General features: G+C 43.0%; 4 protein-coding genes across 8 annotated transcripts; 2 read left to right on the top strand and 2 right to left on the bottom strand.

The window, feature by feature from the left end:
• The first annotated feature begins 837 nt into the window (after positions 1-837).
• LOC114790920 (von Willebrand factor D and EGF domain-containing protein) lies at positions 838-51,121 on the top strand. Of its 2 annotated transcripts, XM_028981358.1 has the most exons (33): positions 838-1,153; positions 6,342-6,526; positions 6,760-6,988; positions 7,681-7,746; positions 7,917-8,149; positions 9,651-9,740; positions 9,820-9,961; positions 10,416-10,633; positions 11,030-11,103; positions 12,941-13,217; positions 14,392-14,594; positions 14,988-15,928; positions 20,187-20,323; positions 21,605-21,766; positions 22,798-22,902; positions 23,603-23,717; positions 26,861-27,111; positions 29,115-29,334; positions 31,228-31,365; positions 33,882-34,121; positions 38,362-38,526; positions 40,399-40,881; positions 40,951-41,256; positions 42,900-42,995; positions 43,100-43,195; positions 44,487-44,582; positions 44,696-44,791; positions 45,350-45,445; positions 45,879-45,974; positions 46,770-46,865; positions 47,633-47,728; positions 48,731-48,828; positions 50,415-51,121. In XM_028981358.1, exons 1-33 carry the CDS (start codon positions 1,057-1,059, stop codon positions 50,433-50,435), a joined length of 5,964 nt encoding a protein of 1,987 aa, XP_028837191.1. In that variant the 5' UTR covers positions 838-1,056; the 3' UTR covers positions 50,436-51,121. The 2 variants fall into 2 exon arrangements, with proteins under 2 accessions (XP_028837191.1, XP_028837190.1); XM_028981357.1 differs by having other exon boundaries at positions 40,399-41,256.
• Positions 51,122-57,145: 6,024 nt separating this feature from the next.
• Positions 57,146-59,830, top strand: LOC114790613 (basic helix-loop-helix transcription factor scleraxis). The gene is made up of 2 exons (XM_028980821.1): positions 57,146-57,691; positions 57,827-59,830. The coding sequence occupies exons 1-2, from the start codon at positions 57,203-57,205 to the stop codon at positions 57,857-57,859; spliced, it is 522 nt and encodes a 173-aa protein (XP_028836654.1). The 5' UTR covers positions 57,146-57,202; the 3' UTR covers positions 57,860-59,830.
• Positions 59,831-60,465: 635 nt separating this feature from the next.
• Positions 60,466-63,860, bottom strand: bzw1a (basic leucine zipper and W2 domains 1a). The gene is made up of 12 exons (XM_028980226.1): positions 63,779-63,860; positions 63,047-63,120; positions 62,784-62,960; positions 62,585-62,679; positions 62,434-62,499; positions 62,191-62,326; positions 61,882-61,991; positions 61,627-61,797; positions 61,388-61,534; positions 61,169-61,307; positions 60,961-61,083; positions 60,466-60,864 (listed from the first exon to the last, which is right to left on the bottom strand). The coding sequence occupies exons 2-12, from the start codon at positions 63,108-63,110 to the stop codon at positions 60,833-60,835; spliced, it is 1,260 nt and encodes a 419-aa protein (XP_028836059.1). The 5' UTR covers positions 63,111-63,120; positions 63,779-63,860; the 3' UTR covers positions 60,466-60,832.
• A 2,190-nt stretch (positions 63,861-66,050) lies between these two features.
• aox6 (aldehyde oxidase 6) lies at positions 66,051-80,988 on the bottom strand. Of its 4 annotated transcripts, none has more exons than XM_028980239.1 (36): positions 80,447-80,988; positions 79,568-79,805; positions 79,366-79,423; positions 78,957-79,053; positions 78,758-78,866; positions 78,551-78,677; positions 78,397-78,458; positions 77,867-77,944; positions 77,659-77,739; positions 77,394-77,538; positions 77,221-77,313; positions 76,643-76,794; positions 76,214-76,307; positions 75,980-76,089; positions 75,618-75,802; positions 75,346-75,508; positions 74,897-74,986; positions 74,632-74,801; positions 74,376-74,502; positions 70,835-70,957; positions 70,631-70,727; positions 70,414-70,538; positions 70,206-70,339; positions 69,992-70,079; positions 69,812-69,898; positions 69,541-69,732; positions 69,218-69,445; positions 68,985-69,080; positions 68,679-68,807; positions 68,183-68,257; positions 68,057-68,109; positions 67,869-67,983; positions 67,575-67,640; positions 67,084-67,272; positions 66,722-66,889; positions 66,051-66,364 (listed from the first exon to the last, which is right to left on the bottom strand). In XM_028980239.1, exons 2-36 carry the CDS (start codon positions 79,619-79,621, stop codon positions 66,311-66,313), a joined length of 4,014 nt encoding a protein of 1,337 aa, XP_028836072.1. In that variant the 5' UTR covers positions 79,622-79,805; positions 80,447-80,988; the 3' UTR covers positions 66,051-66,310. The 4 variants fall into 4 exon arrangements, with proteins under 4 accessions (XP_028836072.1, XP_028836073.1, XP_028836071.1 ...); XM_028980240.1 differs by lacking the exon at positions 80,447-80,988 and adding an exon at positions 79,924-79,988; XM_028980238.1 differs by lacking the exon at positions 80,447-80,988 and having other exon boundaries at positions 79,568-80,141.
• Between the last annotated feature and the right edge of the window lie 27,322 nt (positions 80,989-108,310).

The raw sequence follows: 108,310 nt of genomic DNA, 5'->3' as shown, positions 1-108,310 counted from the left end.
TTCACAAAGCAACAGTTAACATGGCTCTAAAGTCTAAAAGGCAAAAGCATTCTTCCTGCCTTTAAACAGTCCATTATATTCCTTCCTGGATCCCCCTGTCCCCCGGCATACACGCACATTTTGGATGTTGGGGATTTGGCCTCTGTCCTGCACTAAGTACACCGTAGACCCCAAAGTCTCTGTCCCAATGGTACACTTGGCTCTGGGTTCAAACCAGACCGCTTGGCAAGAGTTTGTCGTCAGTCCGGCTCCCTCTCAACGTGTTTGTTGGAAGCTGAGTAGGAAGGTCTGAAGACCCGATTGATAACCCCTCTCACCACCACCACCACACATTTCATTTTTCTGCTTTCATATCTATTCATAATACAGTTCCTCACGGATTTTACTGAAGTTTTTCGTGGGGGTAAACTTCCTGGCAACTTTGCATGCTGCAATGTTTTATGCATTTTGAAGTTAGATTGCTGGAAAAAAGTTGCAGGAGAACATGAAAAATGCATGGCTTGGCTGGTTAAATGGGTCCAATCCACTAGTGCATGCATCTAGATATAAACACTTTTATTTTTCGTTATAGTTTTAAGACGCATAAAAGTACACGTACGCTTATGCTTTAGTTTCATAGGGGAGTGAAAAGCGAACTACAACTCAGTTGCAACAATTGGTGAAAATCACGTGAGACGAGGCGTACTGGTCACATATCAACAGAAACTGCACCCACTCCTGGATGGACGTCCTATAAACGTCGATCAACGTCCAGATATCGTTAATACGAAGTCGCGCGCACGCGCACGCGCACGCGCTCTGCTCGGGGTCGGGAGCGCGCACAGGGAGGTTAATTATGGAGCGCGCGGTCACGCTCCTCCAGCGCCGGCGCTTCCGAATGGGCTCCAAGTCCCCGCAAAGTCCGCTTTGAATGGAAACCTCCTGCCAAGAAGCCCAACAAGAAAAAATATATTTCTATATATATATATATATATACAACTAATAAAGAAATCTGTCCAATGGGACCTGCCGTCCGTCTGAACCTACTTCACGGGAACCGCGGCTAGAACTTCAGCCATGGAGAGGACCTTGTGGAAACTTGCCCACGCGTCCCTCCCTGGGTGCGTGTACCTCTGCGTGAGTTTGCTGCATCTGGAGTCGCTGGCGCAGTTCGGTAAGTGGGACCTGAAACTTAGAACAAGTTTCTGAACACGTTTCTTTCGTCCGGGAAGCAACGCCGAGCTCCGTTCATATTTCATATTTCTAAAACACCACACGCCGGAGTCTTTTTTTTTTATTTTCAGTGTAACGTGTGGCGCAAAAAAAAGGGGAGGTTTTAATGTGAATTGCGTTGGTTGGAGAACTTTCTGCATGGACGCAGGATGACATGTGTGACATTCTTGTCCAACTGCGTCAAGCAGGCAACTCCTCTGAGGCGTTGTTCCCATTGTTGTTTCACATTTCCCAGCCCTGATCCTGGTTTTCCTGGATTATTAACAGCTGGTATACATTCCGTATTTCTAGAAATGCTCTGACTTCCTCACACACACGCACAAGCAGACACACACATCTAGACGTTGTCAGATACTTCAGGCCCAGACGTGTGTCTCACCGACTGATAGCAAACACTCATCTGGTTTTGTGCCGTTGGACACGTTTTGGGTTTTTTTGGTCAGGCTACCGTATCTCTTCACATGCTTCTAAACTCTCCTGACAGCTCGTATGGCGGTAAGGGATGCGCTTTGGTCACCAAATGCCCGGTGAAACCGGCTTCTGGAAATTAGAGGGTGAACGCAGACTAAACACGTTTTCCTCCAAAAATGCACCCCTCTTTCGTTACACCGTGAAGTGGTTTTTCCCGTGAGACCCTGGCATAATTATGGTGGGGGCGTGTCCCGTGGGTGGGGTCCGCTTCATGATTGACAGCTTCTTTTCAAAGGCACGTAGGTGTACGTCGGCACAGACACTCCAGGGTGTGTGGAAAGCCTTCACTGATAAGGGTGAATAAAAGAAGTTCGGAAAGCAGGTGGGAATCAACAAATGGCCTTCAACACCCCTCCCACACACATTTCTTCTTCTTTTCTTTCTTAAAACGGGGAATGAGATTACCGTATGTTGTCGTTTTTTTTTTTCTTCACCTCCCCTCATCCCCAATGTTCAATCAGCAGTTCATTTGCCTCGGAGCTCACCTGTCACATTGGATAATGCGGGGCATTTACAAAGCTGGAGCCGGCGCGCGCCAGAGCTGCTGTTTAGTCAGGGGGTCATAAACAATCTGCCACCGCTGGATACGGCCCTGATGGCCGTCTCAGCGGGGAGACAACAAAGCATTCCCGCCGAGAGGGGAGATTAGACCGCACTGGGCTGCTCCGGCTGCCTGACCCGGCCCGGCCCTCCTGTCACTCCGCCTGGGTGTTTACCAAACGCCGAATTATCTCCCCAGATGGCCTCACACACTCACACACTTATGAATGGCAGAGTCGTGTTCGTTTCTTAACCAAGGAGAGGACTCGTCTTTGAGTAAAAAGGCAAAGAAGCGGGGTGACGAGCGTTATTTGGTTAGTCACGGTCTGTACCTGGGGGCTAATGAGGACTTTGGCATTCCCACTGTGAGCAGATTTATCAGCTCACCCCCACCTATCCACGCTCTCCTCAGTAAACAAATTAAATGGGCAATTGGACCCGGTTTACCCAACAGCCAAGGCAGACCCATTGTCTCCTATTTGGAAAACCTTTGACCTTGTCTATGGGAGAAACTGAGTTGTTAAGAGTAGTCAGATTGTTTGCACAGACAGAATTGTGCTCTTTTTTTTTTTTAAACAAGGGTAGTGGGTTCCAGGTAACATTTAGATGTTCAAGGGCAAATTTGTGTACCAGGCCATACTTCACAATAAGCCCATTTCCAATAATTCTATAATTAGGCCTTTGCACGTCTATACCCAGGGGCCCATTAGAGACTCTAGAGACTCATCGAGAGGAAGCACCATTCAGGGAACACCGCAGAGAACTGCACCCAATCTTTTCTGTTTGCATTCACACAGCGTTACATTTCTAAATAGGACCTCGCAGTAGATATAGTGGACAGAACCCAATAAAACAAATGACAATCCAGTACGCAATCAATGTGAACCACTGATTTCAGTATCTGGTGTGTTCCACAGGTAAATCAATGGCTGCAAATGCTTCAGTGTCGGGAGTATTGTTCTGTCCTAAGAAGTGTCTTTGAGGAATTTTAGTCCATTCCTCTATACAGAAGAGCCTCAGCTATGGGATGTGGATATGGAATTATATTTGTGGACAAAATTTGAAACAAAACCTTTCTAATATCAAACAAAAATAAGATGTTGAAAAATACAAAAAGAGGTTGGAAATGTGCTTATGTCTCGATCTTTTTCATTTTTAAATTTGAGACTCAATTTTGCTGATAGTTTTTCAGTTTCACTGCTGGCTTTTCAGTTTTTACATTTATGCTGCCTGAGGTTGCAGTTCTGACTCAGATCTCTCATGTAGGAGGGGCTTCACCTCATTGGCCTGCTCCATTCCCCCAAACTCTGTTACAGCCATTAGCAATTACAATGAGATTTCAATGAGATTTGTGCACTTACATTTGTAAGTATTAATCAAATATGTTGATCATGCTGTGATCACTAATAGCTGGTGCTGCAGTGCGTCTTCTGGAAGCCTCTTCATGGTCAGAAATGTAAATAAATCATATAATAAAGTATGGCTAATAAGTAAGCCTATTTCACAAACTCTGGTGGACCAAATGCTATCATTATAGTGCATTGTTTTAAGTGTTGCCCAATGAAAGGCCTGAAGTAGACCAGTAAAACTGTCATTACTGACCTGTATGTGGCAATATAGAATATTTGGTTTGGGAATAATCTTTCTTATTGAAATGGATAGATGAAACTTATACCACCAACTTATAAGAAGCTATCATTCGCCCTTATCCAGAGCGACTTACAACTTGCTTTCATGTTACCATCAATGAAGTAGTTAGTTCTGGTTCACTAGGACTCAAACCATGAATACAATCATGTTATTCACTCTGTTTTAGTTTTTCCTTCCATAAGTCTGACTAAAAGAAAGTTACAAGTTAGTCTAAGTATTCTCTTAAGGGCAAGGTCTCAAAATACTCACTGTTCCGACCTCGAGGGGAAGTTCATACCACCACCTAGGGGCCAAGACAGAGAAGAGTCTACACAAGTGTCTTCCTTCAGCGTTGGAGGGACCAGACTAGTAGACCTTATCAGGGCTCTCAGTTTTGTAACTCAAAAACAATAAAGTGAAGTGATACACAGCAGCACAGTACATGGTGCACACAGTGAAATTTGTCCTCTGCATTTAACCCATCACCCTTAGTGAGCAGTGGGCAGCCATGACAGGGGCCCAGGGAGCAGTGTGTGGGGACGGTGCTTTGCTTAGTGGCGCCTCAGTGGCACCTTGGTGGATCGGGATTCGAACCAGCAACCTTCTGATTACAGGGCCGCTTCCTTAACGGTGAAGTGATAAGAAACCGAATGAGAATTGCTGGTGTCTTCCTCTTGTAAGTCGCTTTGCATAAAAGTGTCCGCCAAGTAAAGGAAAAATAAGGGCTCTGAAGTATGATGGTGCTGCTTTGTAGGCCAGCATCAGTATTTTGAATCAGATGCGGGCAGCTACTGGGAGCCAGTGGAGGGAGCGTAGCAGTGGGGTGGTGTGGGAGAATTTGTGAAGGTTGAAGACCAGTCATGCTGCGGCATTTTGTATTAGTTGTATTACCCTGGATGGCAGTCAGAGGTAGACCTGCTAGAAGGGCGTTACAGTAATCCCGTTGTGAGATTACTAGGGGCTGAATAAGTATCTGGGCGGTCTGTGTTGACCGATAAGGATGGATCCGTCTGATATTGTACAGAAGGAATCTAAATGAGCGGGAAAGATTGGTGAGTCAAGAGGGAATGTTAGTGGTCTATAGTTACTCTAAGGTTGTGTGCAGTTGTAGAAGGAGAGATCTGAGAGTTGTTCAGGTAGATAGCAAGATCCTGGTGAGGTGAAGTGATGGGCGAAAGTGATGGGCTGTTAGATGAAATGTCAGTGAGACATGCAGAGATTTTGGAAGCAGCATGTACATCTGAGGGAGGAAAAGGGAAGATCAGTTGTGTGTTGTTGGCATAGCAGTGGTAGGATAACCCATGGGAGGAAATGACCTCACCAAGTGATCTTGTGTAGAGAGAGGACCAGTTACTAAACCATGAGGGACACCAGTTGAGAGTCTGCGTGAAGCAGATTTGGATCCTTTCCAAGTCACTTGGTGAAACCGCTCGTCAAGGCAGGAAGCAAAGCAATTCAATGCTATAAATTTAATTGCACAGATTTTTCATTGATTGCCTGTACTTTATAAAGGGAATAATAATGAACTGTTAAGACTAAAAATTGGAACATTGTAGGTGTTCAAATTTATTTGAAACATTTTGTATTTATTTCACACTGCAATTTCATTCTTTAATGAATGATTGAATGCTGTAACTACAGTGTAATGACCCCAGAATGATGCAGGAAAATGAAGCTTTACGAGCCAGCTGAGGAATGACTTCATCATGGCGCATCACATTGGAAGTCATTATGCCTTGTGCTGAGCCTCACAGGATTAAAGGCTGGGTGACCAGCCCTTGCTCTTGTGGTGGTCAGATGTCACTTGTTTGATTTGATGTGTTTTGTGCTTTTGATCATTTTCTTTTGCAAGCCTGCGACAAAATAAGGCCAGAGCTGTCTTTTTATTGCAGTGGTTTAAAGTTTCCATAAGTATTTATACGAATTGTGTAACGTCTGAAGTATAATGAAAATGATTGTACTAAAACACTGTATTAACTGGTAGAATCGTCAATACGTCAATACTCTTTATTCTGCATAACGAGTGTCTGACATTTGAACCAGGTCACATCACACTTACCTCTGCAATTATTGCATGTGCTGGCGAAGGAACCGACTGGGATTAAAAAGGGCTATCGGTCTATTTCTGGTGTGCTGTTGGGCTGTGCGATGCGTGCAGGGTCAGCCATGCATCACTGCCTCGTCTGACCTTTTCTGTGGAAAGTTGAGTGTGGAGAGTGGTGACACCCGGCTGTGTTATTTTTACCTATTTAAATGTCCCCTGCTCTCAAGGTTGCATTAACCCCCAGTTCCGCTTTTAATGAACTGACTGACGTTTTTGAGTCAGTGTAATGACACCATTGCCCACCCTTTTATTCTTCCCCAGTGTGCTGATCATATTGACCTCTGTCTTTTGCAAAAAGGTTATTACGTTTCACGTGATTGCAAGTCCACAGAGGGCTGTAATGTGCGCTGTACTCCTTTGAGCCGTTTGCTCTTTGCCCCGGCAGCTTCGGAGTGCCACCCCAGCGGGTACCGGGTCTTGCAAAACCCGTACAGGAGCGTCGACTTTGACTCGACAAAGCTCCAGCACACCGCCATACAGGATCTGATCTGTGACCACTCGCTTCCTGCCGGATGGTACCGATTCTCCATCAACAACAAGCCGGCCGAGATGCCGACCAGCTGTGTGGAAGTATGTTCGCACCCCAAGCCACATGGCCTCATTGAGTCATAGAGCTGCATGAGACACAACCCCCATGCTGACTGTGGGGTGCTGTAATTCTGCTCCACATTCCGCATTTTTATGTGTATTATTAATTCATAAAAATGATAATAACTTGCTGTGAAATATATAGCACAAGACACTTTTTCTAATTTCAACAAATTACATCATGCTTTTTTAACTTTCTTTCTTTCTTTGTGAAGATGAACCGCTGTGGAACGCAGGCTCCGGTGTGGCTGTCTGTGACAGACTCTTCCCTGCCCCGCCCCGGTGAGGTCAGGCAGTTCACGGCCTGTGCCACCTGGCAGTTCTTCCATGGCAGCACCAAGGACTGCTGCCTCTTCCACATCCCCGTCTCCATACGGAACTGTGGGGACTTCTTGGTCTACTACCTTCAGCCAACGCAGGGGTGCATGGGATACTGTGCTCAAGGTACGACTTCAAGAATCGACAAATGAGAAGAGTTACATTTCGCCACAGCATCTTAAGCATCTGCGGTCAAAGCAACAAATTAAAAGAACAAACTGAATAAAACACACTGATTCAATTGGGAGGAGAAGCAAACTCTTTTGCTCAATCTCAAATTTCCCTACACTTCCAGGTCCTTTTTATAGATATTCCATGCATCTGTTCCAGTGCTCCCCAGGTCCACCTGGGTTTTAGCTATTTGTGTAGACACCGTTCCGAGCCAGCACAGGTTGCAGAAAGCTTGTGTTTATTCGTTTGCTCTGGGCTTTTTGATTACAGGAAATTGCACATGCATGACTATTGTAAAGGCATCCGTTTATTTACAGTGTAGCTTTAATTACAGACATTGTGACTGAAGCTAACACAGTGTTCACACTGCTCACATGCTGCATTAGAGACATGCAGATGTGACTGAGACAAACAGAAAAGCAGCTGTCAGAAACGGCATTCCCCTGCGCGTTTTTACGGAAAAGAATTGTTTGTTGCTCAAACGCACAAATATCTCAGGCCTGCATGTTTTCAGAAAATCACTCAGTATGAGTCTTTTCAACGATTCATATTGAGTGAGACTGTTTACAGAAAAGCTCAAATAAGGCAGAGTGATGCTGTATGTGTGTTCCAACATAATTAAATTTTTTTTTTGCCCTGCTTTTAAGTCATTTCAGAGCTTATACCCAAATTATGCCCAGCGGGTGAAGTCGAAGTTAATGGAGTATGCAAAGGTAGGAGCCAAAAGCTGCCACTGTTTTTTTATTCCCTGGGTAAATCTACATTATTATGCCATTACTTAAAATCACCCCATTGTGTAAACATTTTATTGTTTCTCATGGCCAGTTTTTACCCCTTTTTTGTTGTTGATGAATATTTTCCTTACATGGTGTTGTCTGCTTAGTGAAACTTCCTTCCCTGCTGTCCAAGCCTGTGGTCACCCCGGAGCTCATCGGCAGCAGCGTGCACCTGAGATGCTCCTTCCGTGGGGTGTCTTCCAGTCTCCCGGTGGGCTACATGGTGGCCTGGGCCCGTTACACGTCCTCCAGTGCGAAGGTGGAGATCAGGAGAGACTCCACCCAGAAGCACTTTACTCTGGTAGAGATGGACGGTCTTCACTTTAGGCTGGGCGAGACGGTAATGCGTTCCAGACACCATTGGATCAGATACTCAGAGAATAGGTGGAGTTGGGGGAGGGACGTTAACCCTTCATATTTCCAGCGTAATTCCTACTGACCCCTGTGGCAAAGCTATGGCTCAAAGAGAACTGTGTGGCGAGGAATTGTGAAATGGAGGGAGGAGTCTTGAGAAGTTTATGCTTAGCTATATTTACTTCTACTGCTGCCATGGTGGTTGTCTGTGGCAATGAAGGTATGCAGCAAACAGGATATAAAAAGGGTGAAGAATGAAATCAATCAATCAATCTTCATTAATATGCTGCTTTTTACTATGTACATTGCCACAAAGCTCCTAACAAATAGAACATTGCTCAAAGTTCCAGGTGAGCAAGGCAGAGGCAACAGGAAGGAAACCTTGAGAGGAACCTAGACTCAGCAAGGGGAACCCATACTCCTCTGGATTACTATGAAATAAATCCAAAAAATGATAGCATATGAAGTTTATTAAAGTCCATTTGTGTATAATGAATTAGCATCCAGGTAGTGTGTTAGAGTCCCAGCAGGTGAGATGGGGTCAGCAGAGGGTCAAGTAGGACCATCCAAGGAGGTCGGCCATGCCACACAATCACTCTGAACCAGGATACTGCCCAGGCAGGATATACCATCCACAGTGGAGTGGATGGTGAAGGATGGAGAAAAGAGAATAGTGAGTTAGTGATGAGTTAGCAACAAATTACAGTAACTGAAGAGAGAACTAGACATTTCTGACAGTGACTATTTCCAGCAGTGACTTTGTGTACACGGGGGACAGCCAATAAGCCTTCACCCAGGGAACAAAGGGACCATGGTGGGTTATGAGGGACTAGTAGGTTACTAAGATAAACTGCAGCAAGACCATACAAAGCTTGATAAGTAATAAGCAGAACCTTGAAGTAAATACTGAACTGCTGAACTGGAAGCCAACGCAAAAAAGACAACACAGACGTAATGTGATCAAACCTTCTAGTGCATGTAAGAGTTTTGGACAAGCTGAACTGTGTTCAGTGAAACAGCAGAGCACCCAGAATACAGAGAATTACAGTAATCCAGCACTGGTAGTTGCCAGTCATAATTATATTGCACAGGTCCATCTGAGGGATTGTGCACGAGTATGGGGGCAGATGTGAACCCCAGAGCAGCATGTTCTAATGCACAGCTGGACTGGCTCAAATTCCCACTGTTACATTTGGGGAAATTATACCAGTATTACTGGTATATCTAATTAATGTGAATGCATATGAAACCTTCTGAAATATATATGCTTATGTTATGCCTTTCCATTAATTGAACTCTGGTTTTCATTGTTTTCTAAATATTTGCCAACCATGTCTTCAGTCTGGCTTTTATCACTGGTACTAATGTCTTTAGTCTGGTTCTAAATATTAGTGTTAGAATAGTATTTTGTCCCAAGTCTTAATTTGTGTATGCATTATAAAATTATATAAAGGGCAAAGAGGAAACACTTTATTTTTGCCCCACAGTTTTCCTGCAGTGTGTCTACTTTCTTGCTGAACTCTACAAGCACTCAGTCTTTGCCCAAGGAGAGTGATAGTTTTTTTGCTGGAATGAAGGTAAGACACTCATAATATCAAAGAGGTGACAATGAAGAAAATAATAAGCTTCAGTCACTCTTTCTCCCCTCCCCTGCAGTTTGCTCCTGATTCTTTGTACATCCGTGAGGATGGCAGAGAGCACTCGGTGGTCATCTACAGCACAGTGCCCATTCCTTGCAGCGGGTTTGAGCAGAGTCGTCAGTGCAAGGTCACCCTTACACTCAGCGTCCATGACCAAGGTACCCATCTCTGTCGCTCAGCTTGGTTGAAAGGAATTATCAGATGCTACTCTTCAGTGTTCTGCAGCTGCCATTTAGACTGTTGGTTCTCGAAGGTAGAGGATCTGCAAAAATAAAATCTTTATATATATCTTTATACCACAGCCTCAGATCTTGGTGACACGTGTTAATTGGACCTGGTTAGCTGGTAGCTAACAAGTGTTGGAATGCAAGAAATGTTGTGTTGTGTTTAACCTACACCACACTGTAATATTTCATAATATTAAATTTATATTTTAAAACCTACAGAGGAATTATGCGGCAGAAATCTATGGATTTGATATATGAAGAACATGTTCACAAAATTCTAATTAAACACTGGTTAAAATATTTGTGATATTTGAAATTAACCTAGAAAAAACAGACTTTAGTTAGTTCCAGCATAATACATCTTAATAACTGATGTTTGTCTCAGACAGCCTAGCCCATGAGGCCCCGAACATTGCCCTCTCTTTATGCCACCTTGACCTTCTGCCCACACCCTGTGGGGCGAACGGCTGCGCCCGGGGCACCATGCTGCTCACGGCCGTGACGGACTTTACCCGTGACGGGAACCGGGCGAGTCTGATCAGTGGCCAGCCCACACAGACTGGGCCTCGTCTCTGGAGGAGCTACACCCCCACACCACTGAAGGTCAGAGGATCGCCGTGGAGCAGGCCTGTCATTTCCAGAGCTTTTGTAGGCCAAGATAAGATGCCAGCATATTTTTCATGTCGTCTCTCATAATTCTCCACGAATAGTTTTACATTTAGTGATCAGCTCACAGGATAAGCTTCACTTTAATAGCGTCTTGCTGAGAGGTGGGAGGTTTGGATATAATAACCTCCATTTTGCCAAAACACGGCACTGAATCCAACTGAGATTCAGAAAGAGCTAGACTCGGTTCAGCCGCCCCTGCCAGGCTTACATCTGTATTTTTGTGTAAACACAAGAAGCTCCCCCTCCCCCAGCCTTGTACGTCTTGCTCTTTAATCACGCCAGCGGCTGGTTTTTAATCAGTGCAGTAAGCAGTGTTTACGCTCCTCACAGGTCACGGTTCAGGACATTCCCACCGCCAGCTGCTACTCTCTGACTGATCCACACATCATTACGCTGGATGGCAGGTAACAGAGTCAAACCCCCCCCACCCTGTCCTCTGTCACCTCCTGCTTTCATCCTGCTCCTTTTCACCTATAGCATCCAAGATATTCCAGCAAAGCCCTAAAAGACAAAACGTCCTTGACAGTGTCACTGATGATGTCTCAGGTTGTCGTGTGAAGCACATGCTGAATTTGCTCTTTGGCTGCCCTTGATGACAAGTTGTCGAGAGTTAAATACACACCTAGGATCAGTCCGACCTGCGGCAGTTTTGAACATGATCAGTTTTGGAACAGCCCTCATAGTTTTTCTGGGAATTTGGAGAATATTGTAATAATTAAACACATTCATAAGTGCTTTTTGACCTCGTTGGAGAACCTATTAACAAGATGAAACAATAATTAAAGGCCCTTATTTTGAGGATTTCTAGCACCTTCTTCAAAATTTCCTCAGAAATAATTGGCATCTCACTCTGTTTTTCTTGGGCCGTGAAGGTGATTGCTTTTTTTTTTTTAATTGTTTGTATTTTAATTTTGGTCTGCTTGCTCTCCTGAAGTACTATCTATTTTATCAAGTGTGCTTTCAGAGGTCAACTCTTGGGGCAGGATGCAGGGGGAGAAAAAAAAGGACTTTTTAATTAAAGCATAACTCCTACGCTTATGCAATTACTCTGTTTTTGTGGATCAAACAGACTTAAAGGAGTTGCTGGTAAACCACCAATTTTGCATATGATTTTAAAAAAGAAATGAAAATTACTCCAATAAAACTGGCCTCAAGAGGGTTAACATTTTAAAACTTGCAAGTACAACAAACAGGGTCTTGTCAAAATGTACGGATTATTTCAGTGTAGGACCAGTTTGGTTAATAGCTGTGGATTTTTCATTACTCTTAATTCTTTTTCACAGCTAGCAGACTTTGGCCTTAGAGTAGTAAACCTGATGAAATGGAGAGAACCCAGGGTGAAGGACTCCCAGTGAAAAGCATCAATGCTTGAAAGGCACCGTCCAGTCTTATGATGCTAGAATATCTTTTTTTTTTTATTGAAAGGAGTGTTTGAAAAATGTTATTAATTGAGGGAATGTTGATTTGAACAAAAGAATTGGTTTAAAGGATTCTGTCATGCCACATGGGTGAAGGATTATGGAGGTGCAAAAGTTTGACATTGAGAAAGAAATTAGAACTTTTAATAAATTAAACTAAAAGGTACGATTGCCAAAGCATAATGCAAACAAACTCAACAACCTATAGCATGTGAACTAACCATCATGCAACATTAAACCAGGAACAACCTGTGAGTCCTGCAGGTAGAATGATAAATTATAGAATTATAAAGGATCTTGATCACTCAAACCTAATGAGTGACGGCTGGGAGTGATCAGGACCCAATAATCAGGCACGTGGGCATACTTTTCCATCATTTACATTTGTGGGATTTGGCAGACGCCATTATCCAACAAATTCATTGTCACAGAGGAACACTTAAGTTGCTGTGGCCATGGTACAGCCCCCCTGCATTGTTCAGGTTGTGGCCAGGAATGCTTACACACCACCAGATGCTTTATTTACTCTCGAGTGTCACTCAGTCCCGTATCATTAATAAAGACTAATAAAATGCCCAACATTCAGGTGTTCAGTTCTTGTGACAGACATCAAAATGACTTTTAGAGCATTTTAAAAGTTATGTTAAGCTACAGATAGAAACATTTATTACAGTTGGTAGAATATAACAACAAAAATAAAATAACTGAATAGTTTAGCATTAGCATTTAGCCTTGAGGTCGATGTATGCACTGGCAAGGTAAATTTATTTTGCCCCGCAGGATGTTGATAATAAATTAACATTAACAGCTACTGTCATTCCAGGCGTTACGACAACCACCAGACTGGGACATTTGTGCTGTATAAGAGCTTGAGCAGACATTTTGAGGTACACAGTCGCCAGTGGGATTGTGGGAGTCGACACTATGCTGTAGCCTGCAGCTGTGGCGTGGCAGCCCGTGAAGGAAATGACATGGTGACCTTTGACATGTGCAATGGGCAGCTGCAGGAGACCAGACCCCACTTGACTGTTAAGTCTCTGGAGCCAGTGGTGGCTCCGCAAGTCAAAATTCATACATCACACCAAGGGAAAAAAGTAACGGTAAGAACCAACAAAATGTGTCTTCACAATGCCTCATGTCTCAAGAAAGACGAAAGATTTCCACTGCTTGGTTCCAATTCCTCTTGGCTTGTCTTGCTTTCAGTGATGCTGCCTGAATGTGCTACATATCATTTTCAACACAATGGAACAATGTAGTTTATTGGATTTTATTTAATGGTACAACATTTTGACCTGCACAGTCTTTGTCACATACAACAAATGTTCTGTTTTCAAGTTAACAGAGTCAGACCTCTTAGAAAAACAAGAAAATTTTCAAGGCTGAAAGTCATGGAAAGCGTACAGTAAATGGAAAGTGATGTGTGGAAAAAAAGTGCTTTGGCTGTGATTACTGTGTACAACTCTGACACTAACAGAGATTTAGTTTGGACAAAAACATGAGAATGAATTCCGAATAAATTAATTATCCTAAATTAGAGTCTAAATTATGCATTGCACTTTTTTGGCTAAGATACTGACAAATGTCTGCCAGTCACAGTTTTATATTAGTTTGTTAAAACAGCATGCTTCAAAAAATATAGATTTTGAACTTTAAAAATATAAGTGAGATTTTTTTCAATATCTTTTCACATACTCCCTTCAAAGCAGACAGAACCAATGCTTCACACCACAACATTTGGCAAAAGGCAGCACTTTAATTATGGTGTTAATTTGAACATAACTGGTATATTTTGTGGAAGTTTATGTTCTTTTAACTTCATAGTCAGTCAATGTTTTCACCTATAATGAAAACAGAACACTACAAGTTCTTAGATCTGCAATAGTATGTACAGTTAAAGGGATGTTTCTAAAGCTTGAAATTATGTATCTTACCTATATAATATTGGTGTCACACATTTGTAATTGATCCTATAAAGTCAGAATTATAACGCAAAAGACTTCATCTTTGCTGTCCTTTTCAAGTCAAAAAGCAAAAACAGTAACAGAACATGTAATATGTGTTAACTGAGGTTTTGGGACAAAGTTGGTTAGAAACACTTTAAATCCCAGGATTCACAACTCTGTTGTACAGAAAGTTCAACAGATCCTTAAAATCCGTGCAGAGCTCTTAAAAGAAGACCAGCCTCGGATTTTAGGCCCTTCACTTCCCCACAAGATGGCACATCTCAAGATGGGGTTTATGTTTAATGGACGTTCTTCCTTTTGTTCCCTGAAGGTACTGTTTCCCTCTGGGGCTTTTGTGAGAGCAGATGTGAGTGACTGGGGGATGAGTCTGTCTGTTAGGGCCCCCAGTGTTGACTTCAACCACACACGTGGACTCTGTGGGACCTTTGACCGGAATAGCCAGAATGACCTCCACGCTCCTGATGGCTCCACCTTCCACAATAATGATCAGGAGCACTTCATCCAGGTTTGGAGGTACTGTAATTGGCTCCCTGCTCTAATAAGAGGACCTGCTAAGGTCTATAGAGCACATGTCCTTCTATGGCTAATGGTATTGGCTACTATCAAATATTAATAGAATCATATTTCATGCATAGAGATGATTTCAACATTTTAATGGCGCATGCTGTCTACTATCATGTCTCCATTAAATAGTTTTTCCCCTTCATACAATTTACAGACACTTCTGATGCTTTTCTCACACTCAGCAACCTTGGGATATTTCTTTCACGCATGAGAAAATCAAAAAATGTCTGACCTTTATCGAATGCTAAATCCTCTTGTGACTCTCGGAGCTTAATTCAAAAGGGTAATGCGATATCTCATTTGATCAGACATATTTTCAACTTTTTTTCCCCCCACTGACAGGATAGCACCAGGGGAGAGCCTATTTGACAGCACGCCACCTCTGGTGAAGGAGGAGATGAGGAGGAATTTCTGCCGATGTCAGAGGGGATATAGCATGTCGCTCCACGGGAAAGACACAACAGACACTCCATCCCACTGCATCGCCCATGACAACGTGGATTATACCTCACTCTTCCCTTTCAGAGATGTCACCTCTGAGCACCTGCACAGCCTGGGGGCCGCGAAGAGCATCCGCAAACGCCAGGCCTCCTCTTGGTTGTCAAAGTTGGCGGGAACTCATGACAAGGATGACATGCTATTTGCAGACATTCACAACAGGACTGTCACAGCAGAAGAAGGTCTCGCTTCAAGGTCTGAAGACAGTGATGTGCTGCTTGAACGCATAAATCCTTCCCTGTCTGTAACTAGACCTCTAAAATTGGAGAAGAGAGGAAAGAGGCAAAGCCAGGTGGAATTCCAGACCATTTTTGGTTTCCAGAGCCTGAGGCAGGCAGACCTGGAAAGCGTCTCCTACTTCTTCCCAGAGGACCACCTCTCAAGCAGCCGTCCTGCTGTACAACCTATGTGGCCCACGCCCAGCGGGCTGACCTCCACAAAGGCCCTGGAGGTGTGCCAGCACACCCTCACCAACTCCACGGTGGGCAGGTTGTGCTGGTTGCTACTGGGCAGGCGTCTGGATGAGGCGGTGGACCTCTGCATCCTGGACCTCCAGCTGAAGGACGACCTGGGATGGGAGGAGGCACTCCTGCCCTTCCTGGAGAATGAATGCGAGAGGCGGTTGTTGGAGAACAGGACCCAGCGTTCCATGGAGTTGGGCCAGTCTGGAGATGTGGTCACCAGTCTGCGCTGCCCCAACAACTGCAACGGTAATGGACACTGCACAGAGTGGGGCTGCCATTGCTCCTCAGGCCACAGCTCCTACGACTGCAGCCTTACCAGCAGTAAGTCCTGCTCACAATTTACTGCATGTGAGTCCAAAAAACACCTGCCAATTCTCATGTAAGATTTAGTTAAGCGTTCTTTCCATCAACATTTAGTTTTAAGTTTGAAAATGCTGACAGATTTGGCCATTTTTCTTCTCTAAAGTAGTTCAAATGCAATTTTAGCCTCTTAGCAGAGCATTCCCTCAAAGTAAATTAAATCGTACAGCTACTGAGAAAATGACTTCTCTTCACAAATTGAGTAAGTTGAGCTGTTGCCTTGCTCCCTTAGTCAGAAGATATCACTGGGTCTGATTGTTTTAGGGAAACTAGCCACATTGTTCTTATGGCCAAATATTTTGTTCAATTAAAACCACACTGGTCTGCAAAGGATCATTTCACCGCAGCCGTCATAAACAGATGGCAGTCAAAATGGCAGTTTAGCAATCCATCAAATGTGCTTCTCTGGCCTACTGTGTTCCTCGGGCTGTCCTCCCTCTCTCCCTTCCATTGTACAGAAATATGTCCCCTAATTACATTTTCAATTGGAAAGTGTTATCTTCTGTCCCTAAACTAATTTTTTTGTGGTTATAAACATCATGCAAAAGTTTCAGTCTCTGCTTTCGCATCTCTCGAGACTGAGCAGATGGTAATTTAATTTTTTTTGAGGCGAATATATAAATTATTTGAGTCACACTATGAAATATCTCTGTCACAGTGCTGGGAGTGCCGTCGAGTGTGCATAATCGGCCGATTTCTCGAAGCCCGCCATACCCTCCCCTGAATTCCTGAAAACAGATCATTGAAATGCTGCCTGAGTGCTTCTCAAAGTAAGCCCGGCTAATCAGGTCTTTCACATCTCCGGGATATTGTTATGCAGGTGTGCGCAGACCTGGCCCTCGGCCACGTGGGCAGGAATGCGCAACTGATTAGCATTGGAATCAAGAGTTAGGTGTTGTACCTCACTCAAGGTGCTTACTTCCCCCAGGGGGGATCTCTCTAACTCATGCTTAACGAAGGGGGTGGGAGTTTAACACAAATAATGGGGCGTATTTTCCCATTCTCAGTGGGGGGACGGCAAGAGCTGTTTATCAGAAGAGTCTCTAGAGCCTGACCGATTCCCTGCCCTGATTTACGGCACCCGTTCAAGGATCAACGTGCATGGATACGTGAGAAGGGCAAGGAAATAAATCCTCCTAATTGCTCATCTGATCACAGGGGCAAGGGGATCATACTGGCCCCTCTCAGGTGAGCTCTGGAGATGGAGGAGTTGAAATGCTCCTTCCTAATCCGCCCTTATCTGTCAACCCAGGCCACCCAACTACTGGTTCAGTCCTTAGTAATCTCAAGACTGGACTACTGCAACTCCCTTCTAGCTCCTCTACCACTATGTACCATCCGACCTCTACAACTCATACAAAATGCAGCAGCACGACTGGTCTTCAACCTTCCCAATTTCTCCCACACCACCCCTCTGCTCCGCTCCCTCCACTGGCTCCCAGTAGCTGCATGCAGATTCAAAATACTGGTGCTGGCCTACAAAGCCAAAAGCTAAAATGTGTTAAATGTGATAGCGATCCAATTTATGAATCACTTTCAGGAAACATATCCCTCTCTCCAAATCCCTGCTGTTGACCTGTGGTTGTGTTGCTCTGCAATGCAGCCCATGCTTCTGTTGTCAGACTTCTCTTTAATCATTTTTGTAGCTTTATGAAGCAGAGTCTTTTTGCAATGCCTGTGAATGATTTTCTGCCTGGCACTGAATGGCAGTGCACGGTTCACAAAACAACAAGCGTCTTTCTGAAGCATAAACAGGTTTAAATTGCATGAAAAGCATCAGCGGTGTCTGTGTTGCACAGTGTCACATCTGTGACATGCATGCATCGTGTTCAGCCATGTTCTCTCTAAGCACATCTTTTCCCTCAAACTCTCTCTGTCATTTTTGGAGCGATGATTCTCCATCCAGCTTTATCATGCAATGATCCAGCCACCCCGGCATGCCTCTGCTGAGGGATAAGAGTATTTTACTCCATGCCGATTTCAAGCTGTCTGGCTTGTTGGTAGCAGATTTGTTTGCCAAGTAAGAAAAAAATCTGACACGGTTAACATTTCCTGTAGCTGGGAGTTTTACTGCTCCAGAACAGTGGTGCTTACGCTGGTTACGTTCCAGTGCACTTGCACATTGTCTCACACCAGTAGAGCTTGCTAATAAATTACAGCAGCGTTATTTGCTGATGTTTTAGTTGGTCCATCACATATCAGACTGTCCACTAACATTTGCTAGCGTTCTCTCATCAATCTATCTTCCCTTTAAATGTATTTTTAGATTCATTTGTAACATGGTAAGTAGATGCGCAATGGGATCGGGGTACAGCTGAGTTAAACAGCTCTGTTTCCAAGGAGATCAGAAAGCGGGAGAGACCGGGCTGTGCCGCACAAATTAAAATGCCGGTTTAAAGAGCAGCGGCTCTGGCTGCACAGCACTGGTTATTCATCACTGCTAATGCTGGCAGGCCACAGTCATTTCTGCTTGTCAGTAAATATGAATTAGACGGGCGTTGTGTTCCACTGGCAGCAGAGAGGCTGGAGAGGGACCTGTTAGGGTCTCATTTATTCAATGCATAATGCAGCAATGCCAATTAAGAGGAGTGGGGAAGTTTCTCGGCGTGATTGTGCTATAGTGTCCTCGGCATGCACCCGGGGCGTGTCTCCAGTGGTAGGCAAAACATGCAAGGTGGATGTGCGTGTGTTTTTTTTAAGCATTGCTCTCGGAAATGCTTTTCCGAGGTGCCCGTGCCTTGTTATTTTGTGTTATTTACATGCTTTCGTAGTCAAGGACAAATGCAGCAGAGAGCAGTGTTTCCTGCTCAAATCATACCAAGGCATGCTTGAACTCTGCAATACAGACTTTATTCTTTTAAAATGATTTTTGATTTTTACATGGTTAATACCATTTGATATAATGATCACTTTTTCACTTGTTATGACACATTTATATTCTATTTTGTGTGTTTTTTTTAGAGATACATCAATCCACCATAACATTATGAATTGCCGCTGAGTGGGATATATATTTGGCAGCAAGGGAATGTTTTTTTCTTGATGGTGTTGTGTTGGAAGCAGATAAAATGGGAAAGCCTGATGATTTGCCAAATTGGCCAAATTGTAATGACTAGATGGCTGGGTTATAGCATCTGCAAAATTTCAGCTCTTGTGGGAGGTTCCTGTTTGCAAGTGGTCAGAACTCAAAAGTTGTCAAAGAAAAACAGTGAACATTGCAGCCAAGGCTCATTGATGCGTATGGCGGTTGCAGGGTGGCCCATGTTAGATTCAAGATTCAAGATTGGTTTATTGTCAGTACAACAGTTTACACATTATATCGTGTATTGAAATAATATTTCACACAGACCCCCCCATAGTGCAATCATAAAATAAAAATATATATGTATACACACTAAACTAAACTATACTAACTAAAACTAAAGCTTAAAAACTGTACAGTATCTCTATATGTGAAAAGTAGAACTTTTCTGTACAATGAACAGGTTTAACAGGACAACATCATGTAGGATGCTTGTAAGTGCATTGTAAGTAAGACAAGACAAATGTGCAAAATGTGTAGGAATGTGCAAAAAGAGCAAAGATGTGCAAAAATCAGGTGCATAAGGCTGGAAGAGCTCTGACTGCTTGGGGGAAGAAGCTCTTGTAGTGTCTGGCAGTTACAGTTCTGATGCTGAGGAAGGAGGAGGACGGTAGGAGGCAGAACAGGGCATGTGAGGGATGGTTAGAGTCCTTCATTATGTTCCGAGCTCGACGGACGAGGTGTTTCTCGTAGAGCTGGGAGATGGGTGGAAGTGGAACCCCAATGATGCTGTCTTCACTATCCGCTGCAGGGCCTTCTGCTCAGCGACAGTGCAGTTCTCGTACCAGACAGTGATGTAGCAGCAGAGAACACTCTCAATGGTCCCCTGGTAGAACGATGTGAAGATGGAAGTGGGGAGGTTGGCCTTCTTCAGCTTCTTGAGGAAGTGCAGACGTTGGTGGTTAGAAGAGCTATTGTAGCTCAAATTGCAAAAGGTTTCAATGCTGGTAGTGACAGAAAGGTGTGTACAGGGCTGCAGACCAGTCAAGGGCATTTTTATTTCCCTAGATTATACCTAGAGGGCAAATGTGTTGAAAAATATGACTGTGGATATATTTTACTATTCTCCATGAGCATCAGGAGCTGCTTTTCTTTGGAGAAGCCTGTTAATGATGCTGTTTCTTCTCTAACTGAAAGATCAGCCGGTGGAATTAACAGACCTGGAGAACAATGGCCTGTGTGACATCCGAGGCTATGACTGCAGCAGTGTGCGGGTGTTTGGCCTGGGCTTCATCGAGTCGCCAGATCTTGGCTGCCGTGCAACCAAACTCATGGTGAGACCCTTTATCCCCTAAACAGAAGCTCACATACAACTCTAGTCCTTTACCTGAGTGGCATTGTTTACGTCTCTTTGTGCCTTTATTTAGCGGTCATCTGTCTTAATGAAGTTAGCCTTGCAGACATCGTTGTCTCTGCTGAGGAGGTGCATAGAGACGTTCCATTAAGATTTTATAGATCGGGCCCAGGCTGGTTTTAATATCTACGTGCCATCTGCCTCAAGGCGTAATTAAAGTAACAAAGTGAGTGAAAGCAGGGAGGGCTCAATCATTGAAAATCCACCGTAAAATTAGACTTGAGAGCATTTCATATCTGACACATGATACAAGAAGTGACAGCTATTACAAAAGCTCTGCATCAACTAAGAAAATGTCCTCTTAATTTGGATTAAAAAAACTGTTGTGTTATAACATCAATTTGTAGATTTTTGTGGACAGTGCTCTAGTTGATTTGTCCAAAACCTAAAAATAACTGTCAAAGCTCTGTCTTTTTGTTCATTAAGTATCACAGACAGAGGCACCCCTGCGGCCCTTAGGTTATTTCAGAGGCAGTGTCCTGTTGTGAATCCGTAGTTTACCAGTGCTGAGAGGAATGATGATGAGTCCAGCACACATTTTCCTCCTGCGTTCACAATGAAAAAACTTGGCCCCAGAGTATCGTAAGCTTTCAATTAAAAATCCTATATTCTCAAGTTCCTTTCCTCTCTCTAGATCCCTGTGGTCTGTTTGCCCACATTGGCGGCCGGCACAGTGAAATTGGTTTGACAATCTTTTTTTTTTTTTTTTTAACCTCGCTGCACGCATGTGGCCCTGGGAGGGAACGGCTGATTTATGCTCTCCTTTGTAGAATACATGAGTAAGAGCCACCTTAATATTTAACAAACACCCTGTGATAAAATGGGGTTTTATAACATTGTGCACTGATGTAAAGGAAAAAAAGGGAACATATCTGATTGGATTATTTTATTCTTCTTAGCCAAGTATGACGTCGTTATGAATATATCATGAAGTATCATTAAATGTCCTTGAAAAAAATTAATCCTTTCCTAGTCCCACAAAATGTTAGCACTGGGATTAAAGACCTTGAATAATTGAAGACACATTATGAATATAATGATGTACAAATCTTATATCACTTTAAACTCCATAGAGAATTCCAGCAATTCAGGCAATTAGACTACAGTGTATGAAGAGAGCAGGGCAATGTCTTATAACAGAGACCATGAGAATACTTAAGTGGTTGGTATCAATGACACTGGTGGGCTGTGTTTTTTGCAGAATGTGAATGGCGAGTGGGTTGTCGGGGAGAAACTGCAGACCAAAGGCACATTTCTGAGCTCTAAAGCAGTGGACTGCGCGGTACCTGCCCTCACTGCCATGGCCAGCGACTCCATAGACTTCATGATGAACGACCGGCCCTATGCCAGATGGGAGATTCAGGTGTCCTTCTGTCTGTCTGTCTCTTCTTTCTTTTACAGAATCCTTGTTTGTCTGAGCGTTCAGACAAGTAATGAAATGAACCGGGTAGACGGTCCCCTTCACAGTCATGGCTTAATAACAGGACAATGGCCTCACTGCAGACAAGAATTTATGTCAGACTCTAAGCCCGTCTGAAGGAGGAATCAATGGCCCTCATGAAGAAATATTGAATTGCCATGCATATCTACACAGACATGATGGATCTCAAGGATCTCAAACCATGCTTTAATTAAATGGGGGGGTTGTAAAGACAGCGTAATATATTTATGATTTAGATATCTAATTTACAGAACAAGATCGTTTGTGTTAATGTGATTTTTATCATTCAAATCCATGTTTTTTTATTGTAATATGTTTGAAACAGTATTTTCTCTGGAAATGTACCAGACTGGCAGCACTGGACCTTTGGGCCTATCTAACTGTAGTATTCAGATTTTTGTAGTTTTGCTAATGTAGACAAAATCTTCTGTTATTCAAGTTTGTGACCTCTTTGGGCCTCATCATTAACTGCTAAACCATACATCAGGCCTTGGTGGGCTCCAGAGCAGACGTTATCCTGAGTGTTTACTTAACTAAAAAACGAGCACCAAGGCATTTTGGTGACGGGGAGATTCATTAGTAGAAATTGCAGTGTTGGGAGAACCATGGGGTGCAGCTGAAGGTTATCCCAAAGTCATCTGAAATGGATTTTGTGAGCAGGAGGGAGGAAATGAGACCAGTATCACCTCCATTCATAACATTAATCTGCAAAGCATCAGGGACCATGAGTCATTTTCAGGGCAAGGAGAGAAGGTGGATGTGCTGCATTTACATTCAAAATATATTATGATGTCAATTAATCTGTGTCTTGAATTTTATTTAATTATATTCTTTGTCTTTAATATTAAATCTGCCATAGATGAAACCTGGCTTCACATTCCTGAAACCATGCAGAACTGATTCTGCACTGTACACTGCTGTTGTAAATCTCCTCTTTCTCACGCTATTCTAAGGTGACCAATGATGGCGCTCAGTTCAGCGAGCCCAAGGTGTTGACTCTGTATGATGGCGTGTGTCAGCTGTGCTCCTCTACTCTCTCTGGACTCTGTAAGTTAAAGGTAATACACAGTCTTTACCAGAAACACACACACATACAAACAGCTAAGTGCGTCACTTTCCACTGAATCAAGTACAAAATGACTGGCAAAAACAACATAAATGTTTGTAAGCAGTACAGTTTGCCTAAAATGTCTTGGGAGTCAGTATTAGAGGTTGCACAATAATTCTGCTTTGATAGTGAAAACAACAGACTTTGCTGGGCATCATGCTCTGAAATCCCATTGGTCCCAAAACAGTTGCATGCAGAACGCACCTCACCTCTCAAATGCCTCTCACACTGGGGAGCATCCTGATGACAAGCACTTGGCTGCGTCTGACATTTTAATCTGCAGCCGACTCGAGGCAAGGATGATGGATTTGTGTTGTTTACCTCTTTGTTTTTCCTGGAGATTCCCTGACCTCGAGAGGCTAATAGGCGTTAGCTGAGTGTCATAGGCTTCAAATATATGGATACGGTGGCACTATCTTTTTTCCTCATTGGCAGTTTATCAAGGGCAGGGGGCTGTCAGTAAAATTTGCAGTAACAGCGGGTTACTATATGTGCAGAGCAGAGCATGTCAGCATCTGCAAAGTATCTTTTAAATCACATAAAACATGCTATGAAATGCAGTTAACAGAGCCCCATGAGATTTATGGGAAATATGTTGAAGAGTGCGGCTGTGAAATCATGAATCTCTGTCGCTCTCTCCCTCATGTCAGGAGGGGACGTGTAATATTGATGGGATGTGCTTCACTGAAGGGGACACTAACCCTACTAGCCCCTGCCTCCTGTGTAACCCAAGTGCATCCAAGTTTACCTGGTCCTTCAACGAAGGTAAGGAGTGACACCCAGCTCATTTCCTGTAATGTATGCTGTTCAGTCTCCATGACATTCTGAGCGCTCATCCTGATTGCTTTGTCAGGTCTGTTGTACATGTGCCATTGTGAACGAAAAGCGAACATGATTAGGATTTGGTCTGCCTCTCCAATGCACTCCATCTCAGTCACTTCCTGTAGTGGTGGCCTAAGGAGTAAGGAAGTCAAAAACAAAAGGTTGCAGGTTCAAATCCCCAACCCCCAAGGTGCCACTGAGGTCCCCTCAAGCAAAGCACCGTCCCCACACACTGCTCCCCAGGTGCCTTTCATGGCTGCCCACTGCTCACAAGGCGATGGGTTAAATGCAGAGGAGACATTCTGTTGTGTGCACCATATGCTGTGCTTGATGTGTATCATTATGACAAAAAACAAACACTTTCACTCTATATGGATTTCCTTCCATTTCTTTTATTCCCTGACGTTTTATTGTTAGTGTCAGAAGGCCATAGCAATTGTGATTTGTTTATGCTTTGTGTTTGCCTTCTCTCTTTTTCTCTGACACATACACACACTGCAAATATTCACCCGTCCATGAACTTCATTTTTGTAGCTAAGGGACATAATCTCATTTTCCTCTACCTCTATCAAGTGATGAAATCACACCACAGCCACCCTTGTCATCGAATCACTCTGTTTATTATATCTTGGATTTGCTTTATTATTTACTACATTATACTTATGTTGCGCTACAAATATGGAATGGGAATATGTATTGCCCAGCAGGTTTTAAAGGGTTAATAGACAGAACAAGGGCAAACACAAAACAGAGTTATTTATCACTGTCTCTAAGTGACTTTTCTCATGGACAGAACTGAAGCTCTCTCTTGGGGAGGATCCTTAGAAATCATTTGCCTTTAAGCACATTGAAAGCACGTTCTGCTTCATTCTGTTCTCTTTTGCAGAATATTTTTTTATGTATACTAGAAAGGCCGCTGGAAACAGAAGTATCACGCTGCTTGTGGACAATGAGCGTGTGGCAGGGAATAGGCAGAGCCGTGCCTCGCTGCACACGCTCATTTCTGCTTGTGGTTATCACCGCAGGAGAACAGCAGCAATTTGGGGGAAACAGAGCTCCGAAAACAAATAGCCAGAATAGGTTTTTGTTGTTGTTGTTGTTGTTGTTGAATATTTTCCCAAATCAGTGTGCTGTAAATTCATAGCTTATTTAAAGAACATGATTTAACCTGGACAGCCCTCGCTCTGGTGATTTTACTGGTGTTGGATTGCGCTCTGCTGATTACTGTGGATGCTCTTTGTTTTGCTGCAAATCTGAAACTGGTTACTTATAGAGACTTGGGTGATGTGGACTTTACTGGTGCTTGCATAGAAGTTGTTGGAGCCTATGCTCTTGACCCCTGCCCTGGTTATGTTCATCAGTCAAGGCCTAGGCACTGTCAGTTTATGGTATTTTTTAAAATAGGCAAGGATCTCACTGAGCAAAGCATCGTCCCCACAAATGTGCCATTCAGGGCTGCCCACTGCTCACAAGGTGATGAGTAGATCACAATATGATTATCACATATTTTATCGTGAGATCCTTGGTAATACACACTCCTAGCAGAGAACATTGGGTCATTTCTGTCTCTTTCTATAATCATATCACAATATGATTATAACGTATTTTATCGTGAGATCCTTGGCAATACACAGGCTTAGCAGAGAACATTAGGTCATTTCTGTCTCTTTCTATAATCATATCACAAAATGATTATCACATATTTTATTGTGATGCTGTACAGTTCTACAGTTCATTGAAAATGTAAAAACAGAGCTGAAATACAAGATGCTGTGATCAGTCATGTTTTGTGATTTCACTCTGCCTGAAATGCCCAGAAGTAATTCAAAGTACCCAGATGTACATTGCCATCTGTAGGAGTGGAGGTTGTGTTCGCATGCTGATTCTCAGCACCACGTGGTGGCCTAAATTTGTATACAAAAATATTAATATATTGCTTTATTGATATTTTTCAATATTGATATTTCACCGGTTAGGGTTTGGCCTAGAAAATATTTGCTGAAAATTAGAGACATCCTGAATGTCACGCCACTGGGGGCATATGAGGTGCAAATGCTTGACATGAAAAACATAGTGGTTTTAATAACTGAAACAGAAAGACAATGACCTGAAACACAACAGAACAGAAAAGCATAATGTCTTCCTAAACAGACCAATGCTTTTTATTTGTATAAGCTGGTAGCCAATGTCAACATGCCCATTTTTACTCACTGACTAATAAGTTGCTTACTCTCTGGCACCACACAATGGAGACGGTGCCTAACCACCTACCAGCAGTGGGCACCTGTCATGGCTGCCCACTGCTCACTAAGGGTGATGGGTTAAATGCAGAGGACACATTTCACTGTGTGCTGTGTATCACTATTTACATCCAACTCACAGGCACTAGCAAAGCCTATAGCAAGCCTTTCTCTGAAAAGAAGGCTGATAAGCGACACTAAATGTGAATGTAAATATTAACACTGTAATGCCTTTTTTATGTTTATGTCTGATATCTATGTATCTAGTGCTGGCCTGACCCGTCTGACAAATAAAAAAATCAATGTGGCCGCCAAACTCCATTATCTGGACTAGAGGATGTAGCCTGAAAGCTTGTCTGCAAACTAAGATTGTGTTTTTTTCTTCTCCTCTAGTAAAGCCTCCTTCCCACCCCTTTCTGTCTCTCGCTGTTTCTGCTCCAGCTGCGCATATCTGTGTTCCCTGTGGTATCTGCATTTGCCACATGTTGTGGGAACTCAGATCCCAGAGGGCTCATTGCTGTTGTTGTTCTCTTTGCACCTGATGGATCAGAAGAGATGAAGCCATCTGTAAAACCCCGTAACGGTGGGTCCTCCCCCATAAGGGGAGCAGTCCCATCTCCCAGGGAGATAGAATCCGAGCTGCCTGTGCTTGTTCCCCTGACTGTACAGTAAAGGCACTGCAGTCACCTCTCGCTTTCTCTTTCACTATTTTTCTCTTTGTACAAGTTTCTTCTGCAAATCTCACATAATGTAAATTTAGACAATTGCTTCTTCACTGTTGTTAAATAAACTGTCCATCTTGCTCCCTCTCTGTCTTCTCACTTCCGTCCTGCTCTGTTTTTTTAGTTAATCAGCCCCCAACCTTCCACCAGCCCCAGGCCAGCCTCCAGACCTTTACAGGGGAGAACTTTGTGTACCAGCTGTCAGCGTCGGACCCGGAGGGATCGGCGCTGCTCTTCCTGCTGGACAGCGGCCCACCCAATGCCTCACTGTCCCCGGCAGGACTTCTCATCTGGAAAGTGCATTCAGAGCAGATGCAGATCTTCGGTTTTACAGTGTCAGATGAGTGCAATGCACAGAGCAGACACACGGTACAGGTGAGAGGACAAGGGACACACTCATACACACCACTTTTGGCTCTTGGTCATCACTGCTTGTTCTTGACTCCTGCCTGTGCCCATTAATCCTCAGGCTCCAGTAGGACAGAGGCTGCGGTTGCTCGGCTGCAGACTTTCGTGAACTCACTTCATCAATCGCCCACACATAGTGTCAGATCAATAGACAACCATGAATTGGTCCATTCATTTCAAAATGGCCATCATTCATGTGTGCAAATCCTTGCATCAAATTGACTGAATCCATTACCTGATTAGATGCCTTTTGAAAACAATAAACAGATGTTATATATTTTTTTTGGTAAATGATGTATTACGACACCTCTTTTGAACTCATTTTTGGTCTTTCAGTGGGAGATTAGATACTTTGTCCTGGACACTGAAACACCCCTACCTACACCCCTTCACACATTCACCACAGGGGATTCTGAATAAGGAGACTAAAACTGTCCTTGTGTAATCATGTAAAAGCCCAGACTTTTATTCTCACACAGGCAAAGACTCATCCTTTCACGCCGCGGGACTGATTTTAAATGTGTTGTAAATATGTATGTTGCTCATTATCGTGAAAGGCAAAGTGGCACCAGCCAAACTGTCTTATAAACCATAACATATGGCAAGTGTGACTCATGTGCGACTCTAAAGTTTCCCCCGCTTCCGCACTGCCGCTCTCCGTTAGCAAGGAGATGAATGCCATGCAGTAGCTTCGCCATGGCCCCAGATGGGACATGAACATATGCTTCCTGTCAGTACACTTACTGAAACAGACCTGGATTTGGCTAATATGAGCTGTGTTCAAAGGTGAGCAAGACATAACTACCCGCTAATTACAGAGTCAGCAACTCTCTCCTTACATTCGAGTTAATTTTTTATGTTAAAAGAATATACTGCAAAGGAGGATTTGAGATTTTCTTTTATTTACTTGACTCTTTATCCACTTCCCTTAATGTAGGTATTTGTGCTCAGATGAATATTGCTGTATCTATGAATTAATGCATAGTAGATTAGGCATTATGGATACATATGTGTGTGTGTGTTTGGGAGGGAGGCAGTGGTTGTGTTTTTTTATTCTCATTTTTTGGACATATGACCCAGATCATTGTTAACTCATTTCCACCCTATGGTGACATCAGGGGGTCAGTGCTGGGATGAGTATTTCTTCTCTTCTCTGCCAATGTTCCAAGAGCCTCCGCCCTGAGAAGTCTGAGAGAGGCTCAGCTCTGTTTCAAACCCCCAGTTTCATAGCGCAAACTCATGACTTTACACAAGGCAAATATTGGCATGATACTCATTTTGGGTGTTTGTCCTGGGAGAACTGATTATTAGTAGTATGTTTAGTAGATTTCTATTGTAATTTCTAACATATATACACAGTACATACTAAAAACAAAACCACCTTCCTCTGGGTCCATGGTGCAACACATGAGAAGAACAGAACAGCACAAAACAGAACACAAGTGCAAACAGGAACAATACAACCAACCAAAGACCAAGACAAGACGATGTTCAGTACAAAAATTCAGTAATTTTACCAGTACTGTATTCCAGTAGCAGAGATGTGCAAAGAACGCAGAACAGAGTTTTCATTTGCAAACATTTTGTACAGCAATAAATATACATTTGCAATTTGTTGCAGCAAGATGACAGAACGTCATGTGAATGTCAGAGAATGTCATTTTATATATGGAAAGTGCACTATATGGATTAATGCTAACAAAAATTAATGAATCCCCAAAATAACCATTAATGAAGATTATAACAGAAGTCAAGGTTGACCCGAAGAGCTGATCTTTTTTCTTTCTAGCTGTTTCTACGTTCTCTAGCCCTGGATGAGGAGTGTCTGAGCCCTCTGTTCTCTTCACACCCAGTTGCTTAATGCACTGGAACGGTTTTGAAGATTTTGGTCTAATCATTTGTTCTTTCATGGGAAAGTGGATCTCCTCTTCCTAACACCTATTTTCGCCTCTTTCTCCACGCCTGTCCAGGTGGGTGTGAAATCATGCGGTTGCCTCAATGGAGGAACGTGTGTCACAAACATCAACTTCCCCCCAGGGACTGGAGCATACCTGTGTGTGTGTGCTGCTGGCTTCCATGGTGACCGGTGCGAAGAGAACGTTGATGAGTGTCTGTCCAACCCTTGTGGCACAGGGTCTTGTGTCAACAACGTGGATGGCTTTGTGTGTCAGTGCCCAGTAGGACTAAGAGGTATACACACACACACACACACACACACACCCACACACACACACTGTCATGCACAATTTTGTGTGTTAGCTTTCAGTTTGACATCCAGGCAGACTGCAGTCCCATGCTGTTTCTGTTTGATGACTCAGCAGGACTCCTTTTGCGATGACGCAACGTGACAAGGTCCTTTATTCTGTGATTCTCTCATTCAAAAGCTCTCATTCTGTTCAGCAGCGTATCAGTTCTTCGCCGAACACATCCTGTGCACCCTGGACTGATGCCTTTTCTCACAGTTCAACATTACTAAAGCATTGCCATACTCTTTTAACTCCAGATGTAAAGATCGAAAACCAAAAACCCACATTACAATTTACTATATAAATAAACAAATCCTAAAGTTCCTGCTCTTTATATTTGTTATACATTTATTTTTATTATTTTTACTATAACTTTCCTATTTCTGAGACTTTCTTTTCCTGATTTTTAATAAATATTTATTGAAATATTTTTTGACACTGTCTGACACCAAATTGATGTACTGCTGTTGGTGAACCAGATGATGTCTTCATTTTTGGTTAAAGTCATACAGTGGTGCAGAGTAAATGCCTCAAACCTCCAAGTTCATGAGTTTGAATCTGACTCTGTGGAGTTTGGATTCTGTCCATGTGTTGATGCAGGTTTCCTCTGGGTTCTCCACTCCACAGGCATTGAAACTCTCAGCTACACACAGTTCAGAGTGTTTGATTGAATTGTGCATGTGTGTGTTTGTGTGTGTTTGTGTGCCTTGCAGTGGGCTGGTAGCCCACCCAAGGTGCAAAATTGGTGCTTCAGAGTTCAACATTTTAGTATAATAATACATGACAGCATGAGCAAGGTCAGTGCCACATAATTTTTCTAGACTTGTAAACAAACTGAGACACAGTATGCTTTACATGGCTTCTGCCATAAATAATGTGATTTAAATGTGTAATTAAAATCCATCTCATTTACATGGTTGCCAAAGACAGCACAGCCTGGGATAATTAGATTTTTTGCAGAGTTCCATGAGCTTGACTTGTGGCATATGTTTTTGTGATCAGGTATATGGTGTTTTTTCTTGATGCTTTGTGGAAAAGCAACCAAATACTAAAGTAGAATGTGTTAAACAGACGATTCCCTGTGCAAAACACAAAATGGAAGATCAGCAATTTGTCGTACTGGACAGACATCTTTTCGAGGGGGCTAGTGGTCTAGTAGGGAAATGAAAAACAGCACTCAAGAGTTTATAACATTGTGATGTGAATGCTAATTATGTAAAAACACACACACACAATCAACAATACCAGAGATATCAAAATTGATGTTTGATGTTTACCCATCGAGGGTACTGTTGCAATTAGGCTATATTTGAACCTACAATATTTGTTGGGTTTTTATGATAATGCAATCTTGTCTGCTATTAAATATTAAATAGGTCCATTGGTGATCTTGCTGCTGATATTGTTGCTGTGCGACATCATTCAGGCATTAGCCTATAATAAATATAAGGCTGGATGATGTTTATGTAATGAGATGTGGTCAGGTTGGCCATGGTTTTATATTTGTTATGGTTATTTTCATTTATTTCTTATTAACTCCTTTTAAAGTAAAACACTTGTCCCTGAGCAGAACATTTAACCCTGAGTTGCTCCAGGGGGACTCTCCTTGTAACTACTGATTTTAAGTAGTTCTGGATGAAGGTGTCTGTTAAAGGCCATAAACATTAAGGTAAATAAATATACAGTTTCACAGTTGTGTTTTTTTTCCTCCTTCTCTGTCCAGTTTTCAGTTCCCTGGTTTCCTGGTCTGTGTTTAAAGGGGAGCTGTGGGGGTCACTTTCAGCAGGTTTTTGGTAATGACCTTTGCCCTGTGTCTGCAACTCAATGTGTGCTGTAGGACCTATGTGTGAGGAGGATGTGAATGAGTGCGAGAGGAGCCCCTGCTTCCCCGGGGTCCAGTGTGTCAACAGCTTTGGCTCCTACCAGTGCAGAGACTGTCCTGCAGGGATGGAAGGGGACGGCACATCATGCAGAGGTATAGACACTTACACTGCAGCCAGTTACTGTACTGTACTTTTTTTTTAATGGAATGTGAACAGAGGAACAGAGCAAATTAAAATCTGTAATATCAGTCAAGAGCGCAGAACAGAAACAAATGTGAAGGCAACCTACAAGATGGTATTGCTGTCCTGATTGGGTTAATTGGCTCAGCACATCCAAATAAAGCTCAGTCAGAGAACTGTCCAGCCCAGGAATGCATGAGAATTTGTGTGTGTATATTATACTGTGTGTTTCCACTTGCACACTGAGTAAAGCTGCTTTTAGGGAGCCTAGGGAATGTGGAAGAGCAAAAGGTCTTCTGAACACCCGGCGATCCTGGTGATGTAGTGCCTTTTCTACTGGGAATTGGGAATTGGCATGAGGGGACATCACAAACCCATAAAATGGACAAATGTCTGTCTTCTCAGTTCGTCCACAAGCAATCGTATTGATTTATCTTCCAATCTTCACAAGGCAACTGTTGTCATAGCACTGAAAAGACCATCAAAAAAAACCCACAAGGCTCCTTCACTCCAGAGAATCAATATTACTAAGGGTTGGGTGCTTTCTTGTGTGTGTAGGTGATCAATCCTGACAACCCTGTGTTCATCCTCTCAGGTTTGCAGGGCTGGTTTTGGACTGAGGAGGATTTAGTCAAATCCTGATATTTACAAAATACCAAAAAATTAAATTTTTGAGTGAATGCTAGGTATGTAATGAAAATTTGCCCATATTTGCAAAAAAAAAAAGAAAACTCATCACTTGCGATGTCTGACTGAATATACGGCATATATAATGTGGCACAGAGCATCATGCTGCCTCTGGTGGCTTGCCTTCTTTAAATAATGCATCCTGCTGCCATCACAGGCTCAGGTCAAAAGAAAACAAAAAAAAAACGCTTTCATCCAGCTGCCCCATGAAAAGAAAACACGATTCTTCATCACCAGTTCTACCATTGCTCCGCGCTAACTAAAACCCTGTGCACCGTGTGTTCTGTCATCTTTCTAGAAGAAGCAGCATTTAGTTTGTTTTTTTTTTTTTTTAACTATTATGGAAAAACAGGCCAGCCTTGCCTGCCCACACAAAAAAGAAACGGGGAATTGTTCACATCCCGCTGAAATGGACACAGTAACTGTGGACACAGTCTGTGTCGCCTTTTGGGGTTGTGAAATAGCCCCCTTTTAATGGCTTTGTGTCTTTCCCCTCCCAAAATTGGCATTTTATGCTTTCCTGTTAGGGGGTTTTGGCTGAATGATTTTCTGTTTTGTTTTTTTCCTGCTCGTCTCCCAGACACACTCTTTGGAGCTCATTTGAGTTCGTATCTTTCCAGCCTGTTGTCATCCATCACACCAGTCCTCCCTGCAATGTGAGCCGAGCTTTCATTTTAACTTTCACACAAATCTCAACACAGTGAGCATGGGGGAAACACTCTGCCACGTTGTGCTGGCAGGATCTGTGAAAGCACAGTGGAATTGAACATTGCAGGGTTTTTTCCCTGTAAATATAGGCTGTGTGAGGTGAGCATTTGATATTGTTCACGCTTTTTCTGCCTGTCTCTTTCTTTTGATCAGGCTCACTGCACTTACCCACTCTTCCATTTTCCAGCCATATCATACTGTGGAATAGGCTCCATGTTTATCAGTGATGTAAGAGATAATGTGAACTCCCAAACTGGGAAACTTGAGCTGGCCGACCATAATGTCGTGACCACCACCAGGTGGCTGGAAGGAGAAATGTCCTGTGTTGCTCCAGAATACGTGTCTAACTGTTTCTGGTCCTGAATCTAAATTCCAGGAGATGTGATTAGAATTATTAGAGCTCTGCAGCAGCATCTGGGAGTCTGTCAGCATCAGTGCTGTAGTGGAGCGTGTGTTTATTTGTGTGTGTGTTCGGGTTAGTGGAGTGTTTTATTGTGCTGGTTGGTGCAGCCTACACCTCAGTGGGCAATGAGGAGCTCCAGTGGCAGCAGAGCCCAGCTCAACATCGATACTCAGCTCCATTATCAGCCTGATCCAGCCTGGCCATGGTGACAGGTGCTCACGGTGGAGCTCATGCTAAAGTGAGCGGGGAGTTTACACATGGACTCTCTCACACGCATACACGCTCTTGTATTCATATCATAGTGGGGGGTGGTCAAATATCAATTTTTTTATGTGAAATACATGTTTTTATAAATGTTCATATATACAAACTAATTTCATTTAAAAACAACAATGAAAGACTGAATGTTAGGTACAGTTTTGGGGCAAGGCTGTGATTACACTAAGTATATCTTGAATATGTGTAAAAACACATATGCAACTAACTATTCTCTTAACACCACAGACACACATAAACTCACTCATATTTACCAGAAGCACACTCCGTTCACAACACACAGACATTACACACACAAACACACAGTTGAGTAATGACGCACACCTGCTCTCCTGTCCTCTACGCCCATTTAGTCTCCGCCTCTCACCACCTCCCCTCTGTCCCTCATACATTCATCTCTGTCTGTGTCTACAGCGTTGGCTCAGACGATGCCTTCTGGCCTCAGCAGCCATAACAGTGACACCACCAACCAGCCTCTTCTATCCGGTGCTGTGGCTCCATCTCCAGCTCCAACTCCTCCATCTCCAGAGAAGGAGGAGGCCTCGCATGTTCACAGCACCATCCTGTTGTCCAGTCCAGGTCTCCCTCAGAGTCACAGGGCTGTTGACAAGAACCCCACCACCATCATCGGCACAAGCCAGAATTATAGATCTGGCAAGTACACTTAATTTCTGTTTTGTCTTATCGTAATCATCTCTATGCAGCATTTCTTTTAATAATTTCAGCAGTGATCTAATTTATTCAAGCTTTCAGAGGAGACGCTCTTTCAGATGGCTTTTTGTTTGCGTGTTTGATCTGCATCTCTCTGCCAGCACAGACTATCAGAATAAATCTGGCATGTCAGCCGCCTCACTCTCCCCACTCTTCTCAAGCACCGCCGGGTAAGGTTATGTGAAGGAGAGTCCTTTTGGTCTGGAAGTGTCTGGACCGGCGGTGCTGCACGGCCCTGTGCTGCTTCGCGGTCGGCTTGACTGCGCAGACTAATTGGAATCACAGCGGTCCACCCGACATGTGGGTGCCGGACCATGCATAAGCATTTAGGCAACATCGGGCAAACACTGGGCCAACATGCAACCTACTGGTGGTGAAGCGACTAACAGAATGGGTTTTCTGAGGAGACGACGGAGGAGCACACAACGGCCTCATTGTGGGGCTCCTCAGCCGCTGGGATCCACATAGTCATTGTGGAAGATGTGATGTGACCCAAATATAAGGGAGTGGGACTTGAGCACCATTATGTTGCTGTGTTGCTTTGGGGACAAGCTGAAAAAGCACTAACCTCCCTTTAGAAATGTCAGGGGCCGGCTGGCTTTCAGGCTGAAGTAGCCTGTAAGAGAGGCACATAATTGATCATTAAATTGCCTGGCTGTCTTTTCTCCTCCGGCACTTGAGAGGAAGCAAGTGGGAGAACAAGAAAGAGCAATTTCATTTCTTCGATCTTCATTGATGTATTTTCAGTAGTTCATAAAGTTTTCTTAGCAACCAGTACAATTACTTGATCCATCCATCCATGCACCCATCCGGCCACATAACACATAAAGTAGAGCATGTGCACACCTTTCAAGAAAGGAAGCTCTTTTGCCGACAGCACAGCGGGGTTTGCACTCATCATCATTAATTTGATTTTCTGTCCTCATTCTTGAGGTTATTGTGGGGGTTTATACACCAGACGACTAAATAGCTTATACAGACTTTGATGTTGAACAGCTCAGAATAAAGTACAATCATTAAACCCGGTAATGAAACATTTTTTCCCCTTGCTCTCAGTTGGGAGCACATGAAGGTTAAAGGCATTCTTGACATTCACAGGTAGCCAGACACCCCTTATAAACCATAATTGAAAATGAAAGGATGGTGCTGTTCATGGCCAGCGTACCTCCGGTTCTTGTTACGGATGTGGGGAAGGAACATTACAACATGCATGACTCTCTTTGGCTAGGAGTTGCAAGCTTATGAAGCGCTTTGATTGTCCGCGGTTCATCATGAGATGACAGACATGGATGGTGCTGAGGTCCATCCTGCAGCACGTCACATGACCTGTATGTCGCTTTCCCCAAGCACCTTGCTGGTATCAGCAGCGGCCGTGAGAGCACAGGCTTCGCCTGCTTGCAAATTGCCTGTCATCATACTTAGAGGAGGGGCGGAAGACACACGAAACAATATGACATTTCTCCCAGGCCTATAAATCCAGCCGTTGTCAGGGGGATTTGTTCTGACCTTGTCGAAATGGGACAAAAATCACCCTTTGATATGTGCTCTGGCTGTCCAATAAATCACTTTTTTTAATGAAAGACATCTGCTCTCTGTTCCTCAGCGTTTCCACGCTCTGCACAAGAGATGACACGTGTTTGTTTTGTCACAGCAGAAGCGCAGTCTTGCTTCACCCCAGTAACATGTGCTGTCACATCACAGCCCCGTACATTTGGTCATGGGGAATGCTGCACTGCAGATCAGCGTGTCGGTGTAGAAGAGGCTGTCGATAAACTGCACAGAGGGATGCAGACTGCAGAGAAAAGAAGAAGATAAACCTGAGATATCTGGTTAAGTAGGCAGAGACCATTATGATAATTACAAGGTAACCTCTATTAGGCGAACCCTGTCAGCTTCCTCTTTTCTCTTTATAGACATTCATACAGGGGTGGGGTGGGGGGTGGGGGGTATCAGCAGTTTTGGCTTGAACTGAATGGAGTTTTTTTTTACTAATAAACCAATTTGCATCATTCGTCACTTGTCTGTTGGGGGCCCGACCTGTGGAGAGTTGTAGAAGGAGGGCCAGGGCAGGTTGCTGAACCAGCGTGATTGTGGGCAGAGGTCAGCAGAGGTGAAGAGGTGGGAAGCACTGAGGGTCTCCCTTGGCCTGTTCAGGTTAGAGGCAGATTGACCTTCGTCACACAGTAACCCCTGTGACGGTCTTTCAGTTCCTTCACACTTAATGAGCTCTTGTATCCTTGTTCTCTTTTTGTGCTGCAGCAAAATTCATAATCATATATGTATCTAGACTGATCATCCATAACATTATGATAGGCAAAGGGAATAATACTTTTTTATAAAATTGTGATGCCATATGGTTGGATTATAGCATCTCCAAAGCTGTGATTTTTGTTCAGTGTCCAGTGGTCAGGACCTACCAAAATTGGTTCAAAAATAATATATTGTGTACATGGCTGTGCAAAGAAAGAGCTGGATAGAGCAAGGTGGTAGAGCATCTGGTGGAACCAGATAACCACAAAGCCACAAGTTCAACCCCCACTTGTGTCCCTGAGCAAAACACTTAACCCTAAGTTGCTCTGGATAATGGTGGCTGCTAAATTCAAGGGCAAGGTCAACAAAAACATGTAGACATACAGACAGCGCTAACTAGTGAAATGATAAATGCTTTAAGTGTAATGTAAAGGTGTAAATAGCAACAGTTAATGCTGACTCAGAACAAAAGTGGATCAGATTTTGTGTATTGGGCTGAACAGCCATAGATGGGAATGTCCACTAGAAAAATACATTCAACGTGAATGTGAATCTTCTTTTTAATCATGTGGGTCCCTGTCAATTACCTGGGGAAGATATGGCACCAGAATTTAAGGTGAAAGGGCTTTGGATGGTGTCCTGCTTGGAAACCTGGGGCTCTGCCATTCATGTTCATGTTTCTATGAAATATGTTACAAACAATACTGCAAACAGTGTTCCAAAATTTCCATAAGACCTAAGACCAATGAAGCATCTGTGAGATGTGCTGGAAAAACAGGTCCGATCCATGGAGTCACCACTTGACAACTTAGAGGACATGCTACTCATAGCTTGGTGCCAGATACCACAGCAGACCTTCAGAGGCATTGTGGAGTCCATGCCTCCATGGGTTAGGGCAGTGTTGACAGTTAAATATATTAGGTGGGTGGTAATAATGTTTTGGCTGGATCAAGTGTATATAATGTGTGCATAGACTGTGTTTTTTTATATCATTGCTTGTCACTAGGATCATAAACTGTTATGTGATTATGAGTTGGGTGCTTTAATTAAGATGCCTCCGCAGTTAGTAGTCCTGGCCTCGACCTGGAGTGTATTTTTTGCCGTGATAAATTTGCATGCCAGGTTGAGTAGGCACAAGTGTTTGAAAGCTGCTATTATGTGCTGAAATCTGTGGGGGGCATGCTTGCATGAATTATGTTCTGTCACAAAATGCATACAATTATGGCTGGCTGCAATGACATCCAGAAAGCTACTGAAAGTGATATAATCTGGATTCCAGGACCAGTATATTGCTTTGAAAACCTTCTTTTACATTTATGGCAGACGCCCTTATCCAGAGCGACTTATAATATGTAGTTCCAGGGACAGTCTCCCCTGGAGACACTCAGGTTTAAGTGTTTTGCTCATGGACACAATGGTAGCAAGTGGGGTTTGAACTTTGTGGTCTTCTGGGTTCATAGGCGAGTGTGTTAGACACTAGGCTACTACCCCCCTTTTCAATTTTGAGAGTTGAAAAAAGAACACAGGTACATAAGAGTTCACTCTTAGGTCCCCAACTGATCGCTGTTGTACTGTAATAAAAGAGCACTGCAACATATCGGACCAGCCAATTGTATTTTGGCCAGGGAGAGTTGGCTAGAAGAATCTAATTTGAGTTTTGAACCTGGATGTTGAGCTTTAAAACTCAGGACAATATCAGATAAATCATATGCTCTGTGCTGGCTCATAATTAGGATAACCTCTAGGTCAGACATTAATTAGGCCACTCAAGTCCAATTGAGCTGACAAGCCACTCATTTTTATGATATGAAGTAATTGGGCAGTCACAACAAAACCATTCATGCACAACATTGCCCGTCCCTGACAAACATACACAAACTGAAATAGACAAGCCAACCTGAGCAGCCATGTTTGTGTTTGTTCCCTTCTGCAGATTTCCCTGTGACTCACAACGCTAGTGCCCGCTGTGCCAGCCGACCCTGTTACCCGGGGGTCCAGTGCATTGACCTGCGACCGCCATACGTAGGCTTCGTCTGTGGCCGCTGCCCACCTGGGTTCCATGGCAACGGGCGCGTCTGTTCCAAAAGCTCACGATCAAGTAAGGACTCATCTGCACCCCTAATCCTCTCATTAAAACTGACGTTTAGCGGCCAAGCCCAATCCTACACTGTCGTTATTTTGTATTCTGTTTCTCTTCAATCAAATCTTTACATGAATTTCTTCTCAGGCTGAGCTTTCAATGCAATTGTTTCCCCGCACAGAATAATTGTATTGTTTTTGCTATTTAGTTAATGCATTATTAAGAAACCTTGACTAATTATATTTCAAAAGAGACAACCCTTGATTTGCCTGTGCGCAGAGCTTGGAAAAATAAGATCATCCATGCATGCATTTGTTTCCTTCTCTTGACCCCGAATAAGATAATTATCCATCCATAAAGTGATTTGCTTCATCAGAAATGGAGAAAAACGAAAAGAAATACATAGTTTGACCTTCATAGGACATTTTCAGTATGGAAGCATCCATGACATCTTTCCATTATAAATGTTCATCACTGCAATTATTCATGCTCATTTGCATAGTCAATCATCTTTTTTCATCCTACTCTGGAGAAATGATAATTAATCTCTCTTTGTTGGTTTGCAACATGATCAGTGAGGGTATAAATTCTGTCAGTGTTTTGTGCATGGATCTAGACTGTTAATTGAAGTCACACCCATTGGTTATTTTGCATAATCTGGAAGGATTGTGCTGTTCTGATTCAGTTTATTTTACATTCATAAGAACCTAGGTTCAACATTCGAGATCCAAGGGTTTTTAGTACATCTAGTTTTCACCTTCCTGTCCTACACTTACAAAACCACGTCACTAATACATACCTGATTTCCCAAAACATTTGTAATGGCTGAGAGAGCAAGGATTTAAAATAAGTTCTGGTTTAGGTCTGAGTCTCATTTATTTTAATAGTGAATAATAGTCACTGATGAGAGGTGGTATGGTGGGTTGGTTCCTTATGGTACTTTTATGGTAATTTATTTAAATGGAAGCAAAAGACATGGAATGCAGATTTATTTGTTCTTCAGTTGAATCAGGTTATAGATAACATTATAAGTTAAAAGTTTTTAAATGATTTATTGTTCTCGTGGTATTATTTTTAACATGGGGTCTGCACTCTTTTAATAGCCACTGTAGGTGTGAAAAAAACAGTTCTGGAGGGGTGGGATATTTTTAAGCGAAAAGTGTCAGACATAATCTTTCTTTTGAACTTTAGTTTGGTGTTTGCTCCTGGAGAGGTGACGTTCAACGTGCAGCATTGTAGACAAGATGCAGGGAATTTTCTCTTAATGCATTATGTCTCCCAAACAGATTTTTATTTCTATAAACTTAGGAGAGTGTTGTGTGAGTAAACATATGTAGTCATGGCCAATTCGCTTCATTCCCCATCTGAGTGGAGAAAAACCACCGTGGAACAGAGCTTCCCTCATCAGCACTGATGTCATGGGTTATGCTTTCATGTGGGAGTTGTACTTAGTTCATTTGTCTCACTGCTTAGAATAGTGAACAACAAGAAAATGAAGAAATGTTGTGTTGTGTGAATTTCTGCATCTGACTGCATAAACAAATACAACTTTTTTTTTTGCTTAGCCCACACACACATGACTTGGTTCAGAATTTTACTGGTTCCAGCTTTATCACTCGCCTGATTATATTCTGCAGAATTAAAGCTGCACACTATGTAAATCATCTGTAGTTTATGAAGCATAATGAGAACGGTGTAGAATACATCTGTAATTTCTGTGTACAGGACTGTAAAATATTACAACTGCAAATTGCTAATCAGTACTTTCATATAATATATGGTGCAGTATATTAAAAATTGTATCTGCATAAAACCATAAAAAATTTTACAAAGTGTGAAATGTGAATATAATAACCTATGATTTATGAGTCATACCTTCTCTGTCCACAGCTGGTCTACATCAGACTTTGGTTGTGCCTCAAGCTCCCAGACAGCTTCATTCAGGTCTCCACCGAGCCCATCAATTCCCCCAGCTCCACTTACCCACTGTACCTTACAGGTACATGCACAGACACTCCCAGCCTCCAGCAAGGACCCCTCAGAGCCCAACCCCACGTCCACATCGCACTGTGGCTGCCCCGCCCATCACGGAAAAGAGAGTAGCCCCTTTCCTGGTCCAGTCTCCGCCAATGGCCCATATGAGCAAGAATCGTTTCACTCACAATGTTCACAATGAACTGCACACCTTATCAAGGGTCAACACTGCATCCAAAGTGGCCGTCACTTCGTCAAAGACTACCTCCCAAGGACATATGCTAACATCTTCAGCCATGATGCCTAAAGTGACTCTCTCTCACACACCAATGCATGCTGGAACCAGAGAGCTGGAACCGCGCTCCCCCATGGTGCTGGTGGTCCCCACCCATGGTCAAGGTCTGACCACTTCGCAGGCCAAACGGCCGGTTACGGCTGCACTGACTGCTCTCTCCTTCTCCCTGTCAGAGTCTGAATACTCAGCCGATGGGGCTCTCAGCACACTCGATTCCAGGATCGAAGATGAGTCTGAGCCCCAGGTCAGGCTTACAGTTCCTGGGCAACATGCCTCCACACCATCCCGGAACACATTATCACTCACACAACCACAACTGGCACTGCCAAACAGTGACGCTCGGTTAACTGAGCATAACGGCATGAACTGTGCAGATCTAAACTGCTTCCATGGAGTTCAGTGTGTGGCCACAGCAGCGGGAGGCTATCGGTGCGGGCGCTGTCCCATTGGCTACACTGGGGATGGGAGAGCATGCAGAGGTAAAATGTCCTTTCATGCTTGTAACATTCTGTATAAATTTGGAACTCATTCTGTGAATAATGTATGGCAAGAAAAAAATGAGACAAACATATATGCAATGCTGGATTTGATGAGATCCCCAACAGAGGATTACTTTCCATGCAGTTCCATACCAGCCTCCACCAAGTTTTCTAGATGACTATAGACACTTACTATTGTAGCCTGATGATGAATTAGAGAAAAAAAAACTTACAGTTACATTTTCAGTATATTTAGCAATTTTCTCTGTTTCCCATTCTCCTGAATGACTTTTTGAAACCAAAAGTGTTAGGGAGGGTGGCAAATGGTACTGTGCAAATCTTTAAGGGGAAAAAACATAATTGTCTTTGACCCACACACACCAGTCTGTGCAAATCAGTGTAAAACTGAGGAGAATGGTTACAAACTCTCTCTCTACACACAAAAGCACTGTATTCAAATCACTTCAACTTGATGTTACCTGGCAGAAAGAGGCATGGCCCAATAGAGGTTAAAAGGATGAACAGTTTCTAATTTATTAACCCCAGTAGTTTATTATTGCAGTTACATGTAAATATTGTATGTAAAAAAGGTACCAATGTTACAGAGAAAACCAAAATGAAAGACAGGAGGAAAATATAGATAAAAACATAAAAGCCTCAACCAGAGACATCACCTGATCCAGGAGAAAAATTGGAGGAGAGAAAAGACTGGAAAACCGGAAGGCCCAGTTCTGAGGGAAAAGAAGCTGAGAAAAAAAGTCCCCCGTGAACATCCTTTATACATTTGACCCACAGGAAGTTGTCACAGACCAATCAGAATTTCTTGTTTCTGTCGTCATGCCCTCAGAGGGAGCAGGCGATCTCAGAGAGCAGGCAATCTGAAAATACATGGCTGGAGCTTCACACCTATTATTTACCAAATGGTCGCAAGAACAAAGAACAGGAGACCGACCCCCATGGACCATCACCACCAAACTGTCACAAGAACAAAGAGGTGTTTGCCTCTCCACAAGGCAAACTTGCAGAAGTTCCGTGGTCCTGCAGAATGCCCATCTTACACCAGTGCAGTACAAGAATATACCTCAAGAAACATGTGAAATACATACAATCCCTGGCACAGACACTGATCATGATATTTGGCAACCTTGATATTTTCTCCACTTTACAACAAAAATGTTCTACAAAAAGCACTTAAACACAGCACTTTAATTATACAGTTTATTTCTAAATGTTTCATTTATGTTTTCAAAAAGCGTCAAGAGAACTCATTTTTGCTTGAATCAAAATTCCTCACTCACACAATTCTCGTCGAAATGTACAAGACCTGTACAGTTTGGCTCAGTTGCAGTTGTTATGTCATTTGTATGTGCCTTTCACACATCAAAGCATGATGAGCATTATCGTTGGTGAATTTGGGAGAAGAGTAGGAAGGATTCTGTGTGGATGCCTGGGACTTTTCAGGGATCAAGTGATTTAATGATATTCTTTCCAGCAGAACAGAGGAGTGATTTTATTAAAGGAATGATGCAGGAGATTAAATGTGTGTGTGTGTGTGTGTGTGTGTGTGTGTGTGTGTGTGTGTGTGTGTGTGTGTGTTTGTTGTGTGTGTCTGATCTCTATTAATTGCTTGCCTGTTCTGTCAGCTGTGTGTAGACACGCATGCGGTAGGAACATGGAATGTGCAGCACCAAACACCTGCCGCTGCAAAGCGGGATACACGGGCCGCAACTGTCAAACAGGTAATGTAAACACACACACACAGACACACACTGCATGATGTTTGCTGTTCTGAGCTGACAGCACGAGCAGCAGGTAATAAGTGATCTCACCGCCATCTCTCCAGCGATCTGCGCACCGCCCTGCCTGAACGGAGGCTCGTGTGTGGCCCCCAGTGTGTGTACATGCACGACGGGCTACCATGGCGAGACCTGCGAGAACGGTAAGCCTCATTAGAGACCACGAAAGGCCTGAGGCCGAGCGACAGAATGTGCATGCTTTGAATGAATGAGTTGTCTGAACTGGTACCATCTGCCAGAATGTTTTTGGTCAAACGCACACTGCTTACAACCTTCCACCTTCATCGTTTGGCTGTTAAGAAGGCCCTGAGGCTAATTAAGGTCAGGCTGGAGTAAAAAAACATTGCAGCAGGTGAAGACATTCAGGCCACTCCCTGAACCCAAATTCACTGGTACATTTACATTTACAGCATTTGGCAGACTAACTTAAGTATATCCCTCATTTGGTTCACTAGGAAAGTAAAGTGATCATTTGTCACATGTGACATAGCACAGCACCCAGTGCACACAGTGAAGTGTGTCCTCTGCGTTTAACCCATCTCCTGAGGCAGCAGTAGGCAGCCATGAAAGGAGCAGTGTGTGGGGACGGAACCTTGCTCAAGGCGACCTCAGTGGCACCTTCACGGATTAGTATTTCTTAAAAAGGTTTTAAACTAGTACCTTACTTCAAGGTAAAGAGCGAGCGGCATCTGGTCTTGGATCCATCAGTGACATCCATCCAGTTCTGCTGGGCTTTGCTCCAGCTCCAGTAACCCTGACCTTGATAAGCACCCATTGGAGAGGAAAAAATGATAAATAGATGAGCCAGATGTAGATGATGCAACGGACTGTCATAGACTATATATGCTCATTTGTTCACCATGAATAAGAGTGCATGCTGTGAAAGGAAAAAAAAAAGTACATCGCAACTGAAAAGGCTTTGAAAATGTCGAAACCTCCAAGACAATAAGCTTGTAATCCTGTTTTTCGCGAGAAGCTAGGACAAACCAGGCAGAGTTGGATGAGAGGAGGGGGTAGTGCAGAAGAATAGGACTGAGTAAAGGGAGTGATGAATCGAAAGAGAGTTAAAAAGTTCAGATCAGGTGAGAACAGATGGGAAGTTAAGGGAAAGTAAAAGTGCGGGACAGAGCTAAGAGGGAGGTGAGGTGAGAGCCTCGGTATCCAGCGTGTGGGAGTGCACGGTACATCCAGCGGTGCGACTGAGGCAAGCCGCGCTCGGTTTTTAATGACGTCCCTCCTGAGTCGCCGGCTTCCTCGGAGAGGCCTGCACTTCACCTGAACCTGTAGCACCACTGCCACCTCCAGGCCCGGCACGGTACTGTGCCTCAAACCTGTTAGCCTAGCGTCTTGACAGAAACATCCAGGTGTGTGACACACAGTAATCATGTGGTGAAAGTGCAGCTTGTTGCCGCAATGACTCTGTGATCCCCGCAGTGCTGTGCAGCCTTCCCTGCCAACATGGAGGGACCTGTGTGGGCCGTGACACCTGCTCATGCCCGTATGGCTTTGTCGGACCCAGATGCGAAACCAGTAAGACCCCATTCATCAGCCTGCTGGTGGAGTGCTGTACCTTTGACAAATTTGGTATGCATGCATTTATTCATGTGTGCAAGTTTGTGGCTGATCTGTTGCTATTTCTGCAGTGGTGTGCAGGCGTCATTGTCACAACGGCGGCGAGTGTGTGTCACCAGACAAGTGCTTATGTCAGCCAGGCTGGACGGGCCCTTCCTGTGAGACAGGTAGAGTGCATCTCACCGGCTCCTGCTGGGCCATATCTCTGCTCCTAAACCCGTCATACGGGGACTTGCTGTTTATCAGTGGCAAGCCAGGCCCATGCGGTGCTTGTCAAGTACTTTTTCCCCCCTCTACCTCGCCTGAATTACTCACCCTGAAGGAGAAAGCATTATTTTCTATAAGATTGGTGTTATTTGGTTCCTTTGATGTCTTACGTCTGCAGCTGTCCTGAAATTGATTAACTTGTCTTTGTAAGAGAATTCTTCTGGGTGCAGACTGAAACCAAATATGTCAGCATGGAGCCTGAACACAGAGGTGGAAAGCAGTGAAACAGTGGGTTTTAGCGCTTCTTGATCACGTTGGTAGTGTTCTTTGAACCTGAAAAAATCAGAAAGCCATGTATAATTTACTGTTTTACTGTACTGAACATTGTATGTTAGACAAAAACTTTGAATGGATGGAGGCTTAATTTAAAGTACCAAAAAGGATCTGGACCAGACCAAGGTAAAATCTACAAAATAATCTCACCCTGTCTTTAATTATCATTCTTTTTTTTATTTCAGCTTTATGCAGCCCGTTCTGCCTTAATGGTGGTAACTGCATTCGGCCAAACACTTGCCAGTGTCCACAAGGCTTCTACGGAGCCCACTGTCAGAATGGTAAAGCAAAATAAGGGCATTATGTTTACTCTGCACTTTTCCTCGCTCCTGTGAGAGGCCAGAACATGTTATTATATACAGTCGGTGGCTTGGACAGGTGCCTTTGACATTTAATGATCCCCATTACAATGCTGAAACAGTGAGAGAGGGAACGCATCGGCCAGATTGACAGCGGCCTTAGCAGAAATGCATCTGGTTCAAGGGGGATCCATCATGTGTCTGGCACCTCCCCAATCTGTCCGATCACCGGGGTATTTTTCTAAGTAACTCTGCAGAGCAGACTCTGCCCCTCCCGCTCATTTCGTTCTGATGTGGTGGCCCACCTCGGGGAGATGGCCATTATATATCGATCAGTGGTCCAGTGGCTGTTGGCACCCACCTCAATTTATCATGCACCTTGATGGCTCACTCTCTCTCCCGCTCTCTGCCTCAGCTGTCTGCAGTCCCCCCTGCAAGAACGGCGGCCGCTGCATGCGCAACAGTGTCTGCTCCTGTCCCGAGGGCTACACAGGGGGGCGCTGTGAGAAAAGTGAGTGTCTGCCTCCTCCTCGCTGCCGTCATTTATTGCTCACCATATGCGCGTCTGCCGGCGAGCGCGCAGCGTAACGGGGCGAAGGGGCTGGGGCTTGGCGGCATTGAAGAGCGGACGCTAATGCATAGCATATTGGAGAGGAAATTGAGCCATATGGGCAGAGGGATGGAGGTGATGGATTTGGTAGATGAGAGGCTGGGCCTTGGGAGCAGCGACCCGCACTTTCACCACAGAGCGGGCATATGCCAACCGCGCCCGGGAAGCGAGTCAAGCTGAAGGAGTGGCATCATTTAACTGCAGAGAATCAGCGTTCTGAAAGTTTTATATTGATCATCTCTGTGCCACATTTTAAAATCCCTCTTGCCCCTCCGTTAATTAATGGCTCTGTCAAACGAAACTATAATTCTTGTATCTCACCAAGGATGCCTTCATGGCCTAGTTAGTTTAGTTTTTCAATTATTATTATTTTTGCAAATGAGAAAATGGTGCAGGCTATAAGAGGCAAGCAGCAACATGTTTTAGCGCACATTTTGAGTTTACAAACAGATGGCATTTTGGTTCCATACTATCACTAAGATGCTGTGGTGTAGAATCCCTTGGCCTGCATTTGTTGGCTCCAGCTCTTTGGCCTGCCAGGTCGACCCATGCATTGCATTAAACATCAACTGATCCTAATTAAGGGAGAGATGGAGGGGGGTGCACCAAGAACTATTAATGAACATCAGAGAGTGATGTTTGTGTCTGTGTAATCTGTGTGTGTGTGTGTGTGTGTGTGTGTTTATCTCGGCGCAGGTGTGTGCGAGCCCATGTGTATGAATGGCGGACGGTGTGTGGAGCCGGACATGTGTGACTGCCCGTCAGGCTGGAGAGGAAAGCGATGTGACAAACGTGAGTAGTGAACGAAATGAGGCGTGAGGGGACGGCTCTCCTATCCCCACTAACAGATGCCCTCATGCTAGGAGCGTAGCGGCTCGCATATGGAGGACATTTATCTCAGTGACTGATCTATCCAGCGAACTTCCTTTACAGCTCCATTAGCATCAACACCTGTGGTGCAGAGCACCTCAACATTTAATATCCAGCCCACAACGTATCAGCTGCCCATCTTAAATATGCACTCTGCTGTTGATACATATTTCATCATTTCGTAGTTCAGACACTCCAAATGAACAGAACACTGTATTTCTCCCTGTTCTCTTCCTTTTTCATACTTTTAAAAATGTTCCTTGTTTTTCATGTCCCTAATTAACAGTGTTTGTAATAATCATCTAAAAAAGACCCACAGACATTGCAAAAACTGTGGCACATTTATTTAATAATGTTATACCTGCATAATAGACAAAAATACAACACACAGGGCTTCCACGTGATCTAAGAGCAGGACTGGCAATAGTTCAAGGGAAAAACTCACTCAGAGAAATGCAAGTGTAACAGAGGCAGATCCAAAACTCCACACTCCACACCCGTGGGTTTGAATGGGAAAAAACACTTGACGTTCAAATTTTGAAAAAAAAAGGGGCAGAATTGGACCGGTCCAAATTTCAGACCAAAAAGAAACAATTTTGTATTTGTGAAGTCATCTTTTAACAGTCATCAAAAATTTATTTGTATTTCATGTCCCATTTTCATTTGACTTCATGCTGTGTTTTTGTCAGCCACATGTCTCCAGAAGTGCCTAAACGGTGGCGAGTGTCTTGGACCCAATACCTGCCACTGCAGCCCCGGATGGCAGGGCACACTATGCCAAGTCCGTAAGTAATTACCCCTGCACTGCTCCTAATGCTGTGTCACGCCGTCTGCCACAGCGAGCACCGCTGTTAAAGGCTTTAATGTAACCTCCTGCGTCCATACACTACTTAATGGTGCCTTGTTTTCTCCTCTCCTCCCTCAGTATTTCCCCGCCACTGAGGCATTTTTTCCTACATTGTTGGCACCAGCCCAGGCCCCAGCTCGGCTAAAATCATGCCATTACCTTAATGTTCCTGTGGACCTTGCTGCTGAAGCGGTTTAATGCTGAGCTTTCATTGTCACTTCCTCTTAGGATCAGTTTCATGACTCCTGCTGCGTCATGCTCCATTGTCATAGATCTGCACTTGAGTGTCTCAATCTGCCACTAATGTCCCAGGAAACAGCTGTTCAAACTTTTTTTATGTACATCGTACTACGCATGTAGTCGTCTGTTGCCAATTGCCTGTTTGAATACCTCACTTAAACTGTGAATATCAAGCAGTACAAACAGATTATTTGCTATGATTTATATATTTCTTTATTTTCTTCTCCTGGTACTTTACTTTACTTTACTTGGCAGACACTTTTATCCAAAGCGACTTACAAGGAGAGTTGGTAGATGGGACTGTTCTAATGACCACAATATAGTCTTTCTACGCATACATTATGTCAAGTGGGAAATGAATGCATCTGACCCCAGTTCAGATTTTAAGTGACTAAATGCAGCAACACATCCATAGTCCAGGCTGAGACTTACTGCTAGTGCTGGACATACTCAGTCTTACCCCCGGCTTCTCAGTCAAAACATCCTATCAGATTATAGAAACATTTTGGTGATCCAGACATGATCACATAAATGGCCTTTTTCACAGCAGTATAGTGGTTATACAGGCTGTTGGAATTTAGGCTGTAGGCACACTGATGTTTTCTCTGCATTTATGATCAAGGTGCTTCGAACGTTGTGATCTATGGCCATTACCGTCATGTTCATTCTTCAGTCAGGTCCTGTTTGTCATGTTTTGCAGCTATCTGTGAGCAGAAGTGTTTGTTCGGGAGCCGCTGTATCAGCCCTAATGTGTGTGCATGCAGAACTGGATATGCTGGAGCTTTGTGTGCCAAAAAGGTGAGTGTGTGTGTGTGTGTGTGTGTGTGTCTGGCTGGCTGAGATAGACCACGGCTATGTTAGCATCCCTTCTTTCATTTGAAAGGATTACAGCTCTGATCCACAAGAACTTCTCAGGAGTCTGTCAGTTTAGATAATTGTTTATTGCTACCTTTTACTTATTTTAATTATAATAGCAGATGTTATTCATTACATTTTCTTCCCCAAATGATTCCTCACTTGCCTTGGAAAATTCCTCAGAAAGCAGTCATGCTGAGAACATCCACAGAAAGCAATCATCCGAAATTAGACTGTAGGCCCATCAGGCTATTAACTTCAGCAGTACGTATTTCATACTCCAGGAATTTTTATTTGAATGAACAGAGTGCAAACAGGGTACTGAAGCCCCAAAACATATTTCATGCCAACAATTTTCAGTAGCTGTGGACGAGCAGAAGAGTGAATTCTGTTTCACCCGCTGTGGATTACTAAATATTGTTGACATTCAATTCTGTGCAGCGCCCCTCAAACACTTTTAAACTTTTAGAAATTCATTTTCTCTCTTTAATAATCTAGTCATGAGACACTTTAAAGGAAGCACCTAATGCTCACAGTCCTTAGCCTTATTTTGCCACAGTTTATGAACTGAATCGTGACATGTTGGAATCTTGTACTGGATAACTGGATCATGTCACACATCAGTCCCCTTTCCACAGAAAACCACTGCTCATGTGCTCAAAGATCAGGAATCATTATTTTTACATTTATTGTGAGGACTTACAAGGCAATTATGTAATCTTAGCCTTACATCCCAGTTCCTGGAGCACCCTGATAACAAGTTTTCATTCCAACCTTCTGTGTTTTTAATCCACCTCATTATTGCATTGTTAAAGGTTCCCTATTATGAACATTTTACTTTGTGAGTTTATTAAACATTAATACGAGTTCCCCTAGCCTGTTTATGGTCCTGCCATTCTGCTTCATCATTCAGACATCCCCTAAAAAGGCAGTTGCTCTGTGTTTGGATATAAAAATGAACACACGTATTATTTAATTCAATCATGCAAGACTCTGAAGAAACAGTGGGTTAATTTTTTTTTGGAAAAACACAGACACGAGTTCCTGTTTGTGCCAAACATTGTGGTTGGTGAATGGTGTTAATGACGTAATTTCTGCGAATGCCCCCTCAACATCTGTTGGCCGCTCCTTTCCTTGTCCCGCCTCTCTCCTTCTCATTTGCAGTTAAAACTACTGACACTGAAACAGCGTGCCCTGGGGAAGTCTCAATGTGTGACTGTGGCTAAAAGTGGCTGTAATTCTCCACCATGGCTGAATTTAGGAAATTTCATATTTAGTGTTAGGGGACCACTAAGACATATGTAAAAGCAAAAAAAAAAAAAAACAATGATTAGAATGACAGCTCTCTGTCGGAGCGGATGATCCATGTATGAGGTATGATGAAAATCATAAAGATGCCTAGTTTGAACATTACAATGCAGCAGCTGGATTAACTCCAGACTCAGATGCTGATAGGTAGGGAGCGTACGCTGGAAGGTTCACTGTTGCTTTGGTCTTTTGTTTTTATACTTATGTTGTTTTTTTTTCAGCTGCCCATGCAGAGAGGCTGAGGAAGTAAAAGATTGAACTGCATCTTGGCCTGTAATTTGCTACTGGTTGATTGTGATTCCCTCCCTGCCCTTATGCCTTGAATAACACCATATAGCCAAGTTTAATAATTTATGCCGAAGGGTTTGTGAAGGGGTTCTTCTGTCTACTTATCATGGAGATTTTTTGTTTTTGCTGCTTACAGAATGCTGTGTGAGGTTGTCCATGCCCATTGTTGTGTTATTAAGGTGGCAAGATGCTCTTTTTAATAATCAATTCCTTCCCTGATAAGCTTCGACAGATGGTTATCCTTTCCAAAATCTTAACCACCCGAACCTGCTACCAACTTTCCCTCAGCTGAGGCCCAACTTTCATGTGACAGGCTCAAAGACTCTCAAAACAGACTGCTTGCACGCTGCCTTCCAAAACATGACAGATTCACATTCTGATAGTGACGTTCCATTATTCTACACACTGCAACAGACTACACACTTCCCCACTCACCACAGTTAACTTTAACACCTTGTGCCAAGGCTGAGGATAAAGACCTACAACTACTACAGTCCTAATAAAATGCCATTTTGAATGATAAATTATGCCATGAAATTAAATTTATTTGTCATTTTATAATCGTTTTTTTATGTTTATGTATGCTATTGTGTATATGTAAAAATCTTTATGTGTCATTATTTCTTAATGCAATTAAACCATTCCCATTTAAATAAAAAAGAATGAAGTGTGATTTATGTTGGTTAGTTGTATTGTTCACAGGGGTGTTTAAATGAGTTGATTTTCTTCAATCACTTTTGGAAACGCAAAAGTGGACCTCTCGGGAGGAAACCAACTGCTTTTTCAATGTAACCGTAATGTTCCCACTGCACCAAAGCACATTGAGAAACTGAATTAAACCATGAATTTGTTTGATTATTTTTGTGCCCAGTCTTTTCCCATTAAGTTGTAATGCAGTCGTTAAACGAGACTTAAGAAAAGCATTGAAATGTGCACCACACAACCCTGCTGAGATTTTTTTAATGCAAACTAGTGAACGACATTTGTAAAATCCAAAGTGTTCCAGGCACATTTGTGATGCTTGGGGTTAAAGTTGTCCTGTTGCAGCTTTGGTGTTATCATCGTCTCCTGCCGCACTCCTGTTGTGTTGTGTTTTCTAAATCAAAAGACTTGAGTCTTTCGGTTATATGAAGCATCTGCAGACAGACCAACACCTGAATCGCAATATCAAAGAGACCCGCACGGATGTGATGGGCAAAATGCTATTCTGGTGATACTGATCCTTGCTGACATCCTTCTTTTTTAACATTTTAAAAGCCTGTTTAGTGCAGCTAGAAAATTCACCCACTTTGAAGAACCGCTTATTCCTAATGAGGGTCTCGGCTGCCAGAGCCGGGGCACTGGGTGCAGGCCAGGGAACCAGCCCACCAAAGGGCACACAGATAGCATTCACTCACATGTCCACATCTACTGACAGCTTAGTCACCAATTCATCCAGTGCACATGCCTTTGGATAGCGGGGAGAAGCTGGAGAACCTGAAGAAAACCTCCCAGTGTTGGGGTTCGAACTCTTAAGCCTTGGAGATGTAATACCATGTCGCCAACTGCCGTGCAGCCACCAGGTTCCATTTAAATTTACGGCATTTATCAGACACGCTTATCCAGAGGGACTTACAGTAAGTAGTTACAGGAACAGTCCCCCTGAGACATAAGTGCATAACCCATCAAATACAGAAAAATAACCATAACCTGGGTGAGGTGGAGAACACAAAGCCAATATTATTGAGCCAATATCAGTCCAGTGAAGGCCTGATATTGGCTTGTGATGGCGTGTGAAGGCAAAGCAGGTATTTTGGCCATGAGCGCAATTCATAACCTCAACCTCCATCTGATTCCACAAGCTCGGCTGCTCAAAACTGCTGCTATAATGTGGAAGGACTATGGCAGCCAGTTGCATCACCCAGCACAGGGGCACAGGGCCATACAGCTCACACAGTAGCACAGCCAGAATGAAGGCAGCGCAACGAAGGGAGAGTAGATTAAAAACAGGATTAAACGATTAACCACGGCGAGGGCAACGCTCCCGAGACAATTATGACTAAAACAGGCTTCCATCCTCTCAACCAGAGACCTGGAACCACACAGAACATAAAGACTGTATGATCATGGTTGTGTCTCCCACTACACACGAGTAAACACCCAACAGCAGCAAGCAAACTTCGAAGACCAAGTCTTCTGGAAAACAAGTCTAAGTGAAACACCACTTTATTATCAGCGTCTTTTACAGGCCTGTTCTTCTTCTCTCACACAGTTATTGCGGGATAATGGAGTACAGGAAATCTACCAAGCTGCTGCGGAAGCATACTGCTGCCACGCTTTTATGTGAATCGTTATCGTAATCACATGTTAATGTGAACAGTTCATTGTTATTCATATTTTTACATTACAACATGAAATGAGGTGACTTGGTCTTGTGCTCGGTTTTCCAGTCTGTTTTCCAGCTGTGAAGTGGAAGCTGACCTTCCTGACACTGTGATGACATTTTCACATTACAATACATCTAACATTTTTACAATATAAGTTTCACATTGACATAAATGAGGTGTTAATGTCATTAAAAAGAAAACTATAACCTGGGTGAGGTAGATAAAGCCCACTGCTCTACTGAGATTGGGCCTTTGCTGATCAAGATTTGGTTAAAGCCATCACATCTGCTAATTAACCCATACTGGGGTAAATCTGAGAAGGGCCGCGCCTTTTATTCTGGACCTTGGTGCTGTAATTGGTTCTTGGTTTCTCCAGAGACAGACGAACTGACAACTCGAACAGAACAGAAGGTTTGTGTTCTTACTTCTGCTGGATGTAATTTTTATTCAGAAGAATTCAGGGCATTTGTGCACCATCAGGCCATCGAGTCTCTTTTAGTTTGTGGCTCCAGTCGTTCCTGTGTTTCTTTCACTTGGAATTGTCATGACTTTTATTTTGGTGTCTGAACATAAATGTTTAGTCTGGACAATGTGGATAATGTTGAGTGTTTAGTCTGGTAGGGGTGAAATTATGGACCCACCCACATTCCATTGTGTAAAAATTTTCTGTGACATCTTTCCTGCTTCACCTTCTCAGACATCTTAACACTCGCAATAGATTTTCTGACAAGACAAGTGAAAATGAGCTCCAGACAGCTGACGCTGGAAGGAGTCTGATCCCAGGTACAGGAGAGGGATGGTAATGATGAGGAGGTGATCCTGATGAGAATTCAGATGAAGGGTACACCAGCCCGGCACCCTGCTCCTGTCCTGTTTTTTATGACATAAGTAAGTACGTATGAGATTAGAAGAGTGCATTAGCCTCTCTGCAAATCTCCACTTTGATTGTGTGTTTGAGGATCGGAACGTGATTTCTTGACTGTCTCCCTCGCTTTACGTCTTTAAGTTCCAGGCCTGTACTTTGGCCCCCATCAGTTTCACGATTCATCACCAGCCTGGCAGCAACGCTGCCATATTGTTTACTTTCCCCCACTTTCTCTCTTATTTTGTAAGGCGCTCCAGAGTTCAGTCATCATTACTGTCAGGCAAGAAAAGAACATCCATCACATGGCTGGGGTTGCTGTGGCGCTGATCACGATCGGACCGCTGACAGGGCCGGATGCGGCCCTCTGCAGTCCCCCCATCCACCCCCACACTCATTAGAAGAGAGCTGCAGGCTAACCGTGGGCCCCGGGGCCAACTGAGACAGGCCACTCCAGATGCGTCACGAGAGTTCACTCATCGGTTAGTTGTCACTAGATCCCCATTCTTTGGGCACCGTTCCTCACCCTCTCTCTCTCTCTGCCCACTTGCAGACCAGCGTTGGCAGACTGTTATCCTACTGAGATACTTCAAGAATACATAATGGGCGCAGTGAGAGGCAGGATGAGATTTGGTGAGAGGTTACGGGAAGTATTAATATACAGTTAGGGAGATTTTGGCCAGGAATGGTGGTCTTTGTGGACAGCTCAGTTCAGATGACTGCACTAAAGGATTTTGGATGCAGGACAGATGGCTCTGAAACTCTCCCACTGGAGCGCTGTGTACCAGGACACAGGATAAAAGACACCTCAACTCTTGAATAAGCTAGCCAGACGTGAAACCTGTCCTGTGGGGGAGTAGCTTTGCCTCTTCTTATGTACAAATAAAAAAGGAAGGCTCCATTCAGTGAACTTTCACACTTTACCCATTTTGTTATGTCACATGTGCAATGTGTAATGCAATGGTTGTGGGGATGTGAATCATGCTGCCTTGTAATAATATGACATTAAAGAAACTTCAAATATACTGTGCAATTTGATAAAAACATTGTCCCTAGCATTTTGAGACAAAATTCATAACCTCAACCTTTATCTAAGTCACTCGCTGTTTATTGTTTTCATAACTTGTTCTACTGTTTTTCTATCTGTTCTAAGACAGTTTTTATGTACTTCCTGTTATAAATGCAACTGAGTGTGGCCAATGAACTTCAATATTTTTGAATCCTGGTCATATTTTGTGATGATGGTTAATTGGCACTGAAAGTATGAGTGTCAAACCCTTGAAATGCTGCGTTTGGAGACGTAGTTAGGATGCTTTTTCAAATGTGGCACAGATCTACATCTTCTTCTGGGCCATTACATACCCACCCTTTGGATGACCAACCTATCCAAAGATTCAAGATGTGCTAGAGAGCAATGGTGGTGCAAACAGGGAGTAAACCGGCCATTTAACTGTATTCAGAAGCTGCAGCAATGCAGTCTTTGCAAACCACTGTCTCTGAAGAATCCAGCACTCCAATGCCACAATTAACCTTCTTCCCAGAGTCCTAATTCATTGACACGTCCCCTTACCATAACCTTGACCTTCACAGCTAAGTGCCTTGCCTGGGATTAGAGATAGACCCAAACAATAAGAATACTGCATGATGAGAATACCATTGATTACTGTCATAGTGACTGATACTCCAAAGCTGCTTCTGTACTGTAATTCCACTAAGAACTAAGTCCCATTGGTCTAGTTTGCCTGAATTTTCTTACTCACAATCATAAAGGATTAAAAAAAATTGTGTTAGTTTTAAATTATTATTAGTGCATAAGCAAATAATTGATTGTGTGACTATGTGTGATATACAGCACAGTACACAGTGCACACAACACATAGGCACATGGGGAGAGGTGTGTGGGGATGGTACCTTGCTCAAGGGTACCTCAGCTGGCATCTTGGCGGATCAATATTTATAAATTTGGTGGTATGGGATTTGAACCCACAACCCGCTTCCTAACCTGCCAAGCCACCAGTGCAAAAATAGCAACACTGGCATATGCACGATTTGCTAGGCCTCCTCACCATGTCGGGCTGAACATGTGATGTGGAGCTGGACCACGGGTGAGTTCTTCATGGCTTCCTGGCCTTGTGACTGACTGCAAGGAAGAGTTAGTGGTGACAGGTGTGTGACAGGTTTGCAGTGGCAGCAGCTCAGTGGGCAGTCTTGTTGACAGGGCCATGTTCATGGTGGCAGTACCACAGGGGTCTCGCCAACGCGTCCCTCAGAAAGCGGCACCTACAGTCACCCAGCAGAGGCTAATGTGACTTCCTGTCTTCCTGTATCATTAACTCTGTTAACTAACAAGACCTGCTTTTTTCATTGGATATTGATTGGTTAGATGTGTTATACCTTGATACAGCTTCAAAGTGCTTCAAAAGCCAAAGAATTACAGACACATCATGCAAGTTAAACTTGGGTCCAAGTTTGGACATCATCTGACATAGTTGAGACACGTCAAAATGTTTGGGTTCATGCTGCCATCTAGTGGCCGCAAACCACATAATTTTCAATTTTTTGTTATTTTCTCTAAAAACCAAATACCGCAGTGAATTTTAATATTTGCTTTTGGTTTTATTATTGGGTTAAAAAAACATACTGTGCCTTTCTGCATATGTGCTCCATATTTTGAGTTCATGCAAAAAGGGGTCATTGCGGTGTCATAGGTGTCAGCGCTTAAAACCCCAAACACTGGAGTAACACTATATAAGTGCCATGTACATCCACAGATATTTATATCAACTCTAAAGATGGCACTACCCTGGGTGTGCAGCCTATTGCCATGGGGACGTTTTGAGGGTGAGAGATACACCTGCACAATTCACTCATGCACAGCAGAAAGACGCTATGAGGACATTGCGGCTGCAGGGGGACAAGTCTTTTCAAACCAGTCTCTCCATAGCCAGGTTGATATGATAAATGCTACTGAATTTGTACCATTTAGAGCACAATTGTGGAATCTTTCAGCACAGCCGTCCCGATGCCATGGAAGCCAACCACCCGGTAAAGTGAAACTGGCATTTAGGCCATACACAAGAGCTTTGTGCCTACTTACCTGCGCAGAGCTGAAAAAGGAAACAGATGGATGGGCATTTGCTGCTCAACCTCCATGTTGTACCTGTACTGCAGGCAGAGGTCACAAGGTCATGGTGTGTTGGGTCATGCATATTAAATATATATAAATATAAAGCCCCTCCATCCAAAGAGCACAACAGGTGGCACCCAGGCCCCACCTGCCCTCCCTTTTCCAGAGGCCACATGGTGGCGGCCCAGAACAGATCAGTCATTCAAGAAATGGCATGCTGAACTGCCAAGGGGGATGGCGCGGACCCCCAGTCACCGGATCGGCAGCAGCTGGTCCCCTGTGCTATTTTTCACTCTGCATAAAGTGATGGGCAGAGACTGTCTGCACCATGGGTTGAGCTCAGACCCCACTCACACCTGGCCCACCATGAAGTCCACAGGGAGCGAAAAGGGCGGCCACCAGGACGGCTACCCCTCCGACCTGGACGAGCTGGACAGCGGCAGTGAGAGCTCAGATAAGTCCACCGGTGGAGGCGTCCGGGGAAGCCCCTCAGGAGGCAGGGAAGGGGGTGCGGTCAATAGGCGGAGAGGTGGCAGGCGACTGGCTGGCGCCAGCAAGCAGCGGCAGGCGGCCAACGCACGGGAGAGGGACCGGACCCACAGCGTCAACACGGCCTTCAGCGCCCTCCGCACCCTCATTCCCACCGAACCGGCCGACCGCAAGCTGTCCAAGATCGAGACCCTGCGCCTGGCCTCCAGCTACATCTCGCACCTGGCCAACGTGCTGCTGCTGGGGGAGGAGTGCCTGGACGGTCAGCCCTGCATGAGCTACCAGAGCATCCTGCAGACCAGCGCCAGCACCAACGCCTCCCTCAGGCCAATTTGCACTTTCTGTCTCAGCAACCAGAGGAAACTGGTGAGTCCCTGCATGTGATCACCTGACAGGCCTTGCAAATGTGTGAAATCCAGAATTCCCAGGCACTGCTTTTCCAGGTTCAAATGACATAAATACTAAACTGTCCCTGGCCCTGCCCTTTCTCTACCCTTACAGCTGAGAGATGGAGAAAAGCACTCAAATATATGAACGTGGGATGTTTGACTACGTACCTTTTCATCCGGCGATGTTTACATGTAAAGATTTTGTTGGACAAATTGAGAAAATGTATTTTATTTTTGTAACTATTCTGAAGACGGAAGAAGAACAAAAAAAATGACTGAAATGCACTTTTCTGTTTACCCGACCCTGTGTGTCTTATCTGCTGTGTTTTGGTTGAACGTAACACTACCCCGTGCGTAAAGCTGCACCTGGTAAAGGTCTATTTATGTAGCAGAAATAGTAAGCCCGGTCCTAAAAACAACCCAATACCACACCCCGTATCACCGTGGTCACATGATTGTAACAGGAGCCCGGAGCCACAGCGGTTGCTGTCAGTACCGTAGTGGACCTTAACCCCCGATCTTACTAATCTTGTGCCAGCTTGAGGTAGGGTAGACAAGGGCCATTGTCAACTGTCGGGATGAACACAATCCAGGAGTAGTGGGGACAGGGATCGTACGGCAACATTTGAAAAATACAGACCGTTTACGAGTACTTGGGTCAGAAAACCCATGTCCAGAATTCGGTTCTGTTCTGCTTGGAGCTAGGTTAGGATAAACCGTGAGCTCCCAGAGAACTGGGCTGATAACCACTGGGCCTATCCATTTTCCAAACCTGCTGATCCAGGTCAGGGTCATGGACAAGTCCTGGGCAGGGTGCCAGTCCATCGCAGGGCCGTCTACATCCATTTTTGGAAAGATATGGTTGTAACTGGGCTGCATTTGCAATCGGGAGGTGGGATTGCGCAAAACAGCGGAAGCTTGGGTTGGGAATCACTGGCTTTGATGGAATGGAGGATAAAATCAGGGACAATAATTCAGGTTTGTCACAAAGCAGACGGTGCTCTTACTGACCGGACTGACGCCAAGATCACTGGAGCCCCAATTTGCACAGTTTTCTGATAATGTGATAAGAAAGAGACTATTTGTACATGTGTTTTTTGTGTTTACAATTCAAAAGAACAGATGTGAAGCGCTTCCACAATGCCACTTCAATGGAACAGAATTGTTCTTCTAAGACCTTTTTCAATGATTAAGGGAAATGTGACTTCTCGCCAACCAAATGTTTACTTGCAAGTATTGCACAGTGCTTTGTTTCTATGATTTTCTGATTCTGATATCCAAATATTATGGAAAATGCTTTAAAAAAAACCTGCACAACATTTCAAGACCGAGGCAATAGCAATTTGTTAACAATATAAAACGATATCTGAAGAATTGCACTGATATATACTGATGTGACTGTTACAATATGGTGCAATGATGCCTCTGAGAAATTTTCGCAATAATTTCATCTCTCTAAATGTTGCATTATTTTATTGTAGATGTACAAAAAACATAACTGAAGCTAAAAAAAAACTGGCAACACTGATTAAAGTCTCGCTCCTCATGATGGAACATTACGGTGCCAGAGCGCACCTGCTGAAAGAGACAACAAATGAGCTGCCAGAGCATCGTGGGACTGCTTTTGGTATTTCTGGTTTGGTAGAGCAGTGCCCTCTTTCTTCAGTGAATAATGAACTCATAATGAAACTATTCATTTTGGTATGCTGCTTGGAGGCAACGCAGCACCATTTAGGGTTAAAAGATCCTGACTATCTCCACATTCAGAAACTGAAAAGGCAGGTTACGTGAAGGTGTTCGATGATAAAACTATGTTTAACTGTTCTTTTAGAGCCTATATTGTCTGCACTTTGCTTCAATGAAACCCCTTCATGTACTGAAAGCAGGATAGTTTCTTTATAAAATGGGCCTACCTCTGAATCTGACCTAATTATGGGACACTCCTATCAAAATACTTGAAATGTCTTTCACCAATAATAAAATATTTGCACATAAAGACTGAAGCTGCTATAATTAAATCATTTATATTTTGTACAACACTTTTACTGTAAATAAACTGAAATTGACAAATAACGTTTGTTGAGTTACTGCCTACTAGAAGAAAGTAGCCCATTTATAAAAGGCAAGGGCGACATCTTGTGGACAACTTGCAGGCTCAGCAATTATCAATTAGATTTTTTGTGAAAGTGGTTTGTTTTATGTATGACAATTCAGTGTATTATATAAAGCATACGTTTCAGTAAGGTTTGCAGAGGTAGCCACAATTTACTATAACAACTGCTTTACCATTCTGTATGCTCTTTCCTATTTAAGAATGTCATGCTTATGTCAAAACAAATGAACACACAAAATATACTCCTAATTTTATTCATTTAAAAAAAAAAAAAAAAAAAAAAAAAAAAAAAAAAAAAAAAAAAAAAAAAAAAAAAAAAGGCCCATCAAGTTTTCATTTGAAAGTCAATTAATATTGATGGTACATCCGGACTAGGGAATTAGACGGCCTTTCAGATTGATGGCTATCATATTGGTCAATTTTCTGTACAAGCAAAAAGGAAACAGGAGAGAAAAAAAAAAGGGGGGGGGTTAACAACCTAACCAGTAGCTCATTTGGAGTTAGGACAAGAACAGAGCTTTGGCAACAGTGTCAAAATAAGGAGATGTCATCAGGAAGCCTGGTACAAGATGAATGGCATCAGTAAAAGGAAATGGAAACCTGGAGCTGAAGACTGAACGGAATAAAATGTGTGTGTGTGTGTGGGGGGGGGGGGGGGGGGAAAGAGTACACAAACTGAAGATAAAAACCCGGTAATAAGATCCTAATAAACATAATAGCTCCAGAAAATAGTACATCAAGTTTGACTACCCACAATTTGTGCTATATTGAACTGTAAACCCTTTAAATTAATTAAGAAAAAAATTAAAATTAATCTTTAATAAAGCCCTTGAATGACATCTAGATGTTATGGTTGGGGGACAAAAAAAAAAAAAAAAAAAAAAAACAGGAGGTAGAATTGAAAAATAATATATATTTAGCATAGGAAAAACAAAACCAAAAAAAAGCACTTCTGCAATATCATTCTACTGCTTTCACTTTACAGTAGATCTTCCGCATAAGAATTCAGTCACCTTCTTCCTCCTCAGACTCTGATTCTATAAAATAAACAAACTGTGCACTCAACACCTTACACCAATTAGGTAATTAAAATTTAAATGGTTTAACACACTATGGTAAAAATAAATACATACCTTCTTCAGCGTTCTTCAGCCACTCAACAAATTTTTTCATCTGCTCAAGAAACACGCTCTTTCCTTTTGCCACGTGGGCTTCAGTGTACCACTTCAAAATGGCCTCCTCACTAAGAACATCAGCTGTGTTGTAGGAAAATAAATAAATAAGATAGATAGTAGCCCTCCTGGGATAAATGCGGTGGAATGGCAAATGCCAGTAACTGACCTTTGTAGAGGAGCACAACTATCTTCTGGAAGGCCTTCATGAAGTGGATGTTGTCGTAGCAGTACTCCTGGATCTTCAGCAAGAGAGTGAGCTCAGAAAGGCCCTGGGATGTAAAGGCCTTCAGCAGGGGACTGTATTGCTGCGGGAGTAGAAGGGAGGTGAACGTCAAGCCAAGAAGTAAAACACCAGCGTATGGGGAAAGCACTTTTAAAACTTTACCTTCAAGTGTTTGATGGCTTGTTCAGTGACTAGCTCTTCTTTCTTGTTCCACTCCACAGAGCTCATCACACTGGTCCACACGATGCCAATCATGGTTTGCTCAGAGATGTTGGTTTTCTTCATCTCCTCTTTAACGTAGGCAATAATCTAGATCAATTATAGACAAATCATAAGAACTTGGCATGGAACTCTGCAAGTGCAAGACTTATTAACTTAAGATATTAACTGTGGTCCCTCACATCTTTGAATGGGTCTCCCCGTGACATCTGCTCCTGTAGCTCTTTCTGCAACTCCTTACGGGCCCCAATGGACTGCTGGTTTCGGGCGAAGTCAGAGAGCTCCTTCAGCCCCGCATCGGTGAAGTACTTTGAGAAGTGCTCACAGCTTCGCTTGTTGGCCGGGAACAGCTCCTGTGGGGGCGGGCAAGGTGAACCGTGGTCATGCTTACTATTTAAAAAAAAAAAAAAAAAAAAAAAAAAACGCTAAACATTTACCATCAGTCGGTTGTCCATGCCAACTTTGCGGAGGCTGCCAGCGACGGAGTTGATGTCCTTCTCATTAATCCAGGATTTGAAGAGTTTAACTGCAAACGCTGCAGACACACCTGGAAGAAAGATCACATTCAACTGAGACCCTGACCAGAACTTTCAAGTCTAGATTAAATGGGTAATAGACCACTTCTGCATTCCATTTTTCCAACAATGAATGATGGTGAATAAGTTGAAGCAATTTTTTATTTTTTTTTTTAATTTAAAATGTAGTTCCAGCACAATTAAAGTGACCCAAAATGAATGCTGCCAAACCTTCTTTGACGAGGTTCTCATTAAAGAGACTGCTCAAGATGGAGGCCGAAATGTTGCCGTTGGCCAGTAGGATGCCAGTCAACATGGCCAGCTTGTTGCGCTCAGACTCAGTAAACCCTTTTAAAAACAGCAGCAGCTGAACAGGGGGGAGATGAGGGGGAAAAAAAAATAATAATAAAAAAAAAAAATAAAAAATTAACACAGAAGGCAAAAGCAGAGCCTCTTCTGAGATTCCCCACTCACCTTCTTGATCTCCTCCTCAAACCCTTTCTCCAGGTACTTGTAACGCCTGATCAACTTGTTAAAAACCTTATGGTAAAAAAAAAGAAAAACAAATTAAAAACGCCCACGATCGATCGATCGGATCGATCAGTACGGATGCCGAGCGACGTACCTGCGCGTACGCCTGCATGGTTTCCAGGTCTTCGTTTGCGGTGAAGAGACAGTACTCTGTGCGGGTCACGTCATCAGATAAAGTACCGCCTGGGGCTACACACAAAAAAAAAAAAAAAAAAAAAAAAACTTTTTAAAATACGTGAAAGGAGGCATCAGAAGAGCGGATGGGATGAGAATGGCGTGGGCATCGCCCTTACCCAGCATCCCGCCGGCCACCAGGATGTCGAACAGGGTCTCAGCATACCGGCGGTAGTCGAGCTTGGCGCCAGAGGCATCAAGGAACTTCGCAACCGCTTCCAAGTCAGTGCCAGTTTGATTCAAGCCTTGAACAATACTTTCTTGAAACTGAGTAGGGTCAAACCTCTCCTTTTCATCTGCAAAAGGCACAAGCCGACGAGCAAGGCGTGTAAATCGCCATTTTTTAATAGAAAAAAAAGTGTTACGGAAATGCGCTGCTCACCTCTTTTCCGAGTCTTAAAACGCTGGCCGGTTAGCGTTGGCTTTTGCTGCTTTTGATTATTCATAAAAGACACCCTGTTGGAGGGGACCACATTTCCATTAGTAGAAGAACCACATAGAGAACCCGGAGATGCTTCAGGCGATTTATTTCCGCAAAGAAATGCCAAGCCGGAAGCGAGACCCGAAAGAAAGGGAAAAAAAAAATAAAAAAATTAAAGCCAAATCTGAAGCATCTAGAAAAATTATTTAGGTTTCGGCGTGGAAAAAAAAACCACACAAAATTGCTGAAAAACAATGTAAAAAAAAAAATCATAACGAATAAATGTATCGTATTTGTAAAAAAACAACAACAAAAAAAAAAGCCTCGACGTGGAAGCCCGGCACGATCCACTTCCAGGCACGTTGTAAAACGATGGCGAGCCGGAGCACATTACACCCCGATCCGGCGAACTCGGGGATCCATCCAGCGCCGTCGAAATAAACGCGGCGATATCCGAGCCAGACGCCCACTTTGGATCTCGTTTAGGGTTTTTCTTTTCCGACCTGCCACGGTGCTACGCTAGCGGCTAATCGACATAGCAGCTAGCCGGGTAAAATGACGGCCTCGGCTTGCAGACAGGCTGCTTTAGATTCATAAAACGGCACCTGCGGAGCACTGCAGCGACATTGCTGACGGAAAACGACAACATAAAGCGGGTTGTTATAAAAAGAAAGAAAAAGTCCGAACACTCACCGATATTAATGCAGATAAAAAACGGTTAGGGAACCAATGGAGAAACCAACACAATGGAAATCCGAAGCCCGACAGAAAAGGCCTCCCAAGAAACCCGGATTTAACTGCGCCTGCGCAGGCGCCATAAAACAATGCCGGTTTGTGCAGTTCTGTTCCTGGGTGGAAGCATCCTCATAGACACAAACCGGCGAACTCAGTTCAGTTTAAAAAGTACACGCACAACATGTATTTACTAGTGTAAAAAGGCAAATACTGTTGAATATCAGGGAAATGCATTTGCCTTATTTTAAAGGGTTGCTCGATTTAGAACACCCCTCCTTACTCCAGTTGGAACATTCCAACTCTGGACAGGACCAATGTTCAACGCGACAAAGGTTGAATCGTACAATGCCAGGCTGCTCATGCTAGTATCCGCTGGCGAGGTGTAAATCATCAGTGAATTATTGTAGATTTATGTCCACTTTGGAGGAAGACGTCTTTAAACATGTAACTGTCTATGGTGAATTCCATTTAAAAATGTGTCCACTCTTCTCATAAACCAATAGCGAATCCAACTCTTTGGCTCTGTTTTTCTTTTGCCCCGTAATGTGTACATAAGATTCCATACTGTCACGTATTTTCTGGAGAAGCTGCACAAGAGCTGCCGGTTCGAGTCCCGAACCACCACACACACACTGTCATGGCTGACCACTGCTCTCTAAGGGCGATGGTTAAAACCATTTCATTGTGTGTGTACTTGTACTTCACGTCTTTCTTCAGTCTAGACCACCGGGAGAGGCCTCGACTACCACTTTAACTTCGTGCATTTATACTGAAAGCTTCAGGCTACAAGTCCTGTCATAGGCAGATTTTTTTTCAGATGCGACATTCATTCATTTGCTGGTAAAAGGCCTGGGTCTGTCACACATCACTACACTTCCACTCATCTCTTCGGAGTCTCTGACAGGTCCATGGAAAGTGAAAGTGACTGTCATTGTGAAGCACACAGTAACACAACAAAATGTGTCCTCTGTATCAGAAGGTTGCTGGTTCAAATCCCAATCCACCAAGGTGCCGACTGACTAAAAAAGCGCCGTCCCCACACTCGGCTCCCCGGGTGCCTGTCATGGCTGCCCACTGCTCACTAAGGGTGATGGTTAAAACCATTTCATTGTGTGTGTACTTGTACTTCACGTCTTTCTTCAGTCTAGACCACCGGGAGAGGCCTCGACTACCACTTTAACTTCGTGCATTTATACTGAAAGCTTCAGGCTACAAGTCCTGTCATAGGCAGATTTTTTTTCAGATGCGACATTCATTCATTTGCTGGTAAAAGGCCTGGGTCTGTCACACATCACTACACTTCCACTCATCTCTTCGGAGTCTCTGACAGGTCCATGGAAAGTGAAAGTGACTGTCATTGTGAAGCACACAGTAACACAACAAAATGTGTCCTCTGTATCAGAAGGTTGCTGGTTCAAATCCCAATCCACCAAGGTGCCGACTGACTAAAAAAAGCGCCGTCCCCACACTCGGCTCCCCGGGTGCCTGTCATGGCTGCCCACTGCTCACTAAGGGTGATGGGTTAAAAGCAGAGGACACATTATACTGTGTGCACCATGTGCTGTGCTGCTGTGTATCACAATGACAATCACTTCACTTCAAAATTAGGGGTTCGTTTCCTTACCCGCTAGACCACCACTGCCCAGAGAGACTTCCTCTTTAGCAGGATATTGCTATTGCATCCCAGGATATTGACCACAGGATTGAGATTTAATGTTGTATTTTTAATCACATATTAAGTCTAGGCAAATGTCCTCGTACTTTCAGCGGTGGAGAGTCCAGGCGAATTAAATGCCCCTTAAAGTATTAATTTGTTTTAATAAAAAACAGTAGCTAATGTAGTCTCAAACTTTAAAGAAAACAGCTATTATTAGATAATTCTATAAAACGTCAGGCATTGCTGTATGAGTGCTTTGAGATCAGATGATAATTAGCATATTCTGAGTTTTACCGTGCATCTGCACCAACCTTGCCTTTTGAAATGTTTGCTTTGTTAACTGTACCTTGCTGTGCCTGTTTGTCCTTGAGATCAATAAGCAGAGCTTTCATGCATGCAGAATGAAGCCTCATCTATTTTTCACATCTGTGGTAAGTAGGACAGTGACGCAGCATGTTTGAGGGGTGCTCTGAAAGGCTAGATAACATGCCAATGTACAATTGCCCAGAATGATCTTTTCAGAAATGAAGTGAGTAGCTATAATTCCACTTGTGTTACACTGTACAGCAAGGGGACAAGTCATAACAAATCTTTATTATGCTTGTGTCATTATTGGAAATACAGAATGCAAAGCACTCGGAGAAGATAGAAATGATTAGTAACAATTTTACAGATTGGTTCAAAACATGATCTCACGGTTAACATCATTTGAACACTTTTTCTTTAATGAACTAAATCAATTTTAATAAACAGCATAAGGATGTAGTAAAACAAAGATTTGTCCTTTAGTTCTGTAGCATGAATATAGAAATTTGCTGCATTACAAGGATGGCTTAAGGGCTCTCGATGGCCCAAGGTTGGACAGAACTGGCTGTGCTTTCTGGAACCTGAGGGCATAACAGAAAATGTTTAAATAGACTCAGTATGATTAGGAAAAGCCTACATTAATGCGAACAATGAAGCTCAATAATGGAAAACAGTGTATGTCATGATCTCTTTAATCGGATGATGTAATAATGGATTACATCAGATGTGACAAGCCATTGAACTGTATTTTGGTTTATCTGCCTCCTGATTATGCTTGATCCATAGTGACAGCTAGTGGCTTCAATGAAATTTAGGGGCTTATTGTATTACAAATCACAGCACACTCAGAGAGTGGGGACAGTGGCACTGAGTTTTTCATCTAGAAGCACATGTTAAAACATGAATAAAGGTGTGTGCATTTGTAAAGTAAAGTTTACCATCCGGGCAAAGTGTGTGGCACAGGCCATACAGGTCCTCTCTGGGGTGGCAGGGCTGTGGAACTCGAACAGGCCAGTCATTCCTGCATCCCTCCGTGCTGCCACTACCGCATCTTTTATGGCGAAAAACACAGAGCTGCCCAGGAAGAGCGTTGGCTCACCAATGCCCTATAGAACCAAGGATGTATGAAACATCTCACTCACTCCCTTTCCATCGCAGCTTAGTCTATCTCAGGGTCGCGACCTCCGGTGCCCATCCTTAGACACTCACCCAGGATGGTGCATGAGCCCTCTGCTGGGCGCAGTGTGAAACATACACAACCATAATGTCTACATAATGTTGATGAGACACCATTGCTTACCTTTGATGAGTAAATGGCACTGGGGTTTTGGGTGCCTGCTAGCAGGTAGACATTGAATTTGAGTGGCATGTCACAGATGGCTGGGATTTTGTACTGGCCAGGACCTCGGGTGTAAAGCACCCCAGAAGGAGAGAACTTCAATTCCTCCATGGTGTATAGACCCAGACCCTGCACAAATGCTCCTTCAATCTGTCACAAACATGGACCTCTTACAGTATAAATGACCTAGAACCCATAACAGTCTCACATTCAGTACATCCAATTTGCCAATGTACACAATTAGTGTTGATTCTGGTCACCAGAATGAAGAACATATTCAAATTAAATAAGCTTTATGAATGGCTTTAGTATGTTAATTAATGTTTTTTTTTCTTTTTTTGAAGATGTATCATTTCAAAGGTCCTTAATATGTACATATAATTTAATAGTCTCACTGCTTAGAATACAAAAATGTAGGTTTGTGACTTAAAAGGAACGTACTAAAAACTCACCTGACCAATGTCCACAGATGGATTTATGCTTCTTCCGATGTCTACAACAATGTCTGTCCTTATGGTCTAGAAACACATTGTACATAATTTTTTTGTACGCATCTCTGAAAAATGTCTAGTATAATATGTTTGCAACATACATGTTACATATCTGTAACAAGAACATTCTAATCATAAACCCCTAACTAAACCACATTAAAAAAAAAACATTTGTTCATTCTGTAGGGATTGGACCATTGTTCTCAATTTTAAAATACGCCAGGACTATTCACCGCCCACATGCAAATACAATACCCTGTAGTCTCCAGTCAGACAGTCCACCTCCACCTCACTGCAACATGCCCCATAGGTGAAGTAGGCATAAGGAGCACCCTCCTGTTTCTCCCAGTCCATATCACAGTCTGGACCTCTTTAAAATACAAAAAATTATTTGGAACCAGTCCTCATTACTGGACCTGTTAACAGTGAGACCCCTCTCCTACCTGTAATATCCTGTAGCTGACAGACTTATCTTTAGTAGAAAGGCTTCACTGATCTAAGATCAGAACCCAAAAGTCAGAAAAATATTCAAAAGGAGGTCCTCTATCATACAATTTTCAATTTTGTACCCAAGCCTGCCAGCTGCCCTTTGGGTTTTTCTTCCTGATGGGCTCTAGTCTGTTATATAGAATTTCACAGGCATCCTATAAAGAAATGTAAACAAGAATTAGATTTTAAAGGCTACTTGGAATTAAGTTGGTCAAGATCCACAGAAAATAATAAAGAGCACAAGAAAAAACAACATCCCACAAACAAGTCAGTATCACTGAGCACTGCATCAGGTCAACTCCTTTTAGCTAGAAACCAATCGTTTATTATATACAGCATTACAATGTAACCTTGTTATATACAAAATTACAATGTTTGCACCGTGTGAAATATGTGTATTTTTCTAAATGTACAATCATTGTTTAAATTTAGTTTGCAAATAATGCTACAGTTCATGAATTATTTTTTTTAGAAATCTCTTAATTTTTGCACTTGCTTGGTATTATAATATTGCAGTTCAGCGCTTAAAAAGCATTAAATAATGGAAAATGAAAACAGAAAAGATCCCCTTATTACCTTTACTGCCATGCCATTGGCATCAGTGCCGAAGGAGGCAGCAGATGGGCAGGTGTTGGGCACAGTATTAGTGCTGGTTTCTGAGATGTGGATCAGATTGGAGGGGATCTGTAGCTCTCGACTCGCCACCTACATAGAATCAAGGCAGATCACATTATATAAATGTAAAATGGTAAGGCAGGAGTGAAAATAATGTTTTTCAGTATTCAGAACCCATTTTCTACACACATTTGTTTCCAGAAATTCGATCCACAGGTCTCAGTTCTATTATAAGCATGAACAGGAAAAGTGCAGGAAATGCTGTACCTGCTGCATTTTAGTGTGGATCCCCTGGCCCATTTCAGCTCCTCCATGACTGACCAGTACAGAACCATCCTTGTAAATGTGCACCAGGGCTGCAGCCTTTGACAGGAATAACACATAACAACCCACTCAAACAAATTCACAAACAAAAACTATTTCCTATGATGGCCACAGATTTTTTTTAAGATATCAATTTTGCACAATTTCAAAACAAGAAATTGATTTAACAAAAGTACCTGGTTCAGGAAACCTTCTGCAAACCCTACACCATACTTAATAGGAATGACAGATATGCCTCTTTTCTTCCAGCGGTTGAGCTGGTTGAACTGGTCGATGTCTTTTCGACGACTCTGGTAGGAGGATTTCTCCATGCACTCCTGCCAGCAACGTCTGAGGTTCAAAGGGTCAAACATTTGCTTGTAATGTGTGAGGGACACCTCCTTGTACATATTAATGTCCCGGATCTGGCAAACATTGGGGATTGAGAGAGAAAAAAAAAAAAAAAAAAAAATCAGTGCATTTATCATGTCTACAACAGATTAATTTTATCTCAATGCACCTCTTCAGCAGCACGACCCAATCTCAGAGCCACGTCATTCATCATGTTCTCTGTGACCAGCATGCTCTGAGGAACACCAAACCCTCGGAACGCTGTGTTGGAAGGGAGGTTTGTTTTGCACGCTGTAGACCTGCCGCGGAGATTTGGGATGCTGTACGCATTATCGAGGTGCAGCAGGATTTTCTCAATCACCTGGGCGTGAAAGTGATAGCACAGTGGTCTGCGGAATTCCCAGATTGAACCGTAACTTAAACCTTGCAAATTAACTCACTAGAAGCGACTCATCGGCAGTGTTCCCTGCATTGGTGTAATACATTATGTCTGCCGCTATAATCTGTCCATCATTCATGTAGCCAACCTGAGAAAAAAAAAATTCAGTTCAACCCAGATAGAAATGGAAATTGTGTTAATCAGAGATCATCACAAACACTCCTCGGGGAACAACATCCACCTTGTATCTCCCCAGGACGGGGTGGCGAGCCCCAGTTATCAGCATGTCCTCTCCTCGCTCCAGCACCAGGCGAACTGCCCGCTCTGTCCTGAAGGGGGTGCAAACTGGTGGTTATTTTCACACATTACAGCCCATTAACTCCCGGGCACCTCTAGCATCCACTGTAAAAGCCCTGGGGAAATTCTCAAAAATCAGAGCAGATGAGACATATTACTTCAAAGCTGCCACAGCTGTGATGCTGGCCAAGATGCAAGTCTTGGTGACTTTCCCTCCAAAAGCTCCACCAATCCTCTTCACATGACAGGACACCCTATTGGAGGGAATGTCCAACGTTTCTGCTATGGATTCCTACACCAGGGAACACATGAAAAAGCAATGATTTCAGCTATGCACCAGGGACACCTGAACCTGTGGTGTTTTACCTGGGCATAGGCAGGATGCTGAGTGGACAGATACACGTTCAACTCCTTCTCCTCTCCAACAGGAACTACCAGCATGCTCTGCGTTTCCATGTAGAAGTGCTCCTGACCCCCAAGCCTGATCTCCCCTAAAGGAAACAAAGAAAGACAGAAAACTTTTCTGAAACCTTCCATATTAGTTATAAATGAAAACATGCACATGGACATATAGTAAACACACCTTCATGAATGTGTTCAGCCTTTCTGAAGCCTTCTGACACATCACCTCTCCAAATCTCCCGCTGCGGCTGAAAGAACGACTGTTTCTGAATGGCCTCCTACAGTCGCATGTGGAGAACAGATCTATCAGTGGACAATTTTCCTCACTGATACCATGGAAAAGAACAGTAAAAGGCCAAGATGTAGGTCTGAGGTGCTGGTGTACCTCAACAGTAAACACTCTCTCAGGCAGCTCCTCATAAGTGATCTTCACTGCTGCAGCACCCCGTTTGGCATAAGATTTGGTGTCTCCAGCAACAGCACATATCATTTGTCCTACACATGTCACCTGGAGACCACATACATGTCATTGTGTATAGTTTGTAATTCCAAAAAAAGGTGTTCACAGCGCATCACTTTTTCCACATATTGTTACAATATTATAGCCCTATTCCAAATTGAATTAAGTACGTTTTACCCCTCAGGATTCTATGCCCCATAATGACAACATGAAAAAAAGTTTACTTGACATTTTGCCAAATTTGTTAAAAAAACAAAAAAAAAAAAAACGAGAACAAACACTTACATAAGAATTCACACCATTTGCCATGAAGCTCAAAATTTAGCTCACGTGCATCCTGTTTCTCCTGATCATTGAGATGTTTCTGCAGCTTAATTGAAGTGGAGTGATTGTCAATGTGAAGCACAGTACAGTGACACCATAAAAAGTGTCCTCTGCTTTTAACCCATCACCCCTAGTAAGCAGTGGGCAGCCATGAAAGACGCCCAGGGAGCAATGTGTGGGGACATCAGCGGCACCTTGGGATTCGAACCGGCAACATTACGATTACAGGTCCACTTCCTTTACACGCTGAGCCCCATGGAGAAAGCTCAGTGGCCTCAATCATCCATAAGTTGAAGAAGTTCGAAACCAGGACTCTTTCTAGAACTGGCCACCTAAATTGAGCGATAGGGGGAGAAAGGCCTTAATCAGGGAGGTGAACAAGAACCCGATGGTCACCCTGTCAGAGCTCCAGTGTTCTCTCGTGGACAGACGAGAACCGTCCAATGGGACAACCATCTCTGCAGAAATCCACCAATCAGGCCTGTATGGTAGAGTGGCCAAACGGAAGCCACTCCTTAGTAAAAGGCACATGGCAGCTTGCCTGGAGTTTGCAAAAAGGAGAACCAAAAATGTAACTCTGTGAATTCCAGGCGGCACGTTTGCTACAGTGAAGCATGGGTGGTAGTAGCCTAGTGGGTAACACACTCGCCTATGAACCAGAAGACCCAGGTTGAAATCCCACTTACTACCATTGTGTCTCTGAGCAAGACACTTAACCCTGAGTTGCTCCAGGGGGACTGTCCCTGGAACTACTGATCACTCTGGATAAGGGCGTCTGATAAATGTCGTAAATGTAAATGTAAATGGATAACACACTTGACTAGGTACCAGAACAACAGGTTGAAACCCCACCTACTCCCTGAGCAAGACACTTAAGTTGCTTCAGAGTAACTGCTATTTATAAGCATTGGTATTGATAAGGGTGTCTGATAAATGACAAATGTAGATGCATGGTGGCATCATGCTGTGGGGATGACTTTCAGCTATAGGAACTGGGAGACTAGTCAGGATTGAGGGAAAGATGCAGCAATGTACAGAGACATCCTGGATGAAAACCTGCTCCAGAGCGCTCTTGAACACAGACTGGGTCGACGATTCATCTTTCAGCAGGACAACGACCCTAAGCACACAGCCAAGATATCAAAGGAGTAGCTTCAGGACAACTCTGAATGTCCTTGAGCAGCAAAGCTCAAATTAAATGAATCAAATTAAACATCTCTGGAGAGATCTTAAAATGGCTGTGTATCAACGTTTCCCATCAAACATGGAGCTTGAGAGGTGCTGCAAAGAGGAATGGGTGAAACTGGCTAAGGATGCAAAGCTTCTGGCATCATATTCAAAAAGACTTAAGGCTGTAATTGCTGCCAAAGGTGCATAAACAAAATATTGAGCTGTGAATACTTATTGTCATGGTGTCATGATCACGGCATATCACAAAACAGGGGTTTATTACAAATAACATGACATGCAGCAAGACACAACAAACACGTCAAAGACATGGCACACAAGACATTTACAGCACTCACCCACCTGGACACTCGGAAGGGAAATTATGTTAAAATGCTTTTCATTGACTATAGTTCAGCATTTAACACAATAATCCCTTCCACACTCACCATCAAAAGCTGGAGCACCTGGGACTCAGCTCAACTTTCTGTCAGTGGATCTCCAACTTCCTAACCGGGAGACAACAGGCAGAAAGGATGGGCGGACATGTCTCAGCCTCCATCACTCTCAGCACTGGAGCCCCCCAGGGCTGTGTTTTGAGCTCCCTGCTCTACTCCCTGTACACATACAACTGTACAGCCACTACAAACTCCACCACCATCATCAAGTTTGCTGACGACACCGTCGTGGTGGGCCTGATCTCTGACAACGACGAGACAGCCTACCTGGAAGAGGTTGGAAATCTGGAGAATTGGTGCCAGAGGATCAATCTCCACTTGAACATCAGCAAGACAAAGGAGTTAATAGTGGACTTCAGTACCAAGCAGGAGAGGATCTACCAGACCCGTCATCAACAGGAGCCCGTTAACATAACGCAGGACCTGTGATGGTACTGTCACATCAACACCGTGGTGAAAAAGTCCCGGCAGCATCTCTTCCACCTCAGATGCCTGAGAGACTTCAGACTGCCCTCCAAGGTGCTCAGGAACTTCTACTCCTTCACCATAGAGAGCATCCTGACGGGAAACACTTCAACCTGGTTCAGGAACAGCACCATGCAGGACAGGCAAGCCCTACAGAGGGTGGTTCGATCAGCTGAATGCATCATCTGTACCATGTCATCTGTACCTGACCTCCAATCAACCTACAGCAAACGGTGCTGTACCAGGGCCAGGAAGATAGTGTAGGACCTCAGCCACCCCAACAATGGACTGTTCTCTCTGCTGCGAATCGGGGAAGCGCTTCCGCTCCCTGAAGTCAAACACAGAGAGAACGAGGAGGAGCTTCTTCCCGCAGGCTATTCGAGCTCTCAACAACAACACTACATAGAACTCCAATACACTCCAGCACTTTCACTTTCAATAACTCTGGACTTTTTGCACAAAATCTCTTCTCTTTTTACTCCTTTTTTTATTTTTATACATTGACTTTCACTCATTTGCACACCTTCACCCTACCTGTTACACATATTTTATGTTATAAAAGTGTAATGTTTGCAATATTTGCATAGTGGTTTTCATTGTATACTTGCAACATTTGCAATACTGTGGTCTGTAGCAGTCGCTAAAAGCATGTCACTGCATATCATACCGTGTATGAATATGTATAAGACAAATAAAATTAATTTATACACAATCACAAAAATATTCACAAAAGCTGCACACAATCAGGATCTGGGAAACACAGCAAAACTCTGAGAATGGATCACGGAGTCCCCCCTTCCAGAGTCTGTTCCTGACAGTTATGTACGTGTGATTTCTCAGTTTTTTATTTTTAATAAATTTGCCAAAATGTCAAAAACCTCAAATCCTTGTGTGTAGAATTCTGAGGAAAAAATCAGAACAAAATGTGGAAAAACATGAATACGTTCCAGATTATCACTATATTATAGGTTCAATGGTTTATTATCTATTCAGCCACCAGGGGAACTATTGAACACTGAGGGATTTAGCCACACACTGAGACACATTCCAACCTCATTCACTGCAAGGAGTTCCTCTGTGATGCCAGTGAAGGTCCTAAACTTTTTGCCTGGGATGTCTTTAGCTGTAATAACATCTACAACACCAGGAACCTTCAGGGCTTCAGTGGTGTCTATGTTACTGTGAGAGGAACAGCAATTTCACCATTAAAGGGTTGTTTGTTACATCAATTTTTTGATTAAAGCCCATTTGATTAAATATAACTATATGCAATAAGAAATGAAGCTTATATAAATGTTGGTGTCTTACAGGATCTTAGCATGAGCCTTTGTGCTGGTCACTATGACAAGAAAGAGCTCCCCCTCTGTCTTGGGGAGGTCATCGCAGTACATAGCCTCTCCTGTGGCCTGACTCAGGGCTGACCTGTGCATCAGGGGTCGGCCAACCGGATCCCTGCTGTCCTGCCCCACTGGCACACCCTGTGGCACATGAGTACGTTGGTTTGACATCTTACCAATCATAAATCGCCTTCACTATACCCTCAGAAAAATCAAATGAAATGCAAAATGCTCACCTGAAACTCCTGGTAACTGGGCTGCAGTTGGCTTGGTAGTGGTTCTGTTCCACTCCTCATATTTTCTGGCAAACCCTGTTGAGCAACACCCTAATGATAGGGTAGATATTATAATTGTCAGCTTATCCAGTATAATCATTAAAAACTCTTTTTACATAACATTGTAAAAAGAGAACATATTTAAAAAAAGTTTTTTCTTTTATTCTACAGGCCAACATTAGAAATACATAAGAAATGTAACAGTGAAAAGATGCAGTGAATCTGTGCTGCTACAAGCACAATGTGGTCAATTTGGCTGAGCTGGAGTCAAAGTATGTTTTCTTAGACTGCTGCGGTCTTACATTTCGTACTAGGAGACCTGGAGTTTTCTTTCACAGTAAAAGAAATCTCAAGTGGAAGACAATTTTTTTCCATCAGACGAACGTCAATAACATACACATGAACTGTACCATGATGTGGAGCTTCTGCTGCATCTGTAAGAAGAACTTAAAGAGGAAGCTGAGGGAGACTGCTCTTCTGAAGTCCACCTTCCCTCCAGGGGCGGAAGGAGGGAGGCACATCTCCTCCAGCAGAACTGGGTAAGCTGCATTCAGCGTCTCCTCGCTCCATGGTCTTCAGTAGCACAGGGTCAAAATCAGCATGAATTCATTTTAAACATTAATAATAATAAAAAAAAAAGTTCTGCTCATGTAAAGAGAAATCTGTGATGTGCATTCCTTACTTGCCAGTGATCTGCTTGCAGGTTTTAGAGGCGTACACAGTGCTGGGTCCCACACCTCCATGGAAAATGCTGATCTCGTGTACCATCGAGGATCCCTCAGAGAACACCACTCGCATGGCAGCGTTCACTGTGGCCAGGGCATTCTCTTTCCTGGGTGCCTGGCGAAACGCCCGCACAAACTCTCCCTAAAAGGGATGGACATCAGCTTGACACCTGGCTATGCACTTTCATTATTCAAAGAACAATGGTTAATGGATTGCCCTCAATGATAATGACAAAATACTGTAGAACAAGGTTAGCCATAAATGTTCATAGGAGTCGAGTGTGCAGGGGTACATGCCAATTTAGTATAGACATCTTACCTTCTTGGAAACTGGAATGAAAACAGACAGGACAATCTCATCAGGTTTTAAGGCTGTTTTCCCGAAACCAACAAAGAAATCTCTGTTTATCGGGATTTCTCGTCTTCCCCCTGTGAGGCAAAAGTTCAATGTGTTCAGTCAAAAAATAAAGAAGATTTGGAATGGAATTAAATGCAACCGATAGGTCACATGGCCGGAGAACACAAAATGTAGCAAAAAAGAACAAAAAAGTACCCTTTGACACGGCAAGGACTCTGCAATTCCCAGCAGCTAGAACTGGGTTAAGGTCAGAATTGGGATATGCACTGACGACGTTTCCACCTAGGGTCTTAAGACCCACACACACACACACACACACACACACACACACACACAGGTTTTGCATTATATTCACATGCATGCACTAAAGAGATAAGAAGCATCTAACTGTACAGGAGAGTGAATTCAACTACATACAGTAAATAACCGTATAACACATGAAAGAGATGTTCGTGGAGTGTCTCCGTTCTCCATTCATATTTCTTTAATGGGACTTTTCCCCGGCTGCTCTCCTTAAATCTCACATACATATTTATAAATATGAATTCTTTAAAGTGTCAGCAGCAGGGTTTGGCAGAATGGGAGCGCAGCCGCTGACAGTGTCAGGGAATAGGATGTGCTCACGGCCACGCTGCGGATCTGAGGGCCGGCCAGGCTGCCCAGCTGCAGTAGCAGAGCCCTGTACAGCTCAGCGTGCTCCTCCGGAAGCTCCTTCACCAGCGACTCCAGCTCAGCCCTCACCGCAGCCAGGGAGCTGCCCGCACCTATACTCACACCTGAACAGCAAAGACCAGAGCAAGAAAAACCAGCCCACATGTTGGTTTTCACCTCCTTGTACTGCATTGTTCTGTTATTCTGCTTTTTAGTTTCTTGATTTCTGTGTTTTGGCCATGACGCCTTTTTCCTTTTGTTTATTATTAAACTTCACACTTCGTATGTCGAGCATTTGTATCTTCTCCATTTTACCACATTTTATAAATACAGAAATTACAATTCATAGTAGGTCCGGCATGGCATTTCTTCAATATTAATGTAACTTTTTTTTTTATTTCTCTGCATTTCTATGTGAAATGTGAAGGAATGTTTAGGCCACATAATTAATTTTTGGTCACTTTTCCACAGTCCTTGACTGAGGGAACCAGGTGTAAAATGATGAAAAAAAACCCCCAAAGTAACATCACATTTTTGAAGTGTTGACTTGCCTTGCGGTGTGCGTGTGACCTCAAACAGCTCAGGGACTCTGGTTGGGGATATGATCACCGGATGCACCACACCTTTAAACTTGATGTCAGGTCCTGATGGAGAGTAAAACCCCAAACATAAGCTCTTCTCAGGTAACATGAGCCAAGAAAGCAGCTGATGGCGCAGTACTCACCAACATTAGTGTTACCCATTAGTATGGGGGCTTGAGGGTGAGCAGATTTTAGGTCCAACACCTCATCAAGTGACACGGGGGATACCCAGGTCATCCTTTCCCCACAGAATGTTTGTGTTGTCGGCACCTGAGTCTCTGCCATCATCTGCAGGTATAACATGTGATAACCTATATATGAATAAATGTGTGTATGTGTGTGTGTGTGTGTGTGTGAGAGACCGAGAGATTCAGTAATTGAAATCATGAGTTAATGACTGAGCCCTACAATGAGCTCCGGGGGAAAGATCAGCTCTTGGGTTGGGTCCAAGGGGAGAAGGTCGGCCTTGTTAAAGAGCTCAGGAAAGTCCTGGAAAAGGGTAAGACGAATATACCATATACCAGAACTCCTGCACACAATTATTGTTCATTTATTGTAATGTTGTAGACACACTGCAGAAATAACACAAAAAAAAAAAGAATTTAGTTTCACTTACATTCTCCCCATTTTCCACAGGTTTGGCTCCATTCATAAGGCAACATTCCTTGCCATTAAGCTGGCAACAGTTTGAATTCTATAAAATACAACATATAACTCTAAATCACCATCGGTTTGCTGATGGTGTGTGTGTGCGTGTGTGTGCATTAAAAATGCTAAAACAGAAAGCAAAGCACTTTTTCATGGATCGGACATTTAATCAGACATTTACAATGATAAAACCTTGAATACACAAGGTTTTGGCCTGAAATGACACTACAAACTCTGCTCTAATGTCTAATCTACACCAAATGTAGCTAGTTCTTGGTTTACGGAGCAAATAACTCAATCTTTTATGTTCCTGTTGAACCATCCACACTGGCCAAGGCCAAACCGGACGGGACAAAGGTACGCAAACGTGAGATAAGCAGCCAGATACAATCATCCAAAACTTGGAATGAGCTGCAGAGTGGAGGAGATCATGGCCGCGAGCATTTCACTCAGCAACGTTACTGAATAACAGCCGCCATCAAATAAAAGCCGGAATACCTCACAGAACGTCTTGCAGCCATCAACAATAGGACGATAGCCAGTACAGCGACACAGGTTACCTGAGAAAAGGTCATTCATTACAAAAAAAAACAGGTGGCAGTCAGTTTGTTGGACGTGTGTGTGTGTGTATGTATGTGTGTGTGTGTTTTACCTGCCAGAGCCTCTGTGATGTCGTCCAGTGTGGGCTGGGGTTGGTTCCTCAACAGAGCGTACATGGACATCACCATACCTGGAGTGCAAAAGCCACACTGGGAGCCATGAGCTTTTGCGATACGTTCCTAGACACACACACACACAAACAATGACAAATACAAATTTTGGATCAGCAGAGAAACTTTGCCTGTTTTAAGATGGTCACCTGCACTGGGTGCAATCTGGTCTTGGTGCTCCCAATGCCCTCCACAGTGGTGACTGCTGCCCCCTGGAGCTGGCAGACGGGCAGCAGGCACGCATTGGCCGGGAAGTGGCTACGAAGTTAAGGAAAAGTACAGCTTTCAGCAGAAAAACAAAAAACAGATGCAGTTTACTCCTCAATTCTATCGGACGCCGGAGGATACGTGATGCGCTTGGTCTGGGTCTGGTAGCGCGACACCATGACAGTGCAGGCGCCGCAGCCCCCGCCGCCACAGCCATACTTGGTGCCGGTCAGTCTCACTGTCACAGGAGGTGGTCAAGGGAACAAGAACTGACAGCGGGGCTGCTTCTGCAGTGTGACAGAAAACTGATGCGTCCAACAAAACAAGCAAAAAGACTTGCACAATACTTGTCCAGATTTGCACAATAACCATAATGCTATTTTAATAAATCAGCCGTGCATTTGCAATCAATACAGTTATTCAGAATAAATTCATTAAGACAGGACCATAATATGCACCCTTCAGGCTCAAATATTAAAATATGCACACATTATAAATGTATGACTAACATGAACACTAAGCGAAAAATATGAAAGACTGGTGAGGATACATTTTCCCCTGAGGTAGGACAGTAACGTCGTCTCCGGATCAACAATGCGTTCAATGACCTGTTGTCACACACAAAAACACACAGAAACACACCAGGTGGTAAATCTGAGAATGCTTAACATTTTGAAAATGTAAAAAATATCGTAACTCATTCTGAGCTGGATTAATGTTTTTTTCCACTAAAAATTCGAATGAAACGTTACCTTCTTGCCATTGACGAAAAAAGTTAAGTAGTCGCAGCGCGTCCCTTCAGCCATTTTCCGCTTCGAGCTAAAGAATGCTGGAGCAGGGGAGCGAACTTCTGCCCAGTCCCGGTGTTACGGATCAACCGGTGACCACGTCAATTAGTGACCTGCGCGTGCACGTTTTTCCCTTTTACCGTGGAAATCGGAAGCAGATTCGTCAATTTCTGGAACCGACTTCAAATTGAGACACGAAGCACTGGATAACAGATAACAAATAAACCGAAACACATTAATCGTGTGTTTATTAAGACTATCAGTTCTCGAGTGTGGCTAAATATCGGAGGAAATAAATAAATTAGTAAATGTGTGTCTACCAGCATGATTCGAGACACGATTTAAACATGCAGCAGCACCCACAAAGCTGCGGCTTGGTGCCGACTTCCCCCTGCGCGTTTAGCTGCTGTTAACTTGTGTTAATACAAGCTCGAAGACAGGCGATAATGTACGTGTTCATTAAGACCTATAGCGGGCAAGCGCAAATAAATCTTTACCACATATCATCACACAGTACGTATTGACATGTGAACAGAAAAACGATTTTTTTTTGTTTCGTTTTCGGTGAAAATCGATTTCTGAAATTGACGAATCTGCTCCCGTCGAAATATGCAGAAATGGAGGGTAAAATCCCAAACACGGGCGCGCGCGCGTCACCGGCTGATCCGTGACACCGGGGACCGTCTCCGCCTTCTTTAACGCTGCAGCGGCGGATCTCGGGTCACCAGAAGAAAGAACTGTTACCACACCAAACCCACAGGGACCCACGCATTTATTACACCGTGGCCGACGCCTCAAACTAGCCCAGTCCTTCCCAGTAAACGAGGTGAAAATGACAGCTACCTTCCCCCTTTTCCGTGGGCGAGAAAAAAACTCCTGTCGACAGTGACGGAGAGGCGACGTCCTCAAACCAGAGGTGGAGGAGCGACAGGTCCACGAAAACAAAGGTGGCCACACAAAATATTGGCACTTTGGCCACAATTTGACGCTTAGGGGTGTGTTCACTGTTGATGTTTGGTTGGTTTAGACATTAATGGCTGAGCTTTTTTTTTTTTTTTTAACTTTACGATGTATCCAAGTGTCACTGATCCGCCACTAGATGGCACTGCAGTTACAGTAAAGTAAATGTGGAGAAGATCTTCTCAAGCGCTTTAGTGGCTGGGGATATTTGTGAATGTTATGCTATAGTATAGTGTAATATAGGAACAACTTCGGAATTTGGAAATGCACAATGACAATTCACAAAAAAAATTAAACCGATGTGTTTGAAGCTTACGAAGGAGAAGATATCTCAAGTTGACACAATGAAATGTGTCCTCTGCTTTTAACTATCGGCCTTGGTGAGCAGTGTGTGGGGACGGTGCTTTGCTCAGTGCCACCTCAGTGGTACCTTGGCGTTTCAGGATTCGCGCGGCGACCTTCTGATTACTGGGCCGGTTCCTTGACCTCTAGGCCACCACTGGCCCAATTCCGGAATACGTCGTGTCCTGTGAGGCTGCACACGTGTGCTAAACGCAGCTTTATTTGAGTAAAGCACAAGCAGCGGAGCTCTCGGTGTGCCTACAGTATTCGGCACAAGAAATATTTGAGCCATGAAACCGCAAACCTGTCATTCTGCAGCAGCAGTAGACAATGAGTACGTTTTCCCAGGGTTTCGTCTGTTAACACCCAGGCTCACGGCGCGGTAGTAAGCGGGCCGTCTGGAGGCTCCGCGCTAGTTGATGAATGTGCCGTCTGCGGCCCCGTGTTTTGTTTGGAAGGGCAGATCATGTTCTTGTAAGAATGCTGTTGTCTTTGGTGTACGCTGGGCGCAGGACAATAATGACACCAGACACTTGTCTCTCTAAGCTGCTTTGTAACCTTTAGCGGTTCGGCCGCACCCATGAATCATTATGAGTGTGTCGTTTAATCACACCGCGCTGCTCTTTTTTTTAGCTGTTAAAATGAAGGGCTAATCTCTTTGGCCTCCAAAGTTAAACGACCCCTACAGGGTCGGCCATTTATATGAGTACACCTTATTAAAATGGGAATGGTTGGTGATATTAACGTCCTGTTTGTGGCGCATTAGTATATGTGAGGGGGCAAACTTTTCAAGATGGGTGGTGACCATAGTGGCCATTTTGAAGTCGGTCATCTTGGATCCAACTTTTGTTTTTTCAAATAGGAAGAGGGTCATGTGACACATCATATTTATTGGTAATTTCACATGAAAAACAATGGTAACTTTATTCTTATTTACAAGTTCCTGACCATGTATAAAATGTGTTCAATGTCACCAACCATTCCCATTTTATTAAGGTGTATCCATGTAAATGGCCCACCCTGTATTATAATCACAATATGAATTTATCAATCGTTCCATATGTTTGCTGGTCAGCAGGGCAATTCTTGCTCTCTCTCTCTCTGGTCATTCACTACTTAATAAGAATTTCTTCATGAAGAAGACACCTCCCTTCGGTGTCTGAGGCGCTCAGCCCGTCTCGCCCGGCCAGACGCTTGTTTTCCGACATCCTGCCTGCAGGACCTCCTGGATTTTATGTGTCTGCTTCTCTTTCAAGTTTTTACGCAAGGAACAACGTTTACAACGGAAAGTAAGGAACGGAGAGGCTGGCACTTTGCTGAACGTTACTGCTGTTTTCTGGCTTTGGGATGATGAGACAACGTTCCTAGAAGAAGTTAAAGAGCATGCGATCCCGTTGTGTGTTTGCTGGGGAGTTGTGATGGCCAGTCTGGTGGGAGAAGGCTAGTGGGTGAAACACCTGCCTATCAATCAGCTACAAGGAGACAGGTTCAAACCTCACTTACTCCCACTGTGTCCCTGAACAAGACACCCCGAGTGTCTCCGGGGGGGACTGTCCCCGTAACTACTGATTGTAAGTCGCTCTGGGTAAGGGCGTCTGGTAAATGCCGTAAATGTCTGTGAACCGTGGGAGCGGGCGTTTTACTGCGCGCCCCACACTGTGGCGCCCCGCTCGGCACGACGAGGAGCAGCACAGCCCCCTGCAGCCATCACAGCAGGGCTAATATCTCCTCTGGGCACCTGGGGATTAACGTTCAATAAACACACAGACGCTAGCATTTTCTCTCTCACACACTTACACACACACAGACTCATTAATATACACACGTGCACACCCCTAAGGTGGGAATAAACCGGCGTGTCTGTCATTGCTGCATTATGTAAACAAGCTCAGAAATTCGAATTGATGTTAAAACCTACGGAATCATATACTTATTGTTACAGGTCTGTAATATATTAATCCCACATGGTAAGTGTGTTGCACTGGCCTTAAAACTGGACAATTCAGAATTTGAATCCAAATGAAAATGTGAAATATGTCATTGTATCAGCGCAGCCACAGGTTTGAGTGTACTGGAAGAGCTTTAATAGGAGCACTTTGACCTGCAGCCCAACATTCTAGTTTTTATTCACACCAGTAAATGCAGTTGTATGATGCGGAGGAACAGACTTCACCACACACGTAGCGCAGCAGCTGTGTTGTCACGCCACATGATGGCGCTGCGCTCCAGGAGCTCCTGGAGAAGCGATCAAACATCCCGTGCCAGGGCTCTTGAGGTGGACGTCGTGTCCTGTGTGCTCGTGTCCTCTGCTGTGCCCGCACCATGGTTATCGTTGATTGCACATGCGGAATTCAATTCTCCGGCCCTGGTCCTGTTCTGCCTTTCAGTTCAGAAGGGCTGAAGCCCATTGACAGGAGCTGTAGATCAAAATTTGGGTTAAACCCTTAAAACTTTGACTTTCAGATACTGTGTCACTCCCCAAAAATGCAGGCATGTTGTGTCATTAGTACAATCTGCTTGTACTAAGACATCATTTTTAAAGTGAAGTGATTGTCATTGTGATACACAGCAGCACGGCACATGGTGCACACAGTGAAATGTGTTCTCTGCATTTAACCATTACCCTTGGTGAGCAGTGGGCAGCCATGACAGGCAGCCTTCCTTAACCGCTAGGCCACCACTATTACTGATTATTTATAGCAGAACCAATGTTTCTTCAGGTAATTCATTACTCTGCTATCTATACCACTGAACCTAAATATGTCATGCTATGTTCCAGAAAAGCCTCCAAGACAGGACTCAAATGCAAAGTCAGGTCCGTGAGGTGACACAAAATACAGCCAGGCCCTTAAATATTGGGACATCTACACAATTCTAATCTGTTTGTTTCTACGCACCACCACAATAGATTTGAAATTATATTGAAATTCAGACTTTCAGCCTTAAGTACCTCCCACTTTTTAAGGGACCAAAAGTAATGGGACAAATCCATTATGGTGGATTAATCCCTGGAAAATCCCCGGAGTGCAGGCCCCGCCCCCGGGATTCCCTGTGCCTGTGCAAGGCACTATGAAGGTGTTCCTGCACCCGTGTTCCGGTTTTCTGTGATTGAACTGGAACCAGCTGGAGTGAGGAGAGATGTGACTGGCACGCTACCACCCCGGCTTTCTGGTCTCAGTTTTCTTATGCTTCAGGTGGTGGGTGTGCAGTGTGAGTACCCCATGTGAGAGGGCCTTTCCTGTCATCGTTTCCACACCTCCTTTCCCAAACGTACAGCCCTTTGTGTCTGTTCATCCAGTTTAAAGTGAAATAAAGCATTGTTGGAACTGTATGCACCGGGGTCCTCCTATTTACTCTTCCACACCAACAGGTTTTGACAAAAGTACATTACAGGTGAATTTTACAGCCAAGAGGCCAATCGCTGGCAGAGGTTATTTATTATAATCTGTCTCTTGCGCTCAGTCCATATTTGGATAACTTCTCTACACCCCATGGTCTCCCTCTCTCTGTCTCTCGACCTACCTCTTCATTCAATCCCATCCCCCCACCCCAGTCCTCCTTTTACACACAGGGACGAAATCCATCTGCCTTCCATCACACGTTTACTATGATCCCTCTCTCCTCCACTGCCTTTCTCTTTACTCTTTGCTACAGCTGGCTCTGTTATCCGCCGGTTTCTTTTTTCCTTCTATCCACCTACCCGGGTGGTTATACCTGCAATCGTCTTCTGGTTTTCCCCACTTTCAGTGCCACATACTGTCACAATACTAAGAGAAAATGCAAAATGATGTTGGAGGAAATCAGTGGTGGCCACATCCCATTTCATGTCACTTTGCTGAACCAAAAACCTGAGAAAACGTCCTAAATCGGTTTGATAAAACATAAAACAGGTGTTTCAGGACTCCAACATGTGACCCTCATAATCTGCTGGTGCAGATTATGGTATTTTATGTAAGTCCAAATGCTTTACAGGAAACTTCCCTAAAACCCAGTAAGTGCAGATAAACCTACTGCTGGTGCAAACATGGTCACACTTAACAGGATCCTGTCCAGCATGGACCTCTGGGGAAGCAGAAAGCGAACAGGCCATTAAAACTTGAGGATCTTTTTACAACTTGTCAGCATATTTATTTATTTATTTTTTGGTGCAGAAGATCCAGAAGTCAACTCCCATCATCGTCTGCCACTCTTCCATACAATCTCTAATAATTCAATATAATTACAAAGAAATAATGCTTCTTATTATTTAGGCAATAACTCATTTTCAAGTGATAATAGTAGTTTTTCCTCATTGGACCAGTGCCTTTTGGTAAAAGCAGTACTGCAAAAAATGTAAAAGTCTTTGCAAAACTCACTTACTCACATGGGCTGGATTTGCGTGTCGCACCATCTCTTCTCATGCTACCCTAACTGCCCTTCGCAAATGCTGAGAGCACCCGAACGCAGCTTTGAAGCCTAGGGGTGCTGCTAGGGCAAAAGTGGCCTGTCAGCAAATGTCACCGTCTGACTGTTTTAATAACGTTCTCCTCTGGAAGCTAGCATTTGCCTCAGCCTCTGAAAGGCTCAGAGTACGGAGACGAAACGGAAGAGCGGAGAGAGCCTGAGGGTGGCTTTGTGTTTTTTACTATCTGCAGGATCCTAATGGACCTTTTTTTTTTTATATATATATTCTAACGTCTTCAGGTGGCCCTTCCAGACACTGCCTTTCACATTTTCACATTCTTCTTGAATGTTTTGTTTTTGTATAGACTTTTCTTTGGCTTTTGCATGCTCGAACTGCTGGATGTAGCAAAAAGTATTTCACTCTAAAAATTTGACATGCAAACACTGCACTACATTAAAAAAAAAAAAAAAAAAAGCCCTGATTGTACCTAATAGATTTTTCATTTTCTAATCCTGCACTTGATGTAATATCTGTTTCACACCCTGTTCAGTTCTTCTAATTGCTGCCTCATTATTTGTTTGATCCCAATTAAATCTCATCATTTACTCCACTTGATTTCACTGGTACTCACAGGAAACGATTGGTCTTGGTCTTCACCCTCATTACACACAGACTCCACTCCCTGCACCGAGCTAAACTCGACATCTCATTCTGTGCTTGTCCCTCCTCCTTGTGTGTGAGTGTGTCTCCTCTGATCAAAAGCTTCCCTGAACGCCGAACCAGCAGCCTTCTAACTATGCCAGCTCTTTACAATAACATCCAGAAAGAGTCATGACAGGCCTCAACCGTCAGCAGCGCTCACCAGAGAGAGAGGCAGGCACTGCAAAGCACTTTTCCCTCCCAAAAATCTAGGTCAGAAAGCGAAAAGTTAACGTCGGCAACCCATGAGTATAAGCTTGTTAAATAAGAACAGCGTTGCCCCGAGGATGCACACATATTCTAATCATGCATACACACACACATAGATGGATGAAGCAAGGAATAAAATGGCTCTCAGAAGCATAGAAGGATTCTTCCATCGATTCACCTTGTGGCCGATCATACACATGGTTTCCTCCATACTATGACTATCACTAACCAAAATGCTTACTTTAGCGGTTTTAATGTAATTCTGGCCATCATCCTCGAGGTCGTTATCAGTGTAACTTCCGCATGTTACAGCAAGGCAGGATTGTGTTGTATGTAAATACTGATTGTAAGTCGCTCTGGATAAGGGCGTCTGATAAATGCTGTAAATGTAATGCAAATGGGTTCATATAGCACGCTTATTTTCAGTCGGCACAATAAACCCTATTACATTTACATTTTAATTTACAGCATTTATCAGACGGCCTTATCCAGAGCGACTTACAATCAATAGTTACAGGGAGCAACTTAGGGTTGAGTGTCTTGCTCAGGGACACAATGGTAGTAAGTGGGATTTGAACCTGAGTCTTCTGGTTCATAGGTGAGTGTGTTACCCACTAGGCTACTACCACTCTAGATTGGGTAACACATTCGGCCATAAATGTATTCAGTGGTATGAGGACATGGGAAACCATGTAGTGCTGCAGGTTACTGTAACTTTGTCCTTAGTTACACTTCTGTATCTTCCTGACCTCGATGAGTGCATGACCCTTGAGTGCACCCAGAATAATCACACAGTTTAAGCGCTGCTCTGGCCTATCTTTTCCAGAATGAGTGTGCATGTGCATATATAAATGACCCTTCATCTGCCCTATATCAATAAATCATGTAATTATTATGAGCTGGGCTATTCCATATCAGGCATTTATCAGAGAGCTGGGAGTAGGCCATGCTCTCGTTCCTCTGTGCTTTGCAGACACATGCACAATGAAATTTGGCAGAAAGTATTTTGGTTCCCAGAAAACGAGAGGGCTTTGATCATGGGTAGCTGCACTTAAATTGGACTCCGTGTACATGGGTACTCGAAGAGAAGACTCAAAGATAGATAGAAAGAGGAGGTAAGAGCTGCATATATATGAAACTATATATGCAGCTCATTTTAAATGAGATTGGTATTGCACTGGAAAATTCACAAAAATAATTGCAAATAACAAAATTAACAGCAAACCACTAAAGCTTAATGTAATAAGTCAGAAAACAACTTGTCAGTCCTATACTGTTAAAGTTATTTATATATTTTCAGTGACCATTAATCAGATTAGGCCTATATACTGTACACACAGTATGTAATATCATGAAATCTTTATAAATATCTCATAGTGCTGCTGAGTCAATGGAGATGCCATACCTATACACTGATATGAATACAAATCTAGGTCACTGAACCATTTGTGTCCTAGTTTTACTATAATTTACTAAAGTGATTACTGTTGCGTACTACAAGGCAGAACAAGGTTTCAGAGATGGGCACTGAATATGTTATTAAACTGAAGGGTTACGTGTTTGACCCAGATTACATGAAACAGTAGAGCATTGATAAGCATACAAATACTCTTTTATCCCCACAATATCTTCATTTAAAAAAGTGTGTATGTGTGCAGGAGAGATTCTGTGCATTCTCAAGATCAACAACTCAATCAAAGATCAAGAGATATGCTTCTAATAAAAAGTTTATGTTCTCTATGAATGATAAAAAATGGACCCCACAGAGTTTACTTTTTTTGGACACACACATTCACACACTGTTTGCTCACACACATATACCTATGCACAATTTAGAGTCATTTCACATAGTGTACATGACTTTGGATGGCGGGAGGAAACCAGAGAACCCTGAGAAAACCTGCACCAACTGAGGCAGTCTGTAGAAATTATGTAGAAAGCTAGGACTATCTGCAATTCCTCTAATAAACAATATACCAATTGCCCATAAAACAGATGGGAAAATATAAGTTTTACTGCACATTTTACTGTAGTGAACACAACCATTTTACCCAAGAGCACCTGGGCAGGTACACTGTTTATAAGTCCCCGCCACACAACAATCTGCATAAGAACTCCGCAGAGATGGCTGAAAGTAGCACAGCTGGTATTTGAACCTACAGGTTTATAGTTCAGTGCTACATCAGCGCTACGTATTACTGGGTAACACCGGGCCATTTGTTTTGCTGTTAAAATAGAAATTTGTACATCCTGAATACTCTCAAACCCATACTGTACATGAACCTTTTACACTCACGAAAAAACACCCCATGGGTGCATAAGAACTGGATCCTTAGCAGAACCTTTCAAGTCTGGGATCAGAGTAATCCAGTCCAACTTTATCCTCACATCTTTCTCTTGAGCCTCCCCTGCCGCCCCAGCCACTGGCGTCAGCATTTGATCCTGAACTATGGGTGTCTGCGGAACAAGAAGGGATGGCGGGTGGAGGAGGTCAGGCAGACTTCCCCGGATGACAGGAGCCAAGTCAGGAGAGGGTGGAGTGGCCCAACCTTGCACCCCAGACTGACTGTTTATTGATCTTACCTTCACTTAATGTTACCAGACACCACAGTGGCACTGAAAACAAGCCCCTCATATGCTGTCGTCTGGAATTATTTCAAATCACACTGCACCTCCCGGCAAAGAACTTCAAAATATTTTTGCAGGTCGACTACGGATTACTGGGACTGGCTGCTGTGTTTATTTTAATAACCCTTGTAAGAAAGATTAGATCGATGCATGATTCAATACACATTTTCTGATCAGGTCTTTCTGTTGCTAAAACAGAATTAAAAGAATTTAAAAATCTACATATGGCAAGTACAGTGTTTATGGGCACGCGCTATGCTGAATGTGGTAAAGCCAGGATGTCCTTGTGTCTGCTCATGTTCAAATAATAAAACTAATTGCTGGTGCGGCATGTAAAATAAGGAAATTACTTGTTTGCAACTATAATGAAAAAGCTTCCTTGTCCAATTTGCAAAATGACAAAAATATTGAGTTGATTAAACATGTTGCACTTGTTGTCAGCAAATGTGTCAAATAACATTTTTATGGTTTGTTTTCATTCTACTGCTGTTGTTAGATTGCTTTTGCTTTTATTGAAATTAAAGACAGACTTTGTTGCATATTAAAGCCCCTGGATCAACCTTAATTCTTAAAAAATACCCACAAAACATATTTGCCATATTTGGTATGCTGTTTCAAGGTCAACCAAACAGTAACATAATTTAAGGTTGTTGTTGTTGGATTCCTCAATATTCCAAACCCTCATTTATTTTCTATTGAGCTGTCGAGCATTAAGTATTTTTATGTTTCATGATATATAAGCATTGTTTATGTTATATTGGATCCATGGATGCTTCTCTAATTCAGCTACTGCAATCCTTCATAGAACTGGTGCAGTTTTAAGTTTTTGCCAAGTTTTATTGTTCCCTGGCTGAGCTTTGGGCCACCTCTCTGTCTAGATGCAAAGCGTGTTATTGCCATCCAGTGATAGGTGACTTTGGTGTGTGATTGAGTTGGCTCTGTGGGGCAGGAAAAATAAGCCCATTGCTCTCAAGGTGCTTGAGCACATCAGTAAACTAAACTGATCCTCTGCACTGTTTACATGAAGGGAGGAGAGAGTAATAAAGGTGTGTGTATGGAAGTGATTATTCTAAAGAAAACATTCTGCCCTGTGTCGAACCCAAGTATAGCATTTATATTTTATTCAAATGGAGCTGTTGCCCATGGTCAGGACATTTCTAGCCTCTGGCGAGTCTTTAAAGTTGTCTTTATGCAAACATGTATTCCTGGCTGTAGCAAACGGCTCTACAGTAACTGATCACATGAAAACATTTAGTTTATTGTCACATTATCTTTTGATTACTTTATTTTTTTGTTATTAGGATCACATTAATTCAAAATGGACAATTCACAAAGTAAAATTGTTATTCAGCTTGGATTTCCTAACAAAAGAAAATACAAAACAAATGGCAACAAATGAGTCATATCTACTCAATGCCACTCACCATTAGGTCCATACATAGATAATTTCCTGGAGCCATATGTTGCATATAGAACCAATTTCAGTTCCTTATGGAACCATATTTTCTGAAAGTCTTTTTACATATCCACTATTTACATATCCACATGCATGCACAGAAAAAAGTAGGATTCCCTGCCAATGATAGCTGACCAGAAGCAGTTGCCTAGCAACCGAATGCCTTGTTGAGCTAGGAGTGACATGATGAAACCTGATTTATGGGGTTTCTGTTGCATCTACACCAAGACACCAGGCTATTCTCTTCAAGTGCCACCCACCAATACTCACCATCAGATCATGGCTCGTTCAAGGCTCCCTGACCTATTTGGAAATGTCTGGGCATGCAGATTAATGTGAATAATGCATGCAATCAATAATCTCCAGAATTTACTGTTGCACAGTGAGAGAATACTGTAAACACATATTCATATTTCCACAGTCCCCTTCCCACAAAGAGGGGTTTTGAAATCATGACTGATATTTATTTTATATTAACTAGTAGATGAAAGAAAATAGCCAAAGAAGATAGTGAGAGTGTCAGTGGTGCTGAAAGTGCAATGAAAGAAAAAGAAGAGATTAGATTGAAAAATAAATATCTGAAACCACTGAATCAATTGTGGTCACATATTTGACCGATAAATACACCAAAATGAAAAAAGAATCTCTCATTCTCACACACATACATCCACTTCTTTCTCAGTCTGCAGTCCTTAAGGCCTTGGTTCTGGGTAAGTGGATGAGAGCCCTCTCAGTTTACACCCCTGCAGACGCCTGTCCAGCTCTCTCTCAGTCTCGCTCCTCACCTCCTGGGAGTATCCAGTTCAGAATTACAGAACGCGCCGTATAATTTTGCTCTGGGAAACTCGGGCGGCCAGGCTCACAGTGAGCTAATGACAAGCTTCCCACCCGCCAACCCCCTCTGCACACACACTAATGCCTATGATTTAGCATCATAAATTCCCCCTCTCTGCCTCAACATGGGGGCAGGCTGAGCTTGTTTACTTTTCTCAGGTTTGCTGTGTACTACGTACAACGTTAGCCTCAAGGCGCTATCGCTGTACTACACCACCTAGATAGATAAAGTGTGCGCGTTCCTGTCTGGAGCCTCCAGAGATCAGGGCCTGCTGCATGGCTGCAGACAGCACAACGAGGTCTGGACGGAGAAGAGAGACGGACCTGGGGCTGTTCTGTAGATGATGCTGAATGAAATGGGGCAGATGGTAGGCGACTGGACGGCACTATATTCAACCCTCTAATCTCTCTCCTCTGTTACAGACCTCAAGGTAACCAGTAGGACAGGAAAGACCTACTAATTACACAAGCAGGCAAAACTTCAAACACACACCATTTAATACAAAAAAGGTTGAAAAAGGATGTGAAAGACAATTATACTTACTCATCATTCACTCATTGATGCATTTATGAGAACATATGGCATATAAAAACCATGTGGCTCTTTCTCTATATAGAATAAATCACACAAACTTTTATTAGGGCTGAAAGGAATATAAAAACTATAATTACATACACACTACAAACACACACTGCCCAAAGACTGACATTCCATCTTGGATGGCAGATCATCATCAGAATCATCAGTCCCGCCAAAACAATACTAATATTCAATCTAGCAGATTCTTTGCTGAATAAGGATCTTCCTAGCTACTCGAACAACTCGCAGATCTCTCCCTCTGTAACTACACACAACCTTGCAATAACTATAGGTCAACCAACTTTTCTTCTTGACTCACATCTTTCCTGCTCATGTAGAGTCTTTGTACAGTATCAGACAGATAAGGGCATCTGCCAAATGCCGTAAATGTAAATGTAAATGTACTTAACAAAAAAATGTGAAATAACTGAAAACATGTTTTATATTCTAGTTTCTTCTGCTTTGCACACTCTTGGCTTTCTCTCGATGAGCTTCAAGAGGTCTTCACCAGAAATGGTTTTCCAACAGTCTTGAAGGAGTTCCCAGAGGTGTTTAGCACTTGTTGGCCCATTTGCCTTCACTCTGTGGTCCAGCTCACCCCAAACCATCTCGATTGGGTTCAGGTCCGGTGACTGTGGAGGCCAGGTCTCCACTTTTTGTTCATTCACATGTGTTCATTCATAGTTTTGATGCCTTCAGTGAGAATTTACCAACGTAAATGGTCATGAAAATAAAGAAAACACATTGAATGAGAAGGTGTGTCCAAACTTTTGGCTTGTAGGGTATATCTACAAAGGCCACTCAGATTCTCGTTCAGTCCCTAGTAATCTCACGACTGGATCACTGTAACTCAAACCCCACTTACTACCATTGTGTCCCTGAACAAGACACTTAACCCTGAGTGTCTCCAGGGGGACTGTCCCTGTAACTACTGATTGAAAGTCACTCTGGATAAGGGTGTCTGATAAATGTTGTTTATATATATATAAAATGTAATGCTACATTTACATTTATAGCAATTATCCGACGCCCTTATTCAGAGCAACTTACAATCAGTAGTTACAGGGGACAGTCCCCCCCCCTGGAGCAAGTTAGGGTTATGTGTCTTGCTCAGGGACACAATGATAGTAAGTGGGATTTGAACCTGGGTCTTCTGGTTCATTGGCGAGTGTGTTACCCACTAGGCTACTACCACCCCTACAGTCCCTCCACTGTCTCCCAGTAGCTGCCTGCAATCTTTTTTGTGTAAGAAACACTACAACAGACAGGTGCAGATGTGCAGACAGATTATATTCATAGTTGGGGTCCTAGTGAACCAAAACTGACAACATGGCTCTGGGACTGATAAGTGTCCACAGCTCATACAGTAAAGCGGAATGCATGGAATTCTGTACTGCTCCTGCTGAGACGGCAGTTTCTTTATCAACAGAGCCCTGGTCAGAAGCCCAGTGTCACCCTCCCGAGCAGGTTGAGGGCAGTGACTCAGCAGGTCTCTTTCAGGGACACGGCAATCTGCTGAGACAAAGAAAACGGCTGACAGCAATGACATGAACGCAAATATCGATGAGGAGTGTTTAACCATGCTGCCACCACTTATCAACGTCTAGTCGATTCAAAAAGTGTGAGGTTACCATGGAAATGCTCTAACAGCTTTTGACTCTTACACTCTGAGTATTCGGAGGACTGCATTGGTGGGTGTATGAAGGCCCGTGTCACATCCGACTGAGACCAGAACCCACCCAGGGGCTTCATTATTGAGGGGGAGGGAATCCAGCTCCTCTCATTATCCCCTCACGCTCCACCAGCTACCTGTAACTCAATTTACCCCCCGGCTGCCAGGCCCGGCAGCTGCTGCTGACTCGCTCTCTTTCTCAACCTCCTATTTTTATCCTCTTCTCCTGCCGGGCCTCATCCCACCAAAGGCTCTATTTTTCCTGTGCTAAATAGAACATGCTCAATAATGTCACATTCATTAGTTCATCCATCAAAATGTGCCTATTAAATGTGCACTGCTCAAAAAATAAAGGGAACACAAAAATAAGACATCCTAGATCTAAATGAATGAAATAGTCTTATTAAATACTTTGTTCTTTACATAGTTGAAAGTGCTGACAACAAACATTATCAATGGAAATCAAATCTATCCACTCATGGCAGTCTGGATATGGAATCACACCCAAAATCAACGTAGAAAAACACACTACAGTCTTTGATGTAATGTCCTTAAAAGAAGTCAAATTGAGGTTCAGTAGTGTGTTGCCTCCACATGCGTGTATGACCTTCCTATCACGTCTGGCATGCTCCTGATGAGGTGGTGGATGGTCTCCTGAGGGATCTCCTCCCAGACCTGGACTAAAGCATCCGCCAACTCCTGCACAGTCTGTGGTGCAACGTGGCATTGGTGGATGGAGCGAGACATGTCCCAGATGTTCTCAATTGGATTCAGGTCTGGGGAACAGGTGGGTCAGTCCATAGCATCAATGCCTTCATTTTGTAGGAACTGCTGGCACACTCCAGCCACATGAGGACTAGTATTGTCTTGCATTAGGAGAAACCCATGGCCAACCACACCAGCATATGGTTCCACAAGGAGTCTGAGGATCTCATATCACTAACTAATGGCAGTCAGGTTACCTCTGGTGAGCACATGGTAGGCTGTGCATCCTCCCAAAGAAATTCAACTCACACCATTACTGACCCACTGCCAATCTGTTCATGCTAGAGGATGTTGCAGGCAGCAGAACATTCTCCATGGCATCACCAGACTCTGTCACATGTGGCCTGCTTTCGTCTGTGAAGAGCACAGGGCGCCAGTGGCAAATTTACCAATCTTTGTGTTCTCTGGCAAATACCAAACATGCTGCACAGTGTTGGGCTGTGAGCACAACCCCCACCTTTGGACGTCGGGCCCTCATACCCCCCCCTACAGAGTCTGTTTCTAACAGTTTGAGCAGACACATGCACATTTGTGGCCTGCTGGAGGCCATTTTGCAGGGTTCTGGCAGTGCTCCTCCTGTTCCTACTTGCACAGTTTCGAAGGTAGCGGTACTGCTTTTGGCCCTCCTCTACGTCTTCTGATGTACTGGCCTGTCTCCTGGAAGTGCCTCCATGCTCTGGACACACACAGCAAACCTTCTTGCCACAGCTCGCACTGATGTGCCATCCTGGATGAGCTGCACTACCTGAGCCACTTGTAGACTCTGAGAAATGGTCTGTGGTCACCACCTGATGTCTTGCTATTTGCCCATAATTTTCACCTGTTGTCTATTTCATTTGCACAACAGCATGTGAAATTAATGGTTAATCAGTGTTGCTTCCTAAGTGAACAGATTGATTTCACAGAAGTGTGATTGACTTGGAGTTACATTGTGTTGTTTAAGTATGACCTTTATTTTTTTGAACAGTGTATGTTCCAGATGTGCCTGTTGTGCAGATCTCAGTTGACATTCCCCATGGACAAGGAAAATTATGACTGAGGTGAATGCAGGCAAATAAATTGAAGTGTATTCCTTTCATTAACTTTATGATTTGAAAGTCTGAATATGATACCAGAAGCTAAATGTAAGGAGCACACAGAAACCACCGGTTAGAATAGTTCCAATAGATAATCCAGCACCCTAAAGTAAACAAACTGCTCAGAAAACACAAACTGATCATTCTCAACACGGTCAAAAACCTAATCTTGGTAAATAACTGTGATTATGATTCTTCAATGCTAACAAGGGCTAAAGAAAAAAAAAAGACCAATGCAAGTCCACACTGCAAACCTGCATCTGTACAATTAAGGCTAAATGAGCCTCAGCTCTGTGGCCGGTGAGCTCACAGTTTCAGTTGTTGTCCAGTTTCTCCACCACACAACAGCAGACATCTTGATGGCGCAGCAGAGTCCAGTCCAGCGACTGCCCTGCTAAAGCCATTACAGTTCTGCAAATGATGTGCCCTGAGACGACTCCAGACCATACCCTACTCATTTCCACGTTTGATTTAGAGCAGGATATCCACTTATTACCTCCTAAACTTACAATTATGGGGAGATTCATTTTTGGGGTACATTTGCTTAATGGTACTGTCAGTATAACTGTGTGTTGTGCTTTTAGAGTTCCACACTATTCCTGTATACACACCATACATACTGAAAGGATCCATCCCACTTTCTTACTATTCCTGTAATTCCTTAGAGAACTTTGCCCTCTTACTCATAAGAGCTCATGTTTTTTCCTAGTGGGGGTTCTGGAGAGGCTCAGGTTCCCCTTTGTCTAAGTTATCCAGGTTGAACCAACAAGCTTTTACCAGTAGTTACTGTGTTACTAACAGACATTGTGCAATCCGCAAGTAAAGTTTTTTTTTTGGCCATTTCTCATGAATGTCAAAAGAATTATAACAAGAAAGGGTTTGATCAGGGGAAAAAGTATACGTGCTGCTCTCCATAACCTGATCAAAACACTGAAAGCTTTGAACAAGTGACCTCCCACGGCCTCTTCATGGTCAACAGCTCTGCTCAGCTTGACTTCATAAAGCTACATTTTGAAGTGCTGACCTTACTGACCCCACTTCAGTTATATTAAGCCTTTCAAAGGTTTACTTGCACCCTACTGCAATCTGTGTTCCTGGAAATCACTTGAATCATGCAATTTCAACAGTTGAACAATATAAAGGGCTTGTATAGTAGGTTCATGTCAGCACTTATAAGCTTAATTGGCTTTTTATTAAGTTGTATTTGATGCTATTTGGTGATATGTATGGTGTATGGTCTGCTGCCATACCAATTCTGTTGCATGATGTATTCTAATTTTTGTATTTGTAGTTTACATAAACTTTTAGCTCATCAAATCCAATTCCCTCATCATCATCAGGGGGCAAAGCTCCTTATTGTTCCATGGCCTTCTCTCAATGTCACTTCTAAAATAAATCTCAAGAACAGGAGATGGAAAGAAATAGATAAACTAAACAAGATAACTCCAACCTCCAATGTCAACTGTATAATATAAAGATTCACTGTACAAATAAGCAAATAAATGGCCCTAGAATAGCAAAATAAAACAGTAAATGTGAGTTGTAAAAAAAAATATGTTGGTATATACATAAAATATATGTTTGTAAGATTTTACATATGTACAGAGTGGGTAGATATACATATTATTGTACATATGCATGTGTACTGGATGTGTTTGTTTGTGTAGTCAGCTGTTGGCAGGAAAAATACCAATTTAATCCCAATGAGAACACTGCATTAATTGCAAAATGTAACTAAATTTGTAGCAATAAAATGTACTTGAGCTAATACTTAATTTCAAGCTGCACACATCACAAACTGACAGAAGAACAGACCTGTTGGATTCAGGGAGCTCTAAAAACTTTCATGTCTAATATTATTTTCTATTCAAATAAGTAGAGTATTGTCATGTTAAGTAGTGATAAGTAATAAGAAGTTATTGTCATGTTAATTATATATTCCAAAATAATTCCAGATAGACAAAATTGGAATAACTGTTCATGACAGAGGTTATATATGACTCATTTCACCATGAGAATGTCCTGAGATTTCTGTCCACGGCTGAATGATAAGGACAGAGCCATGACAGGAATGTAAAATCCATGCGAGTTATGTTGCAATGGAAACCAAAGTTGTGTAATGACTCCACATAACAGGTCATGGTGTTCTTTCACTTAGATTAGGACCTAAAAATGTTTTGCCAATTTACTCGTTCATCTGCAAGGTACGGAGAATGTTGTTTAGAGTTAAAATTAGGCTGTGACAGAGTACAGGACTCGTTTTATATCCTGAAATATTATTTTACTGCCAGTCCTATAATACCACCACCTGGTAGCATAAACAGGGACATACATATGCAGACAGGCAGCCAAGAGACAATTCACATTCCTTGCCAATGACAGGATAGTCTGGGAAATCCAGAATACACTCAGAAATGAGTTGTGGGTATTGTGCATTGTGCTGTTGAACACAATACCCAAATGGCTTCATTTACATTCGGGGAATATCTGAGATAGTAATAGCTAAGAAGAAATATTCTCACTCTGTCAAAACAGCAGCTGCATTGTAAAGGTTTAGAGCAACTCTGTCAATATTTTGGCAGTATCATTGCTGAACTCTTATCACACACACACACACACACACACACACAAAAAAAAAACAAAACATGTGGGGGTGTTTGAAATGGGATCTGGAAATAACACATATATTTGAGATATAATAGTAACATGATGCATTGCACAGATACACTATATATTGGGGACTGCTTGTCTATGATACAAACATTATATCTGTATAATGGCAAAAAACATTATACTTTATATGTGTATATTCTGCATAGAATTTTTTTTTTACTTTGGCACAGTGCATTCACAATTGTACTACTGTACTGGAAGCTTAACAACTACTTCATTATAGAGACTGGATGGAGACAAGATGTCACATGGCTGGTGTTATTCCTGATTAGCCATATGAGTATTTAAAGTTAATTTGTAGCAAAGACATCTCTTCACTGAACTATACCAGTGAAGTTGAGCCATCTGTATTTCAAGGTGTAGAGTGCTGCACTCTCATACTGTATCCTTGTGCAACCTTCAACTCTTTAAATTTTCCTTGAATATTCAGGATCTGTTGTGGTTCTAATGTGAAAGAATATAAAGTCTCTTGTCTCCCTGAGCAAGACCCTTAACCCTCTGTTGCTCCTGGGGGACTGTCCTTGCAACTACTGATTGTAAGTCACTCTGGATAAGGGCATCTGATAAGTGCCACAAATGGAAATGAAAATGCATGATGGGCTTCAATCCATTCTCTTAGGCATAAGGTCTTCTGCACAATGCAGACCTTGATTTGTAGAGCTTGTAGAGACCTGAAAGATCTCTCCCTACGAAGGTAGCTCAAAACATCATAAATTAGACACAGTGTCATGACCAGAATGGAGTGAGGAAGGACATACACCAAAGATTGAAAAAGAAAGAATGTGTTTATTTACAATGTACAAAAATGTGAAGCAAAACCACTGTGTCTTGCCGCTGATATGTTCTTGAGGGCTTCCACTGGCTTGCACAGGCCCCAGATCTTGACTGCCCACACCCTCACTCATACAGCCCTCGTGGCTTCAGACTACCTCCTGTCGAAAATGTACACATTCAGAACACTCCATGGGTCACTGGGGAGAACAGGTAAGTCTTTAAAATAAGAGCGTATGCGTGTTGGTGGATGACTGCAGAGTTCCGGATCAGGCGGGATTTTATAGGGGAACCATTAACCCCAATCAACCACACCCGATACTGAGAGGGCATAGGAAAATGGGCAGTGACGTACCATGACACACAGATCCTCCTACCCTAGTACTCTGGAGAGGGAGGGCGTGTCGTGAGGGGTAGAGCTGGTGCAGATTTTGTCTGGATTTGTTGGCTACATACCAATTTGTTACAGACAAACGATAAAGGCCAAGGTGTTTCTGATCACCAATTTTGTTAAAATATTCTTGATTAGTTGGGTGGATTTAGCTCCCATTTATTTTCCAGTGAACTGCCAGCACTGCTTTAGAGGAGTCACAGGCACAGGACATAGGCAGTAAACCCATCTGACTGTGCCATTTGCTTTCAAACTTGAGCTGACCTTTCAAAGCGGGCTGGAAAGTCTGCCTAATGGGATGAGAATTTACAGTGTCATTGCTATCTCCGCTTGCCTGCATGATGATTGAGTGTTATGGGTGTCTGCCAGCAAGACTTCATTGTCACGATTCAAGGCATAAAGCCTCTTACTTTATAGCCAGTACTTCAGGCACCTCTATCAGAGCCTCATGTACAGTTGAAGCCATTCGCCCACCTGGTATTGGTAAAATAATGGAATTTCCTATTTTATTGCTTTAATGTAAAACAGGTACAGTGTGTGTGGCTCACAGCTAGCTATCTATCTAGCTATCTATCTTTGTGTATCCATCTATATGTGTGAGCTTAAAACATTAAAGTCTGGATTTTTTTCCCCTGTATGTCAGGTAATGTGGGGGATTAATGTCCTGAAACACTTTCTTATCATTCACGTTTGTTAATGAAGGAGCTTTTGATGATGGCAATAGTGAAGAAAGCAGTCATGAAGGTAAAAAGAAGCAACTTTGAAAAAACGATTATTTTGTCATGCCTCCCAATCCACCATCTTGGAAATTGCCCGCTCATCATGATGAACTCGCTCCTTTGTTGCTGCCCTGTCTCCTTTGTCTGTCTACTTTTCCTGAATTGCCCTTGCATGAACCTCGACAGAAGTTTAGTCAATTTTATTTTATATCCTCATCATTAATTCATTGTCAATGAATCTGGAATTCATTGACTATAAAACATATGTGTTTGTGTCTGCAGGATCAATGCTTTCATGGCACGATTATTAATGGGTTACAGTTAACCCCAAGTGCCGCCTTTTGATGTGAGATGTGTGAACGCGGTGCTTGATCAGCCACGATTGTGAGAGTGAACATGGCAGCCACATGCCACAGCCCCTTTCCGTTCAGTCCAAACCTGATAACCAGAACTGAAACAAATGACCAGTCTGTTCTTCTGCCAATACAGAGCAGCTGCGAGCAGCCCCCAGTTCTCCCATGTCTTCTCTCTATCATGCTCTGCCACTCCACTATAAACTGCAGCCATATGTTGAGAGAAAGAGAACACATGACGCCAGTAAAAAAAAAAAAAAGCTTAATAAACTTCAGAGCTCTCCCACAGCTAAAACACACATCACATTCTGCATGAGCAAATGACAAGGCTCTGTTAAGCAACATTGGCTCCGTGCTCTTAACGTTTTACAAAGCACATGTTTTCAGTTGTTTGCACAGCTTGACATGCAAAAAAAAAAAATGCAGTAAGAAGATTAGGAGGTAGCACATTGGTCACACATGCATGGTCACATGGAATAAGTGAGGCATATGTTCATGGCAGTTTGAGTCTCAGACTGCTCTTTCCCAACCCGTAAAACACATTCTATTTCAAATGGTCTGGGCTGCTGGTCAGGGAACACATTCTGCAACGATGTATCCATATAAATATTAAGTAATTTGTTAATAAAAGTCTGAAACATTTGCCCAGCACTTACAGCATCTGCTTCACACCTGAAAGTCCTTTCTCAATGGCAACGGTGAGTGTGTTAAGGCGAGGATGAGATAATCTGGATCAAGAAATAACATCAGGACGACACCTGCCAACCATGTCTTCCCTGGTGCTTCTTATAGCCAAACATTTACAATCAAACATTTACAATAGAGTAACTTTGTAGTGTAGGTTTGTTCCATTAACATGACTAAGCTAAAAATGAAATGGTGGAGTTCTAAAAAGAGTTCTGACTAAGTCATTTTCCAAAGCAAAATCTAAGTGTAGAAATATTGTAAAATTAATAAAAAATTTTTTATTGCCATTTATTTTCCTTGTCAAAACTGTACTGTATAGCAAGTTATAAAGGCATACAGGATGCACAGTGTAAGTTGGGGGTCCTCAGCCTGAGGCAATTCTCTTAGAAGGTTCTGGAATTCTGGGATTCAGTGTTAAAAAGACACTCATGCACAGCATGTCTGGTGTTCTCACTGTACTGCTTCCCTGTATAGACTAAGCACCCCCCTCCCCCATATAAAGCTGTCAGACAAAGAGCACGCCAAAGGCCCTTTAAATCCTATGCCATTATTCTAAAAAAAAGTTTGTCACATGTTTTCGAGCCGCACTGTGTCTTTAATCGTGGCTGAGATGAGCAGGATATCCAGCCCCGTCTGCATCCCTGTGAAGGATCGGTTGTGTGCTGGTAATTAAAATGATAATGAGCCAGGGCGTAAGAGCCATGGCAGAATATAGAAGATTTTCATGTTGTGGTGTTCATCCAAGTGACACCAAAAAAAAACAAAAAACTCATATGTGGATAATATTTTTGTGGCACTCTGCTGCAGAATGACTTCCTGGTGAGGTGAGACTGGTGATACCCATCACTAGATGGGTATCTAATTCATTAAGAAACAAACAGACTGGCAAACACTTAAAGTGTACAATTATTTTCATCACCCAGATAGTTGGAAAATCATAATGATCATATAAATTCACAGAAGGACAATATAGTCCTGGTCCGCTAGCAAGGGGTAAATGGGAGGGCTCAAGCAGACGAGTCTGATTCAGCCCCAACCTGCTCTTTCTTTTCATCTTCGACATGAGGTCAATCTGAATTGGCATGGTCTTATTTCGAGCAGATGTTATTTGTTTCACAGCGCAAAAGCAATTTCGCTAATCAGAAGAAAGGGACAGATCAAAACATCAACAGGCACATCTGTATGTGCTCTAAAGCCAGCACTTAAGACTGGATTTAAAGAAAAGTGCCAAAGAAAACCCACACTTGAAAAATGACACATTCAAAACACTCTTGAAATTTTGAAAAGTGGTAAAGTTCAAGATTTGACTTAAAAACAGCCTGCAGAAACTTCTCAAGAAATCGCAAAAAGCCTTGAAGGAATTTGACAGTGACTCTTCATCTACAAGCAGTGATTCTTGAAGAAACACCATTGACAGCCCTTCATTCTCAAGGTTTGCCTGTATGGGAAGCCCAGAAATGCTACGGATCTCCTATGAAACATTTAGCACGTGGCTCCAAAGAACAAACCTTGACTGACCTTAAAAATGCCATGTCAATAAGTCACAGTCAGAGACTTTTTGTCACAAGGAAGCCATTCATGCCTCTTATGTAAGAAGGGTCCTTGTCCCAGAACAGGGGTAAACAGCGCATGTGACAAAATGATGGCTAAAAACATAAACCAAAGATCATTATCCTTCCATAACTTTCTGTGCTGATGTTCGGGGCAGCCCCGGTAATAAAATACATAACTATCCAGACAGCAGAAAGGAACAAAAGCACTGGAGACTGGATCACAGCTCTCATCTCCACATACAGGAGGCTTTCACGTCATCTTGAATTATAAACCTCTCATTACACATCACTGCTTTTGAAGGAGTTCAAACAGGACTGCTGGCAGTTCCAGTGTAACATTAAGTGACCTCTTTAGCTAAACAACCTTTGAAAGGTCCATCAGTCTGGCGGTCTCCTTATTTGTATTTGGTGTGTACATTTGTCCATGCTGGCAAAGCGAATTTCTGCCTCACCATGACACAGAGCTGCACTCATTCAGGATGTGCTGGAGCAAAAAGTCCTGACTAGTCCACAGAAAACACATCACTTTAAACACACTCTAAACACCCACTGCACTTTGTTGCCCATTATCACTGCATTTCTGCATCACAGGAACTATTTATTCACTTCAAATTCTAATTTTATTTGTCACATACACTTATCCATTACATTGTCAATATACAAATTGCTTGTATAAATAAATGTGCAGATTTAATGTAATCTGCATTGTTATTGTCTGGAACCAATTTAGATGCTGTTGTCATGGCTGTCTCAGATTGTTTAGCCTTGCAGTCAAATTGCGGATTAAATCCAGTGGATATGAAGTAATAGTAAGACAGATGAGTTGTCTTTGTCAGCGTTGTTCTCAAGTTATCCAGAATGTGTCAAATGGTCTGTGTCAGAGGCCAATTTTGAACCTTGTAGGCAGTTTCCTTCATACTATAAGAGAAGAGAACCTCTGGTTTGTTTGTGGTACTGTTGCTAATGTAAGGAAACTGCATCACCAGTAATTCTAAGACAATAAAATGTGAACTCTGTGGTGAATATTAAATGCTAAACCACTGAAGAACATTTTAAATTACATGATATAGTGATGCAATGAGTAATTACACACTGAAAACCTGATTAACTAAAAAGTACACAACTGTCATGGCAATTTTCATTATGGCTTGGGTCTGAGAGAAATGGACTAAACCAGAGGGTGCAATTGGGGGTAAGGTGTATGTCTTAACAAAGAATCAAATGACTCAATACAGAAATTCATGTCAGAAAGAACTTAAGGTCAGTTTATTTGTACATAACTCACTCATTTACTTTCCATTTTTCCATTACTTACCAGAGTATTGCTACTCTGCTGTCGAGTCCATTCCAGGGCACTGGGCACAGGTCAGGGACTAATTCAGGGTGGGACGCCAGCCCACCACAGGGTGCACACTCACTCACACCATCACACATACAGAAAATTTCACCTATCGTGCATACTGCCAATGTCACATAGAAAAATCATTGCCCGTCATAATGGCAGTAAAATGTTTTGCATCTGAGCTCTCAGGTGTATCAAGCCATAGAGATTTAAAAAAAAACATTTCTTCCATTAATATACCAAGTTTATGGCTTCAGCAAGCTCAGCACATGCAGGGCTTTTTTCTGTCTGCTAGATGCCATGCTGGTGCTGTACTATGCTGCTGTCACCGCTGATGCAGTCAGTGGAATAGGTTTTTGAGAGGGGAGCCACTGCTATTTGTATGTAGAGAATACATAATCTGCCAAAGACGGGAGAGCTGAGAGAGCCAGATAATGAACAGCTTTGGGGAGGAAGGAATCAACAATTGTGGACTGAAAAAAGAGGTAAAAAAAAAAAGAGAGGAGCCTGACTCAGCTCAGAAGTGTAGCTACTGAATGAAAATAGGTGCAGAGATAAGGGAAGAGTGGGTGGTACGAAAAAAAAAATCTAGGACAACACAGAAGAGATGTGAGCAGCAAAAAAAAAAAAAAAGAAGCTCTATTTCCATGTACGAGAATTCTGCACAGACTCTCTCTCCATCTCTCTCTCTCTGGGTTCGGCTCGCAGTGGGGTGTCAGATGACAGGATGTGACCTCATCTTACCTCCTGTGACCGCACTGTGGGATTCAGCCGGGGTGTGAACCAGATGAACTTCCCCAGCTAACGCTAGCCCTCTTCATCAGGGCACATGATCAGACCAGCGTAGCATATAAATCTCCTGTGCATGTAATTAAAAACCATGTGCACTCGTTTGTAGACTGCAATTAGGGTTGGGAGAGGAACACTGAGAAACAGGCAGTTCATTGGGTCACAGTCTGGGTTTTTGTGTGTGAGATGTTGCTGCTGTGTGTGTATTTGGCTGTTGACCTGAGAGTTGTTGCTGTGTTGCTATGTGTCCGTGTTTTGTGCCTAATTAAATGATGCTGGTACCATGTCACATGCATGAGCAGCTATGGCTGGGTCACAAAAAATGGCTTCATAACACAAAAGCTCTCTCCTTACAAACCTCAGAGCTCATCATTTTGGATATTCAATTTGGGGAGGAAAAATCAAAGAGCATCTCCAGTTTGTAATTACTACTGAGCAAGTCGTGAAGGTTTCTTTATTTTGGGTTGAGCGTGTGACATAATTTCAGCAACTTTTTTACATTTTAATTATTATAATAATCATGAACACTAACATAGCACTAGCAATAAGATGGATAGGTTTTGTCTATTTGAGGTTGTTGTTAATTTTGGAAGCATTTGGAGAGCATTCTACTGGGTTCTATGTTACTAATATTTAGTAACACACCCATTAAGTTTTTTATTTTTTAGTTTAGAATTGTTACATCACAGCTTTCCTAAATTCCAGAAAACCAAATATCTCATTAGAGTCAATGATGACATTTTGATGAGTTTTTATTTATGTTCTCTGTTTGGTTTTCCTGATAATTGTAAAAAAAAAAAAAAAAAAAAAAAGAATTGTTACTTTCATCTATTAGAGACAACAAATGTGTCTGTGCTTTTTACTTGCAACCCTGTAACATATGGCCATCTGTATCTGAGCAGCTGCTTCTAGATGCAACCAGTCACCCTAATGGGGCTCTTCTACTGAAATAATACTCTCTCCGGCTCTCCAGAGATCTAAGTTCATGCTCTGTTCTGCTGTAATTGAGTGCATCTACCCTGCCCATCTAGATGTCTGTGCTCCCTCAGATCTCCCAGAGAACTCTAACAAGCTGGGCACCGAGGAAAGAGCCAGGCCTAATGAAGCCAGTGAGTGAAGAGCCGCCGTGAACTGCTTCTGTGGAGGCAGGTGACACAGGGGAAGAGGGAATCCAGTGCTTGCATGTCAGAATGGGTTTGTGGAGTGTGTGTGTGTGTGTGTGTGTGTGTGTGTGTGTGTATATATATATATATATATATATATATATATATATATATATATATATATATATATATTAATAATTGTGTGTGTGTGGAGGATGTGCCAGGTGGGAACAGGAGAATAGAGGAGCTGGTGGTGCATGTAGTGCAGCAGAGAGGGGGCTGCGGTGGTTTCCTGAATTTTTCAAGACTGCGAGCTGAAGAACAGCGCTTCCGCGGCAGGTGGGCCTTTAAAAGCTGCCGGCACTCATTTCCTGTTTTGGAACTACTGTAGCACACCTGGAGAAAGCTGGAAAAAATAGCCTTTCATGTCACATCCATTATCCTGTTTTGATCAAAGGTGGGAGATGACCGGAATTTGCATCTGTTCCTGACAGTAATAGCGCTGGGTACATTATGTTAATCTAAAAGAAACTAGCAGGGTTTTAATTAAAATGGTTTAAAATACGGCCCATATAATATCACAGTAAGAAAATTAATTGCACGTCATAAACTGCGCAAATGCCCAAGACGACAAATTTGTCAAATGCTCGTGGCAAAAATTCCATTTGGTTTCGAGCAAACATGTCATTTCCATGCAAATCAACAAAGGCAAACAGCCCATTAAAGATGTCCAAACAAGTTGAGAGTGGCAATTTGAACAATGACAACTAGTGATTTAAAGCTTGTTTATGCCCTTCTTCTGAAGGCCTTTCCAGTGCTAGAAGAGACGTTAACAATGCAAATATACCCTGCAATCATGCCGATCGAAAGGAGATCATTAGACAATTTGTCCATACCACCGATGAGGGCGTCGAAATGAACGATCTGTCAGATTTCCTGTTTACTGACTGTCATTTTTTAAATGGTGGAAGTCCACAGAGGTAATAACATGTATTTAACAGCACAGGCTTACTGTATAGTATAGCTTGCCTGCATTGAAGATGGCTTGTCCAGAAACCCTGTCTTCGTGCTCCTGTTTCTTCATCCTGCCCGTTTATATATCTATTATACCATTAGATTATTACCCCATCATTACAGAGAAACATTTTCGATTAAATTTTTGTCATCACATGACATCAACAAATTCCTCTCAAGTTACCTCCATAGTTATTTAAGCCCAAAAAGCACAACTTGAATAGAATTTTCTGCATCGTCATTGTTGTAATGTTATAGATAGTTCATGAACTTTCCAAAAATAGGCATCTCATCGAACACCCTGGCTGTGCTTTTCGATACAACATGTCAATCCAAAGAACTGAATAATGTATTCCATTTACCACGATCCAATCCATTATTTACCCCACCGCATCTAGACCATAACCGCGCCTGTCTCAATTCATCATCTCACAATCTCCCGGCTGCCTTACTCAGCGGGACACTTCGAGGTAAACACAGAGAAAGGAATCGATTAATAAATCACCGTGTGGAACATTACAAGCGTTAGCAAACAGGTAGCTGCTTAGCGGAGCTCTCGGGCTGACTAGCTTACAAAAGAGAGTGACAACATGGGAAAAAAGGCCCGTCAAGTATGGCTATGGCTTGATTTCCAGTGTAAGGCCAGACTTTCACATGCCATGTGAACAAAATAGAAGAATATTCCGCATAAATACTTCAGTGTAAAGGGTATAGGCTAATCAATAAAACATGTACTTCAAAATTTTAGGGTTTAAAAATTCCATTATTCCATATGAACAAAAAAATGGAAAAAATGACAAAAAAGAATAAAAGTATTAATTTAAATAATAATGTAGTCAAACCCACATTTGGAAATTGGCCAGTTTTGTAGCTTCTTAAATGTTTTAATGATGAATGAAGCTTTTAAAATGACAGACTTGGGTTAATGAACAAAGTATTCCACTTGGACATGTTGCTGATAAACGTCCTCTCTACACGTATACATCATTAACAGACATTTCCAGTTTCCAGACTCACTTACTTCCTGACTGGGGACTGGAGTTTGACCCATCTGACTCCTTTTTTACATGGTGGTGGGTAAGGAAACGGACTCGTAAACGAAGGGTTACTGCTGTCGGTTGCGGGTTCAAATCCCGAACCGACAAGGTGCCACTGAGGTCTCCTTGAGCAAGGTACCATCGCCACACTCTGCTCCCCAGGCGCCTTTCGTGGCTGGGTGATGGGTTAAATGCAGAGGACACGTTTCATTGTGCGCACCGTGTACTGTGCTGCAGTGTATCACGAAAAAAAAACCCAATCACTTTCACTTCACTTTTAAAAATTGGGACATTTCTAAATGACCCTAAACTTTTGAAAAAAGTCTGTATCCTCAAGCATTGTCATAGTCTAACTAAGGTCTACCTGAGAATTATCAACCAGTCTGTGAGATGTGTAATGACGACAGGAAGCAGTTTCTAGAAGATTCAGGGCAGGCCCATCGACCCCTCCTCTGTAAGGCCCTTGTAATTATGCAACGAACAGGCACACCTATTAATAGCCCTTTTCAATTTAGAGCAGGGAGGGAAGGTCATTATCTACACGGCCCCCGAGGCACATGGCACACATGATCAGACACATGCATACAGCACGTTTAATGCATTTCATCACACCTCACAGCACAGATGCCATTACACCCCATTCATTCCGTTAAAGTAAAGACACGGCAC

The sequence above is a fragment of the Denticeps clupeoides genome, chromosome 5, assembly GCF_900700375.1.
Source record: "Denticeps clupeoides chromosome 5, fDenClu1.1, whole genome shotgun sequence".
NCBI classification, from domain to species: domain Eukaryota; kingdom Metazoa; phylum Chordata; class Actinopteri; order Clupeiformes; family Denticipitidae; genus Denticeps; species Denticeps clupeoides.
Note: the sequence above shows the minus strand (reverse complement) of the source record. Positions and strands in the feature narration are given on the sequence as shown.

What these genes read in the sequence shown, in the direction of transcription:
- LOC114790613 (XM_028980821.1), top strand. Translation starts at nt 57,203, where the DNA reads ATGAAGTCCACAGGGAGCGAAAAGGGCGGCCACCAGGACGGCTACCCC. An exon ending in TCAGCAACCAGAGGAAACTG is followed by an intron (nt 57,692 to 57,826) that starts GTGAGTCCCTGC and finishes CTACCCTTACAG; the next exon opens with CTGAGAGATGGAGAAAAGCA.
- aox6 (XM_028980239.1), bottom strand. Translation starts at nt 79,621, where the DNA reads ATGGCTGAAGGGACGCGCTGCGACTACTTAACTTTTTTCGTCAATGGC. An exon ending in CTGTGGAAAATGGGGAGAAT is followed by an intron (nt 77,740 to 77,866) that starts GTAAGTGAAACT and finishes ACCCTTTTCCAG; the next exon opens with GACTTTCCTGAGCTCTTTAA. An exon ending in GTCTGACTGGAGACTACAGG is followed by an intron (nt 67,641 to 67,868) that starts GTATTGTATTTG and finishes ATGTGTTTCTAG; the next exon opens with ACCATAAGGACAGACATTGT.
- LOC114790920 (XM_028981357.1), top strand. Translation starts at nt 1,057, where the DNA reads ATGGAGAGGACCTTGTGGAAACTTGCCCACGCGTCCCTCCCTGGGTGC. An exon ending in ACCAAGGGAAAAAAGTAACG is followed by an intron (nt 13,218 to 14,391) that starts GTAAGAACCAAC and finishes TGTTCCCTGAAG; the next exon opens with GTACTGTTTCCCTCTGGGGC. An exon ending in CGGACCCAGATGCGAAACCA is followed by an intron (nt 44,583 to 44,695) that starts GTAAGACCCCAT and finishes CTATTTCTGCAG; the next exon opens with TGGTGTGCAGGCGTCATTGT.
- bzw1a (XM_028980226.1), bottom strand. Translation starts at nt 63,110, where the DNA reads ATGAATAATCAAAAGCAGCAAAAGCCAACGCTAACCGGCCAGCGTTTT. An exon ending in AGTTGTGCTCCTCTACAAAG is followed by an intron (nt 61,084 to 61,168) that starts GTCAGTTACTGG and finishes CCTACAACACAG; the next exon opens with CTGATGTTCTTAGTGAGGAG. An exon ending in GCTGAAGAACGCTGAAGAAG is followed by an intron (nt 60,865 to 60,960) that starts GTATGTATTTAT and finishes TTTATTTTATAG; the next exon opens with AATCAGAGTCTGAGGAGGAA.